The sequence below is a fragment of the Scardinius erythrophthalmus genome, assembly GCF_964197995.2.
Source record: "Scardinius erythrophthalmus genome assembly, chromosome: 3".
Lineage (NCBI taxonomy): Eukaryota > Metazoa > Chordata > Actinopteri > Cypriniformes > Leuciscidae > Scardinius > Scardinius erythrophthalmus.
The window spans coordinates 41,860,904-42,003,507 of record NC_138223.1 but is presented as its reverse complement, the minus strand read 5'-3'; the positions used below and the strand labels follow the sequence as shown (position 1 = coordinate 42,003,507).

General features: G+C 42.2%; 1 pseudogene across 1 annotated transcript; it reads left to right on the top strand.

Moving 5' to 3' along the window:
* Positions 1-30,442: 30,442 nt before the first annotated feature.
* LOC308688793 (heparan sulfate glucosamine 3-O-sulfotransferase 3B1-like) lies at positions 30,443-114,556 on the top strand (annotated as a pseudogene). Its single transcript has 2 exons — positions 30,443-30,938; positions 113,954-114,556. The product of its transcript is annotated as a heparan sulfate glucosamine 3-O-sulfotransferase 3B1-like (transcript).
* Positions 114,557-142,604: the final 28,048 nt, after the last annotated feature.

Below are 142,604 nucleotides of genomic sequence, written 5' to 3'. Positions count from 1 at the left end.
TCCTAAAATTAGTTTTTTTTACAAATGTGTTTTATATTTATCACGGCTGTGTGTAACTGGCTGCAATAGTGTCTGATCTTTGAGGACTGTGTTGGTTAAGTGAAAACTAATAGCATTTTCACAAATATGTGTATATGTTTTGACTGAAGTGTGTATGTTTTGACTGAAGTGTGTCATTTTGCAAACAATGTAGGAATTATGCAAATTGAGTGTGGTGTTTGGATAATTGTGATTATGTTTTGAAAAAAAGAACCCAGTTTTCAAAATTGCGTGTAAACAATTGAAAAAAACTGTATTTCTTCTCAAAATGGTATTTTGTTTTCAAATGACACACAAAAACCATCATATGAATAGATATTTATAAGAACTAGTTGAACACTGATGTGCTCAGTGTAAAACACTATGATGAATGGAAAACACTTCTTCTTCAGTCATCATAATGATTTAGGCCTTTTTTTTTTTGGTTCAGTGTTACACTTACTACAGACAGTACATATATAAGTGTGTTGTAAAATATTTGAGAATAGTTTTTATACTCAGAACACACAAATACACGGTAACAAATATATTTTATTTTTCCCACAAAAACAAAGTACACAGTGTACATCCCAACCAACACAAAGTTGTACATACAGTGGTCTACATACAAAACAACAGAAGAATTGACTGTATACAGTTACAGTATAAAAAAAAAATCCAATGTTGGCATCCATTGCTCCATTGAAGAGCTCACTTGTGGCCCTTTTAAGCTAAAGCTCTGATTGCTAATTGTAAAACTGTGTGACGGGTGTTTGCCCATGTGATAAGTCAGTGTGCATATTTGAATGGCAGTGTGTTCCTTGTGAAAACAAGAGATTTTCTGCATGAAAATTGTGCCAAAAGCAGAGAATTGTGTGTAGTGTTTTGAAAAAGGTGTGTTTTAGAACTGCAATTTGAGTGTAAAGCAGGAATTGTGCTTGTAGTTTAGCAGAATTGGTTCAGGGGGTTGGTGAATGAGTTACATGTTGTGGTCATTGTGTCTCAAGTACCAGAAAATGTGTGTAAACAATCGAGAAAAACTGTAACACAATTGTGTGTGTGTGTGTGTGTGTGTGTGTGTGTGTGTGTGTGTGTGTGTGTGTGTGTGTGTATATGTGTGTGTGGGGGGGGGTCCCGGGGGGTCCCAGGAATCCATTGTTCAAAACAGATCATCTGACCTTTGACCTATTTAGGCCTATACTACAGTAAAGCAGTGATTGGTTAGTGATCAGTTAAGCAATTAGTGTTTGCACATGTAAGGAGTGTGTCTGTGTGACCTGGCATTTTGATTGGTTGTGTTTGGAAAAGGAAAGCAAGTCACTTCCTGCTAGATCTTTGTGTTTTAGGTAGAGAATTGTGTGTAGTGTTTTGCAAAAAGTGTTTTATGCAATTGAAAACTGAGTCAAAGGCTGAGAAATAGCTTATGGTTTTGAAGATTTGGCATGTAGTTTTGCACTTTGAGTGAGAGGTTTCAAAAATTGTGTGACATGAAAAGATTTTGTGTGTAAGCAGTTGGTAAAAACTGTAAGAGGCCATGATTGGCAATGGCCGATGGAGGGAATGTGGCCTCCAAGTATATACTCATACTTATATAATAATATGTACAGCACTAACACAATATCTGGCCCAGTGTTTGATAAATTAATAATATTTGTTGTAGTATAAATACACTTGGCCTTTTCTCAAATTAGCTTGAATCGTTCCAGAAGAGGGCAGGCTTGACTTCTGTGTAATATGTAATATCACTGGTAGGAGATAAACCAAACCTAAACCTGGCAACTTGCATGAGAATGACAGCTCTTTACTTGTCTGAGCATAATTTTTACTGACATAAACACCTGTTTAAATCACAATGCAGAGAAAATCATCACAAAGAAGCTAACATTCAAGCATCATTCCTAAGGAACTCGTAATATTACCACTGAACCTGTACCTATTAATTTGGTGTGAAAGTGACACTATGTTGTGCAATGTGATTCGACAACAGCAAAGTATGTAGCTTAGGAACGTTGTGACATTCCTTTCATCGTGACATTTGCGTTCTATTTTCTACAAATTGTTACTTCTGAATCTTTGTGCATCAGGTTGTCAACACCTTGTGATCATTTGAACTTGTATGCCACCTCTGTTCACTTAGAGATCTATAATAAAAAAAAAAAAATGCCTTTCATGATATGCTGTATTCCCTGCAGGGTCCAAAATGAACTCTCAGTGCCAAAAGTGATTCAAATTTGGCTTTTGTGAGTAAAAAAGTAAATATAACTTGCATTACACCACCAAAACATGCATGTAAAGAAAGTTTTTTTTTTTCTTTTAGAGGCATGAGGCTGTGAGTGACATAATGACCTGGGAAGTTTGATGATTTTAATCCTTAGAGGTAATCCTTTAATCCTTATTATTCGATTTTAATAATATATATATATTGCAAAACTGGTGCAAAATACAGATCATTTGGTGGTGATAAATTTTGTCAATATTCCACACTAAAATATTATTATTATATTATTATTATATTAATATTATATTATTATTAATAATTATATTATATTTATAATTATATTAACACTAAAATATACTGCAAAATGTTCTCGCTCAAACAAAATTACCCAGAATGCAATGGAAATTACGGTAGTTTACTGTAGTTTACTGGAAGAAAACAAAACTAGAGGTATTTCGCATTTCATGGAAAGAGAGCTCGATTGCATACAGAGAGGCTTTAAAAGCTGCTAGATCTGCTTATTTTTCAACCCTATTAGAAGAAAATAAACAAAATCCTAAACAAAATTCTCACAGGTTCGTGTTTAAAGTTTGTGTAGAGAGAATGGTGTCGTCTTAGCGGCCCCTAATTTAATAAAGAATGATTGTTGCGACGGAAGCGAATCAATCAAAACTAACTTTAGCTGGAAAATGGCTTTCTTAAAGAACCACTGTAAAGCCAAAACAATCTTACCTTAAATTATACGTTTATCTCTGTAAAGCTGCTTTGAAACAATCTCCATTGTTAAAAGCTCTATATAAATGATGACTTGACTTGACTTAATATAAAAATGCAGTTTTTTTTTTTTGTACTGCAGCTGTACTGTACTGCTTTACTGTTTTTACTGTACTGTGTACAGCGACATTTAACAGTGCAGTGTTGGCAGATAAGGCTTAAAAGTTCATTTTGGCATATACTGTATATGCATTTTTTTTTTTTTTTGCCCCCCTAAGCACAAAAGTGGCTATAGATCAAATGTAACCCTGGATCACATCACAAGTCGCACGGGTATATTTGTATATACAACAATACATTGTATGAGTCAAAATTATTGATTTTTCTTTTATGTCAAAAATCATTAGGATATTAAGTAAAGATCATGTTCCATGATGATATTTTGTAAATTTCCTACTGTACATATATAAAACATTTATTTTTGTAAGTGAATGCAGAACAATTGCGAACATAAATTGACAACTTTAAAGGTGATTCTCAATGTTTCGGGTTTTTTTTGCACCCTCAGATTCCAGATTTTCAAATAGTTGTATCTCGGCCAAATATTGTCATATATAATGACAACAAACCATTCTTCAATGGAAAGCTTATCGCAATTTAAAAAAAATGGACCCATGTGACTGGTTTTGTGGTCCAGGGTCACAAATGAACAATCCATCAAAAGATCTGTGCTGCAACTCAAGAACATAGAAAATAATTGTTTTTTGTTTGTGATGTAGCACTTCAAAGCAGGTATGTAAAGGACAGGAGTATTAGCTGTCTGAGCACCTGCCACAGATCTGAATCTCAAATAGATAAGCACAGTTCAGCAAAAAATAAATAAAAAAGGAATACAACAAATGTTCTCTGAGACTGATAACAGGGAAGGCGTGCCAGCGAGGAAATAGATTTTGTCGGTCTGTAAAGATGCCGTGAAAAAATCGTCTGACACATGCCACTGATTAGGAGATAGAAGCAACAATACAAAGATGGCTTCAGCTTGCTCCTGATAGAGATGGAGGAAGGAGAGCGCTTGAGATATTACATTGGACATGACAGACGATCGCAAGTCCTTTTATCCTTCGTAACAGAACTAGTGCAAGAGCTCGGAGTACATCAGAAATAGAGTGTGGCATCGGTTTACTGTCGGGGTAGTGCCACTGTAGTATCACTGACTATAATGGACGTTCTGTTGTCTTTGTCCAGTCCAGACACAGTGTTATGAAATAGCAGCGCTCGACCGCATGTTCTCAGTGTACCACGACCTCAAGCTTAACCTGACATATTCCTGTGCATGAACAACAAGGTTCAACAGACTCAGTGAAATCTTGGTTGTAGATGGTTGGAAATTGAAATCCATGGCTTAGTGTGGATGTCAAAACCCAAATGGCATATTACTTAACAATTAGTTAATAGTTATGTGCCTCAACAAGTAAAGTCATAACATAATGATACATTTGCAAATTATTAGTTAATGATTAATTAAAGCAGACAACTGGAAGTTGAAGTACATTGCCTTGACCAACTGGGTGTCAGGGTTTACAGATGAAGCAGACAAGATGGTAAGTTTAACTCTTTAATTGCAGAATGAACGGAGATGCAAATTAATGGTGAGTAACAGCAACACAGATAATCAGAGAATGCTTAGCTGGATGGTAAAGTCTCTCTTTCTTTCTTTCTTTCTTTCTTTCTTGTAGGTGACGAAGATGGAAGAAGATGGAAGAAGATGGCAGGCTGGCAGATGGATGGTGATACGTCTCAGGTAAGGATCGAGGTAAGTACTAAGGGGGTCTGTGAGTCTTGAATAGTCATGTATAGACAAGACCAGACAAGGAGTGAAGGGAAAGTGCTGAATATAAAGGGTGAGACTGATGAGGGGGTGCAGGTGATGCTGATGATTAGTGATTGAGAGATTGAGTGCAGGTGTGCGCAACGGAGGATTCTGGGGAATGTAGTGCACACAAACAGTTGAAGGCAGATGAAGGGAGAAGAACGTGAACGTGACCGTGACACTGTGGTAATTAACGCATTAATTTACACTTTTAGTTAATAAAACTAGATGTACCGCATCGCGGTACAAAATATGACCGCCGCTCAGGCCTGCACTGGCTTTCCACAAAAATAAATGACGTGGAGTAATTTGGCTGTATTGCGTGTTTATGTATATACCTAAAAAAAGTAATAGTATGTGCATGTCTGTCTGTGTGTGTGTGTGTGTGTGTGTGTGTGTGTGTGTGTGTGTGTGTGTGTATGTGTGTATGTGTGTGTCTGTGTGTGTGTGTGTGTGTGTGTGTGTGTATGTATGTGTGCGTACATGTGTGCGCGTGTGTGTGTGTGTTTGTGTGTGTGTGTGTGTGTGTATGTGTGTGTCTGTGTGTGTGTGTGTGTGTGTGTGTGTATGTATGTGTGCGTACATGTGTGCGCGTGTGTGTTTGTGTGTGTGTGTGTCTGTGCATGTGGATTTGTATGTGTGTGTATGGGTGTGTGTCTGTGCGTGTGGATGTCAGTGTGTGTGCATGTTTGCGTTTGTTTGTATTCCTGCGTGTGTGTGTGTGACAGTATCATCCTAAACCAGCAACCCTTCGCTCAACAGCACCATCTACAGGCCGATGAGTGTACAGTCACTAAATGTGCACATAAATGAATTTATTTTATACCCCCCCATCAGTGGTGGAATGTCTGTCTGTGTGTGTGTGTGTGTGTGTGTGTGTGTGTGTGTGTGTGTGTGTATGTGTGTATGTGTGTGTCTGTGTGTGTGTGTGTGTGTGTGTGTGTGTGTATGTGTGTATGTGTGTGTCTGTGTGTGTGTGTGTGTGTGTGTGTGTGTGTATGTATGTGTGCGTACATGTGTGCGCGTGTGTGTTTGTGTGTGTGTGTGTCTGTGCATGTGGATTTGTATGTGTGTGTATGGGTGTGTGTCTGTGCGTGTGGATGTCAGTGTGTGTGCATGTTTGCGTTTGTTTGTATTCCTGCGTGTGTGTGTGTGACAGTATCATCCTAAACCAGCAACCCTTCGCTCAACAGCACCATCTACAGGCCGATGAGTGTACAGTCACTAAATGTGCACATAAATGAATTTATTTTATACCCCCCCATCAGTGGTGGAATGTAACGAAGTAAAAATACTTCGTTACTTTACTAGTACATTTTTCACGTATCTGTACTTTACTTAAGTAGAATAAATAGTGCATACTTTTGACTTTTACTTCGTTACTTTTTGCAGCAATTATTATACTTTCTACTCCACTACATTTCTACAACGTTTCTTTACATTTTCGTTACATTTTCTGATCAGTTTTTCCCCTTGCCAAAACAGGGATTGAAAAAAATCTCCATGTTTTCGGTGCTGACGCGTTCATGTAACATGCAACTGTGGCGCTGCCAAGAAAGCTGTCACAAAGAACCGGCAAAAGTAATGATTATGAATATGTAAAATATAACAAGGAGACATTTTAATTGATTCTGACGCGCGATCTTTGCAGTGAACGCGCCAGAGAGAAATGCACATTTTATACGGATTACATGCAGAAAACAGTCTGTTTTCTTTCGTTTTGAATTGTTCTGTTTAAAAGTACACATTTCAAGTTTTCTATATACATCTCAGGTCTGTGAGGCAAGTACAGACCTGAGTTTCGGTTCATGAGTTTCACCAGTTCACGCGCCCGCGCCTCCGTGTCCTGATCTATTTTCTGCTATATTTACTTATTTATTAAATCCATGAAACATGAATGAAATATTGATTAAAATTAAGATACAATTAATACGAAACGAAATTCACTTTAAAGAAGGGCTTTTGAGGTCTCTGTGAACGTTTTAAAGCAGTATTTTAGTGCCGCTTTCAGAGCGCTCACGTGCGTAATGGAGAACTGACACGTCCGTAACATTGTTTTTTCCTCATAAATGTGAACACAAAAAAATAAAATGAATATGATATGTTCTGTGATATGTTCTTCATCCGGTGGTTATTACTTTTGGTTTGCACAGTGAAATTCACAGAATTACTAAAAAATATTTTGCCACCTAAAAGTTAAAGATTTTTTTTGTGTGTCACGTTACGGATTTATATTTCCCTCATATTAAAATATAAAACGCATGTGTCTGTAGACTAGTATTTTTCTAATGTCTGGACTTCTTTATTAAGGGAGTATGGATATATAAACAGTTTCAATTTGAGAATTTACATTTCAAGTTTTTACTGCAATTGTCACGTCCATATAACGCTGGGATTGCCCAATTTTAAAGAATTTATCCAGGTCTACGTATTGTATAATGTTAACTTCAAATAAGGTGTGTGTTGCGATTCTGCCTTCTCACACTCACACCACGACACAGGTTCGTGGATCCGAGTGTCGCGATTTCGGTTTCATATTGCATATTGTTACAGCCCTAATTATTAGAATATAGACATTAAGAGAATAAATTGTTATGAAAGTACTTTTACTTTTAATACTTAAAGTACATTTAAAATCAGGTACTTTTTACTTAAGTAGGGTTTTCATTGTGGTACTTTTACTTTTACTAAAGTAAATATGTCTCTGGTTATTTGTACTTTTACTTAAGTACTGAGATTCAGTACTTCCTCCACCACTGCCCCCCATGGATGAAATTCTACAAAACTTAGCAGAGGATACCCCCAGAGGATGTCAAGTTAATCATACACATGAAATATGGTGCAGTTCTGAACATCTCCACTGAAGATAGGGGCGATTAAAGCAGAATAATATTGCATTTTCATTTTTTATGGGAGGGGCGCAAATCACAAATGAGTGATTATGGGCTAGGTTGATGTGGGCCCTTAAGAGCAACATACCATAAAAATTTCTTCATCCTCGGTGCCACGGTTCAGGTAGTTATTTAGGAAAAACTGCATTTTTTTGGGTTTGGGGGGGCCCAGCGCGGGGGGGGGGGGGGGAGTGGCCCCCGGGGACCAAACGGAATTTTTCCGTAAAAGTCTAGTAGACCAACATACCATAAAAATGTCTTCATCCTCGGTGCCACGGTTCAGGTAGTTATTTAGGAAAAACTGCATTTTTTTGGTTTTGGGGGGGCCCAGCGCGGGGGGGGGGGGGGAGTGGCCCCCGGGGACCAAACGAAATTTTTCCGTAGAAGTCTAGTGGGGCTACATGCCCACCAAATTTCATGTTCCCCGGTGTTTCGGTGTCCCTGGTATCGTTGACGAAAAATTTACGGGGGCCCCAGCGCGGGGGGGGGGGAGTGGCCCCCGGGGACCAAACGAAATTTTTCCGTAAAAGTCTAGTAGACCAACATACCATAAAAATTTCTTCATCCTCGGTGCCACGGTTCAGGTAGTTATTTAGGAAAAACTGCATTTTTTTGGGTTTGGGGGGGCCCAGCAAGGGGGGGGAGTGGCCCCCGGGGACCAAACGAAATTTTTCCGTAGAAGTGTAGTGGGGCTACATGCCCACCAAATTTCATGTTCCCCGGTGCTTCGGTGTCCCTGGTATCGTTGACGAAAAATGTACGGGGGCCCCAGCGCGGGGGGGGGAAGTGGCCCCCGGGGACCAAACAAATTTTTTCCGTAAAAGTCTAGTAGACCAACATACCATAAAAATTTCTTCATCCTCTGTGCCACGGTTCAGGTAGTTATTTAGGAAAAACTGCATTTTTTGGGGTTTGGGGGGGCCCAGCGCGGGGGGGGGAGTGGCCCCCGGGGACCAAACGAAATTTTTCCTTAGAAGTCTAGTGGGGCTACATGCCCACCAAATTTCATGTTCCCCGGTGCTTCGGTGTCCCTGGTATCGTTGACGAAAAATTCAGTAAGGTGACGAAAAAAAAAAAAAAAAAAAAACTTTGACAATCCCTATATGACCGCTTTCGCTAGCTACGCTAGCGGCGGTCATAATAAGTTATTAAGGAATTAATACATTATGACATATTTAATTAATAATAATTCATATATTACTTAATCTATTAGTCATTTAGAATCTTTATAGTTACTGATACAGTAATCATTAATTAATGGTTTAGTTCTTCACGAGTCATACATTAACACATGATTATCTGTGCATTAGTTAAGCATGAATTAATGCTTATTAGTGCACCCGTATTGTAAAGCGTTACCTGTAATTTCAATACTATTTCCACTACTAGCGGCGCCAAAACTTCTTAAAAAACAGAGATTATTACTTTAGAAATTCTGTTTCCGCCACAGAAATTACACTTTACCTTTAAGGTTCCAAGGTACTTTGCAAGATGTACTGCCCCGACATGCCAATTGAAAATCCCTTTGAGTCTCTCTCTCTTTCTACTTTTCTCTCCTTCTCCTCTTTTTCTTGACTGCTACATCCATCCACTGTAATGTAATTCATGTCTTCCCTATACTTAAGGCTAACCACAGGCCTTCCATACCATGCACTGTAGAGAAGACTGGCTTTGCCACCATAGACTTCAGCTTTCATGTGCAAACACTGTGCTGAGGACAAGAAATACTCAGTGTTTTTCAGGCAATCGCAGCAGTGCATTGAATGCTCCACACTTTTGTCTTTAAAACCTTCAAAGTCTTAAACTAATAACTAGCTGTTGTGGGTGATTCCTAAGATGCCAGAATATCCAGGTGTTGTGCAGAATAGGTAGTCCACACTTATCTCTTCTGCATTATGAGGCAGGTGACTTTGTAAAGTTCTGTACATCGTGAGCTTAGAATTATAAGGTTCTATCTCCGTTTAGGGTAGTTCTGAGATATTGAGCATCAAAGTTTTTACATCCCAGCTGGCAATGGAGAGATGGAACCTTTTTATTTTATTAATAACTACTAACAAAATATTTTTTTACAAAAATAACACCACACCGGCACCACACCACATAAACACCTAATGGATCAGATTATGTCAAAAACTCAGTTTCGACCAAAAGTGGAGATAGAACCTTATAATTCTACACGTGATCACGACATGTGCTGCTGTTTCTGAACCATTAGCGTGATGCGATCTGCCCTCATTCACCCTTTACCGATTGAGCACGCAGATTAAATTGTGTTTGAGTGTCAGTATAAAGTGCACAAGTTTATGCATGTGTGTTCGTGTGTATGTGCAGGCATGCAATATTGAAGAAACACCTCCCCAGCTGTGAAAACAAATGCCACATCTGGCTCAAAGTGATTAAGGACATTTGCTAAAAAACAAGCATGATAACACTTTACAATAATGTTCACTTTGCTAACATTAGTTAATGCAATGGATTAAACAAAATCAAAATAAACAATAGTTTTTACAAGTTATATATTTTTACGATACCAAGTGCATTAACCTGTCCCTGAAATAGAAATAAGACAGCCACAGGTTTTTGTTTCATTTTCGTTTCGTTTTTATTAGTACAGAACCTATTTGTACTACTGTAGAAGTTTGGTACCATTCCGGGCATTATTAGTGCAGTAATTTACGAGAGACAGCCTAGGATCCGTTAGCGCCTGTACTAAGCCATTCGGCTAATATCTCTAAATAAGTTCTAACTTTAATAATGTTCAACCAAGGAAAAAAAAAGCTTCTGGGTGGGGGTGGGGGGTGGGGTGTTTGGCTCAAGGTGATGGTGCAAAGGACCCTAGGTTGATTTTACTCCGAACCATCCCTTTAATGCCCCATCTTTGTTTTCTTTATTTGCAATTCCTTGTGTAATCGCAGACAGGGAAAGAGAACAGGTAAGAACTGCAAGACTTAGTCAATTATTGTAGGCCTACATAATTTGTCCTATAAGCAGAATTCCTATGTGTATGCTATCCCGTCCAAATCGACCATCAAGAATTTCGTAATGCTCGTTCACGTTTCAGTAATGATTATTTAGGCATATTTCATCTTGCGTAAAATGGCCTTTAAAAATAACACCAGTTTGTGTTAGTCCCATGCAAACTGACATGCCATTAATAAATCAGTAAATCTGCCGTGAGTGACACATGTCCACCCTGTCACCTCGTGTTTGTTTCTCAAGTTGTCGAAGTGTCTGAGGGTTACGTTGGTAACTGATTTGAATAGAAGACAAAAATATGCTCTTCATAACTTGTCCGCCCTGATTGCATTTGGACCTGTTTTTTCAAGCGCTTATTGGAAAGATGTAGAGGAGGATATTTTAACTGTGTTGCATGTGTTGTTTCGCCCGCATTTCAGGGCATTTTTCCCGTGTTGTTATCTGTAGAATGTCAACAATTCTGTTGCATTTTGATATATGCTCATGTTGTCACGTTCACCGTCTGTCTATCTCTACACTACATTCCCCAGGATCCTCTTTGGCACACCTGCAATCACTCTCCCCTGAGTATAATCACCTGCACCTGTTCATAATCAGCCAGCTCTATAAAATACCCACCACAGCCTCAGTTCTACGTCAAGCCTCCAACAGGAATAGACCATAACCCCTTGTCTCCTGAGCATCTGATGCATCCAAGATTCCAAGATGTAACGTATACTCACCTGTGAAACACTAACCTCTGTGTCATTGTTCTGCTGTCTCCAGGAATCCTGTTTGATTCCATGTTACCTGTGATCCGTTGTTCTCCCGAGCTTCCAGTGTTTCCTCTGAGCTTGCTTGCTATCGACTGCATCTGAAAGAGGAAAGACAAGTGTTTATGAACTGTGACTGTTTGGTACTGTATCTACAAACCTGAAATGAACATGCTTACCTTCTGTCTGCCCTGCACCGAGTGATCTTCACTGAATCTACATATGAACTCACTGAATACTCACCTTGCACTTTTGTCACCTTGAATAAAGCTGTGTTTGGATTCACTTACCTCTGTCTCCGTGCCTGTATCCTGACACATGTTTCATAATTAGTGCTTACATTTTAATGGTAAGTTACATATGTGTCGTGTCAATGCAGTAGATACACCCATCTCTGTCATCGGCCACATACAATACACGACCACAGTAACAATTACTTTACAAGTCCTGAAAACTAATCTTGTCTCAACAGGGCTTTAGTGTGTCTTTGTTTTGGCATATTGTATATACTGTAAAAAAAAATAAAAATAAAAAAATAAACTTGTCACTGGAATTGGCTATGCTGTAATACATTTCTTTACACCATTATCATTGGGAATGTCATTTCATTCCAGTACCTAAAAAAATTCCTTATTGTATTCACTGCCTCTTGCTTAGTTGGGAACACTTAATATTCAACAATATTATTGATCTGACTGCACTGTAAAAAATGATGATCAATAAGTTATTACAACATAGTTATTACATTGATTTAACTCATCAAAATATGTTAAGCAATTTTCCACTTTTTTATAAGTTAAAGACTGGACCCGGGGAGTAAGGAGTTATTAAGGTTTAGCCCATCATACTCGAAAGAACAGTTGAACACTAGGCGGTTCTTGGCATTGTGAGTGACCATATGGTGTGGGATATACCACTTCTCTCCTGTGGCGTCCTCTCCCTCAAATCTGCAGTTTGATGGCAGCACCAGTCAACTCCAGCTTCTTTATCTCGGACTTATACACCTCCGCCTTCTCTGGTGACCGAACGAGCTGACACTCCATGCCTCTGAGACTAGGCATCACTGCTTCCTTAGGAGCACAGAAGAAGGGGACATCCTTCCTGCGCAATAAAGGTGTTGCATAGCGGAGGATGAAGTTAGGTTATTTCTAACTTCAACCCGAATCGTCTTAGTCTCCAAGAGACTGATAGCCTCTTGGTCCTCTTTGGATCGGGTGGCCTGCTTCTCACAGCGGTAAGGTAAGACATCAATCAGCCACAGCCTTTCAACATCCTTCTTCAACTCTAATTCAGCAGGGGTGAGGGATAAGAAGAAGCACTGTTGTGGTGACAGCTGATCCTTCAGGAATCTTGCAGGTCCCTGCAAGGTCCATCCGAGCCTTGTCTGAACAGCTGCAGGTCCATCAGAGGGGCCCAGATGAACAGGTGATATGGGAGTAATGAGGTGCATATTATCAGCTCCAATCAGTAATAGTGGGCGTACTCCATCGAAAGACTGCAGTGGAAGGTTCTTCAGATGCTAATACTTCTCCAGGACACAGAATGGTCCGCTAGACCAAGGCACTCGGCAGTGAAGGCAGCTGAGATTCGAAATACTTTCTGTGGCTGAGTTACCGGAGAAAATTGGAAGGAGACTATGGCACCATTGACAGTTTGAACATCCTGGCGGATAGTACGCAGTGCTAAGCTCTCCATGGGACTGTGGATTCCGAGTTTGGTGGCTGCAAGGGATTGAAGAATCATCCTCTCCGAACCATCATCCAGGACAGCATAAGTATCCAGAGTCTTGTCGTTGTGACGGAGCAGAACTCTAACAACCTTGAGGAGAACTTTCCTACATCCTGTAGGTTTATCCAGATACAGGGTCTCAGTCGCTGAATTAACCAGACAAGATCCTTCAGTCACTGGTTTGGAATTCACTTCATGAAGGATTTGCAGATGTATGCCTTTGCAAATACTACATGGCTTTTTGAGAGTACATTTAGCCGCTGGGTGTGCACGCCCACAGCGCCAACAACTGTGATTTGTCTGGATCCAATCTTTGATCTGCTGTTTGTTGAAGGACTTGAAGGAATCACACTGACTGAGGTAATGGTCATTTTTGTCACAATACGGACAGAAAGCTTTGGGCTGTGCTTTGGTGTTCCCTGAACTGGTTATTGGAATCAGAGCTGATCCGGTAGGTAATTTGGCAGGGCTATCATCAGATCCATGAAGTACAGTAGCTGAACGTCCGGCAGGGTTTGTCACTCTCCCCCGGTCCGTCTTCTGCTCTACCCTCCGCCGGCGGTCCGAAGTTTGACTCTCACTGCTCTGACACCACGCTTCATACTGTAACCATTCAGAGAAGTCTAAGAGGTTCTACACTGCATCAGGACGACGAAACATGTGTCTTCTGAACTCCGACCTCATTTCAGGAGGTAATTTGCTTAGCAGCCTCTCCACATGCAAACCACACCTCAATTCCGCCTGACCTTCATGACCCAAAGTCTCCAGCATACCGACAAGGGATCTGATTTGCAAGGCGAACTTGTCCAAGGCTGCTGTATCACCTCGTCGTATATCAGGAGCGTCCAACACTTTAGCTATCCTTCTGAGGGCTAGCTTGTAAGGTTGTCCGAACCTCTCAGTCAGAGCTGCCATGGTATCACTATACGGGAACAGTGAGTTAAGATAGGAGTCTGCTACCAGGCGGGCTTCATCTAATCTCAAATGATCTATGATTGTTCCAAACTGATGACCAAGACACTAGCAGAACGACGGGCATATGTAAAGGATAACAATCTTTGTTATGGATGTTTGAAAACTGGCCATAGTGTAAGAGACTGTCGTCATCGTCATTCCTGTAACTCATGTAAAGGGAAACATCCTACTTGCCTTCACGACGATAACTTCACCAAAAGAGAAAGGGTAGTTCCATTAACGGCATCTGCTCCAAGGTTAGAAGATGAGTCAACAGCCGTTCTGTCTCTGAGTGTGGCCGGAAAGGGATCATCTTATACATCGATGGTTGTGCCGGTATGGTTATCATCAAGTAACAATGTGAGTACGGAAAAACTTGTTTATGCCTTGCTTGATTCACAGAGTGATACAATCTTTATCGACCAAGAAGTGAGCAATGTCTTGCAGGCAGATAAATTTCCTGTCAAGTTAAAACTGGCCACTATGACTGGAAAGAATACCATAGTGAAGAGTGAAAGGATTTCAGAACTTCGTGTAAGGGGTTATAGTTCTGCCACTTATATTGAACTCCCCCCTGTTTATACTAAAGATTGTATTCCAGTCAACCATGCACATATATCTACGTGTGAAACAGCCAAACTTTGGAATCATCTTTCTGTGATTGCTGAGGAGATACCCTCTTTAAAGGACTGTGAAGCTGGTCTTTTGATTGGCTATAATTGTGCTAGAGCGCTGGCACCAAGACAAGCGATTTTAGGAGAGAATTATGAACCTTATGCTGTCAAAACTGATTTGGGTTGGAGCATTGTTGGACCTTCATTACCCAGGCTTGACTCTTCAGGTATCTCTAGTCTTTGTCATAGACTTTCTGTTAAAGAAATTCCTTCATTGACTCCAGCAGATGCCATACGCATTTTAGAATCTTTTAAAGATGCTAATGATGATGAAAAAACTCTTTCTCAAGATGACATCACCTTTTTGAACAAATTAAGTGATGGTATAAAGAGAAATAGCTCTGGACACTATGAAATGCCTCTACCCTTTAAAGAGAGACCTAATTTGCCAGACAACAGACAACTTGCTCTTGTGAGACTTAACCATCTAAAGAGAAAATTGTTAAAGGACCAAAGGTACAAAGAGCATTATGTGAAATTTATGGAGGTCATTGACAGAGGAGAGGCAGAGGAAGTTAAAGATGGAGGGAGTCAAGGTGAAAAATAGTTCCTCATCACGGTGTTTATCCCCCAAAGAAACCAGACTGAGAGTTGTTTTTGATTGTTCTGCGAAGTATGATGGAATAAGTTTAAATGATCATCTTCTACAAGGACCTGACTTGATGAACAATTTGACCGGTGTTCTTCTCAGATTTCGCCAGCACCCTGTTGCTTTAATATGTGATATTGAGAAAATGTTTCATCAGTTCCATGTGCCTGAAGCAGACAGAGACTTTCTGCGTTTCTTGTGGTGGAGAAAAGGAGACTTAAAAGAACAACCTCGAGAGTACAGAATGACAGTTCATCTCTTTGGAGCGTCTTCATCTCCAGGATGTGTGAACTATGGATTGAAACATTTGGCTGAAGGTAACAAGGAGCAGTACCCTTTGGGATTTCAGTTTGTAATGAACAGTGTTGTGGGTAAAAGTAACAAAGTAACGCGTTAGAGTACTCTAATTACCTTTTCCTGAAATGTGTAACTTAACGCGTTAGTTTCGTGCGTAAGTAATCAGTAACTTCGTTATTTTTAAAAAAAAGTAATCCGTTATTTTAAGGAAAGGAAAATCCCGACTGCAGCCTGCTTTTTGTCAGACAGTAGGCCTAGGTCTACTGTGCCACCTGCGGATGTATCAGCGGAGCCGAAGCTCTGTGATCGTAAAGTCAATGGCTGTGATACGTCTGTGCCCTGCTCCTGAACCTGTGTGTGTGTGTGTGTGGTTTTTTTTTTCGAACTCCCGGCAAGATGGCAGAGAGGACAGCGTTTGGTTTATGGAAGTACGCGCATTATTTTCAATTTGTCAAAGGAAAAGAACATAACGGTAAAATGCACACTCTGCGTTGGTGAAAAGCTTCTGTCGAACGCCAAAAATTCTACCTCAAATTTAAAAAAACATCTCGCATCCAAACACCAATCTAGCACTCTGGTAGCAAAGCCTGCTGAGGAGGACGACGGTGGTGCACCAGCTCCAAAGCAACAGCGTTTGAGTTTTAACTCTGCTAAAACAGTCCCCATCAGTGAGGTTCACAAACTTGTGGCCGGTTATGTAGTCGAGGAGATGCTTCCAATTACAACTGTGGAGTCTCCATCTTTCTGTAGATTAATCAGTAAAATCCCAACTACACGTAACACAGAAGGAACAGTGCCTGACCGCAAAACATTTGCAAGCTATCTGGACAAATCCTACATAGACATGGAGAAAGAACTGAAAAAAAAACGTTTGAAGAACTGGACTTTGTTTCTACCACGGCAGATTTGTGGACAGCTAATAATAAGAGCTTCATGGGAATGACGGCACACTGGATACATCCATCCACTCTGAAGCGGGGGAAAGCTGCAATCGCATGTAGGCGGGTGAGAGGACGGCACACGTATGATGTAGTTGCAGGAGAGATCGAGCAAATTCATACGTCATATGGCCTTGGTGGGAAAGTGACAGCCACGATAACTGACAATGGATCTAATTTTGTAAAGGCGTTCCAGGTGTTTCACAAAACGGCCTCGGACTCAGAGGAGGAGGAAGATCGGAGTGAAAGTGTCACTTTCGAGGATATAAACAATGTGCTGTCAAGCTCTGATGGTGATGGCATGATCAGTCTCCCTCCTCACCACAGATGCGCGTCTCATACGCTGAATCTGATATCCACCACTGACTTAGAAAAATGGCTGTCTTTCAACAGTGACACAAGAGCAGTATACAGGAGTGCATTTGTTAAATGTTCGGCACTCTGGACCAAAGCGAGCAGATCAGCATTTGCATCAGAAACTGTGGAAAAATTCAGTAGGAGAAAGCTGCTGGTTCCCACGACGACCAGATGGAACTCTTTTTATGAGGCTTTGTGCAGGGTCATGGACATCCCCATCACTGACCTGCACAACTTGTGCACCCAGCTGGGCATCAGGTGCATTACTGACAGGGAGTACCAGTTTATTAAAGAGTACTGCGTGATTCTCAAACCGCTGGCCATGGCCCTGGATATTCTTCAAGGGGAGGAAAACTGTTTTTATGGAACGATCTTGCCGACACTGGAGGCCCTGATGGCAAAAACACTGGATTTAAAAGACAGTCTCTCCCGGATGACATCTGGCCTGCCTGATGTTATAGTTGAGGTAAAATTGTTTGTTCGTCTGTTTTTTGTTTTTTTGCTCATTTCTTACCAAGCTTTAATAAAATATTTTTAGGCGAAGGAGGTAACTTTACATAACTTTTTACTTAAAAAAAGGAGAATTAAAAACAAAGGCAATAGAAGGTCATCCATCCATTTTTTTCCCCAAAACGCTATAAATCCATCCTTTTTTTTTTAATTTTATTTATGGTTTGTCTTTTTTAAAAAAAGTATTTTGTCATTTATGAGGAAAAAACAATGTTACGTGACAGTTCTTCTCCATTACGGACGCGACCACCCTGAAAGCGCCGCGGCACTAAAAGACTTTCAAACTTTCACAGAGACCTCAAAAAGAAAGCACAAAGCCTTTCTTTAAAGCGAATTTCGTTTTGTATTAATTGTATCTTAATTTTAAACCATGTTTCATTAACCAATTTCCTGGATGGATTTAATAAATAAAAAGTAAATAGGCTATCTTGAATGTGTAGGCTATTTTTTAATTATAGCCTAAGTGTAAAATATTAGGCTGTGTATACCGACATGGATCAATTATTAATATTAAATTTCATCTGTCTTTTGTAGGCATAGCTGATGGTGCACCAACGAAAAAGCCTAAATGATGTGCCAAAATGCGTTTACTATTATAGGCTACAATTAAAATATTGTACGGTCAGGTTTGCCGAAGTGCGTTTAATTTAGGCTATTTATTTATTTAAATAATTGATTTATTTTTGTCCATGTGCGCTGATCGGAGACGGAGTTCACTGCTGATATTCTGAGGTAGAATAACTTAATTTTCATCCGCGCATCTCTAATGCCTGCCTGTATCTTGCAGGCCATAAAGACACGCTTTGCATCCACGCTGGACAGCAAGGAGGCCCTTTCCTAAATTCAAACTGCGCTGGATAAAAGATGAGACTAGAAAAGACGCCGCCAAGGTGCTGCTTGCTGCCGAGTGCCGTGCGCTGAGGTATCCGCCGCTTGACGAACTGCCACCTGCACCCGTCAGCAGCGGAGACGCCGTCGAGACCGACTTCTTTTCATTTACAGAGGACAGACAGGGCTCAGAGACGGTGGACACTGAAATTGCTGAGTATTTTAAGTCAGGTGTCGAGATCGATATGTTGAACAAGTTCCCCAGGATCAAGACAGTGTTTCTGCGCTTCAATACCCCACCACCCTCCAGCGCACCCGTGGAGAGGCTTTTCAGCCTTGGGAGTCTCGTTCTTACTCCCAGGAGAAATCGACTGTCGGACAAACGTTTCGAAAATCTGCTTCTGCTACGTTTTAATCACTACTTTGAAGAGTAAATGTAAGAGGACTGTGTTAAAGCAAATTTAGGCTTGTGAGTGACACTTTAATAATAATTAGGCTAGTTCGGCTATTAAGCGATTTGTCATTTGCCTGTGTGGCAGTGAAGGATTTAATTTGGTTTGTTATCATTTTTGTTTGACAGGCAGCTGTTAATTTCTGTTAGATCGTTGGCTGGTTGTTCATTTCTAAATGGATTTAAATCTGCAAGCCTGTTTACCCCAGGTTGTGTTTACAAGTAAGCACACTTGTACTTTGATAACTGCATTATTTAGAGTTAAAGAAAAAATCAGGAGTTATCTTGTATGGTGCTCATATACAGTAGCCTATCTTACGCTACCCGGGCTGGGTAGGTGCGAATTTTGATTAATAATATGTTCTGTGATAATAAATAAATAAAACTCCATGTGGATAACCTATTGCTGACTGTCTTTCCTGTTATTGTTATCCTGCAGTGTTAATTTAGTCGGATTACTGACATTATTCATTGTCAGGAGTCACGACTTCTAGGTGCATTTAAAGGGGCCGGGGGTTGTGTCTGGCAATTAAGCTGCAGCGTGTGAGCCGCTGCAAACGGCTTTTAATTTTTGGTAACGCATGAGTACTCTAACGCGTTACTTTTATGAATAGGTAACGCTGTATCATAACTGATTACTTTTAATTGATGGTAACGTTGTAACCTAATTAACTACTTACCAAAGTAACTATACCCAACACTGGTAATGAATGATTTCTATGTAGATGATGGTGTTACAAGTGTACAAACAACAGAGGATGCAATTCAACTTGCTCAAGAAGCCCGAGACCTTTGTGCCATTGGTGGCCTGAGACTTCACAAATTTGTGCCCAATTATAATGCTGTGCTGGAAAGTATTCCTCCCTCAGAACGAGCAATCAATGTAAAGGAACCTGATCTCTCATTTGATTCCTTGACCGAGCGAACATTGGGGATTCAGTGGAATATGGAACGTGATTGTTTCAAGTTTGATATTTCTCTTAAGGAACAGTAGAGCTGCATCATTTTTCAGATGCTAGCAGTGTTGGGGAAGTTACTTTTAAAAAGTAGTGTTTGCTCGTTACTCGTTACTTTTACAAAAAGTAATCCGTTACTTTACTTAGTTACCCCATTTGGAAAGTAACTTTTTACGTTACTCGTTACTATTACGTTACTTTTATGTTGCTTGACTTTGGGCAGAACCCAATATCTGTTCCTAAATATAGACATAAAGTTATACATTGGAGGACATAACAGGTAATTATTTTTTGCTCTTTATTATAAAAAATAGTATCAATTTCGAAAGAAAAAAAGTCCTTCTCATTGGCGCTGCTGTGTGCGGCAACTTTTATTCTCAGCCGGCTCTGCATCATGGGGTAGAGTGCGACACTCCGCGAATGAGCAGCGCGCCCGCGCCACTTCTCTCCGCTCCGCTCCCCCTATCCACCGAACTTTAAATTTCGGCAACAGCCAATAAAGCGCTCCTGCTCTCTAACACCGGTGCGAATCGCGTCTTGATAGCATAGGACAAAATGATATAGAAGACATAAGCTTAGTTTTCAGACATACGACTCACTCTAAGGGAGTAGGAGAAAAAAAGAGATTTTGAGAAAAAAATATATATTTTGTTTAAAAGTACACATATTCAAGCTTTCTATATTTTTCTCAGGTCTTTGAGAGTATAGCTTATCTGAAAGTATAGCTTATCTGAGTTTCGGTTCATTTACAGTATGGAGACGAGCTCCAGTTCACGCGCTGGTGCCGTCATGATTATTTTGCATGCCATATTTACTTATTAATTAAATTCAGGCAATTAATTGGTTGGTAAAACATTGATTAAAATTAAGATACAATTAATACACAACGAAATTCGTTTTAAAGAAAGTCTTTCTACAAAAACAAACTTAATAATAAAGTGGTCTAAATCATGTCTGCCCACTCCATTTGTCTCCCGATATATTGCACAAAATTATGATCTTACTCATGCTTTTCATTTATTTATTTCATTTATTTATTTTATTTAAACATAAATATGAAACTAAATAGTTTTCTTTAATTTACTTCTTATTAAATTCAGGCAATTGATTGATAAAACATTGATTAAAAATAAGATACAATTAATACAAAACGAAATTCACTTTAAATACAGGTTTTCTACAAAAACAAACTTAATAAAGTGGTCAAAATCATGTCTCCACACAAAATTGTTATTTAATTTAATTTAAACATAAATATGAAACTAAATCGTTCTCTTCAGATCTCAACCGTTCTCTTCTCTCAAGCGCGCAGCTGAGGCAGTGTCGCTGTCAAATATATCCATGGGAAAAGTAACGTTGCGCCGAATTGAAAAAGGAACTACGTTTCGTTACCAAATTTTTAGTAGTAACGCGTTACACTACTTTTTACCCGAAAAAGTAGTTACGTTACTGTACTTTGTAACGCGTTACACACAACACTGGATGCTAGTACTAGTGGCTATGGACAGTTCTCATATCTGAGATTGAAGAATGAAAGTAAAGATGTCCATGTTGCTCTTGCTATGGGGAAGTCTCGTGTATCTCCTTTAAAGATTACAACTATTCCAAGGTTGGAGTTGACTGCTGCAGTCGTTTCAGTGAATGTCAGTAAAATCCTTAAGCAAGAACTTCGGTATACTGACATCACAGAGTTTTTTTGGACTGACTCCAAGGTTGTTCTGGGATATATTAATAATGAGGCCAGACGATTTCATACGTTTGTCGCTAACAGAGTACAAAGGATTCATTTAAGTACAGTTCTGCAGCAATGGCGGTATGTTCCAACAAGGGACAATCCTGCAGATCATGTCTCAAGAGGTCTCACTGTTGATGAAATGATTTCATCTGACTGGTTCACAGGGCCGAGGTTCTTATGGAATAAGGAGATGGTTCTTCCCGCCAACGAGATTACAGAATTACAACTAGGTGACTCCGAAGTCAGATGTTCTCAAACGCTTAACACAAAGGCAGTGGAACAGGAAACTATTGTAAATCGCCTGCCAAAGTTCTCGTCTTGGTCTCAGGTAATTGTCCTTGACAATCACTATGTCCCCTATTAACAAATTTCTCTTAGGGGTGTGCCAACGCTGTCTGACTGCAATATTTGAGAGATACTCTTGACGCCAGCGACTCCAGAATTGTTCAGCAAGATATTGGACATGGCGCCACCTTTTTCTGGCATAAAGATCTTCTTTAGTGAACTTGCCTGGAGGAGGTAAGGCAATAGTGGAATTCATGGTAAGAAAATGATTTGGCGTTATGAGTTCAAGGCTATTTGGGTCGCTTAAATTGTTGACAGTGAGTGGGCGACTGTTTACAATTGACATGGCTTCGTAAAAGAACGCTCTTAAAGATGAATCATCAATCCTTTCAGAAGCAATTAAAAGTGTAGACTGGAGGACACTTCTGACAGTCTTAATCTGTCGCTCCCATACACCTCCTGTATGACTTGCACATGGTGCATTCATTACAAAGTCGCACTGATTCAAAGCCAAGAAGTTATTCAACTTCTCAGTATCAAGTTCTTGGAGTGCTTCAGCCAACTCATTCTTAGCCCCCACAAAGTTGCTCCCTTGATCAGATCTAATCTGCCGCACAGCTCCACGTTTGGAAATAAAACAGCGCAAGCTATTGCACGTTATTGCACGTATTCAACAACGGATTCGGAAGGATAAGTCAAACAGACTTTCTACAGTTGAGGAAAGAGAAAAGGCTGAGTGTCTCATAATCAAACTTCTGCAAAGACATGTGTTTGAAACTGAATTGAAAGCATTAAGTAAAGGTATCCAATTGTCACCTCACAATGAATTGTACAACCTTGATCCATTTCTCGATAGTGATGGTGTGCTTAAGGTGGGAGGAAGACTTCGCAATTCTTCTATTTGTAGTCTACTCAAACATCCTACAATTATCCCCAAAGACCATCACATTACAAAAATGATCATAGCTGACTGCCATGAAAGAGCTAAACATCAAGGTAAAGGATTTACCATCAATGAGATTCGTTCAAGGGGGTTTTGGATTCCAGGCATCAATCGTGTTGTAGCATCTCATGTGCTTAATTGTGTTACCTGTAGAAAACACAGGCGTCCAACAGAAGAGCAAAAGATGGCTGACTTGCTTTCAGAGAGAGTGAATCCTTCTCCACCATTCACTTACTGTGGTATGGATTGTTTTGGTCCATTTTCTGTGAAACTAGGACAAAAGGTGCACAAAAGATATGGCTTGATCTATACTTATCTGTCTTCTCGTGCCATTCATATTGAGATGCTTGATTCCATGTCAACAGATTCCTTCATTAATAGCTTGCGCTGTTTTATTTCCATACGTGGAGCTGTGCGGCAGATTAGATCTGATCAAGGGAGCAACTTTGTGGGGGCTAAGAATGAGTTGGCTGAAGCACTCCAAGAACTTGATACTGAGAAGTTGAATAACTTCTTGGCTTTGAATCAGTGCGACTTTGTTATGAATGCACCATGTGCAAGTCATACAGGAGGTGTATGGGAGCGACAGATTAAGACTGTCAGAAGTGTCCTCCAGTCTACACTTTTAATTGCTTCTGAAAGGATTGATGATTCATCTTTAAGAGCGTTCTTTTACGAAGCCATGTCAATTGTAAACAGTCGCCCACTCACTGTCAACAATTTAAGCGACCCAAATAGCCTTGAACCCATAACGCCAAATCATTTTCTTACCATGAATTCCACTATTGCCTTACCTCCTCCAGGCAAGTTCACTAAAGAAGATCTTTATGCCAGAAAAAGGTGGTGCCATGTCATTGTAATTTTGAAATCATTTGTTTATTAGAACTCATGATTTGGTGGGAGTGTAAATGATTGCTAATTTGCTTGAATTTATAAGGTCTGTACCGATTTATGTGAATAGTTATTTTGAAGGACTTTTATTATGATACGGCCTTAACGTGAACCAACACGTGTATAAAGCGCGCTGTGTTTCCGCTATGTGTATGTGCGCACACTTTCGTGAAGGATGCAGCTTATGCATGATGGTTTTCTTCCCCCCATGAAGTTTTGTGCATCCCATTGAGGGTTATAAGGTAAACTAAGAGTAATGTTTATCATTTTTGTAATTGTATCGTTTTATTGTGATGTTGGTTAATGTGTTGGAGTGACAGTGTTTGTTTGTTTTTATTGTTTGTGTTTTTGCTGTAGCTCTTACGGTGTCTACATGAGTGTCACAAATAAAACGCTAATGGAAACATCAGTTTAAGGAGTAATTTGATCATCATTCAAGTGGGGTAGCTACAATCCATCAAGATCTGATAGCGGAAGAGCTCAGTAGCATCATGAGGTAAAAGGTTCTCCAGAGCAAGCTTTAGTCTGGTGAACTCACTAGGATCTCCCGTAATGAAGTCTGGAATGGTTGGTGTAGGCCCACGGAAGGTCTTCTCTCTCTCATGGATGCAAGGTGGAAGCTCTGGGCATAGGTGTCTGACACCTAGGTCTCCTTGGCTTGTAGCTTTCATTAGGTTGAGGCAGGTAGGCATCCCTTACAGGTTCAAACCTCTGCTCTGGATACCAACTTGGATCATGGGCATAGGTACTGTACTCATTGAGTGGTGGAGGTAATCTGCGAGAAGTCAGTGGGACAGATTCATCTGGATAGCTGGCAGGAGGGAAGTCATAATAATTTGAGGGCTTAACTGACTGTGTGACTTCTTTTTTGGCAGGCAATCCAGTTTGTATATGATCTCTCATTACTTGAAGCTCACTAAGCATCTTACCCAGGAAATCTACCATCACATGTTCCCTTAATGGCTCCTCAACATTCCTCTCTGGGTGGTTAGACAGAACAGAACGATCTTTATAGTCCACAGTCTGCTTTGAGGTCGGAACTGAGCTGTAATCCCCTCTAAGGGCAGATGAATCTGAGTTTACTGGTGCAGCAACTGTGCTGGCCAACCACATTGGCTGCCGGTTAGTAGATGAGTGGGGAAGTGGTGTTGGAAGAGACTCAGAGTGCAAGATGGGTTGCGAAGGCCTGCGTGCTGTGTTAAAGACAGTTTGTGGAGATGATTGAACCTCAGTCTCTTCCCAAGGCCGATGATATGGTGAAAACTGAGGTTGAGTAAAGGGCATGGGAGCTCTCAACTGTTGTCTTTCATGGGGATGCTCTCTGTTATAAGCAACCGGTGACCACTCGTCCACCACGTTCCAGGAATACTGACTCACGGGACTAGAGGCTCTGTCCGAGAGGGAAGGAGAAATCCTGGCAGCATCTGATGGATCACCTCTCTGTAGCTCCTCTGCAGCATAAGGCATCATTGGCTGACTGATCGGTCTACGTCGTGCAGCTGTGAGATCATAGTCCTCAAGATAGGCGGGAGGGCGAACATGGCGTTGAGGTCTGCCACCATCTGCATTTACCCCTTCTGGTTGCATATTAGAGCTGATAGATCCACTTTATCCAAGAGCAATGGCCAATATCCAGCTCGAAGGACCAATTTTGTTAAATAGTTAGATCAGGATTGTGTTCTGGGGTGGATCTAATGTCTCTAGCCTTCCTCTTGGTGTGTCGATCAGAACACAGGAATGGATCAGGACAGTCTGATTCGATCAAAGGGGTTTATTGAACACTGAGGATTTGTTTGTCTGTGTGAGGCATGTATGTGTGGTTCTACAATAAAACATAAATAAAGAAATAATCAGTATAACATGACTTGACTTATATCAAAATAAATCACACTATACATCACATTGCATTACACTATACAATGTTATAATATGCACATAACTCAACTTTCCGTTGACCAATACAACGCAATTTGGCCTGTTATTGTTTAAGTAAACATAATAGGCACGTTGAAACCGAAAGTGTCCATAAACTGACAATGAATATATCACACAGCGCACTATACAGAACTCCCCAAAAGACCTAACAAATAATTAAGAATAGTATTATAGTAACATGAATAAACAGGTACAGAACAGGCTGACGATATCCTCAACTGTGATATTATATTGCAAACACAGCTCGTGAATGCGCTGAACGCGCTATCTTAGTTCTCACACTGTTCACTCAAACTACCTCCATAACAGCGGACAAATACCAAACTGCCTCGAAATGAAATACTATGATTAATAATGATTGTCTGCTGACCAAAACAGATACTCACAATCAGTAATAGACGCACACTTTAGCACACAAAATAAGGGTTATTTCTCCCGGTCCCGTACGAGTCTCTCTTTAGCTTCATTTTACCTCAGGATGATGATTGACAGATGCACTAAGCTCCGCCTTTCCAACAGCCCTATATAAATGATTTCAGGGCTGCCAACTCTCACGCATTGAGCGTGAGACTCACGCAATTGACACTTTTCACACGCTCTCACGCCACACATCCATTTTCTCACGCACAGAAAAATTGCGGAGCAAAGAGGTACTTTTAATATTAAACTAATTCTCAGCTCTTAGATTCCGTCAATTGTATTACGAAATTCAGACAAAAATACGTTTGGCGCTTGTAAATGTGACGTGACAGATCGCTGAGCGCCTCAGTTCAAGTGCACGTGAACCGATCATCTGTTACTTTTTTATTTAAAGATGCAGTACAACTTACCGAAAGTATACATAATATCGACCAATTGGTGTTTTTCAACCACGGAAAGAGGTCAATATAACAGCAGGAGAACAATTATGTCACATAACGTTACATTTACCTCAGGAAAGCCATTTAATGACCATAGCATGTTAACTGAATAGAAAAAATAGCTAGAGAGGAGATTTTGCTGAGCACTATGTTACATATTTATTATATTTTTACTTATGTCATTAAATAATTGTTATTATAACAAAAACTACATTATATTTAATTGAATTTGTTATTTTTAACCTTTAATAATACCAGCAGATTGGGCCCTCTATGTTTACAGCATTAGGTGAGATTCTTTTTTTAAATAAAATTTAAAATAAACATGTATCAAAATTAGTCAATATTGAATCAAAATCGGAATCAAATCACAAGAATGGAATTGGAATGGAAAAAAAATCTCACTCCAAGCTAAACTCAAAAGTTGGCAGCCCTGTAAATGAAGGTGACTTAACTAGACTTTTGAACTAAAGGAAAGCACTTATCCTCAAGTTATTCCAGTGAACACTGTTCCTGCATTTAGTGTTCAGTAAGTCAATTCGAATGACAAGCATCTTCTAAATGGTATCTCAAATAGATTACGCATAATCAGCCAATTGGTGGCAAAATACCATGCCTTCAATAAATTTGACAAACCAAAAGAAGTTTTATTTTTAATCTTGTGTAACCAGTCTGACCTGTAGCAGTGCATAGCTTTGAGTGAGCGAACAATATACTGACACGCTCCGAGGTTGCCAGAGTTCACTAGTAAAGAACTGGTTTGGCTGCTGCTGTTTACACACATTATGATATCAACTGTAAATGATTCCTCTCATATCAGTATTGCTTATTTGAGATTTATCAAATATACTGTGTAATAGCCCTTTTAAATAATTAAATGGTTTGTTTTTCAACTGTTGTCTTGTTGACAGCTCTGGTATGTTTTCTGTCAGCAGGATTAAGCTTGAGCTCATTTTAAGTGACATTTTATAATGATAAATAATGATTTCATTTTGTCTTGAATTATATACGCTGAGTGGAAAGGTTGCCAGGTCATCAGTCATGCATATACGTGTTTGTGGGTGGCAGCTCCCTGGTGGTCTTCCTCAAATATGTAGCCTGAAACACTTATTATGAAAACACTTATGAAACACTTATTCGTCTTCAGAACTGGCTTTTTTATCCCTCATGCAGACAACAGCCTGAAACACTTATTCGTCTTCAGAACTGGCTTTTTTATCCCTTATGCATACGATGGTTATCTCATATAGGTTTGTGTATGATAACCCAAACTGATAACCTAAACTGACAATGCTTCATTGTAATCTGGGTGGATTCTCTGGCCAATGTCTTCCCAATATCTCTAATATCATGGTCTCTATAGATTTCTTGTGTCTCCTTTAAATGTAAATATATGGGAATATTTGCAGATTTTTTTGTCTTGAAATGCTTGCTTAGAAAAGTAATAAAACTAAAACTCTCTATTAAAGTTCTAAATCCTCTTCTACAGTTTTAAAAAGAAATCTTCCAAAAGGGGGACCATTTTTTACTTTTACTTTGACCCTTTTGTCACTGTAAAGGACCTTTTGTGCGATGGAAAGGTTTTTCATGAAGCCATAGATGTCAATAAAAAAACTTTAATTTTAAGAGTGTAGGTCTAGAAAGTTTGTTGTAGACCCGTGTGATTTCCAGAATTATGCCGAGTCGATTGCAGAAAAGCCATGAAACAAGAGTAGCTTATGTATAGGGACAGTTAGCCTGGGCTTGTTGATTTCATTGTTTTTGTAGAATCAACATGCTGTTGCCAGAAGCTAGAAGAGGTTTTGAGTCTAGAACTGTCCAATATTGCTGTAAAGTCTTAATGATCCCGTTTTATGACATGATCGTGAGTTTGTCACGGGGGTGCTGCTGACAGAGTGTTTGGCCACTGTCAGGCAGTGTTGTTTTTAGCCTTGCTGCAGGCTCCGTAGAGTCTGGACTATAATGACACCTGTCCTGCAGCGTTAACAAGAGTAAAGATTGTCAACCAAAGTAAGAATGTGTTGCCAAAATCATATTTTTTTCGGACAATTTCGAGACTGGCAGAAAAGCATCTGTAATTGTGAGGGCGATTGTGCATCTTTTTCACCAAAAACCCATATTTGAGCTGCACAATTCAGAGAAAAAAAAAATATATATAAATATATAATTACTATTCCAAACTCCAATTAGAGGGATAGTTCACCCAAATATTAAAATTCTGTCATCATTTACTCACCCTCAAGTCCAAACCTGTATTAATTTCCTTTTTCTGCTTCTGTATTTATTTTCATAATATGGAAGACAATGGTGTCCATCAACTGTTTACTGACATTCTTCATCTTATTTTGTGTTCAGCAGAAGAAAGAAACTCATACAGGTTTGGAACAAATTGAGGGTGAGTATTTTGGGTGAGCTGTCCCTTTAAGAGTTGTGTGTACAACAAAGTAATTCTTGAATATTAAGAGCAGTGATTTTCAAATTTAATAAGGGGTCCATTGAAAATTTGAGAGAAAACGCTTGGCAAATCGATTTTTAGAAGTTTTGGGAGAAAATACTGACTAGATTTTTGGAGGGATTTTTTTTTTTTTTTGTTCAGAGTATTTAGCAGCATCTCTCTGTAAACCTGATTTAGAATAATATTTATTGTGAAATCTGAATTGAAGTGAAATAGCTTTTCTTATAATCTACAGTAAGTAAATATTGTCCAGACAGTATTTTAATCATTTGCTTTTGTTTTATTACAATGATAAATAAAAGTCAATTTATTTGTTAGTCAATTGTCGTGTTTATACCACACTTGCTGTTTGAATTTCTCCATACCCTAAAGAAAACCTATACCAAAATGTATTTAAAATACATTTATTTCATACATATATTCTAAACTTATTTCAGTACAATAGTGCAATTCATTAACATATTTACTGACATATTGCTTGAGACTTACTGATCTAAATATAATAATCAAACTATAATTAGAGTAGGTCTACTTCTTCATTGCACAATGCACATTTCTTAATATTAAGCCTAAAATGTGTTTTAATATCACTATTATTAAGGACAGTATGTTCACTGTATAAAATCAGTCTTTAAATGCACGATATTTAAAGTGTTCCTAAAGTATAGTTCAATTTTAGCACAATCAAATACACGTATGTACATTATATCTTTAGTTGGGCCTTTTCCTTTCCAGAAAACTAAAGAGCATCAAAGTACAAAATGATTTATTACAATTTAGCAGACTTTATATACATATATCAATTTAGTATACCAAAAGTACAGTTGCAGGGTATTTATATTATAAATATGTACTACAGTCAACCACAGTCTAAAAAGTACTTTAAAATCAATATTCTAGTGTGTGTGTGTGTGTGTGTGTGTGTGTGTGTGTGTGTGTGTGTGTGTGTGTGTGTGTGTGTGTGTGAACTGAGGTGATTGTGATTTGCTAAGTTTTAAGTCACCAGAGACCAGATGAAGGAACAGACCGAGTGTGTGGCCTGCAGGACAGGTGTCGCTCACTGACTGACCTCTTCATCTCCACTGCCTATGTAGGAAAGTACATGCCATAAAAATACCAGAGGTAACATTTCACTATATCTCTCTTATGCAGTAAGGGCTGTGAACTATGACCTGTTCTTTTCTTATCCGCAAATAAAACAAGCTCTCTAACTCTCATCGATTTAACAGTACTTAATGGATTTGTAACTGCTATAGGAAAGTCATAAAAGCAATTTGAGGAAAAGGGGTGGGACTCGGAAGGCAGGGCGTGGATTCCCACTAAAAACGGGTGGGAGATGAATGGGTAACCCTGGTCACCCGAAGCTGCACAACTGCGAGACTCCAAGCCAAAGAAGTCATATCAGTTCAACAAAGAGAACATGACAAGTTATAATTCGTTATGTTACATCTATGGATAAAACATGATCGCGCAAATGCTATGCATTGATTTAGTGATTTTAATGCGTGAGTAAATCTCACTAAATGTTCAGTCTTGCAACCAAAAGTCACTCTTTTACATTTAATGCGGCATGATTCCTCCGTTTAACGTGTTATGTCTTGCGAAGCAAAGACACTCATGGGATGTTGGACAACGAGTTTCGACTTCGGACACCTGAAAGCGCATTCCAAGGTGTCCGTGTTCTTTGCCGTGATCCTTATATTCACCTATTTATTCTACTGTCTCACTGGATACTGCGATTCCATGCCGAGTCCATTGTACGTGCATCAGAGTTTCAGAAGCAAACTTTTCCCAAAGGAAGGGAAGAAACTCCAGCCGGACGCGCACGGGAACGGCTCCGTCGTGCGTGAGCTCCTCGATCAGGACGCGACAGACGTGGAAGATGAGAAGCGGCAGCGAGCTTCAGGCTATGACACTTACAGCAATCTTTCTGTGTCAAACAACTTCGGGACTAAAGAGTTTCCTCAGGCGATTATCATCGGCGTGAAAAAGGGGGAAACGCGCGCGCTCGATCGCTTCTGGAGTTCCTGCGCGTTCATCCTGACGTGCGAGCAGTGGGCGCAGAGCCGCACTTCTTTGACAGGTTTTATGAGAAGGGTCTTCAGTGGTACAGGTAGGTCTGTCAATAGTGTGAATTATATTATCGCTTTATACTATAGGACTATAGGGATTATCAAAACCAATGTTAAGAGTGCTAATTAAGTGAGCCACCAGATGTTTTAAGCCCAATTTTATAAGACATTGTAATTGATCTAGATTGAAATGCATATCTGGCACATAAAGTTTCTGTCGTAAAGTCTTCCAGCCGAGATCATTGGTTTAATTAACTCCTCAAAAGAGTTTTCACACTGAGACTTCTTATAAAACTTCATGTTTATCCCAGGTAGCCAGCAGAATCGGGCCAATCGCGGCTGAGTGTATATATATAGAGACAGAATCTGAATTAAAATGTGTTTGATTTAAGCCAACATTTCAGAATTTTGTGTCAGAAAATGTATTGTTTTTAAGCCTTTCGCACGTACGATCACACAGTAATCAGTCTAGGGTGGTCCCTGGAGCGTACGATCAAGTGCATCACATGATCAACTGCTAAATTCAAATGTTGAATTTAGCCAGAGACAGGCGCGCTTAGAGCTGTCATATATCACAACTTTTCAGTGTTTTCAACCCAGCGGGCACCTTGACGTCAATTTAACATCAATATGACGTCAACATTGATGTCAAAATTACGTCACGAAATAGGTCAAAAATGAAAGTCATATTGACGTCAGAGTGTCGATGTCAATTTGATGTCAAGATTTTGACCTCTGCTGATGTCATTTTGCCAAACAAAAAGGTGAAATGCATGGCCGTACACTTATTACCAGCTTCACTTAAAACTAACCAGATGTACTTCATTTAATTTCCGGTTTAATGAAATCATATTTTGTATTTTAAAGTCACCATGATGGTGGTTAGCATTTCCTTTAGTTGTGCTCTTGACCCTTGACTCTTAAATGTAACATTTTATCTGGCTGCTACAGCTGTGTGTTTATAAAGCACATGTGTTGAAGCTAAAAAAGCCATGAGAAAATGAGATCAGGTGATGCTGGCTGTTTTTTGATGATGATGATATTATCATGATGTACTTGTCTGAATCCCTGATCTTATTTAGTGTTTTAATTATATAGGACTTAATATTGGATTCAATATTGTTTTTTTCATAATAGAAATCATTAGATTCTTCAGCATGTCTACAGTTTTATTAAATAATATACTCTTCTTTTTTTTATACTATTTAGTGCACAAAACCCTTTAATCTATGGCAGTACTTAGACACACACAGACATCATGAAACAGCATATGAATCTCAACAATAGTGACAATCAAACAAAATAACCAGATAATCAGGTCAACTCCAGCTGCATAATGTATTAAAGCTGCAATGCATGCTGGGAGATAAGGGTGAGTTTTGATTGGTGGTACCCAGCATGCACTGCAGCTGAAGCATTTCATTGATTGTCACCATTGTTGAGAGTCATACATTGATTCTTGATGGCTAAGTAATAATGTAGAGGTAAAAGTTGTATGCACCAAATGTCTTTAAAATCATTTATATTATTTGATAAACAACATTGCTCACATGCTGTTAAATTAAATGGCTTCTATTATAAAACTTTAAAAACACAAGTCCTATATAATCAAAGCATTAGACTCTGAATTAGATCAAGGATTCAGGCCACTACATGATGATATCTTCATCATCATCAATAAACAGCCAACATCACCTGATCTCATGGCTTTATTTAGATATAACAAATGTGCTTTATAAACACACAATTATAGCAGCCAGAGAAAATTTAATATTAACAAGTAATGGGTCAAGAGCACAACTAAAGCAAACGCTAACCACCATCATGGTGACTTTAAAATACAAAAATATTTATGATTATGATTTCATTAAACCGGAAGTTAAATAAAGTAAATCTGGTTAGTTTAAAGTGAAGCTGGTAATAAATGTACGGCCATGCATTTCACATTTTTGTTTGGCAAAATGACATCAGCAGAGGTCAAAATCTTGACATCAAATTGACATCGATACTTTGACGTCAATATGACTTTCATTTTTGACCTATTTTTTGACGTCATTTTGACATCAAGGTGCCTGCTGGGAACCACATACTGTTTATTTTAGGTTTCAAACATATAAATTCACATAAGTACTAAAAAAACAATACATTTAGAGTTTGTAAAATACACACTGATGTATATGGAAGAGGTAATAATAATCCTTTCCATTATAATTCGACACGTTTTATTCATATCAGATACACATTGTGTAAGTAACTTCAATGTTTACTCTATTCTATTCCCAGTTCACCAGCCACTTACTTTTAAGTATTTCAGGTAAAGTGGATGAATTCACGTGTTGTAAACATAGAGGTTGTAAATCCAACAGATCCGATTCTCTGAACTGCGTCTGCGGCACAAACTAACACGGCGGCGCGCATCGCGCATACAGCTCAACTAACGCGATCGTTATAAAGGTGTTTAAACAACAATATACTTCCACTTGCATGTATTTGACAATCGGAATATCAGATATTTAATGCCATAGCTAACACATTTGTGAATATTCTGAATATAAAAGGAGAAATGACATAAAAGCAGATCATCATTCATTCAGCGCTGTTGCTGTTAGTTTGTGCCGCAGAGAACAACAACAGCAACAACCTGTGCAGCTTAGTCTTAGTGATGGGAAGTCCGGATAAATTTACTGACACTCTTGTTTGTTCTCGTTCATCAAAATGAACAAATGTTTTTTATTACCACTATTATTTATGCATTTAAGATTGAATTCAGTGTCTGGAGTTATATCCCTTTGTGGTGTGTATTCTTCTAATTTCAGCTCCTGAGTCCATTTTGGGGTGATGGTCAGGACAGAACCAAACGAAAGCTGGACTGTAACCTACTGGCCTATATGACAGACTTCACACTGACAGCTACTGGCATGGATGCTGCATCAGATGTTTTTGAACAAAAACTTTTTTTACCTAGAATTTAAAGTGTGGTGAAGTATTCATCTGGCCTTCATCAGCCTCCATGAGGGGACTTATCTTATGTCTTATCTTATGTGATCTTATCATTTTAAACATTCTTAAAAGTACGGCTTATTTCTTCTGAATTTATTTTGTAGTACGTGTAAAACTTTTCCAATAAAAGAAAATAAACTTTTAGTAATGTATTGAAGTAATGAAGTAATTTCATTGTTAAGTAATGATCAGGATTCAACAATAAAGATTGTTAATGGGACCTGTTAATGTAGTATGTACAGTATGAATTGCAAATGTATGCTTGTGTTGGGCACGTGTTTACAGGTTACCCAAGACATTTTAGAGGAGGTATGCTGATGCTGTGTATTTAAAGTCATTTTTTACTTGTAATAGCCTAAAATAAAATTGCAATATGTAATTTATGTATATAATGTTTGTTTTTTGTGTAATAAAGTCTATCCTTAAATTGTAACTTGTCTTTGTTGTTATTTTGTAGATGCTTGTTGTAACTAGGCTTATGTGTAATTCAAGATACTTTAGTAAAACAATTTGTGGTAGGCTACATGAAATAAAAAAAATCATAAAGGATAAATTTCCCTTTGGAACCCTGACTCGGGCCAGTAGCCTACCGGCGAATTATACAATTTATGCTGGCATGATTATGGCCCGATTCCGGCAGTGTCGGCGCAGTTTCGGCACCCGGAATTGGGCCAGTGTACTTGGGCCGATTCTGGCGCGTCATTCATTGCCGCGTTTCACAAGAGTCCGGCAACCGGAACTGGGCCGATTGATTTGTTGGCCCACATCTGTTTGGCTACCTGGGATGGGCTACAGCAGGATGCAGGTGTCTGGCTCATGCTTCCCTAAGTGAGACTTAATTTGCTGTGCTGTGAGTGGTTCTGGGCAGTTAACTCTAGCCAATCGCGAGGGCTAAACCCCTTTATAAACCGGGACTTTTCTTTTGACAAGTGATGTTACCGGTACGCGACTTGTTGTCTTGTTTATCTGCCCAGCAACCTGATGTCTGCCTCGGTTATCTGTTTACCGTAGCGCCGCAGGTATGGTTAGCTTCGTTTCTCTTAGCACTCGTTGACTTCATAACTTGGGCTTATAGGGAATGTTTCGTGCTATAGAATCCCCGGTGCGGCAGCAGCCCTTTCACCAGCTGAGTGTGCGCCCTGCTATCAGCGATTGGGGCTTGTGGCGCAACGCTGTTAATCATAGGTATGTTGCTATACTGAGTAATAGTTGAGTGGTTAATGTGGGACATTTGTAAATGGACATCCTGTGCATTTTAGGGAGTGCTATTTAACCGGGGGTGCGGCCGCCAGTTGGCTAACGTACATCGACGCTGAACATCTGCTGCTTTGCTTATGCTTTTCATTTTCGTCGTACCTGGCTGCCTTTTCACACTGGACCAAGGATTATTGAACTTAATTATTAGCTTAAATTAACAGGCGGCTGGCTGGCGTGTTACATCGTTGCCTGTTTAATACTGCTTGATCATTCTTCCTGTCTTTGTTGTGAATTAGTGTTTGAGTGTAGAGCGTTTGATGGACTGACACCACTTTAATTTTTTTGTTTATTTCTTTTTACTCTTGTATGTAGGCCTTTTCTTGCTGCTGATATCCAAGAGGATTGGCCTAATTGTGATTTTCTTTTGTTTGACCTTTTTATGAGTTGTCCATGTTTAATTGTTTATTTTGATTTATTGTGAGTCTGTTCATATTCCTAACCTCAGTACCACCTTGGGCTTTAGAACGGGTGGCTTATTAGACATTGTGTATTGCAATTTTTGTGTCATTTTGTTTAACTTCCATTGTCCAGGTGCTGCGAACTGCCAGTGGGAGCAGTGCCCCTTGCGGTGGCGGGTCCCTTGGTGTGTGCGGTGGCTGCGTGTTCACCAAGTGTGGTCATTTCTCTTGCGGGGTGTGTGAATTTCATGGATGCTCATTGCTTGACCACTAGCCTTCCACTGGTAAGATTCTGCCCTGTTCCCCTCTCTCGGGGGTGTGTGTGCGTTGTGAATAGAGTTAGTGAGTGGAGTGAATATTGAGTGTTTTGTTATTTGATTTGGTGTACAGTGCATGTTTGCTGTGAGAAATCAATCATTGTTGGAGTGAAAATAAAAATTCTATTTTTGTACTGGACCACTGTCTCTGGCTATCCATCAACGAACTTGAGTGGCTGGTTAGAACAAAATAGTTAATTCTTTGGATGTAAGTCCCATCGTGGTGTAGTCTAACTGCCTGGGCCTAAGCCCTGTTATGTGTATTCCATCAAGCAGTTATACGTGTGTCTGCATGATCAGCAGTTGATTCTTCCTCTTGAAAGTTTGAATGCCACTTGGTTCATCACCTGTCAATAACCGGACCAGTTTAGAGTCATGTCTCATCTGCAGGACATTCAGCCCTCTGTCAATATAATGTCTGTGGATTGACTGTCTCTCTGTCTCTCATCTCATCCAACCTGAAATCAGACACATGGGAATCATATCTTAAATGCGTCTTTCCTACTTTGGGCCTAAATGAAATTCTGTCGTCATTTTCTCACTTCCCAAACTCGTATACTGTTATGTTTTTTACAGTTTTTCTCAATTGCTTAAACACTATAACCAGGCTTTTGAACTAAAATTTCAAAACCATAACGGCATTTATCAAAAAGCACACCCATTTCACTAAACTATAAACACTATTCCCTGTTTTGACACATGAGTCAGATTTGTTGAACTGTCACTGCAAAACTCTACACACAAATCCCTTCATTTCTCATTGCCTACACCATGTTGTCATATAGAAAGCACTAGCATTCAAAATAATTCACTCAAGTTAGCACAGCTTCAGCTCAGTTAGCACACAATTACCCAAGTGAAAACACTAAGAGTCAAAATTTAACACACATCAATCAGAACCTTCAATAGATATATAAAAGGGCCCAAATCAGTTTATTGCGTTTTGGATCAATGGATCCAGAAAGACATGAAGGAAGAGGGATAAGAAGGAGGGGGAGGAAGGGCAAGAACAAGAAGACAAGCAGTCTCAGATGAAATTCAAGCCACTCTAGTTGCCCATGTGTTAGTCAATGGTGTTACTATGAGGGAGGCTGGGCTACGAGTAAGGCCAAATTTGAGTCGCTTCACCGTCGCCTCGAGAACCTTCAGGGAGGAGTGGTGGCAAACAAAATTCTATCACTGAATAAGAGACAAACATTTCCAATAGTCTTTGATGAGGTGTATTTTCTTGCAAGAAAAGGCCAGCAGTCGTACAGTCACACAGAGTGGCTGCAGAGTGTGACAGTGAAGGGAGGGCATCCTTTCTCCTTTATAGTCTTGACTCCCAGAATGTTATCTTTCTAGGCCAATGATGGTATTTCAACCATACGTGAAACATTCTTAGATGTGTTCATCATATTGTCTCCTTGAGTGGAGGCTCTCCTGTCACATCCCAACACTCTTTACCATTCCAATACATATTAGAATATGGTTTGTGTGTGCTCTTTTACTGTCATATGTTGGTCACACACATCATACTGTAAGTAAATATAAAAAAAAATTAGAGGAGAGAGTAAAAAAAAACAAGTAATAAAAACTCGGTGAGTGTTTTAGCGCAATTTTCTCACCTAAATCTACAGTTTTTCTCAGTAAATCTTTTCCTGGATTTTTTTTGTGCGTTCCCGAGATTAGACCTTCCTTAACATAATGCCGAAAACCCGAAGTCTCTAGGTGGTCTGGTTGAGGAGTAGATAGAAGTGCAAGATTGGTGCGCACAGACAGAACAGAAATCATGAGTTAACAATCGCAATTTGTCCGTGGAGGAAAATTGCGCTAAAAAGAGTAAAAAAAATATTTGTGTGTGTGTGTGTTTTCTGTGTATGAATAAAAATGTGCCAATGTATCCATTGGTTGTGTCTTTTGTGTTCATCATGTGAAAAGGTTTGTGATGGGGGGAACCACAAGCTACATAATTTACCAGTTTTGGAAATGTTGTTTTGAATTTATTGCACCAGTGTGTTAGACTATGTTGTAGTGTGTGTGATTATGAGGGCTCGTGTGTCCAGTCTGAGGGCAAAGTTTGGTTTTTCAGCAAGAGTGAATGGTTTTGAGTGTAGAGCTTCATTTTGACCTGAAAATAGGATGTTTGGGGAATTGGGTGAGACGTTATGGATTTGTGTTTATAGTTTTGAGAATACGAGGCATAGTTTCAAGAAATGTGTTTAATCAATCGAGAAAAACTGTAATAGAACCTGAATGGGTTTGGAATGACATGAGGGTGAGTAAATGATCATGATAGTTATTATGGAGTTAATAATCATAGAAATGGACCGTTTATGATGCCTTTCCTCTCTGCTGAAGACAGCTATAGCTTGTGAAGTGACTGAGGCTTAGCCTGATGATTTCTCTCTCTTTCACGCACTTGCACACACATTTGTTCCAGCATGTGGTGACAGCCTTATGTAAACAATCAACCCATGTACAGGTTTTTTCTAACGTATAATTCAATATCAGTCTTGTCAACACCACTGGTATTCTGTGTGTGTGCAGATGTGTAATGACAGCTGAGCTATTGTGCATGCCAGCTGGAAGCCCTACATGGAGGAGTGTGTGTGTGAGAGAGAGAGAGAGAGAGAGAGAGAGAGAGAGAGAGAGAGAGAGAGAGAGAGAGAGAGAGAGAGAGAGAGAGAGAGAGAGAGAGAGAGAGAGAGAGAGAGAGAGAGAGAGAGAGAGAGAGAGAGAGAGAGAGACTTGACTTTGACTTTTAACCCCCTTTTATTACAAAATATTCAGGGTTTAAATATACCTTACATAGATTTTAAAAAAATAATTTAAAACACAAACATACAATAATAAATAGCACAAAAAACCAAGCAAGACAATAGCACAATTAAATATAAATTTGCAAAGCACCATCAAAATCAGATTCACATATGCACTGGTTTACTCCCCAAATGTGATTGAAAGTCTCCAGGTCTTTAACTAAGTTATAATATGCATATTCCACCTTTAATCTAGTTTTAATTAACCCATTTAAAATTAACATTGCATCAGTTGTCCCAACATTATTTATTTTGCTTTTACGTGAAATCCAAATTCCCATTTTTGCTTGCCCAAACAAAAAATTAAGCAAAACATGGATCTGCTTTCTATTTCTGCTATACTTTGGTCCATAGATAAATAACGTAGGTGAAAACACTTCTCCCAAAACTGTACACCATTCTTCTAATTGAGAAAATAAAGGCACAAGCCTCCCACATTGGAAAAATAAATGAAAAACAGTTTCAGTCATCCCACAAAAAGGACATCCCTCCTGAACCTGGGGATCGAGGTGTGCTCTGTATCTGTTTGTAGCTATTAACCCATGCACAACTCTCCACTGAAGGTCTCCAGACCTTTTCTCAATGGGAGGCTTGTACAAGGCCCTCCAGCAACCCTTCGGGGAAGAGCCTGATCCGAATAGCTCTTGCCATTTTGACTCTTTAACTCCTCCCAAAGAGTGAGAGTGTGAAACTTTGACACATATGACATACAGTGCTTTCTTCTCAGTTTTACTGAAACGGTCCAGTACAGGTGTCTTGAAGGTCAACAAGGACCCCTCCTTTTCTTCAAAAATACCCACAGCCGGAGATATTCTTAGTTCAGGAAAAGTTACATCCATATCTTCATTGGTTGTTTCCACACTGCGTTTAAACTCCGTCGATAGGCTCTCAATGATTTCATTTAACAGTCTTTGTGTCCGCCGAATTGATCTTACTCCAATCTTGGAGGCTAGCATTTCAGGAGACATCCATCCATCTGAAGTTATTAAATCCCCAATCTTTACAACTCCTGCAGCCTTTAGAAGATTCCTCATCGATGGTGATTTTAAAATCGCTGAGTCCACTATAGAGTTGTGCATTAGGGGTTCCTCTCTTGACCAGAGACCTCCCTCATCCGTGATGTCTCTTGAGATATTAAAAGTCCTCCAGGCTTTGAACACAGAATGGTAGAAGGAAGTTAGTCCAGTCAAATCAACATTTTGAATGTCCAGGAGAAACAAATGTTTATCCAGCCGCATCCCTCCTGCTCTTCTAAGGAGGGCACAAGCTACTCCAGACCAGCTGACATCCACTCCGTAGAGGAATCTTTTTACTGTCTGTAGTCTGAAAGTCTTAATGCGGCTTTTTATATCCACTAGTCCTTGTCCACCTTCTTGTCTAGGCAGGAACAAAATTGATGCTTTTGTCCAATGGTTACCGGTCCAAAAAAAGTCTGTTAAGCGTTTTTGGATTTTTTCAACCAAATCTTCAGGAGGTTCCAGAATGTTCATTTTGTGCCATAGCATTGAGGCTACAAGGTTGTTGCAGACCAGGGCTCTTCCCCTATAGGATAACTGTGGTAGCAACCACCTCCAGGAAGACAACCGAGCACACACCTTCTCCACCAGGCCCTCCCAAGTCTGTCTCTTGTAATCCTCCCTTCCTAAAAACACCCCCAAATATTTTAACCCAGATTTTCCCCATTTTAAATTGCCTGGGAGAGCTGGAGTGTTGTGGTCTAAACCACACCACAATGCATCACTTTTTGCCCAGTTTACTTTAGCAGACGAGGCTTTACCATAACTTAATAAAATCTCTTCCAAAACCTGAACATCTTTAACATCCCTTAAAACAACAGTAATGTCATCAGCATAAGCTGAAACTTTTACATAATCATTAAAAATAGCACCTTGTACCTTCAAACCCATTAAACTCTCTCTTAGTTTACATAGAAGAGGTTCTATAGCTAAGCTATAAAGCCGACCAGAAATTGGGCATCCTTGTCTGATACCCCTCTGTACCTTGACAGGGACACTCAGACCTCCTGCTATCTTTACCATACATGTTGCATTATTGTACAACAACTTTATCATTTTCCTAAATTTCTCTCCAAACCCAAAAGCTTCTAATACTTTAAAAAGATATTGATGATCAACACGATCAAAGGCTTTCTCCTGATCAAGTGACAGTATTCCTACATCAATATTATTACACATTGCATAATCAATGACATCACGTACTAGATGCAAGTTATCAGCAATACATCTGTCTTTTATACAATAAGATTGATCTTTGTGTATAATTTTGAACAATATTTTGTTCAATCTGTTGGCAAGGCACTTTGATAAAATTTTATAATCAGTGCAGAGAATTGCCAAAGGTCTCCAGTTCTTTAGCAGGGTAAGATCACCTTTTTTTGGAAGCAATGTTAAAACAGCCCGTTGGCAACTCTTAGGTAGAAAACCAGTACGATTACATTCATTGAGCACCTCAAATAAATCAGATCCAAATGTTGTCCAGAAATGCTTATAAAATTCACCAGGAAGTCCATCTATGCCTGGGGTACGACCCGACGAAAGACCCGTTACGGCATCACTTAATTCAGCAAAAGTTAATCCAGACTCCAATGCTTGTTTATCTTCTTCATTTAGACATGGAAGATTTTGTAGGAATCCATTTTGAGTTGGAATGTCTATGTCCTCGGGTGAGTATAAATGCGAATAAAACTTCACTGCTAGTCTGCGCATTTCCACAGGTTCAGATGTACATTGTCCATTGTCATTCTTCAGGTTATACATTTGATTGACTTGTACACTCTTACGTTCCAGATTGAAAAAAAAAAGAAGTGGGACTGTCCATATCCTTTATAGATAAGAATCTATTTCTCACAAGAGCTCCTTTAACCTTTTCATTTAAAATAGAGCTTAATTTTAATTTCTTCTCAGACCACTCATGTACATTGGAAGAAAGATCTCCTATCAAATTTTTTTCAAGGGCAAGGATTTCTCTTTCAAGCCATTCCAGAGATTGTTTAAAAAAAAAATTAGAATGAGATGTGTACTGCTGACAAAAATCCCTTATGTGAGCTTTACTTACTTCCCACCAAAGAATAACATTATCAAATCTTATTTTCTCTTTTTTCCATGTCTCCCAAAAAAGTTTAAAAGATTCACAAAAACTCTTGTCTTTTAGCAATTTTACATTAAAATGCCAGTAAACACTTCTGTTTTTCTTAGAATTCAAAGTACAATCAATAGTGATTAATTTGTGATCAGTGAAAGATGTGGGGACAATGGCTGTATGAATAATTCTACTTTTCATACTATTTGATAAGTACAGTCTATCTAGCCGTGCTGCTGAAATCCCCCCATCACTAACCTTTACCCACGTATATTGTTTAACAGAGGGGTTATTTTCTCTCCATATATCAGTAAGATTAGAGGTTTTAATAACATTATCAAGTACTGTAGATGACTGAAAATGGGGTTCTTCTCCATTTCTATCAAGCAAAGCATCAAGTGTACAGTTCCAGTCCCCAGCTAAGATAGTAAAACCATTAGCTTGCTGCTTTCCTAAAAACACTTTCAATTTATTAAAAAAAAGTATTCTCTCAGCTCCTATATTAGGTGTATATACACTCACAAACATAAAGACAAGACCATTTAAATCAACCTTAACTGCTAAACACCTTCCTGGTTCAATTTCACTTTTTTCTAAAACTTTAGCTTTTATAGAAGGAGAAAAGAGAATAGCAGTTCCTGCACTCAGGTTAGTACCATGTGAGAGCACACATTCATTCCCCCACCACAATCGCCAGTCAACCTCATTGTTTGCATCACTATGAGTCTCTTGTAAGAAAATAACATCTAATTTCTTTAACTTAATGAAATTAATCACTGTATCAGCTTTACTCTTATCCCTCATCCCATTAACATTTAAGGAGCCCACACGTAAGGTTTCCATGTTAAGGAAAAATAGAAAAATAACAATCAGAAAGAGATGTATAGCCATAGTGATTAGTTGTATTTCCCTCTTTTCAGTTTCCCTTTCCCTGTCTTAAACTTTTTCCGAATCTCAGTTATATGTTTTTTTAACCTAAAACGTTTCTGTTTTGATAGCTCATCATTATTGCAACTTTTCCTTGCCCACATTACAGAAGAGATAAACTTATCCAGATCTGGGAAAAATTCACTCACTTCTATGCTTCTACCTTTTGTCTCATCCAGAAATGCATTAATTTGTGCCACAGTGTACAAATCTTCTGTATCTACTTTTGACACTTCTGACCCTTCAGACCAATGTCCATCATCTCTCATACTATCATCTGTATACTGAGATAACGTACTCGGTTACTAACGTAACCTCGGTTCTCTCTAGAAGAGGGAACGAGTACTGCGTTTGAATAAACGCTGCGGGAAAAGTCTCTTTTCACGAAATACTGAAGCAAAATTATCCTTAATTTTCATATTTGTAAAACGCATTGCAGCAGTGCACAGCCATGGCGAGACGGCTCGCTCACTCATTGGCTGTTCTGCGGCAACTGCATGAGCCTATCGAGCGAGGGCTGATGCAACATCAGACCAATGAGAGCGCTTCGCGCGCTCCTCGTCACATCCCGCCGAAACGGGTGTGGCCATCCCCTATAAAAGGAGCTCGAGTAGGCTGATTCAACTGGTTTTCATCGCCGAAGCGAACCAGAGCGAACCGCGCGCACGGCAGGGAACGCAGTACTCGTTCCCTCTTCTAGAGAGAACCGAGGTTACGTTAGTAACCGAGTACGTTCTCTTACGAGAGTTCTCTCGTACTGCGTTTGAATAAACGCTGCGGGAACCACTTGTAAGACGCCGTGCGTGCTGGGATGAGAAAACACCGACCACTGGAAGCTAGTCCAGGTATACAGTGCATAATCACCCGGTAGACTCGGAGAGTCTGGAGGGGGGGGGGGGACAACCACCCTCAGATAGCTGCGTCCTAAGACGCGGTATGACATCACATAGGCAGGGGAAGGCCTGGCTAATGTGGGAAATGTGGGTCTTACGCAAATTTGCCCAGATATATGCGCCCTTAGGCGCGAAACAGCGCCACATAGGCAGGGGAAAAACCTGGCTGATGTGGGAGATGTGGGTCTTACGTAATTTCGCCCAATGGATGCGCCCTTAAGCGCGATACAACGTCACATAGGCAGGGAGAGCCTGGCTAATGTGGGACTTACACACTTTCGCCCAAATAGGTGCGTTCTAGACGCGATATAACATCACATAGGCAGGAGGGAGCCTGGCTAATGTGGGAAAACATGGGTCTTACACAATTCTGCCCAGAGAACTTCGGCGGCGCTGTGCGTCTGCGATATCAGTGCCGTGTTTAGACAGCTGACTCGAATACGCCGAAAATACTTGGCTTGCAAGTGCGGTGAAGTATTCGGTGGCGTTGTGCGCCTGCGAAATCAGTGTCGTGGTAGACAGCTGATACGGCTAAACCGAAAACAACCTGGCCTGCAAGGCGGGAACTTCTAGGTTGTAGAACCTTATGAATGTAGACGGCGAGGCCCAGCCCGCCGCCGTACATATTTCCTGTAAGGAAATCCCGCTAGACCAGGCCCACGATGAGGCAACGCCTCTCGTGGAATGCGCTCTAATGCCCAACGGGCACTGAAGGCCCTTGGTAGTATAAGCCATTGTTATGGCGTCAACCACCCATCTGGACAGGCTCTGTTTCGAAACAGCCGTTCCCTTGGAACGTCCACTGAACGAGACAAAGAGCTGCTCCGTCTGTCTGAAGGCAGCGGAGCGGGACACATAAGCTCTTAACACCCTAACGGGGCAAAGACAGCTCGAGTCCCCTTCCTCGTTTGACCCCGGCAGGGCAGACAGGGAAATAACCTGAGCCCTAAACGGAGTGTTGAGGGATTTCGGCACGTAGCCGTGCTTAGGTTTGAGTATGACTTTGGAGTCATTGGGCCCAAACTCCAAGCACGTTGGACTCACAGAGAGCGCGTGCAGATCGCCTATGCGCTTCACCGAAGCGAGGGCCATCAAAAACACCGTTTTGAAAGACAGATGTTTGAGGCTAACAGATTGGATAGGCTCAAAGGGGGGGCCTTTCATGGCTGCCAAGACCGTAGAAAGGTCCCACACCGGGACTGAGGGAGGTCTGGGGGGATTCAGCCTCCTAGCTCCCCTGAGGAAGCGGATGACTAAATCGTTCCTTCCCAGTGACTGGCCTGGCGTTGCTGTCGAGCACGCTGCGATAGCCGCCACATAGACTTTGAGCGTGGAAGGGGATCTGCCCTTATCCAACAGCTCTTGTAGGAAGGAGAGAACCTCCGTCACCTCACAATCGAGGGGTGACAGGCCCCGAGCTGTACACCAGCTGGAGAAAACCGACCACTTCGAGGCATAAAGCCGCCTGGTGGAAGGCGCTCTAGCCTGAGTGATGGTGTTCAGCACTCCATCCGTGAGGCTAACGGGTAACCGTTGAACGTCCACGCATGAAGGGACCACAGCTCTGGGTGTGGGTGCCAAATCGAGCCCCTGGCCTGCGAGAGGAGATCTCTCCTCAATGGCACTGGCCATGGAGCGGAGTCTGCTAACTGCATCAGGACTGGAAACCAGGCTTGGTTGTCCCAGAACGGTGCTATAAGCAGTACTGGGCATTTCACTTCCCTGACTCGCTCCAGCACCTGAGGTAGGAGGGAGACTGGGGGAAACGCGTATAGCGGGCAGTGCGGCCACTTGTGGGACAGCGCGCTGTCGTTCTTTGAAAAGAACACGGGGCAATGAGCGTTTTCTGGGGACGCGAATAGGTCCACCTCCGCTCTGCCGAATCTCTGCCACAACAGCCGGACTGTTTGTGGGTGTAGAGACCATTCGCCCGTGGGAACATTGTTCCTGGACAGCCTGTCTGGACCCAGGTTGAGTGTCCCGGGCACATGCACCGCTCTCAGCGAGCTCAGGTTGCGCTGAGCCCATATTAGGAGGCGCTCGGCCAGCCTGTAAAGGGAACTGGAACCGAGACCGCCTTGGCGATTTATGTAGGACACCACGGCCGTGTTGTCCGAGCGGACTACGACGTGTTGGTCCTTGATGTGGGGACAAAAGCGCGTCAGCGCGTTGTGAACTGCTAGCATTTCCAGGCAGTTGATATGATGGAGCTTTTCTCGTTCTGACCAGAGGCCAAAGAACGGCCTGCCCTCGAGCAGCGCTCCCCATCCCGAGGTGGATGCGTCCGTAGACACCACTTTCACTCTCGAGGAAGTCCCCAGGCTTACACCTGAACGGTACCAATCGCCCGCCGCCCATGGTCTCAGGGCTGCTGCGCAGTCTTGATCGACTTTGAGGCGCAATCGGCTGAGTGCCCACGCTCCGCGTGGCACTCGCGCTTTCAACCAGAACTGCAGAGGGCGCATGCGAAGCAGGCCCAGCTGGAGAACTGATGATGCTGAGGCCATGAGGCCCAGCATCCTCTGAAAACGTTTGAGCGGGATAATCGCACCGCAGCGGAAGGACCTCGCTGCGTGCTGTATGCGCAGCGCGCGCTGTTGCGACAGCCGCGCCGTCATAGAACGAGAGTCCAGAACGATGCCCAGAAACGAAATAGTTTGGCTGGGGTTCAAGGAGCTCTTCGTCCAATTGATCGTGATACCAAGATTCTCGAGGTGATCGAGTAACATGGTTCTGTGCTCCACGAGCTGAGATCGTGATTGAGCTATGATCAGCCAGTCGTCCAAATAGTTCAGCACTCGCATGCCCCTGAGTCTGAGGGGGGCGAGCGCTGCGTCCATGCACTTCGTAAATGTACGGGGTGCCAGGGACAAGCCGAATGGCAGGACTGTATACTGGTATGCCCGACCCTCGAAGGCGAATCTCAAGAATCGCCTGTGGCGTGACGCTATCTGTATTTGGAAATACGCGTCCTTTAGATCTATCGACATAAACCAGTCTTCTCTGCGAATGTGCGCGAGGATTTTGCTGGTTGTGAGCATTTTGAAACTGCGTTTCACTAAAGCTCTGTTTAGTCGTCTTAGATCTAGTATGGGTCTGATACCACCGTCCTTTTTGGGGACTAGGAAGTATCTGCTGTATAGCCCCCCTTCGCTTTGAGCTTGGGATACATGTTGTATCGCCCCTTTGCTCAACAGTTTTGATATTTCGGCGCGAAGTAGGTGTGCTACTTCTGAATTCACCGTAGTTTCGACGCGCGCTGTGAAGCGTGGAGGGCGCCGACAAAACTGTAGCGAGAAGCCTCTCTTTATAATGTCTAGCACCCAGTCCGAAACCCCTGGAAGCGCGGCCCATGCGTCTGCATGGCCGGCTAGGGGTTGGATGCGAAGCGCGCTCTGTTCGCTGTGCGACGGCGGCGCTTCGGGGCGCGCTAGCATAGGCGTTACGCCTGTGACATTTGAGGCGGGGAGCGCGCGTAATACAGCGGGCAACACGCTCATCCTCGACCCCGCTACAGTGTTTATCTGAACGAGGGAGGTCTGAGAAGGTCTCATGGGACTCATGCAGCCTACAAGTGAACGTGGGCGGGGACCGGGCACGTTTACTGCTTTGGCCGCGCTGTCTGCTTGAACAGAGCGGGTGCTCACAGGTCCCGTTTTTACAGGGAGCCTGTGGCTTGCCAGACATAGCGTTTGTGGGCACTGGGAAGTGGGCACTTTGACTATGTTTGTGGCGCGATCGAACTGCGTCGATCTTATGAGTACGGGCCCTGTGTGCAGGGCTGTGCTTGTGTGTAGGGATGGGCACAGGGAAGTGGGCATCAACACTACATTTATAGCACCATCGGCCTTGGCCGGGACACCAGAAAATACACTCTTTTCGGGATTTATCTGGGTAGCCGTAAAAACGGCTTTTGTGTGCAGGCAAGCGGGCAGCTGTGCGGGCTTGTGCTCTGCTGAGAACGCTGAAGCAGTCGCAATTCCTGGGACTGAGACAACGGTGCGCTTTGGTGAGGGCCCGGTCGCAACGGGGCTTACACACCTGCGCTTTCCTAGGCGTGCTAGGACTTCTTTGGGGCTTCCGGCTTCAACACAACCCTTGGTCGCGGCCCGCGGTGAGTGGGGCGGCGGCTGGTAGAGCGAGAGCGAGGGCGTGAGCTGCGCTGCTGTCGCTGTGAGGGGGCGGCCGGGGGCTGAGGCTGTGAGCTCCGAGGGGCCTGCTTCTCACGGCCCGCTGCGGAACTGGAGCGCTTCGGCAGGAAGTGCTTGAATGCCTGTGACGCTTTCTGGGCTTCGGAAAATCTCTCCACGAACTCGGAGAGAGAAGATCCAAAGAGGCCAGCGGAGGATAGCGGGGCGTCGAGGAACGCGTTGCGCTCTGCATCAGCCATCTCCGTGAGCGTCAGCCACAAATGCCTCTCGGCTACGGTAGCGGAAGCCATACAGCGTCCCATGGCTTGTGCTGCAGCCTTGGTAGCGCGGAGGGAGAGATCCGACGCGCTTCTCAGGTCCGTGATGCAGATAGCTTCAGGTCCCATCTCGTCCAGTTTGCGGAGGAGATCGCCTTGGAAAACCTGAAGCGTGGCCATGGTGTGCAGGGCCGATGCCGCCTGCCCAGCGGCGGAGAAGATCCGCGCGAGCAGCGACGACGTCATGCGGCAGGCTTTTGACGGCAGCATAGGCTTAGTCCGCCGTCCAGCAGAGGGCGGGCAAAGGTGGGCTGCTATCGCCTGTTCCACCGGCGGCAGAGTGAGGTAGCCTCGGTCCTGAGCATTATCCAGGGAGGAAAATGCTGGGGATACAGACGAACGTGTTCGTGCAGAAAAGGGAGCGTTCCAGGCCTTCGCCACTTCTTCATGAAGCTCAGGAAGAAACGGAGCGGGCTTAGACACAGGAGAAGTGCGCTCACCAGGGAGGAAGCTACCATCAAGCCGGGTGCGCGAGGGGAGTTCCGGTGCAGACCACTCGAGGCCGAGGCTCGCCGCGGCCAACGCGAGTACTCGCATGAGCTCCCTCTCGATGCTAGCTCTAGCCGACGGCTTTCGGGCAGGAGGCGTGAGGTCCGCAGAGCTCGCCCAGTCCTCACTGCCTGAAGCTACCAGAGAGCAGGAATCCTTTTCGACCGACTCGACTTCAGAAACAACTTCCTCAGATGAAGCGGCGGCAGACTGCGGGCGCTGAGCATCGGGAAGTGCTTCGGGGGAAGCCGGCGAAGCTGGCGGGCGAGCCGGCGAGCTTTGTCGGGAAGAGGGTTCCGGGGCCCGCTGCGAGCGGCGCTTCTTGCGGCGCGGCACCGCGGCGGGGGACGCAGGCTCGGAGAAATGTGCCAGGCGAGTCCGCAGAGTCACCATCGGCAAAAGCTCGCAGTGAGGGCAGCCGCCGTCAGCGAGCGCGAGCGCTGCGTGATCTTCGCCCAGACAGGAGACGCAAATAACGTGGCGGTCTCCCTCGGTGAGCGGGGCTCGGCACGAGCCACAGGATGGCATCTTGATAAAGACGCGGCTCTTTTAGGGGTGAGTGTTCAGGGAACACTGCACACACACACACAGAACAGAGCAGGTAAAAGGATATGAAGCGCCGGAAAGCGCAGCAGGTACGGCAGTAGAGGCGGCGAAGGCCAGCGGCTTCAAGGGCTCGTCCCGCTGAAAAGCTTGCCTCGACGACGCTTGCTTCTTCGTGATCCAGCGATGCGTGAGCTTCGCTGAAGAGATGAAAATCAGTTGAATCAGCCTACTCGAGCTCCTTTTATAGGGGATGGCCACACCCGTTTCGGCGGGATGTGACGAGGAGCGCGCGAAGCGCTCTCATTGGTCTGATGTTGCATCAGCCCTCGCTCGATAGGCTCATGCAGTTGCCGCAGAACAGCCAATGAGTGAGCGAGCCGTCTCGCCATGGCTGTGCACTGCTGCAATGCGTTTTACAAATATGAAAATTAAGGATAATTTTGCTTCAGTATTTCGTGAAAAGAGACTTTTCCCGCAGCGTTTATTCAAACGCAGTACGAGAGAACTCTCGTAAGAGAACCCATCTGTATCATCCACCAAGCATTTATCAGCTGTTGTCTGAGATACTGTCATGAAAACTAAAGAAAACTAAGGGAAAGGACTCAATTGCAGAAAAAGAATTTATTAATAAACTGAAACAAAAATCAAAACCAAAACCCACAATGGGGAAAACAAGAACTCAACAAAACAATAACTTTAGAAACAACACATACCAGAGTTACACATGAAGCGGGAGACGTAAACCAGACAACGATCCGACAAAGACTGCAAACACAAAGGAGCTTATAAAAGGGAACCAATCAGGCAGGATAATGAAGGAACAGGTGGGACAAATGAAACCAATAATGAGATAACAAGGAGGGTGGGGTCAAAACAGTGACAGGAACACAAACACCACATGTGCTACACGAGACAGGACAGGCATGTGACATTACCCCCTCCTTAAGGAGCGGCTACCAGACGCTCCACTAGGGACGGGAGGGACAGACCAGGGCGGGACGGGAGGGACAGACCAGGGCGGGACGGGAGGGACAGACCAGGGTGAAACAGGGGGAACAGGAAGGACAGACCAGGGTGGGGCAGGAAAAAAAATAAATAAAATGGACAGTTCAGGAGGCCAGAGCGGAGCTGAGAGTCCATCGGGCGGCCAGGGCGGAGCAGACCTTCCCTCGGGCGGCCAGGGCGGAGACCTTCCCTCGGGCGGCCAGGGCGGAGACCTTCCCTCGGGCGGCCAGGGCGGAGACCTTCCCTCGGGCGGCCAGGGCGGAGACCTTCCCTCGGGCGGCCACGGCGGAGACCTTCCCTCGGGCGGCCACGGCGGAGACGACCCCTCGGGCGGCCACGGCGGAGACCTTCCCTCGGGCGGCCACGGCGGAGACCTTCCCTCGGGCGGCCACGGCGGAGACGACCCCTCGGGCGGCCACGGCGGAGACGACCCCTCGGGCGGTGGAACTGGCACCACCGGCTCAAGCACTGGAACTGGCACCACCAGAACTGGCACTGGAACTGGCACCAACGGCTCAGGCACTGGAACTGGAACAGACACCACCGGCTCGGGAACTGGAACAGACACCACCGGCTCGGGCACTGGAACTGGCACCACCGGCTCGGGCACTGGAACTGGCACCACCGGCTCGGGCACTGGAACTGGCACCACCGGAACTGGCACCACCGGCTCGGGCACCACCGGCTCGGGCACTGGAACTGGCACCACCGGACCAGGAACAAACACCACCGGCTCAGGAACTGGAACCACCGGCTCGGGCACTGGAACTGGAACTGGCACCACCGGCTCGGGCACTGGAACTGGAACAGACACCACCGGCTCGGGCACTGGAACTGGAACTGGCACCACCGGCTCGGGCACTGGAACTGGCACCACCGGCTCGGGCACTGGAACTGGCACCACCGGAACTGGCACCACCGGCTCGGGCACCACCGGCTCGGGCACTGGAACTGGCACCACCGGACCAGGAACAAACACCACCGGCTCAGGAACTGGAACCACCGGCTCGGGCACTGGAACTGGAACTGGCACCACCGGCTCGGGCACTGGAACTGGCACCACCGGCTCGGGCACTGGAACTGGCACCACCGGCTCGGGCACTGGAACTGGCACCACCGGAACTGGCACCACCGGCTCGGGCACTGGAACTGGCACCACCGGCTCAGGCACTGGAGCTGGCACCACCGGACCAGGAACAAACACCACCGGCTCAGGAACTGGAACTGGCACCACCGGCTCGGGCACTGGAACTGGAACTGGCACCACCGGCTCGGGCACTGGAACTGGAACAGACACCACCGGCTCGGGCACTGGAACTGGCACCACCGGCCCAGGAACAAACACCACCGGCTCAGGAACTGGAACTGGCACCACCGGCTCCGGCTCAGGGACAGACACCGGCTCCGGCTCAGGGACAGACACCGGCTCCGGCTCAGGAACAGACACCGGCTCCGGCTCAGGAACAGACACCGGCTCCGGCTCAGGAACAGACACCGGCTCCGGCTCAGGAACAGACACCGGCTCCGGCTCAGGAACAGACACCGGCTCCGGCTCAGGAACAGACACCGGCTCCGGCTCAGGAACAGACACCGGCTCCGGCTCAGGAACAGACACCGGCTCCGGCTCAGGAACAGACACCGGCTCCGGCTCAGGAACAGACACCGGCTCCGGCTCAGGAACAGACACCGGCTCCGGCTCAGGAACAGACACCGGCTCCGGCTCAGGAACAGACACCGGCTCCGGCTCAGGAACAGACACCGGCTCCGGCTCAGGAACAGACACCGGCTCAGGAACAGACACCGGCTCCGGAACAGGAACAGACACTGGCTCTGGCTCAGGCTCAGGAACAGACACATGCTCGACGGCGGCCATCTTGTCAGGGGACACAGGCTCGGCAGGCATGACGTGAAAAGGCTCGGCGGCGGCCATCTTGTCCGAAGACACAGGCTCGGCAGACGTGATGTGAACACTCTCGGCGGCGGCCATCTTGTCCGAAGACACAGGCTTGGCAGGCGTGACGTGAACAGGCTCGGCGGCAGGCACCTCCGGGATGGTCTCCGTGTTAGGAGCCACCGGATTCGGCATCACCGGACTCGGGACCACCAGACTCAGGACCACCGGAACTGGGACCACCGGAACAGTTACAGAGGGAGCCTTTCTCCTCCTCCTGTGTTTCGAGACCACCGGAACTGGGACCACCGGACTCGGGACCACCCCACTCGAGACCACCGGAACTGGGACCACCAGACTCGGGACCACCGGTACTGGGACCACCTTCCTGGCCTCCCGCTCCTGAAAGCGAGCGAGACCCTCCACCATAGCCTCGAAGGTACACCCATCATACGCCCTCCTGAGAACCCAGTCCATGGGCTCATTAAGAGCGTAAAAAAAAAGGTCCTTAAGAGGCCCATCATTAAGTCTTAAACCCTCCGCCGCTCTAAGGAATTCCCTAGCGAACTTCCTCAGGTCAGTTCCTTGTTGGCGGAGGGCACTTAATGACTGGAAACGTACAATGCGTTGGTAGTGGGGGCACGAGACAGGAGGGCCTGGTGGGTGACGTGACTCTTTCTGCTGAATCCTAGACATGGTCGGATCGTTCTGTCATGAAAACTAAAGAAAACTAAGGGAAAGGACTCAATTGCAGAAAAAGAATTTATTAATAAACTGAAACAAAAATCAAAACCAAAACCCACAATGGGGAAAACAAGAACTCAACAAAACAATAACTTTAGAAACAACACATACCAGAGTTACACATGAAGCGGGAGACGTAAACCAGACAACGATCCGACAAAGACTGCAAACACAAAGGAGCTTATAAAAGGGAACCAATCAGGCAGGATAATGAAGGAACAGGTGGGACAAATGAAACCAATAATGAGATAACAAGGAGGGTGGGGTCAAAACAGTGACAGGAACACAAACACCACATGTGCTACACGAGACAGGACAGGCATGTGACAGATACACTCTCGTTTTCTTTTATTTCCTCAACATCATCATTTATGACAAGCGCAGAACTGCATCCAGCCTTCTCACTACTCTCCACATCCACACCAGCATCGCTTTCACTCACCTCATTGTGCCCGTAGACCTCCTCTAACGGCCTCTTGTTGGGTTTCTTAGGTACTTGTTTATCCTGTGCTGTTGCCGTTTTATCCTCGGTATCACGATGAGCTGATCCATTTTCAGTAACATTAACAGGCTGCTGCTGCTCAACGTCCGCTTTTTTATTAGGACAGGAGAAGCGTTTATGGCCTATGTTTCCACATTCAAAGCACTTTAGATTATCTGTACTTGCATACAGCATATATGACCCATCTCCATTACACGGAACGAGATCTCTAATGTGCGCTCTGTTGAAGTCAGAAACATTAACACTTGTCTCCTAAATGACAATACGTGTTTGAGATCAGTGTTTTTACAGCCCAATGGGATGTTTCTGACAGGACTTGCGATTTTACCGTATCGGGTTAGTTCTTTAACAATCGCGTCATTTGAGACAAAAGGCGGTACATTGGAAATAGTGACTTTAGTTGCCGGAGCCGTTAAAGGAGTAACGGGCACAAACATTTCCTTAATCCATAATCCATTCTCAGTCACCTGGTTAACTAACTGCTCTGTTTTTAAAAACACGATAACAGCTTTGTTCATACGCGATGCTGAGAGAATATTATCGAAACCTATAATTTCTCCCACCACCACGAGAACATCCTCCACGCTCACGCCAATCTCAGGTACACACCTGCATCCATTACGCAACGACAGGTGCGAGACTCCCTGTCTAACTTCAGCGGCCATACCGACACGCGACAAAAAGCCGCGAGCGGCTTCAAGTGCTCAGTAATCTTAAACAAAATTATTAAATACAATGAGGGGGAAAAATAAATAGGTCTTGATATTCTTTACTCATTAAAAGGTCATGACTATGTGAAATAGTGTACATTTATACATAGTATACAGGTGTTTAGTCAAACATTATTTTTTTCATTTTATTTTAATTTACATTGTTTAACTAATAGTAATCTACAACAGTGAAAAATGTCTAAATACTCTATTTTTGTAATCGTATATAAAAAAACTTGAATTTTTGTGTTTATTATAAGTAACAAATATTAAATTGTATTATATATGCAAATCAAATCAGTGTAATTATAATATTTTAGAAAGAATTGTAACTTATTTCTATCACCTGAAGATCATAAAAACCTTCTGAAAGCTGTTTCTATACTTTTTTTCTCATGAATTGCTAATATGTTCTGATTAACATGTCCATCCATTACATGTTCTTTAATTCTGTTCATTAATCCATAAAAATCCTTCCTCCCCCACCTGACTCTGGTTGCACCTTTTCATGACTCCATAAATCACTGTGTGGAATAAAAGTCGCCTCCCAATCAATGATGAATGCAGACGTGCTGATTACCGATTCTTCCTTAACCAACTGTATTGCACTTAGGCATAGAGACAGTTAATTAACCTGTGCATATTCAATCTTGCTGACAAACTGCTGCTGCCTTTCAGCTTTTGAGATTATTTATGATGCTCCGAGGTGCTTGGCTATAAAGGTTTATGCTTTAAGACCCGTGTTTTAAGAGAATAGCTGTTACGGAAGCAGACGGACAACAAGGTAAGTGAAGCTGTAATGTTTATTTGAAACAACAGAATGTCAAGATGGATCAACGAGCTGGATATTGGTGAGTATCAGAGTTCAGAGGAAGGGAGTTCTGGAATGTAACTAGTGATGACTGATGATTGTTTCTTTGCAGGGACGGCAGGATGAGACTTCAGAGCGGAGATGAACTTGGGGTGTAGACGATGACAGGTGACAGCACACACTCACGCACCACAGGATGATTCTGAAGGGCTTACGGCTCGTACACCACTCGAGTTGATATCTGGATTGACTGGAACAGACAGGATACGTCGTAGAGAACTGGTAAGTAAACACAGGTAAGTTTAGTAGTGAAACTCGCAGAGAGAAGCACTAGAGTCCGCTTCGGATAAACGAGCCCGGACAGTGAAGAGTGCGTGAGGTGTGCTTAAGAAGCAGTGGTGATTGAAGGGGTGCAGGTGTGACTAATTAATATTCAGGTGACTGTGATCGCTGGGTGATTGTGGTGGATGAACCTGGCCAATCCGTGACAATAGCCTACTCTTTTGTGATAGATATAGGTTTATCTTTTGTCTTGTGAGTGCTGTGTCACAGAAGGCTCTTAGACATGATGCGGAAAGATATTTATTATTTAAACGACTGAAGTTGATCCCTAAAGCAGACAAAAGTAGGTTTTAGAGTAGGTGTTGGCATTATACTAATGCTAAAGGTGGTCATAGTAATTTAATAAAAATATTTAAAAATAATGTATAATTATAAAATATTAATCATATATATAAAAAAATATGTTTATTATATAATTTATAATTACAAATTATATATAAATATGTAAAATTAGTATATATATATATATATATATATATAATGTACATATATAGAATTTAATAGTAAATAGTTTTTAATATATAAAATATTAATAAATAAATAAATAGTATTTAAAATATAAAACAGTATTTATATATATGTATATGTATAGAAATATACATATATACAAATGTGCAAAAAATAAATATCAAATTATTTCTACAATTATGAAATAATTATATATATATATATATATATATATATATATATATATATATATATATATAATTTTTTTTTTTTCATAATTTTAGAAATAATTTGATATTTATTTTTTGCAAATTTGTCATAAAATAAATTCCAGAAGAAATGCCTTAAAACAACAGCTGATATTTAGGCAGAATTCCAACAAACTGTCTTAGAATAAGCAGCACTCAATCTTCAGCACATGTTTCTTCAGTTAATCTGTGTCTGATGTTAATGAATACATTTACATTTTGCATTACACATTCAATTTAGATATTAAAGCCAAACATTTCACAATGTCAGAGAGCCGATTTGACCCACATCACAGGCTTGATTTCCCATATGACCCGGATCTCTAACATTAAACTAGCCATTGATTGATCAGGGCTGAGGGTAGTGGTGTGGAAGAAACCATCAGCGCTGCAGAACAGAGATAGAGGAGTTATCTACTGTATATCCTCAGAGTCGTAATGAAGAAGAACAGTCAGGAAGCAACTGATGAAAACCATCATGTCCTAAAACAATTTGTTGCACCAAATGCAGGGTCTCTTGATGATAATGATAGGAGATCTGTTTATATGTGGCACTAAACAATCTTAACAGATCTCAGATATAAAAAGAAATTGCATTGGAAGAAAAGAGAAGGTTTTTTTTTGGAATTGATTGTTCCCGTGAAGAATCCATGGAATCTTTCCACTCCACAAAAGGTTCTTTATAGTGGGGGAAAAGGTTCTTTAGACTGTTAAAATGTTCTTAACACTAAGAAAAACATTCACTGAAAGGTTCTTTGGGTAACCAAAAATGGTTCTTCTATGGAAACCCCCTCTTTGGGAACCTTTATTTTTAAGAGCATTTCATTAACTTAATAATTTGATAATCACAGGAAAAGGTTCGGGAAGCAATTTCAGCTGCTTTGCAAGCTTCCGCTATTTTGCTCATTTCACCTGCACGCCCTCTCTTCAAAACCCCGCCCTCCAAATGTATTTAAGCTAATCCTGTCAGCAAATCTGAATATGCAAAATCATGACTGACAGAGAGGGTTTCTGATTGGCTAGCATAATCCGCTACAGTGCCCCTTATTTTTTACTTTCTGTGTGTCTTTCATGGACACACCTGGCTGAGTTGTAAGTCTGTGAGAAATGCATTTAGCTTTGCTTGTGATTTTTTTTTATTTTTCATTATTATTATTTTTTTATGATGTGGTTAGCAGGAGAATAATTTCCTAAGGAATAACTTGGAGTGGGTAAGTTACTGTCTAGGCCAAGAGAAAGAAAGCTTTGGCTTGTCCCAAGTTGTTCACCAACCCACAACGGCAATACGGCATAGATAGTTGTTTTTGATGCATGACTTCTCAGCAGAAATGCCTCGTCTTCTACTGCTGAAATACAGAGAAAAGCCCAGTATATCCCTCTTGAATACTTCCAATAAAAAAGTATGATTAATCAAGCAAAAAAAAAAAAAAAAAGTGGTTGAAGACACTAACCTCTGAATTGTGCAGCTTCAGTCGTTCTTCTGCGACTGACTGTTAAAGCTGCTCATATGGTGGGCTGTTCACCAAGCCAGGGATGTGGTTTCCTCCAGGCCGGTCTTAAAGAGCACCTATTATGGCATTTAAAATGTTCCTAATATTGTTTTAGAAGTCCCCAACAACAGTTTTGCATGCATGCAATGACAAAAAAGACTTTAGTTTTCTTATAATATGCATTTATTTTTACCTGTTTTGACCGCGATTCTCAAATGATTCGTTTAGTGAATCACTTTTCAAAACCCCGCCTTTACGTGACGCTAATCTGCGGTGATTGGTCCGATGATGTTAGCAGTGTTTACAGAGATAATACTTATTGTTTAACACGGAGTACAATGATGCTTTTATCAATTAAAATGTGTTATAATAATGATTATAGTCCACTGCTTTGTAGTTTGTAGTAAAACATTTAAAATGAGATAAGGAATTTAATGTTATGTTAGCGAGCATAGCCCAGAGTTCATATTGTAAAAGCACAATCAGTCTTTGTTTGCGTTAGCCCGAGGCATAAACATAATGTTTTTACAAAAAAAAAAAAAAAAAAAATGCAGTTATGAGGTATTACTCTATTCTTTAAGACAACTCCGAAAACAACGACAAACACTTCACATATCTCAATACAATTGTCATTGAAGACCTAGAAGCTAAACGGTGCTTACACAACAAACCAAATAATTATTAAGCATGCTACATAAAACATAAAAGCAACAATTATTAATAACACTTACAGGTTGTGATACGGAGGAGGAAGCTGTTGCAAATACACTTAGAACTGAACCTTCCTTCAATATCAGCCGGCTTGCGAATCCAAGTTTGATTGCATTTAAGTTGGTAAAGCAATCGTCTTCAAAATGGCGCGAACAAAGCACAAGGCTCGGACTATACTTCTGTGGTATAGTTGCATATATGAATTTTAGCCACTTAGTCTTCAAATGCTTCAGAACACAGCGTCTCGTCGCCGTGATGTTTTCAAGTTTTCCCTGGCCTTGGAGCGCAGTAAGTGGGCGTATCGTATTCAAATAACTTGACAAGTTGACGTCATCTAGTCAGAGAAAAAGCTTCGGTTCTCTTACGAGAGGTTCTCTCGTATTGCGTAAGTAGCTTACGCATCGGGAAAGTCTTCTTTCTTCGAGATCTGAAGCCAAAAAATTATCCTTAATTTTGTATTCATTGTCAACGCAGTGCAGCAGCCGACAGACCTAGGCAGGCTGTATAAGCGTGCTCATTGGCTGCTCGGCTGCAACTGCTTAAGCCTATCGGTGAGCGCTATGAACGCGGCAACCAATGAGGGCGCATTGCGCCCTCCGCGCCCTTCTAACCGTCAGAATGGGCGTGGCCAGCGTGTATATATTCAGCGCTCACAGGCTAAAATTCTGATTTTCTTGTCTTCAGCGACGCTCTTCGCATCGCTGGATCTTGAGAGCCGCCGCCGTTGAAACCAGCGACCAGCAAGCTTAGGACAGCGCCTGAGGAAGCCGGCTGTCTTCGCCGCCTTCAGCCATCCGTGCCTGCTACGCTATCCGGCGACATATCCTTTACATTATTACTGTTTCTGTGTGTACTCTAAAAGAGCACGAGGCGTTTTTGTAAAAACGCCTCGTTTTTGCGGCTCGTGCCGCGCCCCGCTCAGCTACGGAGACCGCCACCTCTCTGCGCTCTCCGACTGGGCCGCGGGCACGCCGCCACCGCACTCTCCGAGTGCGAAGAGCTTTCAATGTCGACCCTGCGGGCTCGACTTGAAGCTTTCGACCAAGCTGTCGCTCCGCCTGTCCCTGCCGGGCCGCGCAATAAGAAGCGCCGCTCGCAGCGACCACCGGAGACTGTTGTGACTGAGGAGCTCGCCGGAACCTCTCCCTCGAGCTCTCTCTCGCCCTCTCCCTCCCGGCCGCTCAACCGCCGGCTCTGCCCGCGCCGCCGCCGCGTCAGGAGATGAGGTGAATGTGATAGATACCCGTACTCTCCCTCTGTTCGAGCCGTGCAATACGCCGCTCACAAGGGATGGCAGAAGCGGACGGTCTCGGAGCGAGTTTCCTCTCCCTCTGTTCGAGCCGCGCAAACTGAGCCGCTCACGAGGGATGGCAGAAGCGGACGGTCTCGGAGCGAGTTTCCTCTCCCTCTGTTCGAGCCGCGCAAACTGAGCCGCTCACGAGGGATGGCAGGAGCGGACGGTCTCGGAGCGAGTTTCCTCTCCCTCTGTTCGAGCCGTGCAATACGCCGCTCACGAGGGATGGCAGGAGCGGACGGTCTCGGAGCGAGTTTCCTCTCCCTCTGTTCGAGCCGCGCAAACTGCGCCGCTCACAAGGGATGGCAGGAGCGGACGGTCTGAGCTTTCTTTACGTTACAAGAAAGCTACTCCGTCCTCGCGCGTCACTGGTGAAAGGGGAACAGAGTGTTTTCGTCCCGCCGTGGCCTGGACTATAACCTCCATTCTCACACATTTCTCAGTCCCCTCTTAAGTTCAGGCGACTGGAATTGTTACTATTGCAGTATACGAGCCTGTTATAAATACACGCTCGCCTGCAAGCAAACGCTGTCACAAGACATGATGACGCTAACCGCGTACTAATGTATTCTCCCCTGTGGCTCAGTGGCGGAATCCTAGACTGTCAAGCTAGAGACCCGGGTTCGATCCCCGCTCTCGCGGCAGTTAAAGTTTATGCTGTTCGCTTCTCCGAGCTCGCGGCCAGTTTTTCTTACATACAGAAAACAAGCCCGCTCTCTCCCTCGTTGGGCCGTGCAGATTGCGCCGTTCAAGGGATGACAAAGCGGACGGTCACGAGCAGCGTTCAGCGTGCGCGCCTCACTCACCGGCGAAAAGAGAAGAGAGTGTGTTAGTCTCGCTACGGCTGGACAACCGCCAATCCTCACACATTTCTCAGTCCCCTCTTAAGTTCAGGCGACTGGAAATATTACTATTGCAGTAAACGAGCCTGTTTTAAACACACGCTCGCCTGCAAACGAACGCCGACGCGACACAAGAGGTCGCTTTTTATATGCTCGCGCTAACTGAAAGCCTATGTGATTCCCCTGTGGCTCAGTGGCAGAATCATACGCTTTCATGCGAGAGACCCGCGTTCGATCCCAGCTCTCGGGGAAAATAAAATTTATGCTGCTTCTCCGAGCTCGCGGCCAGTCTTTCTTACTTACAGAAAGCGAACCCGCCCCTCGCACCACACCTTCTCAGAGTGCTCGAGTATTTTTTGAGCGTCTAAACACGAGAGAAGAAAAGACGGTTAAATCCCGCAGCCCTGCGGCTGGACCACCGTCGAAGCTTAACGCTCTGTCAGTCCCCGTTGCCACGGCTACTGCAGCTGTTTACCCCGCAGTCAACGAGCCGGTATCTACTCGCTCGCCTGCGCGCATCCGCCGTTCTCACGGCAACCCAGAAAATGTCAAAAGAGCATAATGTCTGGTTGCACGGCTGACGCCGTATGTGTTTCTAGTACAGTGAATGTGCCCACGTTCTGTGCTCACCCCTGTACACAAGCACTATACATCCCGTGTCTCTCACAGAGCCCACTCTCATGAAGCAGGCAAAAGCCGCTTTAGTGTTAAAAGTAGGTCACGTGTCCACTTCTCCGTGCCCACACCTACTCACTGCCCGCTCTGTCACACGGCCTTGCACGACCGGTCATGTTTTAAATGTGAGTCCTGTGCCCGCCCTCGAGCGCTCACACATACATTTTCGCGCCTCACACTATATGTTCCCCGTCCAAAGCCACCGGGACACTGTGTGTAAAACGGCCAGCTATCGCTACGTGCGATCCGCCGAATCTAACCACCAAGAGCGCGCGCGCCGCGCCCGCCCCTGAATGTAACTCCTGTGCCCGCCCTCGAGCGCTCACACATACTAACGAACATTTTCGCCCCGACGCCGCCATCGCGCGTCGCGCCTCACACTTTATGTTCCCCGTCTAAAGCCACCGGGACACTGTGTGTAAAACGGCCAGCTATCGCTGCGTGCGATCTGCCGTATCTAAGCACCAAGAGCGCGCGCGCCGCGCCCGCCCCTCCGTTTCGAGCTCTCGAGCCCGCGATGCGCGGCGATCGGAGCCCGGAGGCCATTCTGCCCCTGGCTGCACACGCAAAAGCGTGGGAAACTATTCCAGGCGCATCAGAACGGGTGCTAAGCACAGTAAAACAGGGCTATACTCTGCAGTTCGCTCGCCGCCCTCCGCGCTTTCAAGCGCGTATCGAGACCAGAGTGAATGGGGAAGTAGCACATCTACTTCGAGCAGAAATACACTTCTGTGCAAAAGGGCTATGGAACCGGTTTCCCCTTCCATGAGCGAGTCGGGCTTTTACAGCCGTTATTTCCTCGTTCCCAAGAAGGACGGAGCACTCAGACCAATTTTGGATCTGAGACGTTTGAACGAGGCTCTTATGAGAAGACCGTTCAAAATGCTCACAACCAGACAAATTCTCGCGCAAATTCGCCCGAGGGACTGGTTTATATCTCTCGATCTAAAAGACGCGTGCTTTTCAGATCCTGATAATACCCCGTCACAGGCCATTCTTGAGATTCGCCTTCAACGGTCAGGTATATCAGTACACGGCCCGTCTGTCGACACAGCGCGCGCGCTGCATTCGACGCCTGGCCGCGTCTCTCCGGCCGGGCAGCACCGTACCTCTCAAAACATTTCAGAGGCTACTGGGTTGTATGGCCTCAGCCGCAGGAGTGCTTCGGCTGGGTCTTTTACGAATGCGCCCGCTACAATGCTGGCTGAATGCCCGAGTGCCTCACAGAGCATGGGCTTCCGGCGGGCTTCCAGCTGCGTTTCAGCTCTGAAGCCCTGGTTAGCGGCCGACTGGTACCAGCGGGGAGTGACAATGGGAGCTATCTCACACCGCAAAATTATCTCGACGGACGCTTCCACCTCAGGCTGGGGCGCTCTGTTCGAGGGCAAACCGGCTTTTGGCCTATGGTCAGACCGGGAAAAATGCCTCCACATAAACTGTTTGGAGATGATAGCGGTCGAGAACGCGCTCAGGCGCTTCCTCCCATTCATACGGGATCACCATGTGCTAGTCCGCTCGGACAACATGTCCGTGGTATCCTATGTGAACCGACAGGGCGGTGTCAGATCCAGGAATCTGTGCAGGCTGACAGAACGCCTTCTCGTGTGGGCTTACCGCTCGCTGCGCTCGCTGAAAGCCGCGCACGTACCGGGCCACCTGAATGTCGGTCCAGACAGACTGTCCAGGGACAACATTCCCCCGGGAGAATGGTCTCTGCACCTCCAGACAGTCCAGTTTCTCTGGCGCCTATTCGGCAGAGCGGAAATCGACCTCTTTGCGTCGAAAGACAATGCTCAATGCCTGAAGTTTTATTTGAAGAGCGAAGACGCGCTGTCCCAGACATGGCCCAGCCTCCCGCTGTATGCTTTTCCTCCGATCTCCCTGTTGCCACAGGTCATTTAGAGGATCAGAGAAACGCACCACTCAGTGCTGCTTATAGCCCCGCGATGGGAAAACCAAACTTGGTACCCAGAGCTAGTGAGGCTGTCGCACTCACCCCCATGGCCGATCCCGGTGAGAAAGGATCTCCTCTCCCAAGCCGCTGGATCGATCTGGCATCCCCATCCAGAGCGCTGGTCGCTGCATGCATGGGTGATCAACGGATACCCGTTGACCTGTCAGAAGGGGTCGTGAACACGATCACGCAGTCTAGAGCCCCCTCCACGAGACGGCTCTACGCGTCTAAATGGTCGGTGTTTTCTAAATGGTGCGCTACTCAAAACCTGGATCCGCGCGCATGCGGGGTTCCGCGGGTGCTCTCCTTCTTGCAAGAGCTGTTGGAAAAGGGCAGATCCCCTTCCACGCTCAAAGTATATGTGGCCGCTATTACAGCGTTCGCTGAGACGACGCTCGGCCGGGCAATGGGAAGGAATGAGCTCATTATCCGCTTCCTCAGAGGAGCTAGACGGATGAACCCCCCGCGGCCCCCCTCGGTTCCCTCGTGGGATCTGTCCTTGGTCCTGGCGGCCCTAAAGGCTTTTCCCTTTGAACCGCTTGAATCCGCGGATCTAAAGTATCTGTCGCTTAAAACCGTTTTTCTGATAGCTCTGTCTTCAGTCAAACGAGTGGGTGATTTGCACGCGCTATCAGTTAGCCCTGCATGTCTCGAGTTCGGGCCGAATGACTCGAAAGTCATTCTCAGACCGAGGCACGGTTACATCCCCAAAGCGATTGGAACCCCGTTTAGGGCACAAGTTATTTCCCTCTCGGCTCTGCCAGCATCCGATGGTGGGGACAGTGATAACCTCCTATGCCCTGTCCGGGCGCTGAGAGTTTACATCACGCGCTCCGCCGCTTTCAGGCGTTCAGAGCAGCTCTTTGTTTCCTTCGGCGGACGCACCAAGGGTCTTGCCGCCTCGAAGCAGAGCTTGTCCAGGTGGATAGTGGACGCGATAGCAGCAGCTTATGCCTCCAAACACCTGCAGTGCCCTCTGGGCATCAGAGCCCATTCCACTAGAGGCATGGCCTCGTCGTGGGCCTGGTCCAGCGGAATTTCTATCCACGACATTTGTATGGCGGCGGGCTGGGCCTCCCCGTCTACATTCGTGAGGTTTTATAACCTGGAAGTTCCTGCCCTACAGGCAAAAATATTGTCAGTATAAGTGACATGTATGCTCTGCCCAGCTCCCGTGTGCAGACTACGTTCATATGCTGGCGCTATTCTGGTAACTACTCAGGGTGAAGTGTTTGACTCAGACCGGCTGATCCGTTCTGTTTCCTATTTCCCGTTACGCGCTGTTATCGGTGCTGGCCCGCGCTGCTGGCCGCCCGCATTATTCTCTGCCGCGTGGGAATTTTTCTCTTCATGTGAGACCGACTATGTCGTTTTCTCCTACCCTTATGAGTGCTTATGTACTGTTTGGGCTCGCTCCGCCGGCCCTACTGTTGTACTGCTATGTTTATAGACCGGCCGCGCCGCTCTATTTCATATGCTGCATGAAGTGCATGTACTACGCTGGCCCGTCTCTCGACCGGCCACATTTTCCAGCAGAGTGTTTTCCCCGGTTCCCCTGGGATTCATGGGCTGGATGCTCGGCGCACACGGCGTTGACAAAGGGTTCCCGATGCGTAAGCTACTTACGCAATACGAGAGAACCTCTCGTAAGAGAACGTACTCGGTTACTAACGTAACCTCGGTTCTCTCTAGAAGAGGGAACGAGTATTGCGTAACCTGCCGTGTCGCGCCACGAGCTTTTGCGCTTCAGACTGCGAAAACCAGAATTTTAGCCTGTGAGCGCTGAATATATACACGCTGGCCACGCCCATTCTGACGGTTAGAAGGGCGCGGAGGGCGCAAAGCGCCCTCATTGGTTGCCGCGTTCATAGCGCTCACCGATAGGCTTAAGCAGTTGCAGCCGAGCAGCCAATGAGCACGCTTATACAGCCTGCCTAGGTCTGTCGGCTGCTGCACTGCGTTGACAATGAATACAAAATTAAGGATAATTTTTTGGCTTCAGATCTCGAAGAAAGAAGACTTTCCCGATGCGTAAGCTACTTACGCAATACTCGTTCCCTCTTCTAGAGAGAACCGAGGTTACGTTAGTAACCGAGTACGTCTTCTAACGATTCATAAAAATGACTCAGAGTCGACTCTTACTTTTGAAAGACAATAACTTTATATACGGTGCACTTTCATATTTCAAACTTTGCAGGATGTTTTTGTTCACTTAGATCTATGTTACACACTACATGAAAGGTAAATTTCAAAATTCCATAATAGGTGCCCTTTAAAGCTTCATTATGCTGCTACACACTCCATATTGAGTCACTTAAAATTCTGTGTGGTGCATTTTTGAACAGATTTCCATTGTACAATCTGTTTTTACTTTTATATTCCTGCATGTGTGCATTTAAATGTCTATAGGAGCTACAGAGAGGCTATCTGGTCACATATAAATTTACATCGGTTTTATAAATGTAGTTTTGCTCTTTGGCTTTGGTTCAGTCAGCATATACACATTTGTCACAGAAACCGTATTCATTGCACACACCACCATAGCATATAGCTCATTGAATATACACTGTGCCAGGACTTTTTTCCCCAGGGTCCTCCTGCCAAATTTATACTGTAAATTTATGTCAGGCGTTTGTGGGCATTTAGCAATGTCCTGATACTGGACGATTTCCAGAAACTGTGACACATCCTGAATCTCAGATGCATTAAGGATACAGTATTGCATACCTTTTAAGGCAAAACTTGATGCAACCAAGTTTTGTGGCTTTATTTTAGGTTTAATCTTCTGTTTATGCAATGTTGAATGTCAATTTTCATTGTTTTTATTGACTGGTTCCTGTGGTTGCATCCAGCAATTTAAAAAAACAATGCAATAAACATTAATTTAACAACATTAAATGTATAACATAAAACCCTAATGTACTTAACTGATTAGAAAAAACTAAGAAAAATGAAGAAACATGGTTATTTCAACAAAAAATACATCAAATGTGAAGTGTCACGCAGGGAATTGTGGGAATGTCAATTTCCATTTTTGTTTTTTTTTTCACTTCCAAAAACCTTAAATTTTACGGTATTTTACTGATTTACTACACTAAATCAAACAGTTTTTCACTGTAGCAGTTGTACAGTCTTTTACCGTTAAAATCACAATCATTTTTTAAAGCTTTGGCCAGTTTTGCTGTCCACCAGTAACATTAGATCATCCAGCATAAGTACATAGATTGTACTTTTAAAAATATCTTATTGTGTATTGTTTTATTGTTATATGTGTACTTGTATAACTGGGCCGCCTATCTTGGCCAGGACACTCCTGTAAAAGAGATTTTAATCTCAGTGAGGTTCTTTCATGGTTAAATAAAGGTTATTCTGAGCACCATCGTATCATTGTACGAATATTTTTTGGACTTTCACAGACTTTCACAGAAGATATCCATGTTTTAATATTTAGACCTTTTATTGATTGCTATCAGGATGTGAAGAGAGTTTCAATCAATATAACAAAAACTGTTTATAAAACAAATTCCCTACCCTAACACTTTTAACTAATATAAGATACATACATACATGTACACACGTGAGTGAGAAAAAGAAAAAAAAACACTAAATACTAATTTTAATTATACTCTCTCAACCTTGGCAACATAGATAAAAATGATTAAAACAATAATTAATATGTGTACAGCTCAGACTCTAAATTAACTCTAAATTGTCTTTCACCAAAGGAGTTTCTGACCTCAACACCTTCTTGGTCGTTTCCTCTGTCTGCTTCACATTAGTGTCTTTGGAAAATGTGACACCCGCGATTGATGTTAACTCGTCCCCCTCTTTCTTAGATGTTTCCTCCAACTCCAGAGTTTCCTCTGAAGGCACAACATGCCTGTTCTTCACTTGATCTATGTGCCGGCGCACTATCTGGCCATTTCCAAGTGCAACAGTACAGGACACCGGTCCCGTCTGTTTCTGAACTGTGCCAGGAATCCAGATAGGCCCTGAACCAAAGTTCTTAGTGTACACTTGGTCACCTTCAGCCACCTGTCTCTTTTTAGCATGTCGATCATGGTAAAATTTTTGCTTCAGCTGTTTTTCCTGCACTTGACTTTTAAAGTCAGGATGGATGAGATCCAAGGTAGACCTTAGTTTTCTTCCACACAACAGTTCCGCAGGAGATTTCCCAGTAGTCGATTGTGGTGTGATCCTGTAACTGAACAATGCTCTAGCAAGCTTTGTTTCAAAGGAATCTCCTGTGCTCTTCTTCATTAGACTTTTGAACGTTTGCACCACCCGTTCAGCCAGTCCATTAGAAGCTGCATGATACGGTGCTGTGGTGATGTGTTTGATACCATTTCGGGCCATGAACTCTTGGAACTCTGCACTTGTGAAACCACAGCCATTATCCGACACCACCATTTCAGGTATCCCATGTTGGCTAAAACTTTGTCTCAGGCATTGAATGATTACAGCAGAGGTAGACTTGTTTAACGGGAACACGTCGAGCCATTTAGAGTAGGTATCCACTACGATTAAAAACATTCTCCCTAACCACGGACCAGCATAATCAATGTGGATTCTTCTCCATGGCAGATTCGGCACCTCCCATGGATGTAAAGGGTCACAGGGTGGAGAATTTCTATTCTCTTGGCATGTGGCACAAGTTTTTACCATGCCTTCTATTTCCACGTCCATCTGTGGCCACCACATGTAACTTTGTGCCAAACCTTTCATTCTGGTTATTCTAGGGTGATTGATGTGTAATTGTTTCAATAGAGCAGCGCGGCCCGGCGGGGGAATCACCACTCGTGCTCCCCACAGGACACAGCCTCCCTGTACACTGAGTTCCTCTCGTTTCTTAGTATATGCTCCAAAAACGGACTCGTCCATTCTCTTTGGCCATCCTCTGAGCACATACTCTCGCACTCAAGCTAAAACTGCATCTTTGTCTGTCCATTTTCTCAATTGTTCTGCTTTGACAAGGGGCAGATCATTTACTTCAAGTAGGAGTACTCTTTCTTCCTCTGCCTTGCCAGAGGGGGCCCCTGAGCCTCACGAATACAATATATTATAATTCGTTGTTTAATTATATTACTGAGAACTCGGGTGCGCGCATCTAGACTTCTACAATTAGTACACGAAGCATTGCATGGACCTCACTAAACATGATACAGTTCACAAAGACGGTGAGTATCTAATATATTACCCAGAACCACAACATACATAAAAAGGATAGCTCTGTATACAGTAGTTCAAACATGACCAATTTCCAAAAAAGATAATAAATACATAACAATAGAATGAATAAAATACGAAAACATAAGACATATACACAGTAGCGTGTCACACGCTAATTTGCATAATACCGCCTGCGATATAGAGCTGGTAAGTCCCGCCCCCTCCGCTAACTCCGCTGGACCTCTAGGTTGAAAAATCGTCAATGCAAGTGAATGGGAGAAAATAATTATTTTCTGGTCCCGTTTGATTTGTGCCATGAATGTGAACATATGTTGTCTGTGAATTTTTTATATAATCTTTCGTGTGAAGAATGCTTCAATTTAGCGGGTAGAAGTTTGATACGGTTAGACTTTGTGTGAGAGCACTTTGTGCACTACAACTCTTCGCTGCTCTCGACGCGTTTGAAACGTCAACACCACTAGCACACGGACACTAGCTCACGGATCCTGCTAAACATGACTGTGTCTTTGGTGCACTTCACCGCCTTCTTTCAGGGAGAGGACAAAATCGTTGAGGTTGGCGAAAATCCATGGGTAAGTCAACTTTATGGGGTGACGTCACATAGGCGACTTGTAGTCTTTCTCGTTATGTCTTTTCCACAACTGCTAGCCGAAGAATCATACCATATACTGTCAAACTTGTAACATGAAAGATTATATAAAAAATTCACAGACAACATATGTTCACATTCATGCCACAATTCAAACAGGACCAGAAAATAATTATTTTCTCCCATTCACTTGCATTGACGATTTTTCAACCTAGAGCTCCAGCGGGGTTTTACGGAAGGGGCGGGACTTACCAGCTCTATAGTGGGAGACCTCGAGTAGGCTACCGTAATTATCACAGAATTCACACACACGGATTCCACCACACTTCTCTCCAAAATGCTCACGTTTTAGAAACAAGAGACCATTTTTTTTTGTGGCGCTCTTACTCTTTAGTAATGCTTAATTTCTTAGGCCTATATAAGGCATTTTGCATGACAGAAAATGTGCTGTCAAAAATAAAATACCAGATATTATAATCTCTATGGTAATATCGACTTCACATATTTGGATTGCCTCTTGTCTGTCATAACGTCACGAAGTCTCGTCAGAGTCGTAGTCATAAAGCAATGCTATTTTTAGTTAATTGAAATAATAATAGATGTTAAACTGTGGTAGAAATGGCATCCAAACGCCATCTTTCTGGAGCTGAAAAAAGGAAGAGGAGAATGGTTGAGGAATAAAGACAAGCTGAAAGTAAAGGTATGTTCTCTGACTTCTATACATAGTGCGTTATTTATTGCTGTATTATTAGTTTTAATAATAAATGTAACAATGCCCATGATCGCAGACAGAAAGACATGGAAAAATTGGGCCACATTCAGCATGTTAAGAATGATCTACCCATGCATTTTGTATAGATTTTTACCCTCTGATGAAGTTATCGTAGTTTTTTTTAAATTAAGATGGACCATCTCAGGCCTAGGTGTAAAGAGCATGCAAAATGGCCGTTTTACCCATTTTGATAAGGCTAATTATGCAATTCATTTATGTTAACTGTCTCTTTCTCTGCAATTTCTCAACTGAGAATAATGGTCATTAATAATCACTATTATAATTTTGAGCAAAATAATCGTGATTATCAGTTTCATTATTATCTAACCCACCCCACCCATTCTCCTTCCCCACTAAAAACAGGTTTCTCCCTCTTTCCTAATTAATATTTAAACCACCATAACATTTCTAAATAATACAAAACATTTTTATTATTGTGATCATCATAAAGTTAAAATGTAGTAGCCTACTGCATTTCTAGTCATTATGCATAATTGTAACCGTATCTTATGCATTTACAAAAACACCTTTAATTTATGCTTTATTTTATATGCTTTATTTTTTATATGTGTGCTTTCTGTCTTTTATGTACTAGGGGCTATGCTGAAATCTCTTAGTTTCTTAGTGTTTTTTCATATGTACGTTGAATGTTACACTTTTATAAACGTAAATATTGAGCAATCTATCGCCAATTTTTTAAATATATATATATATATATATATATATATATATATATATATATAGAATTTATGTACAATTCATACATTTTATTTCATTTATTTAAATTTCATGTAAATATTTTTTTTTTTCATTTTTGAATGCTACACTTAATACACATTTACAAACTTAAATATTGAAATTGTCGTACCATGTGCTTTCTCTTCCTTCATAAAATTGTTATGAGAGTTTTTTACTCCAGTGGGGCCAATTTTCATGATCTTGCCTAGGGCCCCACAACCCCACGGGCCGGCACTGTGTATTCGTATCCACCCAATGTCACAGCCCATCTCTGTATACGTGGCGATGCCATTTGTGGCACTTCTCTCAGTTCATTAAATAATGAAATCAACGGTTTGTGATCCGTTACAATGGTGAACTGCCTCCCATACAAGTATGTGTGGAATTTCTTTACACCAAAAATGACAGCTAGACCTTCGTTCTCTAATTGAGAGTAATCTTCTCAGCTGCATTCAGTGTTCGTGACACAAATCCGAAGATCTTTTGACTTCTCAAAGGCTTCTTTTTGTTCAGAGCCCCATGTCCATTTTGTCTCCTTCCTCAACAGTGCATGTAATTGTGCTAACAAGGTGGATAGACTAGGCAGGAACTTATGATAATAGTTCAACAGGCCTAAATAAGCCTTCAGTTCACTCTCAGACTGCGGTGTGGGGGCTTCCTGGATCGCGCGACTGGTTGCACACCTGCGGCACTGATTTTGTGACCTAGAAATACCACCTCCTCTCCAAGGAACTCACACTTGCTGCGTTTCAGCCTCAGCCCACTTCTTTTTAGCCAAGACAATACCTCATCCAGGTTTCTTAGATGTTCTTCGTCACTAGTCCCTTTGACTAAAATGTCATCCAAATAAACTGTGACGTGTGGCATGTTTTGCAAGATTCCTTCCATGGTGCGTTGGAAGATGGCTGGGCTTGACGCTACCCCGAATGGTAACCTACAGTAAGTGTACAGTCCTTTGTGTGTATTGATAGTGACATATTTCTTTGCACTTGTGTCAAGCATGATCTGCTGATACGCATGGCTCATGTCCAGCTTTGAGAATTCCTGCCCTCCAGCTAACTGTGCAAACAAATCATCCACTTTAGGAATAGGATATTGTTCCACACTGGATGCTCTGTTGACTGTGAGTTTATAATCCCCACAAATTTATATTGAGCCATCTGGCTTCCTCACAGGTACAATGGGTGCTGCCCATTCTGAAAACTGTACTGGTTCTATAATTTTCTCTTCCACCAGTCTTTGAAGCTCTGCCTCGAAACCCAGCCACGATTCTATAAGCCTCGACGTTTACCCTTCGCAGTAAAACCCCTGGTTTTTACTGCGAAGGGTAAATGTCGAGGCTTATAGAATCGTGGCTGGGTTTCGCGGTTAAGGTGAAGGTTCGCTGTGGTGCCTTTAAGCTGTCCCAGCTCTTCTTTGAACACTTCAGTGTGCCTGTCTAAAACATCTGATAATTTTAGAGCTGGAGTTGTTGTTACTTTATTTACCAGCTGTGGCAGCAGCCCTAAGTCTCTTAGCCAGCCACGGCCAAACAAATTTGGCCCTGCCCCTTCTACTACGACCATCGCCAGTTTTTTTTTTTTTTCTAGTTCCTGGCATGTCACTCTTACTGTGACTTGTCCCATCACCCCCATCTTCTCACCTGTATATGTCTTCAAGTTCAGATTGCATGATCTCCACTCGGGCATGTCTGTTCTTTTCCATAGTTTGGAGTATTGCTCCTAGCTGATGATTGTGACACCACATCCTGTGTCAACTTCAAACTCCACTTCCATGCCATTCACCTTTAACTTTTGTGTGATAGGAGCCACTTTAGGTAGGCTTTGTGATACACTGTAAATTGTATTGATGTCGCTTGCATCCTCTGCATCACTCACTTCCTCTTCTTTTACTAAATGTGACCTCCTACCTTTCTCTTTTTCCTTTCTCTCCACTCTTTGTCCTTTGAACGGTGCTTTCTGTGAACTAGCCCCAGCTTGCTTCGACCTGCATGCTCGCTTTATGTGTCCACGCTTCCCACATTTATGACAGAGTTCATTCATAAACCTGCATTCCTCAGGCGCATGATTTCCTTTGCATCTGTAACACACAAAGTCTTTTTTTGGGCCTTTCTTTTCCGCTTAGTACACTCTATGCACCGATGTTTGTCCTTTCAGCATCCTCGTTGCTTGCGCTGTCTCATCTGTTAACATTCCTTGTAAATCTTTTACATTTTTGTTTGCCGACTCCATTGCTTGACAGATATTAAGTGCTTTCTCGAAGTTTAAGTCCACTTCCAACAATATCCGTCTCTGCATCCTGTCATCATTCACTCCACACACAAGTCTGTCACGCAGCATTTGCGAAAGCGTTGCCCCGTATTCACAATGTTGTGCACAATTTTTCAACTACGCCATATAGTCAGCAACAGTCTCTCCATTCTTCCTCACTCGACTTTGGATTGAAATGAGCTTTGAGCACGCTTATCAACTCCCCATATGTTTTCTCCCCTGGAGTCATGGGACACAGCAAACTTCTCAACAAACTATAAGTGGCTGCACCTACCCCACTTAATAGCACTGCTTTCTTTTTATCAGCGTTGGTAATCTCGTTTGCTTGAAAGAAAAATTCCAGCATTTCACTGTACTCCTCCCATAATTGTGTCTCACCGTCAAAAGGGCTCACCGTTCCTACCAGCGCTGCCGTCGTGTTTATCCACAGTCTGCTCTTCTCTGCACGTCGTCTGTAGCCTACTCCATGTACAATTTTCAGCCTGGTTCCTTAGTGCCTTTTTATCCTTGTCGCCATTTATGTGATATCCTTTGGTGCATCATAAATGTGGAGACATGGAGGTAAATTTCTTTGAATCTTTATTAACAAGTGCAGAGTGGACAACGCATCTCGACACCGTCTCAGCAGATGACAGATTGACACCACAACACTACTCTACTCCAGTGCATCAAGAGAAAAGGTAACATATGCAAACCCATGCCGCCCTCTACTGGACAACCTTGTAAATAGCATCCCATTTACTACACTTATCCACTCTTGTATCGGGCTTCATGTCATGTACTGCTTTAATTTCAGTTGGCAGCATCTTCTAGAGTTGGGAGCCCTTTTGAGAAAAGCTCTTTATATTATATAATTATATGAGTCATTACTTAAAGTACTTCACAAAAAATATATATATGAGGGTTTTTGCTTTTGGGTTTGGCTGCTCATTAGATGCCACTAGCTGATAAGGTAGAATCGATAGGTATTTTAGAAGGAATTTAAGAGGAGAGAGTTGACAGTGTCTTCATCTTTGGGTGTGTTCGTCCTGCTACTGCTTCACAGATAAACCCATGCAAACACACACTCTCAGCAGCACCACTGATTTTCCCACACTCTCTTTCACACACACACACACACACACACACACACACACACACACACACACACACACACACACACACACACACACACACACACACACACACACACACACACACACACACACACACACACACACACACACAGAAAATTCTGATTTGCCACTAGTCTGTTTCCTGTTAATGCAGGACCTTCCTCTCTCTCTCTCTCTCTCTCTCTCTCTCTCTCTCTCTCTCTCTCTCTCTCTCTCTCTCTCTCTCTCTCTCTCTCTCTCTCTCTCTCTCTCTCTCTCTCTCTCTCTCTCTCTCTCGAGGATGTGAGCGTTTAAACCTCGGCTTCTCCTTTGACCTGTGGCTTTCCTGCGATGCCACACATGCAGAGTCAAAACCTAATGTTTCAGCGCCAGCTGAGTGTTTCTTAAATTACAATATTTTACTGCTCCGATGTTGCTCTTTCACAGCTTAATAGAGAGCTCAGTTTGTTTCAGATGCAGCAATTCCTTTGAAGAAAAGCTCAGATCATTTGGTCTTGAGTTCATATTAAAATCGTTGTCAATAGTGACACAGAAAGTCTAGAGGAGACGTGTGCGATCACTAGGAGATCTGCTCTCAGGAGATAAAATTAAGAAGTCTCTATTTCATGTAATTGATGTCTAAAAGAAACAATTGAGGCATTTAAGAGGACTCCTTTGTCATTCCTCTTCCCTAAGGGCTTGTTTTGTCTCGTGTTTTCTGTCCACTTGCATGTTCATGCAGTTTAACTTGTTATTTCCAACTGACATTTTATTGCTTCCCACAGTTTCTAGAAGCTTCCATTTGCTCTGTAATGACAAGCCTGTGTCCTGAATGCTTTCTCAATAAGAAGGTCCTGCCGTCCTCCAGCACTTAACTGAGCGCTGCAATTACATTACAACCCATTACATTTTGTTTCCTTTTTTGCATAGGCTTTTTTGAGTTTTGATTGCTTCCCAAAAGTTAAGATTTTTTTATTTTGTCAATTCAAATATATTGGACAAAAGATCCGTACTGGGTTCAGGCCCATGGTGAGCCCTTAATAGGAGGCAACTTCCTCCCAGAGACTCATTGCTGCCAGATGTGGCAGAGATCCTACGGGAACATCCTGGGTCACTGCTACCAGACACAGGGGGGTCTTCAGTCTGGATGTTTTCCTCTGATAATGGGAGAAAGGTCATATCCGGTGGTTCATGTAAATGAGGGAGAGATGACGTGTATAATGCAAACAGCTCAGAGGAAGAGGTAGAGTAGGAAGAGCTTGTCGTGTAATCAGGCATGACTTATCGCTCTGTTTATTGTCACTTTTTTATAGTTCAACATGTTTTTGGTTCAAAAATGTATTTGAATATTTTGAAAGTAACCAACAGAAACCTAAACCAAACAGTGGTGGTTAGTCAGTATATTTGTCTGGTGTCCAATATGAAACCATGATCTTTCTATCTATCTATCTATCTATCTATCTATCTATCTATCTATCTATCTATCTATCTATCTATCTATCTATCTATCTATCTATCTATCTAAATTATTTTGTTGCAAGGATGTTTAGAAAAAAATGTTACAATGTAGTTGTTGAGGCAAAAACAAGTACCTAACAAAACAGCATCAGGCATAAGAGACATCAGGATTCAAATTGTCCTTAAAAGATATTTATTCTTGCAAGAATGTTCCCAGTCCATCCACAGTCCAGCTGCAGGCGGAGTGAGACCCAGAGCAGAGGTTGGCCAGCATTTTTATAGTGTTATTTCTTGTCACCCTTCACAGCACAAGGAACAAAAGGAACCCCCCTTGACCCCTCCCCAGCACGGGAATCTCCTTACCTCTGAAATCTCACACACGCACACCCTGCAGCTGTATCAATATCATAAAAGAAACTCAAAATACAGCCAAAGAACGCATGGCATTCGTTTGTTAAATCGTTGAAAATAAAAGATAATAGAAAAGATGAATTTTTCCACAACAATTCCTCCTCTTTATCATTCTCTGATAAACAACATAGAAAAATTCACTCTTGTTTTCTAATCAAACCCATTATACTATTAAATCTTTAACAATAGAATTAATTCAAGTCTTAATTCAAGAACAGTTATACCCTTCATGTATATCAATACTAAGCCCTAATTTGATTCAATCAAATAAAATCGCAAAACTTTTCTTCAACCATTAATTGGTCAACATTTTCTCCAGATATGTTGATCATCTCGTTGCCTCATGGACGTTCCATCTTCACCAATATGACACTTTGCATGCCGTAGAGAGGATTTTTTTTCCAACGTTGGCAGGGGAGATATGTTTCTAGCACATATCATTGATCCCCTACTTTATTCTTTGCGCTGGCGTGTGAGGTTGTTGATGTTGGTTGGTATAGTTTAGGTCAGATGCTTGGACCCAGGTCTAACATCCTTCAATCATTTTCAAATCCTTACAAGATTTTCCCTTAGATCACGATCGCACCCCCACTGGAATGAGTCATTTACTGTCTACTGTCACCTGCGAATGGAGGCCTTAAGTGATTTTGTTAGTGAGCGCGTGTCTTGTCGTCCCTTTGGTGTGACCTGTGAAATTTTCAACCTGAAACATATCACCGGATAATTTCTTGCTCATTGAATAGCACTCAGGGTCCTTGTTCCCCTGAAAAAAACATTCAACCCATGTTTCTCATGTTAACAAAACAATACAGAATCAGTTCTGTTTGGTTCAATCCATCCTGACATCCTGCAAAATGAAAATTTTAAGTTAGGCATTACACAGGGTTAGGCACTGTTTCTTCACTTTGCTCATGCCATGCGCAAAAGTCTGCATCTTCTGTAAAGAAAAACAAATGTTGAGGTTATTGTCACATAGTTTTCTTTTGTCTGCTGTGCTGCCACATCTGCTCCAGTGTTTCCTGTCGAAACAATTCTTGTTATTAGCACACTTAAAATACAAACAATGCACACAATTAAACCCAATGTCCTCCCAACATTTATCTTCCCACCTGTGCGATGGCTTTCAGCAAATGTGAACCCCTTAGTAAACCAGATCTAGCTGTTTAAGACAAATAAAGTTCTTCAAATAAACCCCTCCTGGACTTTTACTGTCCTCATATACCGATGAGGTCAAAGCTAGATAACCTCTCAGCCTGCTGTGAAGACAATGGGTTTAGCCCTCCCCCCTGGATTTACTGTTCTGTTTCATTCTTACTGACCGCCAGAGGCAGTGTAAACACTATGGATAATCGCTGCGCCAGCTAAGATAGGTCGAGTAAATATACCAACAAAGTCACGTTGCGTGACGTATGCTGAGCCCTGGAGGATTATAGGCTACAGTAGCTCAGCAATCTACCTCTTTCGCTTTCTCGCCTCTTTGAGATAGGTTCTATTCATTGTATTGTATTGGATATTTTCGCGCTGTCAAGTGCAGCTTATTAGAGCAGCGAGATTCGTCCTCACAAGCTGTGACAGCGCGCATCTACAAGATTTTGGATTACTTTACAGCACTTGGTGAGTTATATCACTTTATCGGTAACACTTTGTGCCTCTCGGTGCAATCCGGTGGCGTGTGTTTATTTTATTTTATTTTATTTATTTATTATTATTTTCATTCCGCTTAACTTAACCTTACGGTTCACCGAGGGTGTTAGCGAGTAATGATGGCTAACAGCTCGATCGCCACTGGTTTCCCAATGGCTTGTAAGCTGTGCCCTAATCATCTTCTCCCTGACGTCGGTCATGACATCTGCCCGTCGTGTTTGGGCGTTCAACATCTGCGAGAGGCTCTCACGGACCCGTGCATGCACTGTAGCCTTTTGCCTATGTCGGAACGACAGCTCCGTCTTGCCGAGTTAGACCCTAATTCAACGGTGAAACTTGGGCAGGTAGATGTAGCCTCTTCGCACACTCGAAAACGCCATGCCTCGGCGGCAGCTGGTGCTCCCCTCCCATCTAAAAAGGCCAAATCGCGAGGCGATGTACATTCACATGTTGAAAAAGGCTCACTTTCTTTGACGGTATCGGCACTTTCTTCTGAGATGGCGGAGCTGAAACGCCTGCTTCACTCGCTTCAGCCTGTCACATGTGCTCCGCCTGTAAAGATGACACAGGAGGATGAAAATGTTCAAAGTCGGGAAGAGTCTCTTGTCTCCCCTTGCTTTTCCCATCATTCTGAGTTCGATGTGCTTTCTACAAGTGCTTCAGATTCATTTTTTCACGATCATGGGGATACTTTGAAGGTTGCTGCACAACCTTCACCTCAGGCTGTTCTCACTGGTTACCCAGCAGCAGAGGGGTCTAGTGGGGGGTCTGTTCAGTTGTCTGGACAGGCCCAGTCCTCCTCCGATGATACTTTGGCTGTGCTTCGAATGGCAGTTGCTCGTTTGGGACTTGATGAGTCACCTGCACAATCTGCCCAAACAAATGTGTTTTTCAGACAGACCACAGCTTCAACCTCTTTTGCCATGCCACCATGTAAGGATTTTGTGGCTGAATTCTCAGATGCTCTCACCGGTTCTGGTCCGCCTAAGCGGCGCCCAAAGACTGCTCGAATGCTAGCATCCATGGCTGGAGCAGATTCTATCGGGGTGGGTCGCGCTCCGGAAATTGAGCAGCCTGTGGCAGCTTTGGTGGTGTCTCCTGATGAGGCTCTACGTGGGAACGTACGATGTCCCAGTGCGCAATGCGGTCGTACGGATTCCTTGCTTAAAAAGGCATATGAGTCAGTTGCCTACATTGCCCGAGCAGAAAATACAATCTGCCAGTTACTCCTTGCTACCACCAGTACGCTTGAACCGGCAAATGCGGATCCCTCGGTTTCACAATTTCTGCAAACTGCTCTGTTGACTACAGGCCATGTGACCCGCGAACTGGGTAATCTACTGGGTGTTGTTTCATCTCGTCGGGAGTTGGTCACAACAGATGCTTCCCTCACAGGATGGGGAGCAACGTGGAATCGGAGAGGTATTTGCAGGCGTTGGACACCGATCCAGGCCACAGAACATATCAACCTGCTAGAGCTGAGGGCGGTGTTTTTGGCCCTAAAGTACTTCATGCCGGTTCTGGCAGGCCGCCATGTTCTCGTTCGGTCCGACAATACCTCAACAGTGTTCCATCTGAACCACCAGGGCGGCACAAGATCCCGCAGGTCTCTACGGTTGACTCACGAGATTCTGACATGGTGTCAGCCACGACTCGCTTCACTGAGAGCAGCTCATATTCCAGGAGTATGCAACCAGACAGCAGATGCTCTTTCCAGGGATCAAGTACATCCAGGAGAATGGAGGCTTCATCCAGTTGTAGTCCAGGAGATCTGGCTAAGATTTGGAAGAGCAGAGGTGGATCTCTTTGCTTCAGAGACGAACACCCACTGCCGATTATGGTTTGCAAGGACAGAAGTGTCCAGTCCTTTGGGCCAGGATGCACTGTCTCACGAATGGCCGAACTGCCTGCTGTATGCGTTTCCTCCTATCCCTCTGTTGTGGGAGACATTGCACAGGATCTCCCTGCGCAAACACAGAGTGTTACTTGTGGCACCTCGGTGGCCAGCCAGACCATGGTTTCCTTTGTTGCTGAGACTTCTGACGGGAAACCCTTGGAAGCTTCCCCCCAGAAAGGACCTCCTCTCCCAACTGGAGGCCAGTGTTTGGCACCCAAACCCGGCTCGTCTGCAGCTTTGGGTCTGGCCATTGGGCTAAACCCTTCCCTGGAGCATTGTGATCCTGCTGTTATTCACACCATCTCTAATGCTAGGGCTTCTTCCACACGGCAGATTTATGCTTCTCGTTGGAAGCTTTTTTCTGCATGGTGTGAGGAACAAGGACTCGTTCCTGCAATGTGTGGCATTCCGAGTATTTTAAGATTTCTTCAACGTTTACTGGAAGAAGGAAAAGCAGCTTCCACGCTGAAAGTGTACGTTGCTGCTATTTCTGCATATCATGTTCCAGTTGGTGGATCTTCTCTTGGCTCTCACAGTCTTGTCTGCAGTTTTCTGAAGGGTGCCTGCTCGGAATCCTCATTTTCCTGTGTGGGATTTGTCACTCGTGCTTGATTTCCTGGGCTCACCCCAGTTTGAGCCCTTGCAAAGCATTGACATTAAATGGCTGTCTTTGAAGACTTCTTTTTTGTTAGCTATTGCTACTGCAAAACGAGTTAGTGAGTTGCACACACTGTCTGTTGACAAACTATGTTTGCGTTGGTTACCGGATGACTCCAGGGTGGTTCTACGACCAAATCCTTCTTTTCTTCCGAAGGTTCTTCTTCCTCAGTTCATAAATCAGCATATCGAACTGGCCTCTTTTCAGACTTCTTCAGAGTCTGATCCAAGTGCCCAACTTTTGTGCCCTGTCCGTGCCTTGAAATATTATGTGAACTCTACTGCTCAGATTAGACAGTCAGACCAGCTATTTGTCTGCTATGGTGGTGTGAAGAAAGGTGCTCCAGTGTCGAAGCAAAGGTTGTCGAACTGGATAGTGGAGACAATTACGTTGGCCTACAAGGCAGCAGGAAGACCTTTGCCCTGTGGACTAACTTGCCATTCCACTAGGGCCATCTCATCTTCATGGGCTGTTTTTAGAGGAGTTCCCCTGGTGGATATCTGCACTGCTGCAACCTGGGCTTCTCCATGCACGTTTGCCCGGTTTTATAAGGTCAACGTTGCTGCTCATCATGCCGTTAGTTCTGCGGTTCTTCTGGAGCGGCCTTAAATCATCAGGTGGGTGGCATTCCTCATGACTATGTTGGTATGTGTCATCCATAGTGTTTACACTGCCTCTGGCGGTCAGTAAGAATGAAACAGAACGCTAGTTACGTATGTAACTGTGGTTCTGTGAATTCTGGATGACCGCCAGAGTTCTCAGTCACTCGGAATGCGCGAGAAAGGCGTACCGAGGTAGATTGCTGAGCTACTGTAGCCTATAATCCTCCAGGGCTCAGCATACGTCACGCAACGTGACTTTGTTGGTATATTTACTCGACCTATCTTAGCTGGCGCAGCGAATTATCCATAGTGTTTACACTGCCTCTGGCGGTCATCCAGAATTCACAGAACCACAGTTACATACGTAACTAGCGTTTTCCCACCTGTGAGGCCGAAATGTCTTTGTTTGTGGCCTGAATACAAATTATCCATACTAAAAAGTTCAAAGACTCATCTGACCACTTGTTTTACTGTGCGTTCTCTTGTTCCCGCCATGAGCATATTCATCCTCCTCTTAATGCACGACACCCATCTCGTGCATAAATTTAACATAATAAAATTCTCTTACTTTTATCAGACGCTTTTATCCAAAGCGACTTACATTTCAAGGTACACATTTACATTCTTATCAGTTCTTGCTTTCCCTCGGAAATTGAACCCATGACTTTGGCGTTACAAGCGCTAACGCTCTACTGTTTGAGCTATAGGAAAACCTGCAATATTTGTTAATATTTATTTGGTAACATTTGTTTGGATAAAGTTTGCTAACCCAAACGTTGTCCTTAAGCCAAATTTCTTTTAGACATCTTTCTCTGCCCCTCTGAAATAAAAATATTACTTAACCTGTTAACCGTTGCCAGAGCGCGGGCGCACTGAAGCGTTTTTTTTTATAAATAGTTCAAAGTTACTATCAGATTTAATGTTATACCTTGACAAACTATACATCATTACAAAGATATAAGACTCAAGTTTCAGAATTTGACCACTATTGTATTCTGAGAAACTTATAGCGACAGTTATTTCTTAATTTGTGTCAGGAGTTATGAAATGAAAAAATGAGTCGATACCTTTGATATGAATTATGCGCGTCAGCCGCTTTCATTCATAAAAAAACTCCCGTGCCGTCGTCATGACAGCGATACACAAAACAACGTCCTTCCGGGCTTTTAGCTAAAAAATGTGCAGATTTGGAGAAATATTGATATATTCTCATAGGTTTACATCAGATTTCTATAGACAGGAATAATATTTATTGAATTTATACCCAAATGCGTCGATGTAATCATTATGAGCGTTTGTATACTCTGTTAATGCGTTTTCAATTCATACCAATAGCATGAGGGCGCCCTCGCCGCCCTGTGCACAGTATTAGAACATGAAGAAGTGCCATAATCATGTGACAATCCAGGAAGCCTCGAACACACACACAGCTAACAAGAGATCGCGCTGTAACTATGGCTGTAACATGGAGATACAGTCGTTTTGAAGACAATAAACATGTTTGCTATGATATTTGAGTTACCTGTGTTTTTCAATCCATGCCAGGTATTTCCATAATAATAGATTATATTTATAATGTAATGCTAATCTATATAGACTATCATTGTGCAGAACAGTATACAATAGTATATTTTCTGTCTGATTTTTTTATCTGAAGCCAAATTAGATCACAGAAAATTATTTAAAATACTCGATTTGCTTTATAAAGTAAGTTTATAAGCACAAACATGGTTTTAATCTCATAAATTGTCGTGTATTGATGGTGTGCTAAGCTAACATGCTAGCTAGCCCTAGGTGCACCTGCCACCTAGAAGTTATATTTTTATTATTTTTTGAATGCTTACTGAAATGTTTCTTTATTCAAGAAATGCATTTAAAACAGTTTAGAATGTAAGGGTGAACTTTGAGAAAAGAAATTGGTGATTGAAAGTGAAACCATATGAATAGCATGTGAATAGCCAGTCGTTAGTAACTAATGCAGACAAAAGCAATGCATATTTAGAGCCATAACCTGGCTGGAGAGGTGTGAATGTGTGCAGGGGGAGACTGAGACTGAATGGGGCTCGTTTGCACCACAAAACAATAAAGACAATATACTGCATAGATGGTAAGAAGATGACACTAAATATCAGTAGCATTTTAGCATCAAATCAAAATAAAGTCACATGACATGGTCTTGAAAAACATTTCACTAAATACAGAGTTTTGGACTTATTATCTTAAGATTTTAAACATAAAATGTTTAGACATGTGGCATTAGCTGTAGTGCATTTCTAGACTGCTCCAGGGCAGCGTCGGCGCTGTGGTGGGGCATTCGAGGGCCGTGCCCCCCCTAGCGGTTATTGATGCCCCTCCTACCCATACCTGTCAACCCTCCCGTTTTTCCCGGGATTCTCCCGTATTTTACCTTACTATCCCGCTATCATCCCGTTTAAATATTTCCCCGAATTTCTCCCGTATTTTTAATCTTTCTATAAAAATATTTTTAAAAAATCCCACTGGGCGCAAACCAGTTAAGCAGAAATCCCGCCCTGCAGCTTATTTCATTGGTTAAGGTTACAATGACGGGTAGTTTTAGGGATCAGTGTTTGGTGTATTCAAACAGCAGTTTGTTTGACAGGCGATCTGACCAATCATAGTAGATTAACATGAGGATTTGAACTTGAAAAACGGAGGGTAGGCACTAGGCAACAAACGTCTTTCCATGGTCAAAACACTATTCCTTTTTATATTCATTCATGTTTATTTGATGCTATAAATATAAATTAACTATAAGGTAGAGATGGTTGGTTCACGAGCAGCTTTAACTGAGGCTCTACAGCGATCTGTCCGACACATTCAAGAGCCACAAAACGGTATTGTTTACTTTTCTTTAAAAAATTACCAAATTTGAAAGTTGAAGTGTTTGAAATTACCAAATGAGACTTTGTTTCATATCAAAAGCTGGTCTGTCTTGTCTGCCAGCGAGTTGTTAACGTTAGTGTCCTCTGAAGTAGTTTGGGGAATAAAAAAATTTGCACGAAGAAGAACAGCAGAGATGGTATTGGAGACTATGTATGTAATGTAGTATGTATGTAATACAGAGATTATGTATTTATTTATGTTAATATCTGCGCAATTAATGTGTAGTAATATCTGCATTTGTGTATACTTGGCTGCCTGTAAGAAGATATGTAAGGGATCATGTAGAGCGAGGCGGTTGTATTACATGGCTACCAACAAAATAAATCAATAATTTGACACAAAATATTGATTTAAAAAGGAGTTTATTTATTTAAAAACTATTGTATTGCTTCCGCTAAAGAAAATAATCCGTTCCGTCTCTACGGTTAAGTCCTGCGTCCATAGCAACGCTCTGTTTTTCATGGCAATGGTGTGTTAACGTTATACTTAGCAGCGGCTGTTATCAAGAAATAACAGACCGCGTTATATATTAGAATTCAACCAAGCCATGTAATTGTAATAATAATAATAATAATAATTATAATAAACGTGTTTAGTTTTATATAGCATTTGTGCTGTGTTGGACTATGATGTCGCCACTGCGTCAAAATATTTGTCAAACGTCAGTGCCCCCCCGCCGATGACCCAATGCCCCTCCAGTAGATCTGCCCTGGCGCCGACTCTGCTCCAGGGCCAACTTCAATTTTATTTTCATGAGGATGTTTCATAAAAAATAATTTCTAATAACTTTACAAAACTTTGAAGCTATTTATAACAATTTTTGTCATTATGACAATAATTAATTCTACATTACAATAAACTGCCAGGTGTCAGCTTTCAAATGAGATCATACTTGTGCTTTTAGTACAAAGGGTTCATGAACTGTATCTGTTTCAGTTTGGGTATGTCATTTCTTGGGATTTTTCAAAAGTGGGGTTGCAGCTTAACAGGTTAAAGCCACAATTTCATCTTCTTATCAAATTGTTTTAAGGCAACGGCCCCTAGTTTCACAGCGTTTCTTGCTTTTCAGGCCTATTGTTTGGTCTCTTAAGCAACTGTCATCTACGAACATTCTCCAGGTCATCAATTGGTCAGGTCAGGTCGTGGTGTGCACACTTCGTCAACGTCAGTCGAATAGCAATCTCCCCCTTTTTTACAATACATAACTGTTAAGGGCTCTCTGGATAATCTGATATTTACTTAGCCTACGTGTTTTGTTGCTGTCAAATCTATAACTTTTTCTCAACACGTGACTGACGGCTATCTACAACTTCACAATTCTAATTTATCAATACTTAAACCTGTCCAGAAAGTAATTCAAATCTACTGCACATCATGAATGACCAAATTAATAATTAACAGACAGAGCTCGATGATCAATCAACTTAAAGCTCATCCTGTTCTGTGTTGCCTTCTCATCAGATTGACTCACAATCCTCAGCTTACTTTCAAATTTGTCATTTGCCTTAACCCATCTATAATGCTAAAACACTCTTTCCAGAGGTTAATGACAAATTTATACACACTATTCAGACATAATAGTTGTCCTAAATTAACACATACTGTACAAAACATGAATTAACACTCACACTCATCCCTGACTATGAACCGCTCACATTTCTTATTCATATCTTTTCTCTAAACAGATTTAAATTTTAAATAAGATTTTAAACTTCTCATTTTCCTGTAGCTTTTATCTAATTTTACATGGTCTCTTTACCAGTTTCAAAGCACGTTTGTTCATTATTCATTTTCTCTTAGAAAAGTCAGCTGGGTTGTTTTAGTTCATTATCATTATTTTGCTTCAGCTTGCTTTAGCATGCCGATAACAGAAAGACTGACAGAATACCATCCGTTCCTTCACTCAAGCAGTCTCTCTCACTATAAACAAATAATCTTTTCAACAGCCTCCTAAGACTGTAATTTAGACAAAATCTAATAATAAATTCATTTCAATAACCTTTGACCATTAACCTTTATCCAGACTTTTCTTGAATCTACAAAAGCTGTCTTCACCTTTAGCCACCACCACGTCTAATGACCTTCAGGATTTAAAACTTACAAAACATCTCTTACATATCTTAAAGACATATTATTTCAATATCAACTTCTATAATATTTTCCCTTGCCCATAAGGCAACCAACATCATGTTCCTGATAAAAATTAAGTTTTGTTACTGTCTCCACAACAAATAATGACAATCACCTCACGGTCTCAGCTGGCTCTTGAAAGCCCATTCCCATCAGCTCTTTATCTATAATCTTCATCAGGGTGTTGTCCCCTGGCATGGTTGCAAACACTTGTCATAATGAAAAACAAGCCATACAATGAATGCGGTTTCTTGCAAGTGGTATATAGAGGAACTCACATTTTCTGGGTCAGACATGCCGTAACTCCTCACAGCCCATCTGGCCTCTCAATGATCTGCTGATGCTGGTGGCCACTCAGTCAATCAGCGCCACTCCCATACCCAACTCACATAAAACACCGCCATTCTGCAGATACCCAGTGTCGGCGTGACCCTTTGTCTTAGGTTGACCTCTGGCCCTAGAGAATCTTACCCGTCTTTGAGTGATATCACTTCGTGCACACTGGTAACCGCTCTTCCCTATAACAGAATCTTTGACCATTTTCTTCAACATAATCAGTTCTGGAGCTTAGGAAAGGCACACTCAAGAGTCACCAGAGCACTCTGGACTGCCTAATAGTGTTAACACAGGGAGACAGGTTAATAACAACAGTATTTAATCACCTAAATCTTTTAAACATCTTCAAATCAGCAAAATCGCAATACTGAGATTATACTCAGTGAATTTAGTCATCACAACCGTCTATTCAGTGTATTGTTACATCTGTAGCCGGAGCCATCAGCCCTGTTTCATGGTGGAGGCTAAAATCAGACAAAGAAGTTACTGGTCCTAAACTAGTAAAAAAAATGTCACTTCTATCGTTTAAGACTTCTTTAAAGTCATTCAGTTTTACATTTACAAATTTCCCTTTAAATGTATGAAATCTGAACTGCCTTGTAGCATGATTTCTTTTAACATCCATGTCTATGTTTCTTTTCAACTGAAACACTGTGCTTTAAACAGGCTCAGACAACAGCTTTCAGCTGACATTGAATGAGAGAGACTCTTGAAGCATTCAGGGGTGGTACACTGCATTTCTCATAAACTTTTAACTTCAGACTTTAACTCTAGCCCATCTTAACCTGTTAACCGTTGCCAGTGCGCCCGCGCACTGAAGCGTTTTTTTTTTTTTTTTTATTTAGTTCAAATTTACTAGCAGATTTAATGTTATACCTTGACAAACTATACATCATTAAAAAGATATAATACTCAAGTTTCAGTATTTGACCACTATTGTATTCTGAGAAACTTATAGCGACAGTTATTTCTAAATTTCTGTCAGGAGTTATGAAATGAAAAAATGAGTCGATACCTTTAATATGAATTATGCGCGTCAGCCGCTTTCATTCATAAAAAACTCCTGTGCTGTCGTCATGACAGCGATACACAAAACAACTTCCCTCGGGGCTTTTAGCTCAAAAATGTGCAGATTTGGAGAAATATTGATAGATTCTCATAGTTTTACATCAGATTTCTATTGACAGGAATAATATTTATTGAATTTATACCCAAATGCGTCGATGTAATCTTTATGAGCGTTTGGCACTCTCATTTACTGGGTTTTCAATTCATACCAATAGCCTGAGGGCGCTATAAGCACAATAATAACCCATATATGGGACATGAAGAAGAGCCATAATCATGTGACATTCCAGGACGTCACTGATACACACAAAGCTAACAAGAGATCGCGCTGTATCATGCAGATACAGATATTTTGAAGACAATAAACATGATTGCAATGATATTTGAGTTACCTGTGTTTTTCAAGCCATGCCAGGTATTTTCATAATAATAGATTATATTTATAATGTAATGCTAATCTATAGACCATCATTGTGCAGAATATGATAAAATAGTATATTTTCTGTCTGTTTTTTTTATCTGATGTCAAATTAGATCACAGAAGATTATTTAAAACACTTCACTTGCGTTTTAAAGTAAGTTTGAAGCACAAACATGGTTTTAATCTCATAAATTGGCATGTATTGATGGTGTGCTAAGCTAACATGCTAGCTAGCTCTAGGTGCTTCTATCTTGAAAAAAAATGAACTAAATACAGAGTTTTAGACTTATCATCTTCAGATTTTAAACATAAAATGTTTAGGCATGTGGCTTTAGCTGTAGTGCATTTCTAGATTGCTACAGGGTCAACTTCAATTTTATTTTCATGAAGATTTCATGAAGATATTTCATTTCTGGGGATTTTTCAAAAGTGGGCTTGCAGCTTAACAGGTTAAGGCATCTTTTCCATAAATTACATGTATTTGTAATTCAGACATTACAAATTTCCACTCAGAATGAGTCTCTGTTGCACTGAAACTGTGGCAGTTTCAATCACAGCACATGCCAGATTTAGATAAGCAACTTGTTTCAGCCAAATCACAAGCTTATCTTTTGAAATCAACATTAACAAGCTTTTGTTTAATCAAATGCCTTTCTCATGTATTTTACATTTAGCAACTGTTAATCCTGTAACACTGCTTCTGCTTATTTTATCTTAAAGAAATGATAAAATTTTCAAATTTCATTTCAATTTTAGTTGTCAGGTTTTCAATTACCATAATTTAATACCTGACTTCAATGTTTTCTCTAGGAGTTTTATCAATCTGCTTCTATGATTCATACTAACTTTTGAGGCTGCGCTCTCTGCTCGTGATGCATTTTTTTTTATTATCATTATAAATCATTTGTTAGATTTGTCTCTCTATATCATCTAAAACCTTATCAAAGCATTTCATTCAAAACACAATCATCCTTTTAGTGACTGGTACCTTTAAAATATTTTACAACTCATTTAGTCTTATCTGTAATTTTACGTCAACCGGTACTTTTTCTAGTTCTTTCCTTTCAAAAGGAATTCCTTACACTCAATCTTTCAATCTTCTTACAACTTTCAAAAGTTCCATCTATCAACTTTATTTCTCCCTCATTTACTTTTACAGTCATATAGTGGGCATTTATAGTCACTGAATGACCCCCGCTGACCGCAATAAAACACTCTCTGTTATCCTGCCTATAGTCTTATCACTCTGATCTTTCTAACATCTCCACCTTACTTTACACCCCCAAAGCAGTGTGTGTGTGTGATGAAAATGTAAACAGAGCCACTGATAAGCAGTTGTCTGTATTTTTCTATTACAGTCTCGTTTGCAAATTCAATTACAATAGCCAAATTATAATCTTCATCATATTAACATTGATCTACTTTCTAACCCATATTAACACAGACTTTTCTTTAAATTTGTGTCATTTTGGCGCTTTCTTTGTTTGGAGCCAGTCAACTTATTGTTTATTTTTCCAATCAGAATCAAACTTTTACAAAAACATCATCTGCAAATCTCTTTAAATTGAGAGCTTCAGAGCAGAGCTGCTTACAGCATTTTGCTCTCTTTTGTATCAGGACTGTTCAGTTACTCTTCATACAGTATAAAGAAATTTAGCATGTCATCAATTTTATTAACACTGGCTTTAAAAAAACTTATTCTTCTATCAAATGGTTAGTTTGCAGATTCAACTTAAATCACAAGATTGTATTATAATTATTCAGTCCTACTTATCTCTACTGTTTCACAGAAACCACAAGATTCCCTAATTCTTCTCAGTCTCTAAATTACACAGACAGCTATCCTCAACTCAAAAATATGGCAATCTATTCTTCAATACTCTTGGTTTCATATCATTAATACAATAAAGCATTCACATCGTAATTTCAATCCTTATTTTATCTCTAAAATATAGAATTTTTCCCGTTTTGCTTACATTTGCGTACATGATTCCTTATCTTTTATATCATGTTAATCCCTGTTAATCATACTCAATGCCTTATTTTATCTAAAATTCACTTCATACAATTTCAACTTAATTTGACTTAACAGGCGTTCATAAATATGAATTGTATCTTTCCCTACATGCCACTTCCTTCTGTATCTGTTCAATCCAACAATTCACTTTTTCCATCAGGAAAAACATCCTATCTTCCCCTACATGCCAGTTCCTTCTGCATCGACTCTGTTCTCTTTTATCTGCTTCTTTCCCATCCAACAATTCACTGTCCGTTCACAGTTTTTACACACGTTTAACACACACACAGCAGCCATTCTGTTTTCCCTCGTTCTTTTCTACTGACTCTTTTACGACATTAAGTCTTATCTTACTCAAGGTTCCCGCTTCGGGAAAATCGTGATATTTGATCAGTTTCTGTATGTCAATCATACATTTACCACCATAATTATTTCTCATTTGACAGAAAATTGGTGTATAAAAAATGATCTGGTTTACTGTTAGATGACCCCATTTTGGCTGAGTTCCTCTTTTCTGGATTTCACAATTCGACACGTGTCTTACAGAATCTGTCAAACGTCTTCGACAGACCCGATCTTTTCTTCACCCCGAGATCGGACGGGTTTCAGTTTGTAATTACGTTCCACTCAAAGTTCTCTCACGTGCGCCTTTGCGCTTACTTAATAAATTTCTCTAAGGTTTAGTCACCAGTGGACCCCTGTCCACTGACGAACTAAATGAGGCAGAAACCGGTCTGAAACCGTCAGATCAATTTCTCCCAAAAATTGTGATTTAACTTGTGCGCCTTTGCGCTTACCTGTTTTATTTGATTAATTCGATGTGGTAAAATTTACCCAAGGTTTACATAAATTCTGAGTAGAACGCAATCACCAGTGGACCCCTGTCCACTAACTAAGTGTGGCAGAAACCGGTCTGAATCTGTCAGACCAATTTCCCCACAAAAAACTCTGATTATCTGAATCACCAGTGGATCCCCGTCCACTAACGAGCTAAGTGTGGTAGAAACCGATCCGAATCTGTCAGATCAATTTCTTCCCCAAAAAATTGTGATTATCTGAATCACCTCTCGCTCGTACCAAAAAGCAAAACTCAGCCAATATGGTTCACGTTCACTCACAATTATCAAAATAATTTAACTGTCTCTTACCCTAGATGCTTTTACTGCCTCCGAGTTCTTTCTGAATCCAGTGGGTTCCTCCTGGCCCTGATAGCAGTTTTGGCTCTTCTCTCTCAATTCGGCGAGGTAAGACTAAAGCCTTTTGTGCTTTAGGGTGATCAGTCCGTCAATACGCTTTCTCAGGGCCAGAAGAAACCTCATGGTTCGCACTTCTGACACCAACTTGTTGAGGCAAAAACAAGTAACTAACAAAACAGCATCAGGCATAAGAGACATCAGGATTCAAATTGTCCTTAAAAGATATTTATTCTTGCAAGAATGTTCCCAGTCCATCCACAGTCCAGCTGCAGGCGGAGTGAGACCCAGAGCAGAGGTTGGCCAGCATTTTTATAGTGTTATCTCTTGTCACCCTTCACAGCACAAGGAACAAAAGGGACCCCCCTTGACCCCTCCCCAGCACGGGAATCTCCTTACCTCTGAAATCTCACACACACACACCCTGCAGCTGTATCAATATCATAAAAGAAACTCAAAATACAGCCAAAGAACGCATGGCATTCGTTTGTTAAATCGTTGAAAATAAAAGACAAAAGAAAAGATGAATTTTTCCACAACAGTAGTTGTCTTAAAATTTGCTTATTTTATAATCCAATGAACGCCAAACAAATTGAGTTTGTTGATATTTTGAGAGGCCATTTTTGCACCAGGCCACCCGCAGCCGTTCCTTCTGTACTAGTAATCAGAAATAAATTGTTGCCAGGTTCTGATCTGATAAGCTCACATGTACACCCACATTCCCAGCCCAGATGCTAACCACTAACACAGCGCTAGGTGTGATCAAAACAAACAGCATGGATGCTAGCCGCTTCATCGCCCTGACAACCGCACAGGTAACGGCAGCTGCTGCGAAGCCACCCGATAAAGAACAAAACACACGAGCGCATAACTGGCGAGAGATCAAAGGTTGTCAGAGATCACTGGTTAACTACGTTTGCAAACCTGGCCAAAATGGGGTGTTAAAGATGTATGTGCATAGATGTACTGGTTTGTAAACATCTAATCTTCAACCTCGATCAGAAGGTTTGTAGGCAAAGAAGTTCATGACAGCTCCAGTTCCCAAGCATTGATTTATTCCAATAAATTCACAAGTTGTTTGTAGGTTTATGAGTGTGATTGTGTGTGGTTTCTGAAATAAATGAATAACAAAAATAAATTAAATAAAGTATCAAATATTTAAATACAATGCTGGCAGATATATATATTGCAGTAATAAAGAAACACTGAATTGGGAATTGCAATATTAAATGAAATTAAACTAATAACCACTAGGCGGAGCTCTTGCTCCAGTAACAGAACACAGCCACCAGATTTGGTGCTAAACAAGATCAAATGAGCCTACTCGTGATAAATCACTTAAAAATACCCTCAAATTGTAAATAGAATAATGAATGATAACATCAAACAAATATTCCAGCGATCAATATCAGTATGGTTAATATATGCATCTGCAATAAACACAGAACGTGATCGTCTATTTGACAATGTCTGTTAATCGAAACTATCTTCTTAGCACATGCATAAATATAACGACAAAACAACAATAGCATTGAATAAACATACACGTCTACTTATACACATACATGTTCATTTAAAGTTGTAACGGAAAGCAGATGATCAGGTCTGCCTTTTTGTTGATTAATCAAATCTAATCAACAAACAAAAGGTACTGATTAACCCCTCAAAACAAAACAACAGTGTTAGCAGATGCTCGGTCAGGTCCCCTGAGTTAATCTCATCAACTCAAGAAGATATTCACACTGAAAAGGAAGGACAAAGTTCGCCACGCGGTTCCATGTGTGCACGACTCTGCATACACACACACAAAACACAGACTCCTTATCATGCCCGACCACTTGTGGTCAAAAGTACCTTTGTAAAATGTTTAAAATGTATTTCTTGCTGTGCTTATGATCCGTATACCCGAAATACGATATCTATAAGCTTTATTGATATGTAATCAGTTTAATATGCATGTAATCACGAGAAATCCTGTTTCTTTGTGTTGTTGACTAACAGAATTGTCATTCGCGGTATTGTTTTGTTCAGAAGAACACAACGGTGTTGAATATTTAGCACAGAATATTAGAGGATGCATTATTTGATTAATACCAGTTTTATAAATGTTTATGAACGAAGTTTATTCCGCCAGCATTAGTTAGAAGAGGCGTGTACCTTTCCAAATGAAAGGACATGACCACAATACGTCCTCCCAGGCGATTGGGTCACGCACGCAAGGGGGCGTGACTTGAGCTCCTTCAAAACACAGCGGGCTCTCTCACCTCTCTCTCTCTCACCTCGCTCTCATCCTTCCTCCTCTTCTACCGGCGCGACGCTTCCCCGAGGAACATCCCGGAAGGCCTCGGACAAACACATGTTCGAGTCGTAGCAGCCGTTCTTTTGCAACTAAGTTATATTTGCCTCTTCCTTCACGGAAGATGAAGACGAACTTTCTCGGTAACGTTACATTTCAGTGAGCCTTTTCAAGCTTCCCGCGACACCGGAAGACGCAGTCGAAACAGGACCTCGTCCGCGCTTTCAGCATCAACCAAACAGAGAACAGACTTGCAAGTATATTTATCTGATAAAAGCTGCTTTCCTGGGGTCCGGCTTTTAGGTTTCTGTATGTAACAATTACTAGCTTTTCCCTTCTCTCTATTGCTCTCTTTCTTTCTTTCATTTTATTCTTATCACGTATGTTATTATTGTTTAAATGTTTGTTTGTGTTTATTGTTTGCATTTTTACGTACGTTTCTATTCGTAGCTCATATAATCTTTAGTCACATTTATTAAAATCCATTTATACTTTTCACTGTCTCTGTGTTTGAAAACCCACCATTCTAAAGTCAATGAAACAAAAGATCTTAAGCTACAAGCTCGATATTAGACTACATTCAGTAGTTTTAATTAATAAACTCAGAAGGTTTGATGTCCGTGGCCAGGAGATCAAACTTTCTTGGAGTTTGTAAAGAGATAACCCTTCTTAACTGTGATAATCTCACCTTTATTCGCTGGACGAATAACGATTAGATCAGTTACAGAACCAGTTAATCTCTATAATTGATAAAATAAATGTACATGCGACTTATGAATTATGACCATGAGTCATAATTATTAATATTTCCAAAATTCCCTATATTCTTGAGCTAATTCAAATTTACCCAAAGTTGTATTCGCTACATTTTGGTGGAGTTATTTTAGGCAGTTTCAAACTTTATTTGGTGGGCAAAATTCAGTTTCAGTGAATGTGTATTATTGGTATTAATAATTGTAACGTTACACGCGCGTTTTGAATTGTGAGGTAAGTCGCTATAAAGCGAACTCACTCAGCTGACGTTAGGCACAAAGCCAGCTCAGCTCTTCAAATTAACAGTTTCAAAAATGTCTAAGCATTTTTAATCACTGTTAAGTGCTAAAACTGCAGTTCATGATATTACATTTGTCTCTGTAAAGACGAAGCAAAACTCTTTACAGTTAGTTCATGTAATACGATTTAAACCGACTAAATGAAGACGAAAGGATCTCTTTTAGGACGAAGACGTAAATCTGACCTGAGCAGTGACTCAGTTTTTCAGTCGTAATAGGCCTTATTATATACAATACGTTAACGATAAGCTCCTGGTCAGAAATTGGCCTCGCGATCCAATTTCGTAAACCTACGCATTATCATAAAGTGCTATTTTGATTAATGCTTATGGGAGAGGAGCAGATGCAATAATTCCTGTTCCTGTAATGAGCAGATGTTTAATTCCTGTTCATAGCTGTAAGTAAACAGAAGAAAAAATTCCTGTTCACAGCTGAAATAAACAGAAGATAATCCCTGTTTATTCAAACCGTTTCATGTATAATGTGTAAGTAAACCGAAGTCTAATGCCTGTTTACTCACAGCTCGATTAATTAAAAACGGAAGTTTTAAAGCCTGTTTTATTTAAACCGTTTCATATATAATGTGTAATTAAATAGATGTGTAATTCCTGTTAGTCACATGTTATGAAACTCGTGTAATTTTCCGCATGCAACAGAGCGCGAAATACTCGTGATTTCCACAGATAAAAAAAAATCTGCTGTCTAAATTGCTGAATCACGTCACCGACACTAGAGGGCAGCCTCTAGGTGTGTGGCAGTTCTCAAATCACGCGCGCCCCACCGACGTCATCCTGCGTGAGTGTCGCCTCCCACTGACGTCAGCCTGCGCGAGCGCAACTACGCCATCTCGTGGCTTTATAAGATAATACCTGCTTTCAATTTCTTTTTCTCTCTGCATTCATTTTCTCTCTCAAATACTTAACTGCATTCAAGCTTAGCTTATGCTGATATTATTTGGAGTTAGACAATTCCTTTTTCTGTTTTTGACTGTCACACTTTAAGTTAAGTTCGGAAAAAAAGAAAACTTTTCAAATTAAAAACTTAGATTTGATTCACTCAGTTCATTGATAGGTCCACCTAGGAAGAAGCACACCTCCGTGTGGCCATCTTGGGTCGACTTATCTGTTTAATATATATATATATAATATATCTGTTTAACCCCCAGTCTGCAATTGAAGTGTCTCATTGCTACCCTTTTCGTTTGATTATTTTTATAATCAATACTAATAACTTCAGTGTTATTGTAGGGATTATAGGAAGTCATTCTGAATTTCAGTTTAATTAATTTTAGTATTGATACATCACTGTCATCATTCTAATTTTCTTTCCTTCCTTATTTTTATTATTTTGAACCTCCCCTTGCATGCTTAGTTGAATTCCAATTCAAACTAGTTTGAATTTTAATTCAAAATTGTGTCTAATCAGCCAGGGAAGACCACTGAGAAGACATACGGCCCTCACCCTAGTGGCACAAACCCACTGCCGGGGCCTATCCCTCTGCCTGCGTCTCAAGCCTGTGTTGTTATTCACATTTTCTTTCATTGATAATTTTCTCTTTTTTTCTCTTCCCTCTTTTCTCCAAAGGGGGGGGGGGGGGGTAGGTTATTCTGATAAATCACCATCAGTTATCATAATTTCCCTTTTGTTGTATCACTATTTTAGTAAAGCCTTTGCCTCGGACTCCTGCATACATATGTACTCAATTTGATGAAACCAGAAAGCCTTAATTTACATTGAGTCTAACATCTTAATCCCTTATTGTGTATCTATTGGCAGGACTCAGTCAGTGTTTATAGGCTTAGGCCTCTTTATTTTTATTTTATAACACTCCCCGTGTTATTGCTTGTGACATTTCATTGCAGACCAATTCACTTCCTTGTGTTGTGTTTCCCTTTGATCTTCCCTACCTTCAACTTTGTTTTTATTTTAATTTTTCTCCATTTCTGTTGTGATTTGTTTCTCTCATTTCACTGGCAGACAGAACCTAAGAGAGACCCCAGGAAAGTGAATAGAGTAACGATCAAAGCCGGCGTCATTAGACGACCCCCAGGCTACCGCCTGTCAAAATCTCTATTGTGGGTTTATCCATACCCACGAAATTGGCTCCGCTAACTGTCGGCATCAGTTAGCCCCGAAATTCTCATAAACGGCCTAGCCCGTATGAGTATAGCTCATTTGACCCTAAAACAAACTTGCATTTTGTCTCTTTTTGTGTGTGCTGTGCTTCTCTCACCACAGTAAGCAAAGATGTCGAGCTCATCCAGTCACCCAGTCCGCTGGCACACTCTCGAAACATGGCTGCGAGAAATGACAGCAATGGTTCTGCCCCAGGACGCCGCTGACCCACAGTACCTGGACCAGTTTGAGACCTACGATCCAACCCAGAAGTACGACCATGAGCAGCTGGCTAAAATCTTCGGAGAACTCGCACTCAACCTCGTCATCAAGGCCCGGGCCAGCGAAAGGACCAACGCCGACCTGCAGCAATAGACAGCCGCACTACAGCTCCAGGCCACAGAGGCCCTGGAAGACCTGGCACACACACAAAGCCGTCTAGACCAGCTACTCTTCCTGACCGAGGAAGAGGACGAGACGGACACGACGCTGCAACAGGAAGTTGAAAGACTTCAAAATGCCCTAGACGATCTTCATCGACACACAGACCAAAGAGAACAGTTGGAGAGAAAAACCAGAAAAGAACTCAACGAAAGGCTCCAACAGGCTGAAGCTCTCCTTGAGAGAGCAGAGACTAAAATCCATCAGCTCACTCAGCAGAGACACGAGCTCCAAGATGAACTTGACACTGTTCATGCAGAACTAAAACATGCTTACAGATTGCAGAGTGTCTGGAACGGAGAAACACGCATCACAGAGTTTCTCCCGGTCAGCCAAACACCAAAAGCTGAAGGGGGCGGAGCTGTAAAGGGTCAGACTCCTCTCCAGACGGATTGGGCCCCCAGCAACAGCTCTCCTCCCAAAAGCCTTGACAAGCTAGCCCGCAACATTCCTACGTTCAACCCAGATCCTGCAGGAAACCATGACATTTTTGCTTACTTACAAGACATTGATTTTCACTTGCAAACTGTCGCCAACGTGACCGCTTGGGACGCATTGTATCTGCTACGAATAACTGCAAATAGAGATGTGCGTAAATTCCTGGATCGCCAACCAAACCCTGTCAAGGCAGATTACAAGCAACTGCGACAAGCTTTGATCCATGAATTCTCTGACCCAGAATCTGACCAAGGGTTTATCACGGCCCTCGACGTGAAACAGGCCCGACTTGAACACCCAAACTCCTATTATGGCCGACTCCGACAAACGTTTTTCGGAGCAACCGACACCCCAGGTATGGAAGAAGATGTGAACTTTAGAACGTTGTTTCTGCGGAATCTACATAGCAGCGTGAGTGGACATCTTGACGTGCTTGTCTGCCCACGAACAATGTCCACTCGAAAACTCAGAGACTTAGTCCACAAGGCTTACACCAAGCAAAGGGCTATAGATGAAAAGACTGTAAAAACACACACAATCTACTCCGTCTCTGAACACTTCTCAGAGCCAGACAGCAGGTGGCAGCACGACTGTGACGGTGCTCATCCAACGCGTCGGACCGAGAGCTCAGAAAGATTCTGGAACCAGCATCATCCGCCGTCCAGAACTCCAAGCCCAGACCGTCGAACCTGGAACCACTCTCCCCAGAACACTGGTGAGCCAGAGTCTTCTTACACAACAGATGAAGACAGCGCAGCCACGTCTGACTCAGACACAGAAAACGAACACTGACACCTGCTGCCTCAAGGTCCTGGACTGAACTGCAGTTGAGTAACCAGACCAATGTCTGCGCTACACACAGACCAACCACCCTCACGATTGCAGTGACTACACAGCAAAAACGAACTTTACCAACTACACTGCACGCCTCAGAGCTGCTTACGCTACCTCCGATGTGTTAAAAGGTCATGCGGGCCTCTGAAGAACAGACTTTTTCTATGCCGCCACTTACCCCTCCACCACCCTCGCAAGCCATCTGAGCTCACTGGCAGCCAGTGCCTCAGACAACTGTCTGCCACCACGCACAAGCTGCGTTCACAGGACTTCAGTACGCATTGTGCACCTGTGCCATCACAGCGCCACAGCTTGTAAGGCCACAGCGCACAAAGGGGGGTCAGGCGTGCCGAGAACACATCATGTGCTGAACACCGCAGCACCAAACCCACGCATGGCACACCAAAGCATGTGGCATACCAACCTCAGCGAAGCAACAAGATGCCCTAGCCAACCAAGGACATCCATCGCTGAAGTTTTTCCTCCCTTTCTCTCTCTCTCTCTTTTTCCTCCAACAGGATGCTGTGGTGGTTTGCTAGAAAGCAGCCACAATCGGACATCACCAGATCCGGCATCCGGCATCGCATGGAGAGAGAGCAGCCCCGAGTCCTGATTACCAAAGCAGGACTCACACTCTGAAAGTGTACATTCGACTTAAACCCAGCAACGTCGAAAGAGCACATTACCTCAACGAAATGTGAACATCCACAGCCAAGCTCACAAAGCCGTGTCCGGCGGTTTCCTATGGAACCCCGAAAAGGGGGGATCCCACACTATCGACCCCCCTCAACCTCATTTGAGCTGAGTCATCAGTCTAGCAACCACCTGCCATCTGACCATTGTTACCGTGATGAGTCAACTAGGCCCATACACGCCCTATCAACTCATCAAGGGGGGGACTGTAACGGAAAGCAGATGATCAGGTCTGCCTTTTTGTTGATTAATCAAATCTAATCAACAAACAAAAGGTACTGATTAACCCCTCAAAACAAAACAACAGTGTTAGCAGATGCTCGGTCAGGTCCCCTGAGTTAATCTCATCAACTCAAGAAGATATTCACACTGAAAAGGAAGGACAAAGTTCGCCACGCGGTTCCACGTGTGCACGACTCTGCATACACACACACAAAACACAGACTCCTTATCATGCCCGACCACTTGTGGTCAAAAGTACCTTTGTAAAATGTTTAAAATGTATTTCTTGCTGTGCTTATGATCCTTATACCCGAAATACGATATCTATAAGCTTTATTGATATGTAATCAGTTTAATATGCATGTAATCACGAGAAATCCTGTTTCTTTGTGTTGTTGACTAACAGAATTGTCATTCGCGGTATTGTTTTGTTCAGAAGAACACAACGGTGTTGAATATTTAGCACAGAATATTAGAGGATGCATTATTTGATTAATACCAGTTTTTATAAATGTTTATGAACGAAGTTTATTCCGCCAGCATTAGTTAGAAGAGGCGTGTACCTTTCCAAATGAAAGGACATGACCACAATACGTCCTCCCAGGCGATTGGGTCACGCACGCAAGGGGGCGTGACTTGAGCTCCTTCAAAACACAGCAGGCTCTCTCACCTCTCTCTCTCTCACCTCGCTCTCATCCTTCCTCCTCTTCTACCGGCGCGACGCTTCCCTGAGGAACATCCCGGAAGGCCTCGGACAAACACATGTTCGAGTCGTAGCAGCCGTTCTTTTGCAACTAAGTTATATTTGCCTCTTCCTTCACGGAAGATGAAGACGAACTTTCTCGGTAACGTTACATTTCAGTGAGCCTTTTCAAGCTTCCCGCGACACCGGAAGACGCAGTCGAAACAGGACCTCGTCCGCGCTTTCAGCATCAACCAAACAGAGAACAGACTTGCAAGTATATTTATCTGATAAAAGCTGCTTTCCTGGGGTCCGGCTTTTAGGTTTCTGTATGTAACAATTACTAGCTTTTCCCTTCTCTCTATTGCTCTCTTTCTTTCTTTCATTTTATTCTTATCACGTATGTTATTATTGTTTAAATGTTTGTTTGTGTTTATTGTTTGCATTTTTACGTACGTTTCTATTCGTAGCTCATATAATCTTTAGTCATATTTATTAAAATCCATTTATACTTTTCACTGTCTCTGTGTTTGAAAACCCACCATTCTAAAGTCAATGAAACAAAAGATCTTAAGCTACAAGCTCGATATTAGACTACATTCAGTAGTTTTAATTAATAAACTCAGAAGGTTTGATGTCCGTGGCCAGGAGATCAAACTTTCTTGGAGTTTGTAAAGAGATAACCCTTCTTAACTGTGATAATCTCACCTTTATTCGCTGGACGAATAACGATTAGATCAGTTACAGAACCAGTTAATCTCTATAATTGATAAAATAAATGTACATGCGACTTATGAATTATGACCATGAGTCATAATTATTAATATTTCCAAAATTCCCTATATTCTTGAGCTAATTCAAATTTACCCAAAGTCGTATTCGCTACAAAGTATATTGATAGAAACTTACGTTGTCAAGAACGCACACACATCAAACAAACAATGATGTCTCGTTACAGCGGCAGATATAAACTTGTTCGTTCATGTCCCCGACTCCGCCCACATGTGATGTCACAGAATAATTCAAAATAAGAGTTCGACAGGGATTTTATACAGCCGCCCCCTAATTTGTGCAGCAAATTAGAAATCAAATAAAAGTCCCTGTTCTTTGAAGCTATGTGCCATGGGTATCAGTGGGCATCTCTGGTAGCACAATAAGTTTAGAAACAGGGCGACTGTAAACGCGGTTTCCAACAGTTACTTTCGCTACTCTTATTGTTCCATCGCTGCTGGGGACAACTTGGTTTACTCTGCCTACTGGCCAGAGCGATCTGGGCAATTGGGAGTCCATAACCATAACTACTTGTCCCACTGTTAGATTTGGTGTAGATTTTCGCCACTTCGCACGGGGTTGTAGACTTGGCAAGTAGTTCTGAATGAACTGTTTCCAGAACTGGTCAGCAATGACTTGGCTATGTCGCCATTTCCTCTTTCCAATCAATTCTCTTGTGCCATAAACCAACAAGAACAGTAGACAGTACTTCATCAGATACAATTTGGTCTTTAAGTACTACTTGAAGACAGGATTTTACAGAGCGAATTTCACGCTCCCAGGCTCCCCCAAAATGAGGTGCATGTGGAGGATTAAACTGAAATGAAATACTCTGTTCACTTAGTTTCTCTTTGATTGCTGGCTCAAGTGCAGAGAAACTTTCCCGAAGTTCTCGATTCCCACCTCTGAAATTTGTGCCCTGGTCTGATATTAATTCGAAGGGTTTGCCTCGTCGTGCAGTGAAACGACGTAAAGCCATGAGAAAGGAGTCAGTGTCCATATTATGCAAAAGGTCTAAGTGGATACACCTTGTAGTGAGACACTTGAAAATTATTCCCCAGCGTTTTTCATGTCTCCTGCCTATCTTTACTGTAAATGGTCCAAAGCAATCAACTCCAGTTGACCAGAAAGGAGGCTGGTATAAGCGAAGGCGAGCAGCAGGAAGATCAGCCATTTTGGGGTTAAGCGGATTACTGCGCCATTTCCTGCAGTCTATGCATTGATGTTGATATTTCTTTATAGCTTGTCGGCCTCGGATAATCCAATTATGTTCTTCGTATCTCTGCGAAGACACGTTCAGGACCAGGATGAAGTAGTCGGTTGTCGTAGTCTTGTATTATGAGTTTAGTGATGGGGTGATCAGGTGCCAGTACAACAGGATGTAAAGTATCAATCTCAAGTTTCTCAGCTTTGCGCAGACGACCTCCTACCTGAATTAATCCCATGGTTTGATCATATTCAGGTGACAAATTACTTAGCCTACTGTTGGCACGTATGACCTTAGCATTCTGAAGTGCATGGACTTCATCAGGGAAACTATCCCGCTGGGCTTGTCTCAGAAGAAGCAGTTCAGTGTCAACACGCTGTGAAGCGGACATTGGGGGTGAGGCTGCCCCGTGTTCAGACTGGTAGGTAGCTTGGACTAAGTCTGCCCATGTTGTGTGCTGCTCTGGATCTGGTAGCGAGGACTGAAGTACAGCAACATGAGCACAGAAAAATGATTTTCTTAGCTCATTCTCATCAGTTGACTGTAAGGTAGGTTGTGTTGGCCAGTATTCTGTTGACTCTTGTAGGAATTGAGGGCCTTGATTCCACTGACATGCATGAGAGAGATCATAAAGAGATTTCCCTCTTGTAATATCATCAGCAGGGTTTAGTTTGGAGTTCACATATCTCCAGTTCTCTGAACTGGTCAACTCCCGTATTTCGGCAATCCGTGTGCCAACAAACACTTTGAAATGACAGGTTTCAGATGTCAATGTCAAATTCAGATTTGATCCAAGTGAGAACTGTGGTTGAGTCTGTCCAGAGAACAGTGTAATGAATGGGTAGAGTAATTTCAGTTAAGAGGAGTTTAGCCAGTTGGGCTCCGGTAAGGGCACCACACAGTTCCAGTCTGGGCATCGATAGTTGCTTTTTTGGTGCAACATGGGATCTGGCCATAACAAATGAGGTATGAATTCCTCCCTCCTTGTCCTGTAGACGCAGATATGCTACTGAACCGTAAGCCCGTTCAGAGGCATCACAGAACACGTGCAACTCGATCTTGTCATCGTCAGGTTCTGGACAGACTGGAAAATAGCACCTTGACATGCCTACCATAGGAAGATACTGCAGCTCATCGGTCCACTCTTGCCATTTGTTGAGAATCTCATCTTCAATGCAGTCATCCCAGCCTCTTTTGTTTATCCATAGAGCTTGAACAAGTATTTTTGCCCGGGTGGTATAAGGCAAAATATACCCAAGAGGGTCATATTGAGAAGCCAGCACTCTATAAATATTGCGCATGGTAGGCTCCTCTGTTGATAGTGGCCTGTTTCGATAGCCAAGCTTGTCAGAGGGGCAGTGCCAAGAGAGCCCGAGTGTCGATTCTTGTGGGTCTGTTTTGTTCACGGTCAGCCATAACTCACAGCTTTCTGATCGCGCCTCAGTTGGTAGATGAGCAATTACCTCTGGGTAGTTACTGGCCCATTGTCTTATTTCAAACCCCCCAGCTGATAGCACAGCTCTCATTTTGTCTATCAGCTGTTTGGCTTCATAGGCTGTGGGAAGGGACTGCAAACAGTTATCCACATAGAAGGATTTCAGTACTGAGTCTGCCACCTCTTCATTGCCGTTGCGATGGTCCAAGGCATGGCGCTGGAGGGCATAGATGGCACAACATGGACTACATGTGGTTCCGAATGGCAGAACACGCCACTCATAGATGTCAGGACTCCTATCCCTTTCCAGATCTCTCCATAAGAAGCGCACCAATGGCTGATCTTCTGGAAGTAGGCGCACTTGGTGAAACATTGAACGAATGTCACCACTGATGGCCACATGATATTGTCGGAATCTGAGAAGAACTCCCAGCAAAGATGGACCCAATGTAGGTCCTGGAAGTAACTGATCATTCAGTGAAGCTTGGTGGAACTGATAAGAACAGTTAAACACAACCCTAGCTTTGTTATTGTGATGCACGAGGTGGTGGGGAATAAACCAAGACTCTTTTGTACCTTTAGCCTCTTCAGGAGTGAGTTTTATTGCATATCCTGCTTGCTCCAGTTTGTGGATTTCCTTATTGTAGACATCTGCTAGCTCTAAATTTTGATTCAAACGACGCTCAGTGGCCCTTAAAAGAGCCATGACTGATTCTGGACCTGCATGCAAGACCTTTGCGCTACCTCTGCGAAGAAGAGGAGTTGCATAGCGAGAGACTCCATCTACTTCTACTCTCTTCGTTTCCATTTCCAGCATCTGAAGAGCATCTCTGTCTTGCTTAGATCGTGTAATGTCTTTCATAGACTGAAAAGGAAGTATGTCTAATTGCCATAACTTTTCAACATGATGAGACAGATCTTGTGAAGGAGCATATAACAGCGAGATGTTCAAACAGGTAGTCTCCAATGGCTGATCTAAGAATGTAGTTGGACCCTGGATGGCCCAGCCCAAACGTGTACTAACTGCCACAGGACTGCCTAATGGGCCCATAAGTACTGGATCTATCGGTGTAATGAGTTGTGGGTAATCAGAACCGATAAGGAGCATGGGCTGTACCTCTTTGAAAGGTAAAATAGGAACATCTCTCAGATGTGCAAATTTGTGCTTCAGAATTTCTACAGGGCAGGATTGCTTGGCAATGTTCAGCTCTTGTGCCGTAAAGGCAGTGTGTATCTTGTGACGAATGCTCGGATTCACAGAGGCAGACATTTCAAATGAGACTGATGCACCCTGGATCTCTACTACCTCTTGTCTAATTGTTCTGAGGGCAAGTGATTCATCTGCCTTATCCAGATCAAGGTAATGCACTGCTGTGGGAAGAATTATGGTCCTTTCAGACCCATCATCTAGAATGGCATACGTGTCCAATATTCTCCCTTTGCTATGGAGTCTGACCTGGACCACTTTAACATGACACGGCCAGAATGAGTAACCTGATCAAGGTAAACTGTGCGGGGTACTGTGTTCACAGTAAGGATGCTCTTATTGAAGTTAGATGCAATTTCATGGAGAACTGACAAATGTTGTTCACTGCAATTGGAGCATGGCTTTTTCAGGGTGCAGTTTGAAGGCTCACGTCCTCTACCACATCTCCAGCATCTGTTGTTGTCCTTTATCCATGTTGTTATTTGTGCAACATTTAATTTGCCAAATTCAGGACAAGAATTGAGGTAATGCTGTTGACATTTGCAAAAGGGGCAGTACGGCTTAAAACTTTCACGTTTCTTGACCTTTGTCTGGAAAGATGATGTTGAGGAGGCAGAAGGCTTCTCTTTCGCATGTTCCATGCCATAGTAGATTGTGGATTGTACCTTTGGTGGCTTTTGTAGATTTTGTTCTCTATTCTCAAAGCGGGGTCTATCTGCACTGTAGATCTCAGCGGCTCTCCTCGATATCTGAAGCGCTTGTGATTTTTTCTCTAGCCATTCTGCAAACTCAGGAAGAGTGTAGGTTCTATCAGTGCCATTCTGGAGAATGCCCTTGGCCATACAGTATTCAACGAAACTATCTCTATGAGAGGATGTGAGCTTGGTGAGCAATCTATCGACATGGGAACCACACATAAGTTCAGTCTTAGAAGGCCCCTCCAGTGTATTGAGGAGACCAACCAAAGTGCTAACTGATAAAGCAAAGTCCTCAAAACCTTGAGCATCCCCTGGTTTCAGTGGAGGTGTGTGGAGACTGTTGCCAATTTCTCCCTGTACCAGTTGTCTGGGCTGTCCATAGCGATGTTGCAAAGCTTGCATGGCTCGAGTATAAGGCATTGGATCATACATGTATCTCTTTGCTATTTGGAATGCAGCTGGAAATTTGAGATGGTCAAGTAAAACTTGAAATTTGTAATCCTCTGTCAAATGAAGATGTGGGCCAAGAATGCCATCAAGTCCCTTTTTTAACAGAGCAAAGTCACTCTCCTTCCCAGTGGTGAAATTAATGAGTTTAGGCTTAGGTATTCCATAAGAGGATGCGATAGCCATATCCACCATGCTTGGGACTTGAACTGCTGGCTGTACAGTGGAAGAGAATACTGCAGAATATGGCTGTTGCTGAAGTATTGCTTCTGGGGGTCTGGTAGTCCGATAGCCCTGTGTGTATGGATCTGAGTAATTCACAGATTGCAGTGGGGGAGGTTCTGAGTACTGAAACATCGAAGGCTGTGCATGAGCAAATGTTGGTAATGACTGTGTGATCTGTGGTCGTACATAATTGGGATGTACAGTATTGCTCTGCACAGAGGTCATAGGAAGTGCATAAACAGGTGGTACAGTTCGGTACACCGTAGACGTAGACGTCATTGGGGGTATGCATCGTTGTCCGAAGGACTGGACTTGTGACTGAAATCTCTGCTCAAGATCTCCAGGTTGTTGATGAATATATGGCTGATGTATCATACCTGCTGGAGCAGACGTGGGCCGTGGCTCATGTTGTGCTACATGACGCTCTGTAACAGGGACAGATGCTGGACGAGACAAGGGCTGTTGAGCCTGAGGTAATAACTCTGGTGGCAGGTGGACTGGAGATTGACTTTGTGGCTGAGGTAAACCTGTGGTTGAGTGTGCAGGTGTCATTGGAGAAGAGTACCTTGATATTCCAAGATTATCAGGGCTTTGTGTACCTGGTCTTGTGTCTGCATAGAGAAAAGGCAAGCTGACACTACGTTGCTGGATGGACTGCTGCTGATTGCCTGAGTGAGGGACTGACCTTTGATGTCCAGCACCTGTGGCATGAGAGTTTAATACATCTTGATGCATGCGTGGTGAAACTTTGCCTTGCTCTAAAGACATTTGTAATGTGGTTTGTAGTTCTTTGAGTTGTTCTTGAACATTCCAAACACACTCCTCAACTCTACGTAACCTTGTAGTCTCAGTGTACTGCTCAGTCCAAAGTCTATCAGGAGTTGAAGTTCGATAGTCCACATCTGGAGCAGAAAAAGTCTCACTAATATGCATATGGCGTGAATCCTCTTGCAAGGGGGGTGAAACAATCTGCCGTGGTTGGGAAGTAAGCACAAAGTCCTCCAGATGTCCAGGAATTCGTCGGATCCTGCTAGGACGGAGACTCTGATGTTCTTCAATATAATCCCGAGATGCTGCCATGAGGATAAGATGTTACATCCGGCTCGAAGGACCACTTTGTTAAAGATGTATGTGCATAGATGTACTGGTTTGTAAACATCTAATCCTCAACCTCGATCAGAAGGTTTGTAGGCAAAGAAGTTCATGACAGCTCCAGTTCCCAAGCATTGATTTATTCCAATAAATTCACAAGTTGTTTGTAGGTTTATGAGTGTGATTGTGTGTGGTTTCTGAAATAAATGAATAACAAAAATAAATTAAATAAAGTATCAAATATTTAAATACAATGCTGGCAGATATATATATTGCAGTAATAAAGAAACACTGAATTGGGAATTGCAATATTAAATGAAATTAAACAAATAACCACTTGGCGGAGCTCTTGCTCCAGTAACAGAACACAGCCACCAGATTTGGTGCTAAACAAGATCAAATGGGCCTACTCGTGATAAATCACTTAAAAATACCCTCAAATTGTAAATAGAATAATAAATGATAACATCAAACAAATATTCCAGCGATCAATATCAGTATGGTTAATATATGCATCTGCAATAAACACAGAACGTGATCGTCTATTTGTCAATGTCTGTTAATCGAAACTATCTTATCTTAATATTTAATTAAATATCCCCAAATATCCCCAACTGAGCAAGCCAAAGGCAACAGTGGCAAGGAACCGAAAAACTCCATCAGGTGACCTAATGGAGAAAAAAAAAACCTTGGGAGAACCCGGGCTCAGTCGGGGGCCAGTTCTCCTCTGGCGTTTATGAACTAGAGGTCGGATCTAACTGTAGGATTAAAAGTATTATATGAATGCCTGGCTGAAGAGATGCGTCTTTAATCTAGTTTTAAACTGGGAGAGCGAGTCTGAGCAACGAACAGTATCCGGAAGACTATTCCAGAGTTTTGGTGCTAAATGTGAAAATGCTCTCCCTCCTTTGGTGGACCTAGATATCCTAGGTATGACCAAAAGCCTCGAATTTAGTGACCTTAAAGAGCGCGATGGATTATAGGGCGATAGAAGATCGGTTAAATAGACTGGAGCTAAGCCGTTTAGGGCTTTATAAGTCAGTAGCAATACCTTGTAATTAATACGGGACTTTATAGGTAACCAATGTAGGGATGATAAAATCGGTGTTATATGATCATATTTTCTTGATCTAGTTAGAACTCTAGTGGCGGCATTTTGGACTAACTGTAGCTTGTTTATTAAGGATGCAGGACAACCGGCTAATAACGCATTACAGTAATCTAGTCTCGAGGTCATGAATGCATGAACTAACTTTTCTGCGTCAGAAACTGATAGCATATTACGTAGCTTAGCAATGTTTCTAAGGTGGAAAAAGGCTGTTCTTGTAACATATGAAATATGATTTTCAAAAGACAGGTTGCAGTCTAATATAACACCCAGGTCTTTTACTGTAGAGGATGAAGTAACAGGACATCCTACTATGTTAAAGTTGTATTGTGAGAGGTTTTGTGGGTGGTTTTTTGAACCGATAAGTAGTACCTCTGTCTTGTCTGGATTTAATAAAAGAAAATTATGCGTCATCCAATCTTTTATATCTTTAACACACTCTGTCAATTTGGATAATTTAGCGTTTTCATCTGGCCGTGATGAAATATAGATTTGAGTGTCATCAGCATAACAATGGAAACTAATTCCATGTTTCCTTATAATATTTCCAAGTGGTAGCATATATATTGAGAATAATAGAGGGCCTAACACAGATCCCTGCGGCACTCCATAGTTTACTGGAGTTATGATAGATTTTTCTCCATTTAAATAAACAAAATGGTAGCGGTCAGATAAATACGATCTAAACCAGCTTAATGCTTGTCCTTGAACACCAGTATAATTTTGTAGTCGATCTAAGAGTATTGTATGATCTATAGTATCGAACGCAGCACTAAGATCAAGTAAAACTAATATTGAGATACAGCCTTGGTCAGAAGCTAAAAGTAAATAATTTGTGATTTTAACGAGCGCAGTTTCAGTGCTATGATGCGGCCTGAATCCAGACTGAAACTTTTCATAGGTGTCATTTTCTTGTAAGAAAGAGCCCAGTTGAGCGGACACAACTTTTTCTAGTATTTTAGACATAAAAGGTAGATTTGAAATGGGTCTATAATTTACTAGATTATTCGGATCTAATTGTGGTTTCTTAATGAGAGGTTTTATAACTGCCAGTTTAAATGTTTTTGGAACATAACCTAAAGATAAAGACGAGTTAATAATATTGAGGAGAGGCTCTTCCACTACAGGTAACACTTCTTTCAATAGTTTAGTTGGTATGGGATCTAATAAACATGTTGTTGTTTTAGAGGAAATGATAAATTTATTTAACTCTTTTTGTTCTATAGTTGAAAAGCACTGTAATTGTTCTTGCGGCGTGATAATTGAGGCTGAATTATAAGGCGCGATTGAGGATTGAACGTTTACAATTGTGGTTCTGATGTTTTCTATTTTCTCAGTGAAGAACTTCATGAAATCATTACTACTAAACTGTAATGGAATACTTTGTTCAGGAGACATCTGTTTATTTGTTAGTCTCGCCACGGTGTTAAATAAGAACTTAGGATTGTTATGGTTGTTTTCTATTAGTTTGCGTAGATGCTCAGCCCTGGCCGCTTTTAGGGCCTTTTTATAACGTGACATACTGTCTTTCCATGCGATTCTAAAGACCTCTAAGTTGGTTTGTTTCCATTTACGCTCTAAATTACGGGTTTCTCTCTTTAGAACACGCGTAGTACTGTTGTACCATGGTGCTTTACTTTTCTCTCTGACCTTTTTTAATCTAATGGGCGCAACAATATCCAATGATCCAGAGAGAATGGTGCTCATAGTGCTAGTTAATTCCTCAAGTTCATCTGTTTGTTTGGGTTCACTGAGCAGCTGAGACAGATCCGATAAGCTGTTTGAAAAATTATCTATGGTGGATGGAAGGATTGTTCTGCCTAATCGATAACGCGGCGCAGCATGATATATTACAGGAGTACGTAATATGCAAGTTACCATGTAATGGTCAGTGACATCGTCACTTTGTGGAATGATATCTATATCGGTTGGATCGGTTCCATGTGATATAATTAAATCGAGTGTATGATTAAATCGATGAGTCGGTCCGGTAATGTTTTGCTTGACCCCAAAGGAGTTTAATAAATCTGTAAACGCAGCCCCTAACGCATCATTTTGATTATCTACATGGATATTAAAGTCTCCAACAATTAATGCTTTATCGAAGTTAACTAATAGGTCTGAGAGAAAATCTGCAAACTCTTTTAGGAAATCAGCGTAAGGCCCAGGCGGTCTATATACGGTAGCCAAGGCTAGAGATAATAGGGATGTTTTTCGAACATCTAAGAGCGTAACATTTAGTACAAGTACTTCAAATGAAATAAACTTATAACCCGTTTTCTGAGTAACATTGAGAAAATCTCTATAGATTGTTGCAACACCGCCGCCACGACCATTCAGACGGGGCTCGTGCTTATAGGAGTATCCTGCTGGAGTAGACTCATTTAAACCAAAATAATCATTTGGTTTAAGCCAGGTTTCAGTAAGGCAAAGTACATCGAAGCTATTATCTGTGACTATTTCATTTACAATAACTGCCTTAGGTGTGAGTGATCTAATGTTTAGAAGACCTAGCTTTAAAAATTGTTTTTGATTACCAATAGCAACATTTTCTGGTTTAATAACAATTAGATTTTTTCTAGATCCTGCAGTAGATTTATGATTTGATCTCACTAAACGAGGAATAGACACAGTTTCTATGCAATGTTCTACACTATTTATATCAGTTAAATTGGTGCAGCAGAGACTATGATTTGGACTTTTGTTTACTAGTCAAAAGGTATTTAACATTTTGGAGATGTTATCTGACAGAAGATCCGATCCGAATCTGCTTGGGTGTAAGCCATCAGCACGGTAAAGCCTAGGACGCTCCCGAAACAGATTCCAATTATTTACAAAGAGAAGTTTCTGCTCATTGCACCATGACATTAACCATTCATTAAGCGCAAATAATCTACTAAACTTTTCATGACCTAGTCGATACGTGGGAAGCGGTCCTGACACAATAATCGTTATATCAGGCGATGTGCTGCGTACCGTATCGATCAGATTCCTGAAGTCTTTCTTCAAAACCTCCGTTTGGCGCAGTCTGATGTCGGCCCCTCCCGCGTGCAGGACAACGGTTCCGACGCGCTCGTTCAGAATCTCGGGAACGTGAGCAGCGATTTCAGAAACACGAGCACCAGGAAAGCAGTGACTATGCACCTTACTTTTATTTAACGTAACGTGTACGTGTCGAACGATGGAATCGCCGATGATCACAGCATCGCGTTCTGTTTCGCGAAGAGGGGAGAAGCGGTTTTGTGTGGATATCTCGAAAACCGGGAGGGTCGGAGAGAGTTTTCTTGGTCTAGACCTGACTCGCGACTTCCGCTGCTGAAAAATCCAGGCTTCGTGATGGCATGTTGGAGCCGGAGTGAACGAGACCATGGCTGATCGCGACCTCGACGTTCGGGACCGATGTTGAGGAACGCACGGAGTAGACGAGGTCGGAGTCAGCGGGTTAGTAACATTAATCTCTGATTTGTGTGCCTCGGCACGTGATGTTTCGAGAGCCAAACGCCGGTCTATCAGCTCGGCTTTTCTTACTAAAAGGTCGTGGATCTGTTTCTCAACAGCTTCCAGCTCAGACTGCACCGCGTGCAGCTCAAATGTGTCCTCACCTGCACCAAAAGGTAGACTACTTACATTTGATATATTCGCTATTTTAACAGATGGACAGTAAGTTAAGTTAGCAACGACGCTACCAGTGGTGCTATCAATATTAATACTAATTTATGGCTTAAGTCTTGGATATAATCCGTCTTTTCAGTGGTACGGGTGTAGAGTAGACGCACGATAGGCGAAAAAATTTTTGTTTGTAACTTAAATGAGTGCGGAGAAGACGCGTTCAGCCGTGATCCACGGACGTAACCTATAAGAGTATCCAGCGTTGGATCACAAGGCACGTCTGCTCAACAATCCGCGTTATAACTATGAGGTGAGGAAAAGTAGAAAATGTTCGTTGTAAGTGAGTTTAAAGAGAAATCAAGAATTATAAATCAATCGATGGAGCTCCAAAGACAACAACGCGCTCAGACGCGACGCATGCGCATTCGAAACAGGAAGTTCCTGTTTTCAAAATAAGAGTTCGACAGGGATTTTATACATGGGGGCTTTATCTTGCTATGCTTCTTTGGATTTGGAGATCAAATGGTTGGACCAGAGTGTGTGGGCCATTGGCGTGAATTTAGAAAAACCCTTCTAGAAAAACTATTCGCTGATTACCAGCTTGCTCTCCCCAACGTAAACATGATGTCAACAGACACGGCCAGTGCCATTATGGATACCATTAGCTTGATTACTCTGAATTAAACAAGCACTTAGCTGAGTGTACCTAGCCAAACAGTGCTTGCACTTTAGATGCAGGGTGAGGATGACAACATTTGCATTAACCATGACACTGTGAATACATATTAAAAGGTTTGCATGCTTGTAATGCATCAAGATCTCTAAAAGTGATTTTTGCCAAATTTGGTGTAGGAACAATTTCACTCACAAATTGCTAGAAAATTTCACATATAATTACAAAGAAATGGCAACAATTTTGAAGCAATAATACTTGTTTTATTTACAACTTCAAACATTTATTCCACTTTGTGGTAAAGGCAAACTGTTAAACGAGGATCTCGCAAAAATCATCAAATCAGCACAAAATGTGCTCAGGCGTTCTGGGGACGAAACCATCATCAGGAAATGACTGCTAAGAGCTGTTATGGTTTCGTCTTTTTTCTTTCTTTTATAGCAACTCACCACTCCCTTCTCGTTCATTCCACTAGGCTGGTTTTTAATAAAGTCAACTTAATGTTTATTTAACAACACTTTGCATTACTCAGGACCAAGGGTGCAGCGATTTGTATTATTTTGAAGCACCCCCGGACGCCGCCATTGGCTAACGGAACCCCACCTGCAGTTAGCATCCCATTGACTCCCATTCATTTTGGCGTCACTTTGACAGCGAATAACTTCACATCTGAGGCGTTTAAAGACTCCATTTGTCCATTATTTATTTCTAAAGAAACACGAAAATGTATAAAAGGATCCATTACCTTGTAGCTTACGTTATGGCCCTGTAGAAGCAGTTTTTGTAAAAGTAGGCTAACGATTGCGTCACAGCCACGCGACTCTCTGTCGCACAGTAGGAAATTACCGTATGGACAGGAGGAGAAGCTCGCGGGCAATCGAGGGGACGTCGAGGCAAAATGACAAAGTAATTAATCAGAACACCTACAAAAAGTTTCTCCTGCTCCAAGATCATGGACAGCTCCTACTCACGCTCTCCGTCTCTGCGAGTTTCGGAAGGTAATGATTCAGATTGATCTTGGCACAGCCACTAGAAGACAGACGGTTTGCTCACGTCACATCTACGTCGTCGAGCTCAGTTTGAGTCTGCGCAGTACGCTGGACCCCCAGGAAGTAAAAGTTTCTAATGGGCTTCACTTTGTCTCCGTTGAATCCAATGGGGTCGCTGTGTCCATTTCTTTTACTGTCTATGCTCAGGACAGAGTGAGTAATTCGACAGTGACCTCATCAGAAAAGTGCTTGTTTTATATTTGATAATAAAAAGAACATCTTTCATCATAATGAACTGAACACTTGTGACAGCTTCATCCGCTGGTGAAAGCTGAAAATGGTGGCAATTATCACGTCTCCAGAGTCACTTTTAATAAAGTTTTTCATTTAGCAGAATTGCTTAAAATTGCAGTTCAATATTTAGTTTGGACGACATAAGTGAAGCTACACATAGTTTCTGTCCCAAAACCTAGTGAACTGCCTATTTAGACGACATTTATGTGCACTCCAAATGCAAATGCTGTTCTGAAAGCCAGCATAATTATGATTTTGGCCAGATTCTAATGCAGCATCCCTAAAGGCACAGTTCTTTCAGACATTTAAATTCTGTCATCATTTCTTTCATGCTCATGTTATTCCAAACCAAACATGTATGACTTTTTCAAGGTAAGTTAGTTTGTGTTACACAGAAAAAAAAGTAAGTCATACAGGTTTGGAACAACATGAGGTTGAGTAAATAATGACAGAAAAGAAAAGACAATAAGACAATCCCATACATATTTTTTTTTTATACTTGTGCCTCATTAGAGTGTAGCTTTATCAACATGCTTAAGCCAATTTTAGCGGCCTTGGTTCTGGAAGCATTTTCCCATTCATTTTTTCATTCATTTATTTTGGAGATTTCTTTCCTGGAATAATATTTTTAAACACGATTATTATAAGTTGAAATAATGTAGACTGATGGCTTCTGCCTAAGCATATACCATGGTTTAACAACCTTGTAGCTTACAGTATGTCTGTTTTTAACGGTTTATAAGTTATGGTTAAAAATCAGTTCCCCTATATGGATAAAATGAATGGGATTTTTACTTCTGGAACCCATTTTGCACATTTCACATACTGTGGCAACTTTGGCCCATCCTCAAAGAACATTTGTGTAAGTTGGGTATTTTTATTTTTTGCTGCAAGGCAAAAAAAAAAAACATGGTATGGATCAATATCAACGCCATTTAGATATAATAATGTTTGAATGAAACCTCAGGAGCTGAAGCTCGACACATGCTCTAAGTGGTTGACCAATTACAATAGACCGGGCGGCTAACCAATCAGAGCAGACTATGCTTTTCAGAGAGACGTCTTTAAAGAGACAGAAACTAAAACAGATTGTTCAGACAGAGGGTGAAAAGAGGTGCTGCAGCAATGTATGAGAAATATCATGTAAATGTATTCTACCAGACCACACAAATGAAGTTATAAACTTGTAAATGAGCATTATACAAACACTTAATGGTGTTTCAAACCATTTAGTGACGTCCATTATGACACTTTCTCCACTTTCTCTTTCTGTAGGAACCTAATGCCTCGTACTTTAGACGGCCAGATCACTATGGAGAAGACACCCAGCTACTTCATCACACGTGAAGCCCCTTCCCGAGATTTCTCCATGAGCCGCAGCACCAAACTCATTGTGGTGGTCCGTGACCCCGTGACCCGGGCCGTGTCAGACTACACTCAGACTCTGACCAAAAACCCTGGCCTGCCATCTTTCCAGAATCTGGTCTTTAAGAACTCCACCACGGGTCTGATCGACACGTCCTGGAGTGCCGTGAGGATCGGCATCTACTCCAAACACCTGGAGAACTGGCTCAGGTATTTCTCTTTGTGAGCGGCGAGAAGCTGGTGACGGATCCGGCGGGAGAAATGGGCAGGGTGCAGGATTTCCTGGGACTCAAACGAGTGGTGACCAATAAGCACTTCTACTTTAACCAGACTAAAGGCTTCCCATGCCTCAAAAAGCCGGAGGGGAGCAGCAGACCGTGATGCCTGGGGAAGACGAAAGGAAGACCGCATCCGCACATCCCGCCGGAGGTGCTGCACAGAATCCGGGATTTCTACAGGCCTTTCAACATGAAGTTCTACCAGATGACGGGCCAGGACTTTGGCTGGGAGTAAAGAGTTGCTGCCAGGAACCTTTTTGATAATGCAGAAAGCTATGAAACTGTCTAGTGATTTTCAGCACCTTCACAGTGTGTACAGTCAAAGCTCATGGTGCATATTGTGTGTTCTGGCCAAAAAAGACAAAAGCCCCTTTCACACATTCAGTCTTTACTGGTAAATTACCGATAATAGATTGTGTGTGAACAGGACCTTTTCAAAAATACCCGTAAATTCCCTTATTTACCAGTAATACACATACTCTGTGTGAATGCAGAATGAAGATTACCGGTATGATCACTTACAAGAACTCTGCTTTGGGCCAATCATAAAGTTCTAATTGAGATGACGTGATTACTCAGTGAGTTTACAGTAAGCTTTTTAATAGTTTTTCTATTTAAATATGCAATCATCTTTGACTGTTGCTCCACGTCTCTGAGCTTTTTCAACGTGTTGTGCTTGAAACCCGGCCTTCTTTTCCTTCCATCAGTTCTGCAGATCTGCAGTTGTATACCATTATGCGCATCTCGTGTTTTTAAGAGCAAACACGCTTTCTGTTTGATCATCGCCTTACGCCTTTCACTCAGACGTCTAAAAATGTTGTCAAATTGAACAGATAGTGAAACTAAAGCGCTTTTCCTCATGTGGGCGGATGTGTGAATGATCTCTTACCGGTAAAAATTTGCTTGTGTGAACAGCATATTTGTGTATACTGGTAAAGTCATTCTGGCAATTTTGTAATTTACCAGGATTGCTGTGTGAAAGGGGCTAGTGAGAAGCAAAAAATCAAGTTACTATTATTTAAATAGCTATATTTAAATATATTTTTCCCTCCCAGTTTTTATTTTTTATTTTTTTTCTTATTCTTTTTTTTTTTTTTTCAATCACCATGTCACTTTTAGGGGCTCTAATATAGCACTTTATATAATACAGATTGTTTTAAAGCTGCTTCACGGTAACAGAATCAATGGTGCAAACTTCATCAAATATACAGTATTCAAATTCTGATTTGAAAAGCATCTCTACAAACTGTTAATTCAGTTCAGTCAAGCTCAATTCAGTTGAGTTCTGTGTAAAGTTTACTGTGCAGGGCTTGACATTAACTTTTTTGTTCACTAGCCAATGTGGCTAGTGGTTTTCCAAAGTTACTAGCCACACAGCATTTTTACTAGCCACATTTTTGTTGTTGTGAAATTACCTGATAAAAGTTGACTGGCGTGCTAAAATTTACTTGAACTAGATTTACAACCCTTTTAAATGTAAACCCCCTGTACACACCCAAATCAAGACTACATAAATATATAACAATACAGGTCGTTATCATTAGCTTTACCATCTATTTTTTGTTTGCGTCTGATTCAACTGAGTATGATCTCGAACTCACTGAACAGAATACCGGCTCTGATGTCTGCTGCCTAAACGCTCCCTTATTTCACATCAGTGGCGTGCACAGACCTCCTCCGGGGCAGGGGCGGAAGGACCAAAAAGGGCACTTTTTTTTAAAAACTTTTATTTTTAAAATAAATCACCTGTATTTAAAGCAGTATCCGTTTGTCTGTTGTGTTTTATATATTTTAATGACTTCCTCACAATCATTTGGAATATCTCACTCGATGGAGAGCAGCAGTAGGTCAGAGAGCCTCTCTCGGAAATGATGATAATATAACTAATTATTATTTACATTACCAAACAAAACAGAGAATCAAGTCGGTAATTATGAGGAATTCATGTTTAGTTATGTTGATGTTATAAATTGTAGGCCTATGTATTCAAAAAAGTGTTAGCTATCATGAAATCAGTAACACTTTACAATAAGGTTTCATTAGTTACATTTATTAACATGAACTAATAATGAACTACACTTCTACACAATTTATTAATCTTAGTTAATATTAATTTCAGCATTTACTAAAACATTATTAAAATCAAAAGTTGTATTTGTTAACATTAGTTAATGCACTGACTGTGACATAACATGAACAAACATTTAAAAGTTGTATTATTAATAACTAAGATTAACAAATAGGCCTACAGTAGCCTAACAAATGTTTAGTTTAGTTTAGTTTCAGACACAGTTGAGCTAACAAACAACAGCACAGTCTGAAACAGGTGTAGGCTGAAGCTCTTGCTTATAATGCCTACCTTTTTAAAACTAAAAATAATTATTGTCTTACATCATTATGTTGACAAACAAATATAACCAGAATACAAAAACATTAGTATTTCCTATATGCAATACCATTGCACAATCCAAATACAACAAAAGCAGCTTGTTCATTTATCATTCTTTAAATGGTTTCATATAGTTTCAGTGCATTATCTTATTTTAAATAGTTTCTTTAACTTATTAAGTGCCCCACATATTTTTAGTTCCCCGTGACAGCTATTCCATAGATTTACACCTTTAACTGAAATGCAATGGTATTTTGCATTGGTCCTATGTTCTTTTTGAATTGTACAAGTTCCCCTTAAGTCATGTTGGCATTCTCTTTCTGTGAACAACCCTTGGATACTTTCTGGCAATTGATGATTTTTTACTTTGTACATGATCTGTAATATTTTTAGTTGTTTTGCATGATTAGTTAATGTTAGTTAATATGAATAATAAACAAATGAACCTTATTGTAAAGTGTACTATAAAATCAAAGATATAAATTCCTTACAATTTAGAGCTGGACATGGACTTTTTCTTGGACATGAAATTTCCTTTTACTAGATGCATTTCCCCAAGCTAATAACACTTGCTATGGCCTGGACAAAAACGAATGACATTGTCAGACTCAGAATGCGGCTGAAATTGAGTTATACTTTTATGATTGTTAAGCATAACTCACATGCTGCCGCAACTTGTACAGTAGCATGGTAGGATAAATGTAACTTTTCCTATTAGCTTAATGTAACCTGCTGCCCGTGCAGTTTGAAGACTCGCGGCGAACTGCTGCGTACATAGCGCTGAAAAAAAGAACTCCGCCTACTGCCACTTCACCTCCGCCAAATGCTTCCGCCAAAAAAATAATATTTAATATTTGTTTGTATTATTATTGTTCGTGGCAATGGTGTATAAGTGTATTGTTATTTATTATAATATTTATTTTAATAATAATTATTATTTACATTTATCAGAGAGGGGCACAATACATTTTGAGACAAAAGGGGCAGGGGCTTGACAAATATTGCTGAGGTTTGTAATTGCTGATTAATTTAACAGATGTTTTACAGTGTATAGAGATAATGTACATAATAAGTAGAAAACATTTATATTGCCAAGAAGTGCGTGCGTGTGTGTGTGTGTGTGTGTGTGTGTGTGTGTGTGTGTGTGTGTGTGTGTGTGTGTGTGTGTGTGTGTGTTATGTACATTTCACAATTAAACTGTTTTCAGTGTACCAGTGAAGAAAATGGAAAGAGGAAGATGTAAACGAGTGTAGCTGTCAGTGCCGGCCAGGCTAAATGTGAAGTTGACATTCTGAGCTGAAGCTTTCTGATGTGTAAGCAATCAATTTTCAAGGGTCATAGAGACCTTTAGGATGGTAATCTTTGACCCTTGACTCCTGGATGACCTCCCACACCATGCCATATTAAAGCACTGACCACCAAAGCCGGCCACACAGACCCTTCTCTCCCACTGCATTAATGTTACCAATCGAGACACAGACTCTTCATTCCTAAAAAATATCAAAATCAATAATTGTCTGTTTAAGTTTATAGTTCCACTGCGGTGTGCCATCATCCATTTAGTCCCCCGTCAATCCAGATCGAGTGCTGCTTGCTTCCAAACATCCATAAAATGTTATTTAATGGAGGATTTACAGCATTTTCCAAATCCTGATATATTAACGTGGCTCGTGTGGGTTTATATGAAGATGTGGAGAGCCTAAAGCATGATTTTAATCTATACTGAAAAGACACTCAGTTCCCTATTTACTATTTCTTTAACATTATATTTTTATCCATGCCCCGAGCAACAGAAAAATGTTTTTGGGGATTTTGGGAAAGTTTGGGGTCAGTAAGATTTTTTTTTAAGAAAAAGAAAGTAATACTTTTATTCAGCAGGTATGCATTAAATTAATCAAAAGGGACAGTTGGAACATTTATAATGTTACAAAAGATATACAGATAAATGCTGTTCTTTTGAACTTTCTATTCATCAAAGAATCCTGAAAAATAAAATGTACCATGATTTCCACAAAAATATGAAGCGGCACAACTGTTTTCAACACTGATAATAATCAATAATCAGAAATGTTTCTAGATCATCAAATCATCATATTAGCATGATTTCTGAAGGATCTTGTGACACTGAAGACTGTGAATGTGATGATGAAAATTCACTTTTGATCACAGGAATAAATTACATTTTAACATTTTACATTAGAAAAAAGTTACAGTTAACTGTAATAATATTTCACAATGTTACTGTTTTATTCTAGGTGAAAACACATGCACTTAGAGGTCTTTCATGCTTTTTATCAGTTTGAAGTTACCTGAGGTGTCTATTTATGAGAAGCAATCTGAAAGAAATACAAACTATCATCTACTCATTTCATAAAATTGGCTAAATTATCAAAAGTTCAGGATGACAGCAGTCAATGTGGTCTCAGAGAATGTGACTAAACAGACACAACCATCCTGGGATCTGAAGTGAAGTTCTGTGTAAATTGGACATGTAAATACAGTCGATGAAAGAGCACTTGGTTGGCTTGTAGTGTTTATACGCCCGTATAAATCTAATTAATTATTATTCATAACGAATTATGATCAATAATTAATAATTTAATTATTTTCAGAATTTACTGTAGCAGAATCAATAGTATGATCAGTCTATCAGTTCATCCAATGAACAGAAAGCATAAACAGTTATTAACTCTAGGAAATATAATATCTTCCTGGCCAAGAAAGAAGAATCCCCCAGCTAACAATAAATTAAGAAATAATCAAGGGTAAAAGCATAGGTAACTTTGATCGAAGTTCAAGACAATAAATTCGTAAGCAGATACACAAGTAATCTCTTTTCAAATACAAACAATACTTTATTGATTATATACTAACACATAAAGCTAATCTCTAACACACACACACACACACACACATTCATACGAGTTGCAGAAAGGAAGAGAGTGAGGAAAGAGTGAGATGATGATGAGTGAGATGATGAAATCTCAAGATTCTATATGCACTTAGGACATGACCTGGAACGAACCATCAATCATTAATTTAACCCTTCTATCGTTTTCAGCAGGTTATTAAATTTATATCAATTGCACCAGTTAAGATTTTAGTCTGGAGGTACTTGCGTCTTTGCTTTTCCTTTTGGGAATTCCTTTGGTGAGCATCAAAGGGGATTTCCCTCGTTCGTCGGCTGGCCTCCTCGTGCTTGGATAAATGTCTGTGGCGTGGATGTCGGATGGTTGAAAAGTCTTTTAAGTTGAAAGCGTGCGTTGCAGCCGTGAATCGTGGACCGAAACTTTGCAGCAAAACTTAACTTAAAACTGAGACTTTCAATCGGAAAAGAAAGAATAACACAAAGAAAGAAAGAAAATAAGATACGGAAAGTAGCTAGATGACTGGAATGGAATCTAACCCATTTGATCTTAATTTGGGTTGATCTGCTCGTCTGTTACATGGTTACTAAAACCATGGTCTGCTCTTCTTCATCTTAGTGCAGCATTTGTTGAGAGATCTTCTGTATCAGAACATTTTGAATGAAATCAGGAACGAACTCCGAAAGCGAACTTGGAGAGAGAGAGAGAGAGAGAGAGAGAGATGTTTTTGGGTCTAAGGTTTTAAACTAAAATTTGTCCGCCCCTTCTGAAGAGAGCGGACCAATTAGACACTGTTCTTTGTTTTCAAAGTCATAAATCATGTATTCCCTGAGGGGTTTCTCTAATGAAACTAAAAGACCAGATGCAACATTTTAGGCATGATTTCTAATTATCAGAATATGAACATTTTTACACAGATTTAATTTCAGTCATCTTGCTAGTTGTGTTCGTAAGATAGCATTGATATGAAACAGTACACACTTTCATTCACACGTCTAATAATTATAATTATAACAATTACATGAATTATATGGGATCAAAGCATATTAAACGGACACATATATCGTAGAAACACATAGAATGATGCATGATGTTTTTAAGTCCGTTGAAAATTGTTCTTGAATGAGTTTTATGGATCTTGATAGGTAAAGTCTTTTTGGTGTGTAAAGTTTAGACATTCCAATCTGAGGTCATGGATAGTTCCTGCTGAAGAGAGGTTTTGTTCATCTCTCATGGGACCAAGATGGGGTCCGTTGGCCGCAGGGGTCAGCAGTACCATTTTCTGAACTGATCCGTCTTGCAAAACTATCAAACGTTGACCAGTTCTTCCTTCAGTTAACCAATAAAAGTCTTTGGTTAGCAGACTTTCTGGAGACTGTGAATGATTCATGGCTCGGGGTTGGGTAATTTGAATATGGAATGTGAGGACTCTGTCTTTATCTTAACCAGTCTGTAGTCGGCCACAAAGCTAGCCATTGACCAGTTATGTGTTAGTGCTGGGGGCTCTTGGAATTAGTCAGACGCCTGGATCCCGTGACAAGATGGATGAGGATAGAAGTCCTGACCAAATCTTGAATTAATATTCTGTTTGAATTAATATTCTGGAAGAAAATTAAACTGTGGCTGGTTTCTTCTCATTGTCGTTACATATCCCCCCTTCGTTCACTGATGGGTTGAGTAGAAGGCATCGGTGAACGCTGGAGAAATGAGTAGAGGAAGCAAACACAAACAGCAAACAACAAGACAACACCTCCATGACTGGTCACTTTACTGGTGCAGGGCATTAGATTACCTAGGCATAAACCGGTTCACTCTCTCAATATAGTTAATCACGTTGAATAAAGTTTAGTTCAATTTTAGGACGTTATCCTAATTTGTTTTGGGACGGTGATTAATTAATTTTGTGACTAAATTTGATTTGTTTGTTTTATTCTCTTCTAAATTGTTCTAGGTTTGGACCAATTTACCTTTCAATTTGTGACACGAATGATGCAGGGAGTTCTCTGGCTCACATTCGTTTTAAGGTGACTTACAAATATTAGGCGTGGTGTGTCAATCCTATTATTGTGACCTTGACCCTTATGGGGTGGACAGGCCTTTTACCTAATAAAAGAAGGAAAGGAAGAAAGGAAGAGGTAAAACAAAACAAAGCAAAGCAGTTGAGTGTTCCTCCGGATATGACTTATAACTACTGTTGCACAGCTAAGGTGTCAGGGATCATGATGTAATGAGAGGTGTTCTCAGGTGTACTTGTTGGATGGGTAGTTAGTTACCATGTTTCCTATGGTAAGTGTAGCTAAGTTGTTAAGCTAATTTCTGAAGTTAGTTTCTATCTGTGGGGGAAAACATGTTTGTTGCATGTTTTGCATGGCAGAGGTGGTTAACTTCTGTATGTTAGTGAGTATGTTAGGGGTGTCGGGTAGTGCATGTATGTATGTATGCATGTATGGTCAGATCTGTTTCAGTCTGTTTTGCTCCCCCCTTTGCTTGATGGCTGAGCTTTGATGAGCTTGTTGCCTCTTTGCCTTGGAAAAGGGATCTTCTGTGATCTGCTGGGGGGTCAAACCAGTAAGGCAGGAAGTTTTCTGGCAGACATGGGGAGGTAGTTTGGCATGGCTGCGTGAAGTTGTAGTACGAAACTTAGTCTCCGTTGTTGCATTGATGCCTTCTGGTTGTGACAGACTTTCTGACCTTCTGTGCTTACTGTTGTTGCTGTAGCACACACCTGGTTCTTGAGTTTGGAGCTCGTTTGGTGGTTTCTTTATGAGTGGTAGCCAGGATGGTGTTTTCTGGTATCTCAGTGGTTGACTGTGAGAGACCACTTTGTTCTGTGTTGCTGCAGAACAAGTGGTTGTCATCTTCGTTATGAAGGTGTATCAGATGAGTCGGTGGTCTTCCGTTCCATCGCTAGTCATAGCAAATTTGACTCATCTTGTTGGTCGTCCGTGTTCAGCCTGTTTTCTAGGAACACTTCCAGTCGCCTCATTAGTTGCTCGATGTCTTCTGAGGTTAAACTGTCTTGTTCTTGGGCATACTCAGTGTTGTGCTTAACTGAGTGGTGCCGAGGTGGGTTTCTTGAGAAGCGTGGCTGGTCCCATGACTTTTCCATGTGGTTGGTGTGGTAGCTGTCATCGGCATGGGAGTCACGTCCTCTGTGCTTCTTACGAAGAAACTTGCTGTTGTCATGCCACTGGTTGTCTTCCAGTGCAAGGCTTGCGTCTTGGCTGAAGGAGTTTGAAACTGTGGATGTTTTCAAACCTTTCTTTGAGGACATCTTTTGTTTGATGTGGGCCTTGTGAGTCAGGTCACGTAGCTGTTGAATTGTCATTGTGTCTGCGCTGACCATAAGATCAAGATGATGACTTAATCCGGGGTGCAGGTTTCTCAGGAAGAGGTTTTTGAAGTTCACATCCTCTTCATGTTCAGGTGAGTTATGTGCACCAAAGAAGGCTTGTCGAAAACGCTGGTAGTAGGCTTGGGGAGTCTCTTGTCGACCTTGTTTGGTTTCCAAGGCGATTAACACACCGTGTTCCGACTCTGGGCCTGTGAATTCTTTTATCAGTGTCTCACATAGCAGCTGGTAGTTTGACTTGACATGAGCAGGTTGTCGGTCTAGGAAGCTTCGTACCTCTGAACTGGATGTCGATCTGAGGAGGTAGAACCTGTCTCTGTCAGTCACATGTGGTCTCACCTCTAGGTGGAAGTTGATATCTCGGATGTGGGACTGGATGTCCGGGCATTCCGTGGAGTTTGGGTTGAATTGAGTGATATTCTTAACCAGCTGGTTGAGATCTTTACAGGTCATCCCCTGTGCAGCTTTGGAGTCTGCCTGGATGAGCTCCCTTTGTTTGTTGGCAGTGAACAGTTCTGTGGTAAAGCCTGGTGATGTTTTGGGTTGCGGCCATTCACCTTTTCTGTTGTATGGCAGTTCTTGGATGGAGGACTCTGTTCTGCTCAGCAGTGGTGATGCTGAGGGAGGTCTCTCCCTTCTTGGCTGTGGTTTCTGTTGGAAAATGTGCTGGAGTTCATCTCTGACCGCGTAGAGCTCGTCGTTGGCGTCATCTCGTTGTTGGGTCAGATGGTCAATTTCAGCATTGCACCTTTCCAGGTGTTCTTTCAGAGCATTAATTTCAGAGTTCTTGTCTTTAATGTCAGCTTTAGCTTTCTCTAGCTGATGTTCAGCAGACTGGAGTTTGTTTACCAGGTGTTTCTGGACAGTCTTTAATTCTTGTTTGTCACGTTCCGTGACTGCAAGGGCTTCTTGGAGCTTGTCAACTTGGTTATTTGTTTCTTGCTCCACTTCGTCAGGCACTTGAGCTTTCGTTTTGAGCTGGTCTGTGCAGCGTTGGGTGTGCATCAGCTCTGTCAGGAATTCAGTGGTCTGACGCTTGAAGTCGTTCTGGACTTTCACTTCCAGCTTGTCCATGCGGCTCTGGGCACGTGTCAGCTCCTCCTGAAGGTGGGTAATGTGCTTATCGCTCAGTGTCAGCTGGGCTGTGAAGGCATTGCTTAGGGAACAGATCTTGGTTAGCTCCACTTGGTTGTGGTTCTGATTCTGGCTTGAATCATGTGTCAGGAATCTTCTCAGAATTATGATTATTATTAAAAATAATAACAGTTCAATTGTCTTTGGTGTGAGGCAGTCTGTTATGCCTCTGAGCATGGCGTCCACGTCGTCCCTTTGGGCAGTGGGGTTTGTCGTCCACGGCATGTTGGCACGCTGGGGTGAAGAGACTGACACAGATCTGTGTGGGGTGTAAGCCTGTGTGTGGTTGAACAGCTAAGTGTCGTTTCAATGACTATACAACAATAGTGAAGTGTTGTAATGTCTAAGTGTTGGTCTCAGTGTAGACAGGTAGGCTAGTGATGAGGAAACTTTGTCACTCAACTAAGTGAGGGAAAGAGAGAAAAAGGTTAAAAGAAATCTCAATTGAAAGGATTTTTTTTTTCAATGGGAGAAATATTTTTTTTAAATATTTTCTATCAATGAAAAGCTGGTTTAAACTCGTGATGTGTCACTCAACTGAGAAAGGGGAAAAGAGAGAGAGGTTAAAACCAATTTCAATAAAACAAGAAAGAAAATTCTTAAGTAGGAGAAATATTATTTTTCTGGTAAATGCTTCCTATTGGTGAGAATCTGTTTCCAGAAAGGTAAACAATATTATTGTTTATGTTTACAAGGAAAAATAATGCAATAATAATGCTGATACCTTTTTCCGAGTTTTACAGGATTGACACCACACACTGTCAGTTGAACCGCTTACAGCTGGGATGCTATGAAGGCGACGGTTGCTCAACACTTGTCTCTGTTAATTGATCTTGGATAAGATGTTAAATTGTAAATTGTGTTTACAAAGACAGATAGAGTATGGAGAACAAGAGAGGGTTTGATTACAAATCAAATACCTAATAATTGTTTTCTTTGGAAAAATTATCTTTCTCTTTCTTTAGACTCGATTGATGGTTCTTCCAGATTTGTTTCCCACAAATGTGAAGGATGGGAACGCAGGACAAAACAGGAAGGATGTAGGAAGGAAAGGAGGGAAGGAGATTGGATCCACAAATGGCTCTGGAGCCTTTGTCAACCTACGAGTATAGAATTGATAGTTGCCAACTACTAAACATTCACAAATAAAACTTTGTAAGAGAGGTTTATCTCTGATTTATTTGAAACTTGTAGTGAGATGCCAATGTCTCCTATTGAGGCTCAGGTGTTTCACTCCCAAGCTAGGAATCAAAAGAGAAATTTAGAAATTATGAAAATTATGAAATTAGATTTATTAAAAATAAATCTAGAAATCATTAGAAATTACCTGTTTAGAAAAATAAAAACTTCAATCTTGATTTAATATTTCCCTTTTTTAAATCAAATTTAAATTAATAATTGTGAACCGAAATTTCCTTTGCACAGAAAAATATGGGTAAAGTATGAGACAGGTAAAATAGGAAAGAAGAAAAACCCAACAGGTGTAACAGTCGAGGTGTTTAAATGGTTAAATCACTTTAACGTTGTTCAAACAGACACGGTATTTAACCACTGATGTTAATACTAATGACAAACGTAGATAATGCTTAAGGCTTTAGCATATAGGTTAGGCCTCAATTGTAAACAACTACTTAGCTTAGCTTTAGCTTTAGCTTTAGCTTAGCCACAAATGGGTTTTGTTTCAGTTTGTTTACACTGTGGCGTTGGTCAGAGTTCACCCGGAAGCGTTGGTTAAGACTTCCGTGTCACGATTGTAACTATGGCGACAAAACAACGCTAGTGGGCAAACATGTGAATTGCAACAGTTTGTAAACAGTTACGCATGTGACATGAAATGTCGGCGCATTTCAACAATGTTCAAAGAAATATGCACGTACAGTTGATAATATTACGTGAAATGTCGGCGCATTTCAAACTGTACAAATGCGACGCCACTCGTAGCTGTTTTTACGACGTGGGGCTTCACTCAGTTTGTTAGGAGTGAGGTTAACTTTAAAGGACAGCTTTGTGCTGTAATAGATGGAACAATTATAGCGATCTCTGTGGATCGTCTCTGTGCAATTTTATCTGAGCACACGAAGACAACAGGGTTTTTAACTGTTGGTTGAGTTTCAACGTCAAGCTTTACTTGAATACAACTTTAAATAATTCCCATTCAACTACACTCGGACATACGCAGTGTTTACACGAGAATTAATTGAACAGACACAGATAAGCTTATAGTTTATCACGGGAATTGCCGTGGGACACGCACGGACAACCTGATAAATAAAAGACTAATCTGTGAGGAGAATATTCGTCCCAGTGGAACACGCACTGAGTGACGATCAGATAAATAAGGACTAACGTTCACGTTAGACGAGGGACACGCTCGTCCGTCCTTTACATGGTTATTTTAATTACTGCAGTTTTAATTTCATTCAGCTCTCTGACTGATACAAACACACATAAGTTACAGCTTTGAAAGACGCTGGAACACGCAGACGTCAGTAAGCTATAATCAAAGTATTTCAGAGATTGAGGGACACGCTCAATCCTTACCTTATCATTGTGTGAGATTTTATATCTTGGGTTATTTTACTGCAGTTTAAAATAAAATAACACGGGAAGGGAGGCAGACTAGGCTAGAGTAACAGCTCAAGCAGCAGACATCCATTCAAACAGAGCGTGCGGCGCGCGCTGCATACGTCATACACACAGACTCTCAGAGGTTAGGATCTCTCATCCATATGAAAATGAAAATATAAATTACTTCGTATATGCTTACAATTTAGGTTAAACTGCCCGCATTCTCCACCATAATATGTAGCGTTTATACGCCCACGTATAAATATAATTAATTATTATTCATAACGAATTATGATCAATAATTAATAATTTAACTATTTTCAGAATTTACTGTAACAGAATCAATAATATGATCATTTATCAGTTCATCCAATGAACAGAAAGCATAAACAATTATTAACTCTAGGAAATATAATATCTTCCTGGCCAAGAAAGAATAACCCCCTAACAGTAAATTAAGAAATAGGGTAAAAGCATAGGTAACTTTTGATCGAAGTTCAAGACAATAAATTTGATAAGCACATACACAAGTAATCTCTTTTCAAATACAAACAATACTTTATTGATTATATACTAACACATACAGCTAATCTCTAACAAGAAGACTCTAACAAGACTCTATTGATTATCCTAACAACTAACACAAACACACGTGCACGCATACACACACATTCATACAGGTTGCAGAAAGGAAGAGAGTAATAAAGAAAGAAATACAAACAGAAGACTGAGTTTGGGAAGAATGAGTTTAAGGGTAAGAGGAAGGAAATTCCGAATTTCTATATGCACTTGTAAGACATGACCTGAACGAACCATCAATCATTAATTTAACCCTTCTATCGTTTCTTAGACAGGTTATTACATTTATCAAAACACCAGTTAAGATTTTAGTCTGGAGGTAGTCTACTTGCGTCTTTGCTTTTGCGTTCCTTTTGGGAATTCCTTTGGTCAGCGTCAGGGTTCGTTCGTTGGTTATAGTCTCCTCGTGCCTGGATAGATAGGGCGAGGACCAGTCACGTGTGGCTGACGGTCGCGGATGGTTGATGCGTCTTTGAAGTTGAAAGCGTGCGTTGCAGCCGTGAATCGTGGAACGAAACTTTGCAGCAAAACTTAACTTAAAACCGAGACTTTCAATCGGAAAAGAAGAATAACACAAAAGAAAGAAAGAAAATAAGATACGGAAAGGAGCTAGATGACTGGAAATTGAATCTAACCCATATCTGATCTTAATTTGGGTTGATCTGCTCGTCTGTTAACGTTATATGGTTACTAAAACCATCGTCTGCCGTCTCCGTCTTTGTTCTGCACTCGTTGAGAGCTCTTCTGTATCAGAACATTTTGAACGAACTAACTTTTGAACTCCGACTTCCCCAACGCTCTGCGCTGGTTTTTAAATGGTTTTTTAAAACAAAAAAGGTTTGTTAGGCTACTCCTACAAATATGTCATGACTGCTGCTTTGTTTGCAAAGTCATAAATCATGTCTTCCTTGGGGGGTTTATCTAATGAAACTAAAAGACCAGATGCAACAGTTTTAGGCAGGATTTCTACTTATCAGAATATAAAATATTTTACACAGATTTAATTTCAGTCATCTTGCTAGTTGTGTTCGTAAGGTAGCATTGATATGAAACAGTACACACTTCATTCACACACCTAACAATTATACCAATTACATGAATTATATGGGATTAAAGCATATTAAATGGACACATATATCGTAGAAACACATAGAATGATGTCTGATGTTTATAAGTCCATTGAAAATTGTTCTTGAATGAGTTTTATGGATTTTGATATGTAAAAGTCTTTTGGTGTGTAAAGTGTATGGGCTTGGAAACACCCTGAGGTCATGGGTATTTTCTGCTGAAATCTGTTTGTCTCTCTCATGGGACCAAGATGGGGTCTGTTAGCCACAGGGGTCATGTGACCTCTTGTTAGGGCCCTGAGCAGTAATCATCTCTAAACCGATTCGTCTTGCAAAACTATCAAACGTTGACCAGTTCTTCCTTAAGTTAACCAATAAAAGTCTTTGGTAAGCAGACTTTCTGGAGACTGGGTGATTTATGGTTCTGGTTTGTGAGGACTCTTGTGTGAGACCTTGGTCTCTGTCTTTCTCTTAACCAATCAGTAATTTCGGCAACAAAGATAGTATTGACCAGTTATTTCGTTAGTGCTGGGGGTCAGTTTTAAACAGCCCGACTGGTTGGCGCCTGGCCCCGATGACAAGAGGGATGAGGATCATGAGACGTTCTGAACAAGTCTCCCCCCCCCCCCCCCCATTCATCGAGAAGCAGAGAATTTGAGAGAATAAAAAGAGCATCATTCAAATCAGTGGCACGGGAATCAACACCCAAGAAAAATAAAACGGCTATTTCTGTCTTGAAACATTAGCCCGGTCTTCTGTCTTTCTACTTAAATGGATTTGAGGAATGTCTTTGAGTGCTTCCCTCTTGTAAAGTCTTCTTTGTGTCCCTTTGGCCAGAACCAAATCAGCGAAAGCTGAGATGTTATCCTGTTCTGCAGCTGACTGACTGCATTCAAATGCAAACAGGCTTCACTTCGGCCTCTTCATCTCATCAGACTCTCTCTCTCTCTCTCTCTCTCTCTCTCTCTCTCTCTCTCTCTCTCTCTCTCTCTCTCTCTCTCTCTGTGTGTGTGTGTGTGTGTGTGTGTGTGTCTTCAACTCTCTCTTTGTGTTTCGTGATGGCTGATGTTCAGATATTGCTGTCAGAGCTCTGGACTACAGTGAGATTAGTGCTAAAAGTGCTAAAATCTCCCTCAGATTAAAAATTTTCAACTCCTTGGCTTAAAAAGAACGACTGGTGACCCTGAAATAAAGGTCAAGTATCAGCATTAAAATTTTGGAGAGACTCTTAAGTACCTAACACACTGATATTCATGATGTTCCTGTTGACAACCACACAAGAGTTCAGACTATCTATCAGTTTAAGGTTATTGAGAATGAAGAAAAGGAAGCTGCAGTTTTGATTAGTTTGTTTAGTTCATTTGGCACGATATTAAATATATACAATAAAAAGAAAGGGGTTTGGGGGGTGTGGTCCTGGTCAAGACAATCTCCTGAACTCCAAACTGAATGTCAGAATGGGAAAGAAAGGTGATTTAAGCAATTTTGAGCATGGCATGGTTGTTGGTGCCAGACGGCCCGGTCTGAGTATTTCACAATCTGCTCAGTTACTGGGATTTTCATGCACAACCATTTCTAGGGTTTACAAAGAATGGTGTGAAAAGGGAAAAACATGCAGTATGCGGCAGTCCTGTGGGCTAAAATGCCTTGTTGATGCTAGAGGTCAGAGGAGAATTGGCCGACTGATTCAAGCTGATAGAAGAGCAACTTTGACTGAAATAACCACTCGTTACAACCGAGGTATGCAGCAAAGCATTTGTGAAGCCACAACACGCGCAACCTTGAGGCGGATGGGCTACAACAGCAGAAGACCCCACCGGGTACCACTCATCTCCACTACAAATAGGAAAAAGAGGCTACAATTTGCACAAGCTCACCAAAATTGGACAGTTGAAGACTGGAAAAATGTTGCCTGGTCTGATGAGTCTCGATTTCTGTTGAGACATTCAGATGGTAGAGTCAGAATTTGGCGTAAACAGAATGAGAACATGGATCCACCATGCCTTGTTACCACTGTGCAGGCTGGTGGTGGTGGTGTAATGGTGTGGGGGATGTTTTCTTGGCACACTTTAGGCCCCTTAGTGCCAATTGGGCATCGTTTAAATGCCACGGCCTACCTGAGCATTGTTTCTGACCATGTCCATCCCTTTATGACCACCATGTACCCATCCTCTGATGGCTACTTCCAGCAGGATAATGCACCATGTCACAAAGCTCGAATCATTTCAAATTGGTTTCTTGAACATGACAATGAGTTCACTGTACTAAAATGGCCCCCACAGTCACCAGATCTCAACCCAATAGAGCATCTTTGGGATGTGGTGGAACGGGAGCTTCGTGCCCTGGATGTGCATCCCACAAATCTCCATCAACTGCAAGATGCTATCCTATCAATATGGGCCAACATTTCAAAAAAATGCTTTCAGCACCTTGTTGAATCAATGCCACGTAGAATTAAGGCAGTTCTGAAGGCGAAAGGGGGTCAAACACAGTATTAGTATGGTGTTCCTAATAATCCTTCAGGTGAGTGTATATATATATATATATATATATATATATATATATATATTATATGAAAGTAAAAAATAGCTAAATTAACATAAAAAAGGGTAATGCTTTATTTTACAGTGTCCTTGCAAAGCAAAACTGTCGAATGTGAATGGTAGAGTTGGCAAATCAATTAAAAGCAGATTTATTATAGTTAAATAAAGTGAAACTTTTTTTTCTCAGTATGCCAAGGAATCATTTCTCCTTTTCATTTTTTGTTTTGTTTTTGCTTTCCTTGATGTACTAAAATACATCTGAAGAGCACATGGCCCCAGTGGCGATTTTGCCAATCTTGGTGTTCTCTGGCAAATGCCAAACGTCCTGCACGGTGTTGGGCTGTAAGCACAACCCCCACCTGTGGACGTTGGGCCCTCATACTACCCTCATGGAGTCTGTTTCTGACCGTTTGAGCAGACACATGCACATTTTTGGCCTGCTGGAGGTCATTTTGCAGGGCTCTGGCAGTGCTCCTCCTGCTCCTCCTTGCACAAAGGCGGAGGTAGCGGTCCTGCTGCTGGGTTGTTGCCCTCCTACGGCCTCCTCCACGTCCCCTGAGGTACTGGCCTGTCTCCTGGTAGCGCCTCCATGCTCTGGACACTACGCTGACAGACACAGCAAACCTTCTAGCCACAGCTCGCATTGATGTGCCATCCTGGATGAGCTGCACTACCTGAGCCACTTGTGTGGGTTGTAGACTCCGTCTCAAGCTACCACTAGAGTGAAAGCACCGCCAGCATTGAAAAGTGACCAAAACATCAGCCAGGAAGCATAGGAACTGAGAAGTGGTCTGTGGTCACCACCTGCAGAACGACTCCTTTATTGGGGGTGTCTTGCTAATTGCCTATAATTTCAACCTGTTGTCTATTCCATTTGCACAACAGCATTTGAAATTGATTGTCAATCAGTGTTGCTTCCTAAGTTGACAGTTTGATTTCACAGAAGTGTGATTGACTTGGAGTTACATTGTGTTGTTTAAGTGTTCCCTTTATTTTTTTGAGCAGTATATATATATATATATATATATATATATATATATATATATATATATATATAGGCATGTATATACACACTTTAAATACTTTATTTTGTCTCTGAAAGACTTTTAAGAGCAACTAGTGAAGTCAAAAAGTGATTTAAAATGGTGAAATACCGTAAAGAAATTTTGACCAGTTCACATGACCTAAAAATGTTTCCTTTACACATTATTAATATAGATGTGTATTAATATAAATTTAAACCTTATACTTTGAGTTTGAAATATAAATAAACATGTAAGAACATTGCAGAATGTGCATTCTTCAAAAATTCTTTTGTGTCCCATGAAAGAGATGCCAGCATGCGGGTTTGTAGCGACATGAGGAAATAAGCAATAATTATTTAATGGAGCAAATAATGGCAGAACTATTCCGCTTAATTGTCACCGTCCCGCTAGCGTTTAAGGATATGCCATGCAAAGAAATGTACGTCTGAGCTAAAACACCACCCACACACAGCAGCACCACAGTCAACTATCGTCACGGTGACCGTCCCAGAGAGTCACGGTGACCTTGGAGGTGAAAGTGCATGCCTAGCCTCCACTCGCTATGGAAGCTTATGGGTAGCAATATTCAATTTGAAATGTAATATGCAAAATCACAATGCAATATGTAAAATGGCAATGCATTTCTGTATTTAAAGGAACACTTTGACTTTTTGGGACTTTAGCTTATTCACCGTATCCCCCAGAGTTAGATACATACATACCTTTTTCATCTCCGTGCGTGCTGTAAGTCCGTTTGACGCACCCACCGCTAGCCTAGCTTAGCACAAAGACTGGATGTAAATGGCTACAGCTAGCATACTAATCCCAGTAAGTGACAAAATAACGCCATCATTTTCCTATTTACATGTTGTGATTTGTATAGTCACAGTGTGTACAAATAACAAGGTCATATGAGACAGCCATTTTTTAAACGTTTAAATACTGTGAACTATTTTCTCAGAAGGCGAAGTGCTGCTACTTGGGCGGAGTGATTAGCGCAGCACCTGAGAAGCGCCGTTCTGTCAACAAAACCAACGTAACCCAATAGAGGAAGCGCTGGTGTCTGAGTGTGCATGTCTGGGAGTGCAAGTGCAGACACTTCTCGGAACAACTGTAATAGTAGTGAGCACCCTATTCATGTAATAGTGTCACCAAGGTTACATTACATCTAGCTAATGGCACTGTAACAGTAGGCTAGTCATCTAAAAACATAACGGAACACTTACCGCAGCCGCAGGTGATCCACTTTGTCCTGTTTTTATCCTTCAGCACACGTTTCATGGTCCGTGTGGCAAATTCCATTTTTTTCAAAATAGTCATCCTCAGTGAAATGTTCTGAGCGAACACGATAGTCCTTGATGATGTCTACAGGTGTGTTTGGCTCTATATCCAGAGCAAGTAGCCATTGATTCATCAGGTCAGCGTTTTTGGTTGGAATTCTATGAAACATCATGGTATTACCTGGTCTCCCCTGTTTATTGCTGCAGCTCTTTACAATACAGCGAACACCCATGATTGTAAACTTTGCATTTACTATCTAGTAATTGCTGACTCTATTACTCCAACTCTGAGCGAACTCTCTGCTCCTCACCACGGCGCTTCTCGGGTGCTGCGCTAATCACTCCGCCCAAGTTGCAGTGCTTCGCCTTCTGAGAAAATAGTTCCCAGTATTTAAACGTTTAAAAAATGGCTGTGTCTCATATGACCTTGTTATTTGTACACACTGTGACTATACAAATCACAACATGCAAATAGGAATATGTTGGCGTTATTTTGTCACTTATTGGGATTAGTATGCTAGCTGTAGCCATTTACATCCAGTCTTTGTGCTAAGCTAGGCTAGCGGTGGGTGCGTCAAACAGACTTACAGCACGCACGGAGATGAAAAAGGTATGTATGGACTTATCTAACTCTGGGGGATACGGTGAATAAGCTAAAGTCTCAAAAAGTCGAAGTGTTCCTTTAAATTTTTATTTTCCCATACATTTGTGCAACGTTTGGTGCAAAATGAAAATTCAATTATATAATTTACATTTGCCATTTCATACACTAGTTTTAATATGTAAATTGAATACATATTTTAATGCTTTATAAGTTGCAAAATTAAAATTAAAATGTATTACAGAAATTATTATGTTTAACATGTTCAAGCAAAAACTGTAGCAAAATTGTAATTTAAATGTAATTTTTTTCTTAATTGCATTTACACTCACATTTAAGACACTTGTGATTGTATTTCCATTAAGTGTCCCGCAATGAATGTAGCTAAATTCAATGTGCAATTTGAAAATGCATTCTGAGCCGATCACGTGCCTGTCCCACCCTGTCAATAGGCCTGTTTGAGATGAGCAAAATCTGCGCAGAACCGATCACCAGTGATCAGCGCGAGATGCATGGCGGTTAGAAATGTGTCCGAGTGCGGTTCGCCTTGCTCTGATGTCTTGCTGGCGCATGTCAAAAAAACTCTCACAAGCGCAAGGCGGACCTGTCGGATTCTGCAGTCGGGCGCAGTTGCTCTCCAGCGACTGCGCTGATCAAAAGCACGATGGGAAACGACTTGCTGACGACACAGCTTAATGCTCATTGGTTTAAACAACCGTGATGTATTGTTCTCTTTTAAAATGTTTGATTTTAAAACTCTGATATCATGTTTTATGTGTATACATTATGTGTGAATATTCCCAAACTATCTGACAGAGCGAATGCGATCTCTATGGGTTATGCAATGTAATTTTTATAGAAAAATAAATAAAAAAAAAACATATGTCTGTATTAAAGAAAAAATTATTGGTAAACGTATTTGGAATGGAATTAAATAAGTACTTTGGGTGTCTTGTTCATTATATTTATTTTCATATAAAAGCAACAGAAATGAAGCTAGCGCAAGTTCTGCCAGGAAGACTCAATCGTTCGCATCATGTATTACCTTCTCTCCTATCTAATCATATCCTTATAGCCAGTATAAAAGGGTGGTACTTACTCATGTCTGAGTTCGCAGATGCTGTCGCTTCAACCACCTCCATCCTCCCCATCCACCACCAAGACGGGACTTTTCCTTCATCTCCCTAACATTCTATGCTGAGTCCTCCCCTCCATCACCTCCAGACGGGCTCTCCCCTCTACCCTGAAGACGCCAGGATGTCCTCTCCTCCTTCCATCCCACCACCACCAGATGGCCCCCTTCCTTACTTCGCAGGGGGTGAGCTGCGCCCCTGCCTTTGTCTTCAGGCAGGATATGCAGATTCCGTACCCTCGGAATGCGAGTTACGGACGGGGCCTACGCCAAAGAATTTGATTGTTTGCTGAGCTCTTAAATAAATGTTTATTGTCACAGTATTAATTCTCCCGAGTCTTTCTGGTAGAACTTAAATTACATCCAGTTTATTAGCAACACTGTGCACGAGCGTGAATCCCGCGATATCCATCTTTGATCTCGCAGGTGTCAGATACACTGCGAGAAGAGAGAACTGTCCGGCTTGCCTGCACTTTTTTCACTCCTCCTCTCACTGCAGCCGCCTACTCTCGCATACATTTCAGGTGAGGCAAGGCGCATCTCAAACAAGCCTAATATAACGTCTGATTTTTGCATACGTGCATACCAGTATACCATTACGACATCGTTCATGAATAAACATGACATCTGATGTTTGTATACATATATACCAACGTACCATCACATCACATATGCAAATGTAGTCTCAAATACAACAATTTCATTGGCTGCTGTGCGTGTTGTCGCGTTAACACGGACAAACGTTTCGTTTCGTTTAAAGACTTTTGACCCCGATCGCTGCCATACTGCACTGGGCTGCACGAGGGCTGATGACGACACAGCTGTTCCACATTTCTCTAAAGCTCACAAATCATTTTTTTTATAACAGTAAACGCTCTTTTCATGTAATTGGCTAGTTGCAATGTTATATTGTGTCATGTTTATCAAATTAAAACTGATTAAAAAACGTAGACTCCACTTCATTGATAGTAGCTTATGTTGAACTTTATTCTTGTTCAAACAGATGCTGTATGAAGCAGTACATAAAGTATTGAATGAAAATGTCTCTGAAACATCTGTGTATTATTTGGCAAATATTGAAAATAACAACAATTATTTTTTTTGAAAAATATTCATTATAATCGGTTTAACCATTATGCAGAATGACGAATGTGACTAGTTGCATTAGAACATTTAATTGTGTACATTAAGAAGCCATGTTTAGCAATGAAAGCAAAATATTTTGAACCATATAAAGAATAAATACTTTTATTTGATTGAAATAAAATATGACACATTACAACATTTATAAATAGTATAACCAGTAGTTATCCTAAAAACAACTAAACAAACAACTTTTATAATATTTACTTTTGAAAACATACATTAGAAAATGCATGAGGAAAAAGATCCATTTCCTCTAGAAAACGCCTCGGTTACGACTGTAACCTCGGTTCCCTGAAGAGGGAACGAGCGTTGCGTCGAGTTTGACGCTATGGGAACGCTTTGCGTGATGATGTCTTGAAGCACATGTAAAATCAGTCCAATGGCGTGGCGGAGCGTCAGATGCGGGTGACGTCACGTACCAGGAAACTATAAAGCCTGCTTGAAAACAGAGAGCGACAGCTTCGTAAAAAGTCTGAAGTAGCCGCTGACAGGCATGAAGGAGATATGGCAAGGTGACGCAACGCTCGTTCCCTCTTCAGGGAACCGAGGTTACAGTCGTAACCGAGGCGTTCCCTTTCAAGGGAACTCGCGTTGCGTCGAGTTTGACGCTATGGGAACGTCTATACCAACGCCACCATAGCTACGAATGTCTGTCCTGTGTGAAATCAAGTGAGCAGCACTAGGAAGACAGAACATGAGACCCTGGAGTAGAGTCCAAATCCAGAGAGTAGAACCTGACGAATGTGTGCGGTGAGGACCAGCCTGCCGCATCACAAACGTCCTGTAAGGAAACTCCTGATATAAGGGCCTTGGAGGCCGCCATACTCCTAGTAGAGTGCGACCGGACAGCCATAGGAGAAGGCTGTCCGGCTGCTTCATAAGCAAGCGAAATGGCCTAACCACCCACTTGCTCATCCTTTGCTTAGACACTGGATATCCCTTGTTAGGGGACCCGAAACACCCAAATAATTGGTAGTTTTAAGCCACAGGGCAGCTCTGTGGACATAGCGTCTAACGCCCGAACTGGGCAAAGCAAATAGTTCTTTCCTGGTCCGTGAAAAGGAAGAGGACAGAAGGCCTGCAGAAAATAGTTAGAAGGAACAGAGCTTTCAGTGTCAAGAACTTCTCTGGAGCCTCCCCAATAGGCTCAAAAGGGGCCAGGGAAAGGCCTTGCAGCGCAAAGGACAAACCCCATGGAGGGACCCTAGAGCAAACTGCAGGCCTCAGCCTCAAGTGCCACGAAGGAAACGAGATACCAAGGGGTCTTTCCCCACAGAGATTCCACCCAAAAGCATGTGGTAAGCACCTATGGCCGCCACATAAACCTTTAAAGTGGACGGGGTTAGACCTGCAGTGAACCGTTCTTGCAGGAACTCCAGCACTGTACCAAGTGGGCAGTTAACTGGGTCCAACCGACAGTCACTACACCAAGAAGTGAATAGTCTCCACTTCAGGGCATAAAGTTTCCTCGTGGAGGGAGCTCTGGACTGTAGAATGGTCTCAACAACCTCAGTTGAGAGACCTGACACTATGCGCTGGGCCCCCTCAGAGGCCAAGCCCACAGGTTCCACAGTTCTGGTCGGGGGTGAAATATCGAGCCCTCCGCTTGGGACAGAAGATCCCTCCTGACGGGTAGCTCCAGGGGAGGCCCGTCGAGGAGAGACACGAGGTCGGGAAACCATACTCTGCCCGGCCAGTGCGGGGCTATCAGAAGCAGGCAAACCCGGTCCCTGCGAACTCTTTCCAGAACTCCCGGGAGCAGAGCAACTGGGGGAAAAGCGTACAGACGTAGCCTCGGCCACGTCTGCACCATAGCATCCAGTCCCAGAGGAGCTGGATGCATGAGGGAGAACCAAAGTGGACAGTGAGACGTCTCTCGAGACGCAAACAGATCCACTTGTGCTTGCCAAACTCCCTCCATATCAGCTCCACCACCTCGGGGTGGAGCCTCCATTCCCCGGGCCTCAGCCCCTGTCTCGACAGAGTGTCTGCTCCTATATTCTGGACCCCGGGGATGTACGCTGCCCTGAGAGACAGCAGCTTTCCCTGGGACCACAAGAGGATATGGCGTGCCAAGTTGCATAACGGGCGCGAGCGCAAACCCCCCTGGTGGTTGATATAGGCGACTACCGACGTGTTGTCCGTATGTACTACACATGGTGTCCCCTGAGACCTGTGATAAAGCTCCTCAGAGCCCGGAAGACAGCTAATATCTCTAGGCTATAGAATGCCAGGAACGATGATGGTCTTCCCACAGACCTTGAGATGAGCGACCCTCAGGATCGCTCCCCAACCCGTGAGGGAAGCATCCGTCGTTAGCAGTTTGCGACGACAAGGAGCTCCCAGCACTGGGCCCTGGGACAGGAACCAAGGTTTTTTCCACATAACCAAGGCACGTAGGCATCACCGCGTGACCTTGATTGTGCGAAATGGGTTGTCCCTCGGGGAAAAACCCTCTGGTCCTGAGCCACCACTGCAGGGGCCTCATGTACAGCAGTCCAAAAGGTATCCCGTTGGAAGCTGCTGCCATGAGACCCAACAGTCTCTGGAACTGTTTGACAGTGAGTAGCTGGCCTAGCTTTACACTTCTCACAGCTGCCAGGATCGAAGCGTGGCGATGACAGGCGCGCCTGCATCGACACTGAATCCCAAACCACGCCTAAAAAAGTGGTCCTCAAAAATAGAGAAGCACACTCTTCTTGCCGTTCAGCCGTAACCCCAACTCTTTCATATGGGCGAGAACAACGTCTCGATGTTGAACCGCCATCTAATGCGACTGAGCTAAAATCAACCAATCGTCGATGTAGTTCGTGATGCGAATACCCCAGAGGCGCAGAGGCGCCAGAGCTGCATCCACGCATTTGGTGAAAGTGCAGGGTGATAAAGCCAGGCCGAATGGAAGAACTCGATATTGGTATGCTTTGCCCCCGAAAGCAAACCTCAGGAACTTCCAATGACACGGACGGATGGAAATATGCGTCCTTGAGGTCTATCGTGACAAACCAGTCCTCGGACTAATCTGTGGCACGATTGTCTCAATGTTAACATTTTGAACTTGAGCTGCATGACAACTCGAAGACCTAAAATGGGACGCAATCCCCCGTCCTACTTTGGAACTATGAAATACCGGCTGTAAAACCCGGTTTCCCAGTTGGAGGGAGGTACATATTCTATGGCCCCTTTCTCTAACAGAGTGTTTACTTCCTGTTCCATAACCAGAACCTGCTCGGGGCCCACCATTGTGGGCAGGATCCCCATAAACCGCGGTGGGCGTTACCAGAATTGTATCTAATACCCTTTTTCCACGGTCTGCAGGACCCAACGAGAAACATTTGACAGTAGCTTCCATGCTGTCAAAGATTCTACTAGAGGTACCAGTCTCTCGAGACTGGTTTCTGGATTTTGTTGCTGTTGAGTAGTCGGTTCGTCGCCCTGTAACGGCGCACCGGCAGGGAACGACCAAACAGACTGCTCTAGCACCCTCCTCAGAGGGGGCGGGCATCCCGAGGCCACTACGTTTCCAGGTGGACCTTGAGATATGTGCTCGCCGGAGACCGCTGCGCCCTGTAACACCGGAGGCGGCAGGGTTGGCAGAACGGTCCCCTGAGGGCACCGAAGAGAGACGGCACCGTATTTTTCTCCTGCTGTTGAGCAGTCGGTTCGTCGCCCTGTAACGGCGCACCGGCAGGGAACGACCAAACAGACTGCTCTAGCACCCTCCTCAGAGGGGGCGGGCATCCCGAGGCCACTACGTTTCCGGGTGGACCTTGAGATATGTGCTCGCCGGAGACCGCTGCGCCCTGAAACACCAGAGGTGGCAGGGTTGGCAGAACGGTCCCCTAAGGGTACCGAAGAGAGACGGGCACCGTGAAAAGAGGTGTTGACCGCTGCACTTCGGGGGGGGGGACTACCCTCATTGTCCTGAGCCCTCGAGCATCAGGACAAAAAATTTACTAAGAGAACCAGCCTCTCAAGACTGGTGTAGATGTTACTCGAGCGACCAATTCAGTGCCCTGTATGGCGAACCGGCAGGGAACGACTGAACTGACTGCTCTAGGACCCTCCTCGGAGGGGGCAAGCATCCCAGGACCACTACGTTTCCGGGTGGACCCTGAGATATGTGCTCGCCGGAGACCACTGCGCCCCGAAACACACAAAGTGGCAGGGTTAGCATAAATGGCAAAGACATTGTGTATAAACACACGCGGAATAAGCCTTGCCCACCAGAGATATATTTTTTATTTTTTTTTTATGTCACTCTGAGGGGCTTATTTAGGCAATGCCGAAACACTTAGGGACGATGCTGTTGCTAGAGAGAGATAGCTCGCGAGCGTCTCTCCCACCTTTGGCATCTCCTCATAACCATGTCTCTTTAACCAGAAAATAGAGGAATAATCAGATATATTTGGAATTAAACACTCTATATGACACTGGTTTCTCCCACGATCTCGACACCTCAGTATGGAGATCGGGGAAAAACGGCAGATTTCGGCGTTGTGATTGTGCACGTGAGGGCAGGAAGCGTTCGTCAAGTTTATTATTTATTTATTTATTTATTTGAACGAACGTCCTGTTTATAAGATTGCCACTCAATACATAGTCTATCGACTGCTCTTGTCACTACATCCAGCAATTCTTCAACATTAACAACATCCAGTTCCTCAGAACTGGACAATTGCAGTGTTTGTGTAACCATCAGGGGGGAAGAAACCGCCGCGCGTGCTTCCGCACCCTGATGAGAAACACTGGGTCTATCAGGCAAGGGCTGAGATAAGGCAGAGCCCGTCTCAGACCCCGCTGATAGATCCATTTGCGAACCCCAGGACTGAGATCGCCGCTGTGCCTCGGCAGCAGCGGGACCCGAGCCCTGGGGAGCGCGAGCTTCCCGGAAGAAACTCAGCCGGGATCGGAGCGAGCGCATGGACAGCGCCTCACAATGCACACAAGCCAGCACCCTCGAGTGCTGACTGGGCATGCTCCTCTCCCAAACAAACAATACACAGAACGTGAGTGTCCCTACCCATAATAAAAACGCGGGCAGGGATGCACACACATTCTGAACTGATCGCTGGATTGCATAATGTGACAGACAACAATAAATAGACAGAGACAGATTTCACATAAAGCGCTACTGAAGACACAGAAGCTGTCGCTCTCTGTTTTCAAGCAGGCTTTATAGTTTCCTGGTACGTGACGTCACCCGCATCTGACGCTCCGCCACGCCATTGGACTGATTTTACATGTGCTTCAAGACATCATCACGCAAAGCGTTCCCATAGCGTCAAACTCGACGCAACGCGAGTTCCCTTGAAAGGGAACTGCTGTTTAACAAATATCTGAAATTGTATTCTTAAATAATGGTATAGGGCAATATAAAGATAAGCTTGATGCATTGTTCTTTAAGAGAGTGATACAATGGCAAATACTAAATAGGCCTACCACATAATAAAAAATACATTTGATCTTTGTTTAATTTATTACATCGGGTCTAATTGTATTCTGTTGGTTGGATATATGGTTAAGGGATCTATAGGAAAAGCCTAAATATTTTAGACGTAATAATGAGGCATGTTGCTTGGAGCAGACTGGATTCAATCTTTAATCCACTTGAAGCTGTAGTTGCCATAGGAGCTATAGTTGTAGTTGAAGCTGTAATAAAAGATATGCAAATTAGTTGGATCTCCCTATAGAAAGCTTTTTTTGGTTATACTTTTTCTTAAGGTGAAGTAGTTACACGTTTACTACATGTACTTACTATAGTACATGCAGTACATATGGTACTATGTACCCTAACCGTAACTCTATAGTAAGTACATGTAGTTAATTAATATCACTCAGTACTTATTTGAGGTAGTACAATGTAACTACAGTGAAAATTAGGAAAAAAACAATAACAAATATAGATAAATACTAAAAAATATGTTTTGTGTGTCCGATTTCCATTATTCTAAAGTTATTAAAGACTTTACCTCTATGGAGTAATAGAGCTTACCTGAACCATTGACTGAAACTGATCCAGGAATTATGTTAAGTGTATCGACACCTCCTCCTCCAACTGCTGTCAAGAGGGTGTTTGAAATCTCTTGAACGGAGGGGACTGGTTGGTCGAATCTGAAGACTATTTGAGTTGTTGTGATGATTGACCCTGGGCTGGAATATATAAATGTTGAAATAATTGTTAGCTTAAATTCTCTTTCTTTTTTACTCTCTCTTTCACACACATACGCGCGCGCAGGCAGGCAGGCAGGCAGGCAGGCAGGCAGGCAGGCAGGCAGACAGACAGACAGACAGACAGACAGACAGACAGACAGACAGACAGACAGACAGACAGACAGACAGACAGACAGACAGACAGACAGATAGATAGATAGATAGATAGATAGATAGATAGATAGATAGACCTACTAAAAAGCAGCATTGCAGTATGGTGTATTTACCTGAATCATATGACAATCACTCTGAGGAAGTTAGCATACTTGGGTCTGTAAACTCCTTCAAGCTGGAACAGATAACAAACAATTACAGACATCAGTTACAATAGAGTATTGTAATATATGAGTGTTGGTTACATAATTGTTGTCTCTTCTTTTAACTCTAAGC